We start from the raw sequence: 144,179 nt of genomic DNA, 5'->3' as shown, positions 1-144,179 counted from the left end.
TATGCACACATAAGGACAGTTAATTATGTAAATGTGTGAATCCATGTTTAATTATAAACTGTATTTTCAGAGATAAACATATAAATTAGCGGACAGGTTTTTGCATTGGAAAAAAATACAAATGATTGAGATGAATGGATGCTAATAATGTAAATCCCTTTCAGTCTGTTGTTATAATGTAGCATGTCGAGCCGTAATGTGATTATACATACTCAGGCTATATTTGCCTGTTATGTGTTGAATAGTAATACTGCAACGAGCTCAGACGTCAATCCAATCATCTGGTGCAGCTGTATAATGTTATTTATTATTGGCTTACTTATAATTAGCCAGTATTTCACACATACAACACATTGGCTCAATTAATCATAGAAAAAACACATGTGCATTTCAATGATATTGTAATTGATGCAAAAAAAAAAAAATGTTTAGATGGATTGTAGTTTTACTTTTGGTTTCAACAAAGCAATGTTTGTTTGTCCACTTCCTGCTGGGGATATTGGTTTTCAGTCTGACCTCATGTGGTCTCTCCAGACTGTCACTGTTGTCAAAGCTTTATGAAATATTCAAGGCACAGGTGACACAACTCAAGAATTCATACAGTGTCACTTGTCACTTTTTTCTCAGGGAGGGTTTTTCAATAAAGTCTGAAAACATGCTGAATGACAATCCTGTATGAATAAAAAGTAATGTACCATGAGATCAGCAACCATAAACAAGATACATTTAAAGCAAGACAAATATATCTTTTGAACACTGAAAAAGCACATCCATTCTGTGACTAACAGCAACTTTATTTTATTAGCTTTAAGTTGAATTTCTAGGTTATAAGATTTGCTCAATGAAATTCCACCACATCATGCAATACAAAGTGTGATTGTGTTCAGTTGTTTTGGCCTATAGTGTGGAAAGGACTTAATAATGCTCATTCCAGCAGATGCAATGTTAAGAGGCCACACGTTGATGGACGACGTAAGGAATCATCAAGAAGAACGTTAAAACTGCAGGATCTTTGCACTTAGTAATTAGCCAAAACAAATGGTAGAGGTTGAAGCTACCTTAGCTATGCAAGTCCATGTTTTTGACCTTGATCATATGTGGTGATTTGATCAATCTTTTCAAATCAAAGTATTTTACTTTTGGCCCTTAAGTTGGGTCATTTCCTGATTAAAGCAAGGTAAGGAGAACCAACAATATTGAGTTTGCCAATGTACCTCTTCATTGATAAACATATGGCAGTAAAATATTCCTTTTACACGCTGAATATATTGTTTATAGCTAGCTACAGGCGTTTTGTTAGCGTTTCTGCTTGTAGCCGCATAATGCTGCGCCACTTGTTTTCCACTTTGTTGGGCGTACTTTTCAGAGTATGACTTGTTGTAACTAAAATGACAGGAAAAATTGAGAAAAATTTATTTGCGTGTATTTTGACTTTAGAGTTTGACTTATGTCCCATCTGTTAACATGGAGGAGGCAGGCTTTATGACCTATACGGCAGCCAGTCAGCAGGGGGCGATAGAGATGTTTTGGGTTCATTTTTCGGAGCTGTCGTGTCGTCCATCTTTATGGTTTCAACCCTGCTGGCACAATTATTGGCTACACCCGCCCAACCACCTGTAGGACATGAGCAGGAACATCAGTCGTCACATTTTTAGGTCCTGCAAGTGTTACTGTGTCTCAAAAGAAGGTAACAATTACCTGCTATGCTGTCAGTTTATTTATATGGCAAAAAAAAAAGTTATTTGGTCTTGTGCAGCCAGTAACATATCTTGGCTAACGTTAGCTTGTGTCAGCCAGCTTTAGACAATTATTGTTACATAACAGGAACAGCAATAGGGAACTATGTAAATCCATGCTGGTCCTAAAAGGTATGCCCATTTCTAGCCTATGTATATTCTTATTGGTTGCTCATGTAGGCTCCAACACCAACCCACTTAAAGTTTGCTGTGTCCATGCCCAGTTAAAGCCCACTGATCCAAGGTAAAGCAGATGTAGGCCCCCCTTTGACCTGTTGACTGGGTAGATGCAGGTGTAACCAAAAATGGAATTCATTTGTACATTTGATAATAGTGAAGTTTGCTCGGTGACCTCTGTACTTGTGGGACAGTTAAAGTGTTTTGTTTTTTTTAGCGTTTTTCCTTCATTCATGAGCCAGAAAATGTCACTGGCCACTGTTCAGCAGAAGCTGTGAATGCTTGCTTTAAAAAGTGACTGATAATTAAACACCTGAAAGCTTTAAACATGAGCTTTACTCTATTTGGAGTTAATGTCTCTGAACGTTTCCTAATAAATTCAGTAGATACACAGAGAAGTACCAGTATGTTCAGCATGATCTCTGAAACACAGCTTTTGTGAAAAAAAAGAAAAAGAATTGTTTTGGTGTCTTGAGTTTTATGATGCTATATAAAGGCAAATGCTCTGTATTTCACAGGTCTATGCAAGTTCCAGTCAAGTGTTAAACATGCACCCTCCATATTCTATGAAATCACTCATTAGAAAGAACAGAATTTCAAGGTAACTCCCATAAAATAAAAAAAGTGAGAAAATGGGACTGTTTACTTCACCGAGTCAACAGAATTACTGGCAAGGCCTGACATAAATTCAGAGGGAACATAAAGTGTTTTCCATTTTATTTTTTCAAGGAACACAAACGACAGAATGCCTCGAGTCGATGCGCGGAGAGTAAAACAGGAGGAAAAGTGGAGGAGTAACTCAACAGAAACTCATTTCAAAGGGTGACAAATGTTTCCTTCCGCAAGACTGATACATCAGAGACTGTTGTCATTATACAGCCTTGTCTGGACGGGAGATAACAGTGTCATTATTTACCTCAGTGATGATTTACTAGATACAAAGCAGGTGGTGATAAATTACAGGTGACTCCAAACAACAATGGCCGGATGAGATGTCCATGGCTGAGTCTAAGGCCGTGTCTGCACATACACGGGTACACGGTTTTCAAAGTGAGTATTTACCTCCTTCATTTAAAAAACAAAAAACTCCGTCCACACAAGCACGGTTATAAAAAAAACAACCTGTCCAAACGAAAATGCAAAAACACAACAGAAACGCTGTCATGAGAATGCCACACCAACAGCAGCGATATAACCCAGTCATGCAAAGAAGAAAAAGAAAATCAAAAGTCACTATTGCCAGAAGACAGTGACCTACGTAGTGCATCCTGACGCCTCTGTTCCTCAATATAGTGGATGAGTAACTGTACATATATGTGTAAACATATAGTAATTTTAGCAAGTTTAGAAGCATCACTGTTGTTGTCTCCTAGTGTTGCGACCAAGTCATCTTTGCTCAAGTCCCAAGTAAGTCTCAAGTTATTTGGTCCAAGCCTTAAGCAAGTCTCGAGTCATTTTTTCTTGGGCAAGTCAAGTCGAGTCCTTAGTTAAGGTAAGTCACGTCACTTTTTTTCCACCTAAGATCCAGCACTCTTACCTTTAGTATCCAGTCTTTATAAAGAGAAAAGACAAGGTGTTAGTAGCTCGTCTAATAATGATATTATCGGCCAATTTATATAACCTGTTCAAAAAGTATGACAATGAATTGTATCTGTATTATCTTGGCACGGACGCAGCCATGATGATGGTCTGGTCTGAGACCTTATTGAGTAGTACGATGGATGAGGCTTCTCTTTTGGGGAAAAACATCAGGTAGCGGGGGTCTTTGAGAAGTTTGACTGACAGCCAGTCATCCAGTCATGAAAATCACATACCGAGCTTTTTGAGTCATTGCATACATACTGAATAGTTAGACAGAAACTTGGCACTTAGAAACACTGATCAACATTTATCATTTTATATTTAACAGCTAACTTTTAAACTTGTGAAGTCATCTGAGTCATCATGCCTCAAGTCATTTATTTTTTGTCGAGTCAAGTCGCAACAGTGACTTTCTGTCCTGAGTAAAATTGACATTAATTAGTGTGCCTCATACAGGAAACGCAAGTACATCAAAGAAAGACATCACACACATGTTGCTATGGCTTATGGGAAACGTTAGCTTAAGTCTTTTCATTTGGTGAACATAGCTCCTCACGTTTCTGTCTTATGTCTGACCTTCTTTGAGGGAGGGATGACGAGACAGGAGGTTGATTATGAGAGAAGACGTGTTTCTATGTGTGAAAAGTATTTTTAAGCGCAAGATATAAAATCATTTTTAGATCAATAAAAAATTGTCCAATTCAAAATTTCTCTTTCTCTAGTAAGAAGGAGCGTAGAGATGGGCAAACAGTGAGCGACTTGTTATACCGGATTGAAGCCCTTTTCAGTTTCCTCTTACTAACAGGTGTGTTCTTGGCATCAACTGTGCTGGAGTGGAGCAAACGGAGTGGATTCAGGACAGACAGTGAAATTTCAAATGAAGTGCTCCTCAGCTCCCTTTGTGCCAAAGTGCCACTGAAAAGAACCAGAACATTTGTGAATTTAGCATCACTACAAAGCTAAGGCAAGGCAAATGTATTTATAGAGCACCATTCGTACATAAAGCAATTCAAAGTGCTTTACACAATTAAAAACAGAACATTACAATAAATGTGACACTTCACATTTTTTAACAAAAAATATTGATTAACCTAAGATAATTTGTAATAGATTTTAAAAAAAATGGATCAATTCAAAGTAAATAAATATCAATTAAATTAAAAGAATTAAGTAAAAATGGTGAACATGAGTCATGAAACCAATTTAACCACTGAAGTGATGAAGCACCTGACGGCTGCACTGCTCAACTGCTCCAACTCGCGTCAAGGTCTTTACATTGGCTGCGTGGCTGCTCCTGCCAGCCCGGTCTTTCTACGTGAGTTTTACCTTAATAAAAGGCTAGATTTATTATATACAGGAAAGACTGAAGAGGGATCTGCTCAACTGCAAATGATAATTAATACACGTAAATAAAATATGTATACATTAATGACTGTTTGCCATATCCTGGGGTGATTTAAGGTGTCTGTTATACAGGTTTCAGGGGTTAGGGCTTATTGGAAATGAATCTTAATAACATTATGAACAGGACCGTGATTAACATACAGGTGAAAACAATTTACTTCAAAAACTAGACTGGAAGTTTTGACGTGCCTTATTTCATTAATTCATGCTAGAGACATATTTTGCAGTAAGAGACATTAATAGTGCTCATACAAAGTCAGTGTGACCATCACATAACATTTTCACAGTGTATTTTGGCAGATAACCACAAGCGGCTTACGGCACGTTAAAAAAAAAACATGAAACTAAAAAAGTGCTGTTGTTCAATCATGTTTCTTACTCATGGTTTCATTTCCTCTACGGTTTAAAGGTCACTCTCCTAATTACAGTAAATCATGTTGGTTCATCTTCTTCTGAAATGCGTTACATCGGCATCCAAGAGGCAAATTAGCACCATCGATTGTTTACCTGAATCCTCTTAATGTTTGCTTGACAGTTGTTATTTAGTGCCAAATCAGAACAGAAGTTCTTATAGAGCAGGAAAGGTCCTTAGGCGTAGTTCTTCTGTGAATCTTATTTACAGACACCAATATAACAGAGTCTGTGTGGGCGACCATCAGCCTTGACTGGTTGGGTGGAAAGAGTTTAGCAATGATGTACATTTTTTATGACCTTTGGTTTTGTAACCATATCAGATCTGGTAGAATCCTGGTTCCCCTAATCTTACAAAGATGTGGGGAACTTGATACTGAAAGCAGCAAATGATAAATCATCAGTGTCTTTCAGGTTTGCGCGAAATAATTCTGCATTTCCTGGTGCATGTGATGGAGCCTTTAGAATGAAACAGCCTTGTCGTCTCAATCTTATTTATTTGGTGTTGAAAAGCAGACTTGAAGGGATGTTGCCTACGAAATGGGACACGGCACAGCAGAGGGAAGGTTTTTCTTTCAACATGTTCACACACACAGAGAGACAACTGCAGCACACATAAACAAATCTTAGCTATTTATTTCAGGCATGTCAAAGCAGCGTGTGAGATTTCCAAAGCAGATAAAGACTGAGCCACGCTGCATGAATATCCCACTGATGTGCACAGATTGCTATCTGAGGCTAAGTGCTTATAAATGGAAAAACGGTGCTGAACGTTGCTGCAGTGTACCGGAATTAAGTCTTCACAGCTGAAATGTTCGTTGAGATGAATATAAACGGAAATGTAATTGCATCAACTTTAATCAACAAAATGGAACTGAAACATATGAAATCATACATGAAATACAGCGATAGAAGCCCTTACAAATGAATATAACTCATTAGTTTTCATTTAGCATAGGATATCTCACCAGTGATCTAACTGGATTGGATATTAGACATAAGCAGCACATGAAGTTTAATCAGAAAGAAGCTCAGCGCAGATGTATTATCAGGACTGTCTTAATGTACATAAGACAGGCAGCTGTTTTGCTGCTTGTATTAAACCCTCCCCAGGCTTTGTGTTTCGCTTTTTTGTTTTGAAAAAGGAACTTAGTTTTTTGAAGCCAGAACACCTCAAGAAGTGTTTTCCAGTTACAAGGTGGTCTGGCGTAACTTCCTGTTTCGAATTCTGGTTTGGAATGTTTTCCCCGTGCATGCATGTGTTCCCTCCAGGTACTCCGGCTTCCTCCCACAGTCCAAAGACATGCTCGTTTGGTTCCCTGGTGACTCTAAAATTGCCCGTAGGTGTGAATGTGTGTGTCTCTATGCGTCAGCCCTGTGATTGACTGGTGATCAGTCCAGGTTTTACACAAAGACTGTATAAATAATGGACGTCGCCTCCGTGACGTCACACACTGGTTTCTCAACTGCGAAAATAAAGCTGAAATATGGCTGCTGCCATGTTGGTGTACTGGATGAGAGGGGGGAGCTGCAGAAAAGCGAGTGGTCTGTGTCTGTGTCTGAGCCATTAGCTTGAAATGAGCTAGTCTTTCTTTCCCAGGAGGAGATTCTGTTTGTGACGGTGACTGACTGCAGGTGTTTATTTATCAGACTTTAGAAGTAGTGAACTCGCTGCTCGCTCGGCTAGTGAGAGAGCGGCGGGTGAATGACACATAAAATCTTCTCATCACTACGGCTGTAATCTCTACGGTGAAAAGCAAATAACCTCGGACTCCTATTTACTGACCAACGATTAAATAAATGTTTGATAAACACTGAGCAGGCAAACAAGCAGCTAAAGCGAGCGCAGTATACCTGCTACTTAGTGCTAAAAATATATCAGGACAATAATATTAACATTTAACTCACCATAAAGCTGGAGTGCAGACTTGTTATGGAACATATTTAAGTTCCATAAACACACAGCAAGCCAGATAAATTGTCCAAATTTTGAATGAAAAAAATCCCCAAAAGGCTCCAACTACACAAACAGGCGAAGTTAAGTTCAGTGTGTGTCTGTGTTGACGTCTAGCAGGCAGCCAGCAGTATCCACCTGTCACTCAAGCCCCTTTGATTTGAGGCTTAATATAATTAAAACGGGTGTGTTCACCCTCCCGTACAGAACGGTAAAATTAGCTATTTATAACAAAACCGTTTTTTGTACCAGGCTGTAAAGATGTTTTTTTCTGCTGTAAAAAATATGCATTGTCCCATCTGCCATAATGTTATTATGTTCAAAAATATATCTTGAGTCAGCCTCAAGTGGACACTCCAGGAACTGCAGTTTTTTGCACTTCCGCATTTTTGAACATCGGAAGTTGCCGCTTGGATATTTCAAGTTTGAAAACAAGCTTTCATGATTAAAGTCATTGAGGTAATGTTAAACATTCTTAAGAGTGTTTGACACCAGCAGTTTAAGAGACACATCTATCACATGAGGACGGACAAAAATAAATGAAGAACTGCTGTATAAATATTAGTGTGAATACAGTAAGAAAAAATGTATCCACACAAACACTCACTAATGCATGCTCTCATTTCTCTACCATACACCACCTCCCACTCACTCACTCACACAAGTGCGCACGCACACACACACACACACAAACACACAGTCAGCAGTCAGAGGAAGCAGCACCGCAGACCCTAAAGCCACGTTATAAGTCAAGACAGTGTAGAGGGTGCATGTAGCTCTAATCCTCCAATTAATTCTCATTCCCCACAAGTGGAGGACCCCAGAGAGCTTCTTGACACTTCTATTAAAAAGTAAAAATGAAACACAGCATGAAGGTGAAGCAAGAGAGATCTCTTTCTTCTGCCCCTCTCCGTGGAGAGCAAAGTTTTACAACATTTTTGGCAAATAGTTAAATTTTCTTTCTTCTTTTCTTTTCTTTCCGCCTTTGGGGAAAGAGTTGGAGGGGGAGCTGCTATTCAGATTACAATACGTTTTGCACGGTGCTCGGAGAATGACAGAAATGAAGTGGAATTCAGTGTCAAAACTCATGTCCCTGCCGTTAATGCAGCAGTTGCCACAGCACATTCAGGAAACACATGACAAAATAAGCTCTTGCAGCAGGAAATCAGATCAGTTCAGTGATAACTGTGAAAATGTTAGTCAGTAAGTGATGGTGTTGTGAAAGACAAGTTGTCTAGAAAGAGGAACGATTCTTCTACCGCTTTTACTTAAATTAAGACACATTCACGTTTGTAAATCACACATTCAATTTAAACTCACAATTCAATCTTATCTCTATCGTGGATGCTTGAAATGAGTACTGACTAGAGAACAGTACACAGTACTAGTGCTTCTATACAGAGTATGGACTGAATGGCTGGGGAACTACAAAAATGATGTGAATAACACATGTATGCTGCTACCCTCTGTCTCCAAATCTCAACAACTTAGCAACCGCAGAAGTTTTTGGCTCGTCACTTCAATGTAATATATTTTAAAAGAATGTTGCTCATATTCCCAGTAGGTAGACAATAAATCCATAAATACCGGACAGAGCAACTGTGACGTGACACCGTGGTTTTGTTTACAATTTGAACACCTGCTAATTTGTGATAACACACAGACAAAATAATACTCTATTTTCACTATCTTACGTGTCCAATATCTGCATGCAATATCTCCTTACAAGCACCAACAACACAAACACAGTTGTTAGTTTTGCATAACCCTCTTCAGAAAAATGATTGGTGCGGACGTGGAGCTGACTCAGTGTTGCAGTGCTGGTGTTTACATTCAGTGGAGCTAGCCACTGCTATCTAACGCCATTATCACTCAGCAAAACTCAGTGTAATCTGTAAGGTAATCAGGACACTCTTTGTGTGAACAGGCTGGGAAAAAAAGACAAGCACCAGCCACGTGCTAGCCACGAGACTCTCTGACCCAAACAGCTGACATACAGCACATCACAGCACGCCTGGGAAAACAATAACCTTTAGTATCCACCGTGAACAGCACTTCGTCATGTCCATAATATTGTATTTTCTTTTATTTGTTGTCCCTTGACCCAAACAGCTTATATGTTGATACCGTTCGCTGCATGCGTCGGTATACAGGGCCATTGTGCAGAGATAGAAGTAGTGCCGAAGGAAAGCACTGTCTGAGGTCAATGTGAAGCGGTGACAAAAAACTGAAATACAGTGTACACTTAAACTGAAATGTTTATTTATATGTAGGACTCTTTTGAGTGTTGGCTAGTTTCAGCAAATCATTTAGTATAACGTTATAAAGTTTTACCACAAATAAAAGATACTAGCAGTGTCTATGCAAAAACAAAAAACGTCAATAATAAAAGTTAAAGTTTGGGGCAAGTACTTTGAAGAGAAGAATGTGTCATCACTTTTTTCCATCAGAGCCACAGTCATAAGGGAACAAACAGAAACACATATAGAATATTTAATGTAAAACAACCAGTGTCATGGAATACATTTGAACTCCACGTGCTCTTCTGCATTCATGTATTGCCTTTATTCCTGCGTGATTACAGATACGTGTTTTGCTTTGAAGTCATTTTTTCCCATGTTGGCATAAGTGGATCATTTGAATCATGTTGTCAGTGCAGCCGTACACAAATAGTGTCTGGAAAACAAATTTAAACTACTCATTAGCTTTGCTCCTGACAGGGGAGCTTGGAGAAAAAGACAGAGTTGACTTCAGGGTGTGAGCGAACTGAACACCACCTGTGTGCTATTGGGCTTTTTATCTCCTCCTGACTGATGTCCTGACAGGAGGAGCAGAATGTGGCCCACATGAAGGCCCTCGCTGTGGGTTCAGTTGCTGCTACAGGGAGAGCTGGTTGGCTGCCTGGACGGTGTGGGTGCTCACGTTAGATAATGTTGCACTGAACTCCATGAAAGGGTCAGGACGGTTTGTGATACCCTCTGCCTTCGGCTTTGCAGCCTTGCGGACACAGTGGCCCTGTACCTTAACTTTTTTTTCTGTCTGTCTCTTAGGTCTTGCAATCTTCCTCTGATCCAGATGAAGGGGAAGTTACACTGTAAGTCAGTAAAGCATATCACAAAAGCCGCTTTTACTGCAAAAAAACACAACTTAATTTAGGCTATTGTTATATTTTATTGTCTTTGTTGTTTCATCCATCCATCATCTATGCCACTTATCCTCTTCATGGTTGCAGAGGGTCTGTAGCCGATCGCAGCTGTCATTGGGCGAGACTGATTTCCAGTCAATCACAGGGCTGACACATATACCGCTTTCCCACCGAAATTAGCGCGTTGACGCAGGTTTTTCAGAGCCGGGAAGACCCGCTTATAGCTGCCGATTGTCTCTTTTCCCACTGCCAGTGGAGTATACTCCTGCCGGTCTCTTTTCTGCTGCGTCAACGTCTGACGTCACAAACATGCTGGAAACAGGGTTAGTGAAGTGAAGATGTTAAGGTGGTTAGGTCTTCCTCTATTCCTCATTCCTCAGGTCATCTATTACTCATTCAATCAGGATATGGACAAGGTGAACATGCAAACTCTACCTGTCATCCGAAGCGGGATTCTACTAGCAACCCTCTAGCTGTGAGGCGGCAGCACTAACCACTGCACCATGGTGCAGCCCGTCTCTGTTGTTGTCTTTGGTCTTTTATTTCTTTAGTGGAACATCAGACACGCTTCAAACAAAGAATTAGAATAACAAACAGAAAAGAAAAGAATGAAGGTTTCAGTGAATAAACCAAAAATAGAAGTAAGAGTACTATATCATTTTAGCTTAGCACTCCTAAACCAACCACACGAGTAAAATGCTTATTAAAAATCAATGCATGAGAAATAATATATAAAATTAACAATCATATAAACCTTTCTTTACAATTAACAATTGACAATTAGGGTACTTTTCCCCCTTAAAATAATTTGGAGTTTAACCTACAACATATTTTCTTCATATATACTTGAACACTGCAGACCTATACTGCAGCTGCTGTAGCTAGCACACTGACCATCCTGGATGTGTGTGTGTGTGTGTGTGTGTGTGTGTGTGTGTGTGTGTGTGTGTGCGTGTGTGTGCGTGTGAGTGTGTGTGTGTGTGTTTCACACTATTAATCATAGCAGTCCCCTCTCTCCCTGCTTGTGTGATGCTGCTGTAACAGCGAGCTGGTCGCTTGCTGTAAACATGAGGGTCGCACTTGCAAGACGACCTGTAGTCTGAGGTATGTTTAAACCCTCTTTTTTCAATATATTGGATAATTGTGCAGTTAACAGGCTAACACTACAACATTTGTGTGTTTGTCTCACTGTGCTTTTCATCACTAGAAAGTATTGCTCACTTCCCCCGCCTATACTGAATTTGTGTTGCCCAAAACTCTACTTCCTCTTTCCTCCTCGTTTACAAAACATGTCTAATCTGATTATCTTCAGTGCTTTACTGTCAGACTTCTTAACTTCTCCCTGGCCTTGACTTTACTCATGACTTAGCAGAGAAAGATGGAGGAAAAGACCTCTTATCAGAAAGCATTACTTTTTGCCGAGGCCCCTTTTCATTCTTGACAGCTTGATTTTTTTTCCTCCCTCTATCCTCTGGTAGAAAGAATGGCAGAAATGTAAGCCTGGGTTACAATTTATCACCCAGCAGCGTACAAGGTGAAATTTAGCAGTGCCACAGAGGGAAAAGGAGGCGCTGAGGCAGGAGGGAAGTTTGGCAAGTGATCTGACAGTGATTTAGAACTGAACCACTGCTAGGACCAGTCTTAAAGAAAGTGATAAATGATGAATGGTGGAATTGACAACCATGGGCGTTGTAATGAGCTTGTGATTGGACACATTATTTTCATGCGTTTGTTATATCTAATCTTAAAGGAATGAAATCCTATGTAGAGAAAAAAAATCATGATTATTGCCAAACTCCAATCTTGTCTTCTTCTTAGCATCAAAATGAAAAGCTTGTATTTGATCTTCTTCTCAAACATCAACCACTGATGTCTTGAATGAAATTTCCCTTTAAACAAGTAAAAGAAAGTGAAAAACAGAAACATGCAGCGTGCTGATTAAAAGGTTTGATTTATTTAAAGAGCTTAGATATACACAGGCAAATACAAGAACTGAATCAAACCAAAACCAAACATCCATCAAAACCAGCTCTCGTTTTATGGTGCAGCTTTCTCACACAATCTCCTACAACATTTGAAAACAGTTTTAAAAACATGATTATTACAAAGAAGAATACAACTTGTGCTAAAACAAAAGGGACATGCGAGAATGACTGGACACACTTGATTCATTGTTTTTGGAGAAGTGCATTATATTAGGATGGTCTATAGATGGTTTAACCACAAGAGGCTATTTTGACAGGTTCCCTATAGTTTCCTTTTTAAACAAAGCTTTAAAACAGATTAGGTAAGTACAGAAGCCCTGAGCCATACATTTTATTTACTCCATTTCACATGATAACGAGTTCATTTCTGGTTGATTTCTCAAGATCTTGACTTATTAATCTCTTCATCTCAGGATAACAAAGCTGGTTTTCTTGCGATAACGGGATATTTTTCTGTCCACCTAGAAAAAAACAGCAATAGGCTGGTCACTGTGATATTACAGACCACGACATGCCATGCTGCCATTGGCCACACTAATGAGGTAAGCTAAAGTAACAATCTTGAACTTTTTCATTTAAATAGATGTCTTTTAAGTCACTATCTATCACCGTATGAGTTAACACAATGGTGATTGAGCCTATGGCCAACTGATGAAAGCCTTTGCATTTGCAGTATGTCGTATTTTTATGGACTGGGTGTCTGTGGCGACTTTGGCGGAAAAAATCACAGGTGGCCAGTTAGTGATGGATTTTCCATCACCCAGCAGTGGTTGGTCTGCCAGAGAGGGTAGGCGGAGTGGCTGCACTTCTGGTTTCTGTAAGCATTGCGAGGAAAACGGTAATCTACTGTGGATGAACAAACAAAGAAAAGATCGATGACTACAAATACAACTTAAAAAATAAGTGAAAATCCGAAGAAAAAGAAACAAATTCGACGCTCAGATTAAGTCAGTTTACAAACAAAAGCAAGAAAAATCTAGAGTTAGAACCATAGGGAGCAAGCCACAGACGTCTCGTTACATTGGGAGTGCTCTTGTGATTACCGATTATCGCCAATGGGAGGACGCTCTAGAGCACAAAATTTGAAATCTTCAAGATTGTATCTTTAAGCCTGTTGCAAAAAACAAACAGTTTTTTATATATAACTCGTATAACAGTGCTTTATGGAGCTAAGTGGAAGTGTGCACTTTTGTGGCAGGTGGAAGTACCGTAAAATGTGAAATAGTGTTGAAATAACTTGTGTACATGTTTTAAATGAATAAATGGCCTAGCTATTAGAAAACCTTTTTTACCTCCGGGATACCCCCTGCCAAAAAACAGACTGCATCTTATATTCTGTTTTGACTTATATTCCAGATTTTACGGTATATAAAATGTATAATATATGTAGAAGACAAGTCCATGTACATTGTATTCCACAAATGAATGTTTGAAAATTTCAAAATATACCTGCAACAGTCTGAACAGTGAAATTAGCGACACAGCAAAAGAAAGCGTAGATATTGGTGTGAATCTTTTAATCTTCTCACATTCTTATTGTTTCTCCTTAGGATAGGGCACAGAAATCCGTCCAGCTTTAATCCTGTTATGGATGAAACCTTATCCCTACTTTTACTTCCTTTCTCTCTACCATTAAAAAGCAAGAAGAATACAAAATACACCTTCCTTCAGCTTACGGTTCAGTGAACACACTGCAGTCCTCAGAAACAAGAGCCCTCCCCTTCCTAAAGCGCATTTTGTGTACTTTTTGTGAACATATTGGTTCCGCTGGGCTGACTGACAGAAACATGTTTCTTTAACCCCGGGAAACGTTTCACCAGCAGCAGTCTGAAATAGTTCTGGAACTTCTTCCCAACAAATGTGTAGAAGATGGGACTGATGCAAAAGTAAATGTAGGTAAAGTTACGAGTGACATGAACAGTGTAAGCCGATCTCTTCAATTCTTCACAGGTCACTCCTGCTCTATTGGCTCTATCACGCAACAGCAGTACAATGTTGTATGGGGTCCAGCACAGAAAAAACAACAGGACAATGAAGAATATTAACCTGACTGTCTTGAACTTGGTAACTATTTTGGATGACAGGACAGTGATAGCAATCCTAACATAGCAGTAGACAACAACAACCAGAGGAAAGATCAAGAAGAGGAAGAGCTGAATGTAAAATCCAGATTCTCTCAGAACTGCTACATGACCTGTATTTCTACCACTGTCCTGGCAGTATGTTTTTCCGTCGACCGGATAAAAAAACGTGGAGTGTAGAAAAATCTCCTTGATGCACACCAGGAGGCTGACAATCCACACCACAGTGCATGAGATCACCGCATAGCGCCGACTCCTCACTCGCTGTGCACTCAAGGAGTACACGACTGCAAGGTGTCGGTCGAAGGTCAAGAGAGTCAGAAAGAGGACAGAACTGTAGAAGCCCAGGTAGTAGATGGTTGCAACAATCTTGCACATGACCTCACCAAAGATCCAGGTGGTGAGCTGCTGGTACACTGCCAGGAAGGGAAGGCTGGTCACGAAGATCAGGGATGACACCACCAGGTTCACTAGCAAGATGTTGGTTACAGTGGTAAACCTCTCAAACCTAGGGTTGGACATTTAAACAGTTAGAACAAGAGAAAACTAAAAGCCTAATGGTCACACATGCACGTTAGGTCATTATGTTTTACCCTAACTGGAGGTGGTTTCAGTGGAATACCTGCATCTCTGAATTAAGAGTCCAAAATTACACAATTGTAAGATAAGGTTTGCATTTGCATCGGCTCTCCCTACTGGTGGTAGCATGCAACGTATGACCGTCGTTAACTCTTGCAATTTTTGGATTGACCTTCGCTGTGCACCATTTATGTGGTTACGCTTACTGTATTTGGCTAGTGGTAATCTAGCCAGGCGCAATCTTCCCACTAACCGGGGAAGAGAGGACAACTTTTATGAATGTGGTGAAGAAGTGGCGCTGATAGTGGGTAAGGGGAGATTTGCCATGACAGCAACGCTAATAAGATGAGTTGCAGCGTTTGTTGCGGGAACTCCACCAACAGTGCAGTACCAATATTATGTAATTATCTGACTAGGTTGAAATTTAAGCTGAATCAAAGTTGGTTTTGGAGGAGATGTACACAATCTTAAGATCAAGCTATCTTTAGTATTTTAACTATATGAAGTGGAGCAGAGTGTTTATGTATGTTAACAGGAGTTTAAACACCTCAAATTCTTGGCTTTTCTAAAGCATACATGTTCAAGATTATTATCATTACCAGCCATCATGAAAAAGTGGTTATGTCTGAATATTTTATTTTTTATTTTTGCAGTTTGCAGATGTTTAACTTAAAGTCTGACACTGTCTTTACGCAAAAAAAGCAAAGTTATGTCCAATTTGTTTATTGAAATTTGTAGGTCATGTTCTAAAATAGCAGAAGTCCTGGTTTAACCTGTTGAACGTTACACAAGTTGTCTGGTTCAGTTTTGTGGTGGATGATGTAAGCGAGCTAGCGTGTTGACACAAACATCTATAAGCATGTCCTCACATTGATCTCTCAAAAACAGTAGCATCAGTTGTTCCAGCAAGTGTCCCAAAACAGCATCAGATCAGGTTCAGCTATACAACAGTTAGTTCTGACCAAGTAATCTGATTAGAGGCATTCCATGAGTGCTGATAAAGAGAACAACATCACTGGGACTTTTCACTGTGTGTATCACTCCGCCTCAGCCAGGTGTTCTGATTACTGTTAATTCCATCTGCCAAACCAAAGCATTAATGCGGTGTTGTTTCATCAATTAATAATAATATCATAAATAAGTTACTTTTATACGATCACAGGAGTGTTTCATTATACTTGCTGCTAAAGCTTAAATTTGCCAGAAACCAATGAGAAAAACTAACGTGTAAGTGTACCTGCACACGATAATTGCATTCAAATTCCATTATGTAAAGAATTAGGTATGTGTAATCAGCAGGCAGGTTTTTTTGTCTTTTGGGAACCAACAAGGCTCATTTTGCTTCGTAAAGGCCTGTGTCCACTAACGGCATTTTTTTGGGCTGGCAGGGCCCATGGCCTCAATTTCACAGCACTTCTTACCGGCGCTTACTGTTGCTAGGATACAAATTTTATTGCGGCACTTCTGCTTCCCTTGGTAGTGGCTGCTAAGTCTGCAAAGTTAAATTGCTCTGTATGCTTAACATTTGCTTTTATTCAAATAAATTGTATAAAGGAAATGTAAAAACAATGCAAAGGAATATCGTAGCTTCTCCTCCTCGACTGTTGTTTACAAAGTTGATATCAGGGGCCGGTTTCACAAAGATGTTTTAGACCCAACTATAGTGTTAGGCCTGTCTTGATTTTGCTCATAGATTACTTTAATGCAAGTTAGACCATTTCACACAAAAAAATGTAGACAACTTACCCCCAGGCTAACTCAGCTCTAAGACCCATGTTGTCATGGTAACAATCAGTGACACCTGCTGACCAATAGCACCAAACTTCTTTGATGGTCCTTTCAACGTTTTCTTTTTGTAGTTACACTCTTTTGCTATATTTTCCAAGTTAAATGCCCTTATAACTGTTGAATTCTCTAATAGACAAACATTTTCTGCTGGGCTAAACAAGCTTGAGCGGTTAGATGAGGGAATTTGGTCGGCCATTTTTTTTGTTTTGAAAAATGTCTTCATTTTCCCAGAATTCAATGCACCACAGTCCTGCTCAAGATCAAGGTCAAGAACTAAACTGCTTAGTGAAACGAATGTATTTAGACGTCTATCTGAAGTCTGACTATTTGTTATATCTAAGCCATAGTCAAAGTCTATCTTTGTGAGACCGGCCCCGGAAGTCCCGCCCCTTCTTGATTTTGATTGGTTGGTGAGGAAGAAGTGACATTGACCAGCACGGCTTGTTCCAAAAGTTGAAATGTTTTTAACTGAGAGCGCTTTGAGCAAAATGCCAAAAAGTAGCTCACACCGAGGGCGTTTTTGCGCTTAGGAAGTTGAATGCTGAAAACGCTGAACTGCATTGTTTCTGAAAACGCCATTAGTGGACACAGGCCCTTAAGGAGTGCTTTGTATAGTGGTTAAGCTTCTCCCTGTACATTACTTATTCTGTTTTTCAAGAAGTAAAGTTTGGATCATACACATAGGTGCTTTACATTTAGTTAAGAACCCTGAAGGCAGGTGAAGATTATCATTATATTTTTGGCTGACCTACACATGGGTCTGTATGTGACTGACTGACTGAAGAACTCTCACATTCTCAATGGATCAAGAAACAATAATGATATTATTAAATTGAATTTTAATAGTCTGTAGTTGAAAAAGCCAGTTTTCATTTTGTTGATTTACTTTTTTAAATGTGGAAAATGTTTAAATATATTCGCTCACAAAGGTAGGGGGCAGTGTTGGAGACAAGGGTATGGAGAGGACAGTTGGTAGACAGTGACAGAGTAGTGGTAGCTCTTAGGGCTGACCCATAGACTGTATAAAAAGATGGACTACATGACAGCTCCCTAAAAGTGAAGCCAAAACATTTTGTGCGCCCCCTGCTGACTGGCTGCAGTATAGGTCAAAAAGCCTGCCTCCTCCATGTTAACAGGTGGGACATGGGTCAAACTATAAAATCAAAATACACGCCCGATAAATTTTTCTCAAACATGGTTTCTGTCATTTTAGCTAGTTATTATCATGCTGATTTACGTCCAAGTGTTCATTCTTCTGACAAGTTTATTTTTAATAAGTTATTTGATGCTGTAAAAACGATGATTGCTCTGTTGACAAATTAGGCTCCTGCGTGCGGGATCCTTGCTGTTTTTTCGGTAAGTTAAGTGTGTGTTTGGGTTAGTCGATCTCTACTGCGCAGACTTTGGCTCCGTATGACGTCACCATCGCAAAATGGCAGCACCTATCACACGGGCTATTTTGGCATCAATTACGTACAATGGGAGCAGATGGAGACGCGTTGTCCATCTATATATACAGTCATTGGGGCGACCACAGAGGAATTTTGCCTTCTGAATAGCTGCTGTATGCCTCTTCTTGGGGTACATGAAAAAGATGCTACTAGTATGACTTCATCTTGTACTTTCCCACTGTTAGTCATTTTTCTGACAACCTGAAAACATGTATAATTATTTATAATTTAGAGGACCATAGGTTGTGTCATGGAATTGTATTGCATTACACTGCGGGGTGTTTCTGTTATTTGCCCCGTGAGGTTAGACAAAGTATGGTGGTAAATTGAGCTTTAATTTGCATTACACAGAATCATAATAACATACAGCTTTATATTGTTTCTAGCAATTAATGTGTTAAGTATATAATTCCCATTCTGTAATTATCTCTTTATATATATTTTAATTGTTAGCAGGAGGATTTTTCCTCTGATGTCACACTAAGTGGGGGAAGCCCAATTGCTGGTAGTGTGCTCACTGCTGTTTTGAGGTTGCAAGTTATATAAACTCCTGACATATAGTAAGACATTTATCCTTCCATAATGGGGGGGGGGGGGGGCCTATCCCAGCTGTCACTGGGCGAGAGGCATGGTACACCCTGAACTGATTGCCAGTCAATCACAGACCTGACACATAGAGACAGACAACCTTCCACAGTCTTATTCACACCAACGAGCAATTTAGAGTCACCAATGAACCTAACGAGCATGTCTTTGGACTGTGGGAGGAAGCCGTGCTAACCACTGCACCACTGTGATGCCATATCGTAAGACATGGATAGTAAAAATCTATACAGACATTTGGCCATATTTCATATGCAGAAAACTATTTATTAGCTATACCGTATCGCAACACAACAGCTAACACAAGCATTCAACAACTTCCTAGCTAACATTAACAGTTTTTAGTGTCAAACGATCTGATAGGAAAGTTGTTACCTAGCTTACAGCAATGTTAGTTTGCTTACTGTGATGTTAGCTAGAAAATGTTTGAATGCTAACGTAAGCTGTTTTGAGTTAGCCCGAGTAGTCTACGTAATAGGTAATATAAAAGTTGTTTTACCTTGAAATATGGCCAGATGTGCCTCCAGATTTTCACTATCTAGTGGCTTATCAACCGAGAAGTGTGGAAAGAGAACTAGTTGTCAGATTACCTTGAATATAAGAGGCTTTGATTACAATGTTACATCACTGTAACAGCATTTAAAGTTTCCCACCCTGAGTGTGACTTCAAAGGAAAATGGCCACCATGTAAATATGGTGAATACTGTTTTTGAAAGGTCAAGAAAATGAGTAATTTCCAGAAGGTTAATGGTTCCAAATTAACCAACTGTAACCACTGAGGGTCATGCGAACAGATAATACATTTAACATCTTCAACAGTTTAAGTGCAAAACCAGAATCTGTTTCTTATGTATTATTTCAAATACATCATGTATTCAGAGTTTTCATTCAGGTTTTGAGTCTTTGCAGGTCTACTCACCTATTGATGATCACCAGGACCAACACGTTGCCAAAGACACTGAAGAAAAATATAAAGTAATAGAGGATGGATAGATAAGCTCCCAGACTGTTGTCAACCTGCCTATCACATGGTTCGGGGAGCGTTGAATCCTTATAAAATGCTTCATAGTCTATTGTTGTTGTTGCTTCCATCTCAGCTCAAATGCAGAAAAGTCTGTAAGATACAGAAACACAGTCAAATAGAGTCCTGAGCCTGCAAAGAGAACAGTGAATTAAAAGGCAGATGTTCATGGGATTGAGAACGACATGAGCTGACTTACCACCTGCCCAGGAGAGAGGCTGCTGCTTGCCGTTTGAGTCTAATGGCCACAGCTATCTGAGTCACAGTGAGTTCAAGTCACTCCATGATAAGTCAGCCAGCAAAGGGAAGGAAGTACCACAGAAATGTGTGTGTAAGTAGGAGGGATTGGCTATGAGTCTGCATCGTGTGGCAACAGACCTTCTGAATCACGCTCCCCTCCCTGGACAGTTCAGTTGATGAACAGACAGGGCAAGTTTATCTGTCTATGTGACATCTTATGACATTCAAATCACATTATACTAACTGTAGTGATAACAGTTGTTTTGATACCAATAACCAGTTTATGTCAGAGGAAATACCTGTAATACTTTATAAAATGCTGGTTTAAGAAATGCACTGACGCTATACCATCATTTGTCATCCCTCCTTTCATTTTGTGTTGATCTTGGCAAACCCTGTGGACAAAGCGGTACGTCATGCATCTCTCCTGAGATGAAGATGAGACAATTGTAAAGATGAGACAATTGTCTGTAAATCAATTACACTTTCAAAGACTCTAGATGCTGTTGAAGCAGTTATAATATGAATATATTCTGTTTTTTGTACTGCTGTGCTCTAGAACTTCTTATGTAAATTTGTACTTAATTCTTTTTTTTTTCTTTTTAAACTTTCTTTCTTGAGCAAAGTTAGACAAACACACCTTCCAGTCATTACAGCATTTTTCTTTGAAATCCACTGAGTAAACATCCAAAACTTTTAGTCGCTACATGTGCACAACTTTATCTTTACCCTCATCCACTTCCCTCCGCCCCCTCATCCACTTGTCACCTCCCTCTATGAGACAGTATCATCCAGAAAAAGTGAGTTTATAAAACCCTTAGTGACCCAATACACATAAAAATAACAAATAAAAGACTGTGACAGTAGAGGCCACAAATACAGAGTACATCACCGGCAGGTTACTTACAACATGGAGTAAAGAAATGCAAAAGTTTTCCAGGCATGCCTAGCTCCTCACCTCCCCCATCACTTTTAGCCAAGGTGACCAACGTCCTGCAAATTGTTTATTCTGCAGTCTCAGCATGAAAGTTATTTTTTCCATTGTGTAAATTCCTGTCATGTGTCATATGTTGGAGGGTCTTTTTTAAGCTTGCTGCTGTTATTGCTTTCTTGGCTGCTGCTAGAAGTACATGGAGTAAATATATCTTTTTCCTACACATCCCCTCTTCTGGGATGACCCCAACGATGACCAGCAATAGGTCCCTGGGTAGCTGAAAACCAGATACTCTGTCAGATACATCAAATAATTCCCTCCAAAAGTTATCCAGGACAGGACACTTCCAAAAGTTATGCGTATGGTTGGCAAACTCCTCTCCACTCTTCCTCCAACACGCACCTGTTTGACGGGGATCTATTTTGGAAAGGATATGAAGGGTTCTAAAGAATCCACTGGAACTCTCTCCATACATTTGCGTTAGTGACTTTCTGAAGAGATATTTTCCCAAACCTCCTCACAAATTTCTAATTCAAGCTCCCCCTCCCATTTCTGTTTAATATAAAAGGTGTTCTCCTGTTTCATACTAGATAATGCTCTATATAAATCAGATATCGATCTCTTTGTGTGCTTTCTATTCTGAATATTTGTCAAGTATTGCTCAAGAAGGGAAACAGATTTCCTAAGGCTGGTCCAATTTGGAGGTTTGAGAAAAAAAACTTCTTATCTGAAGATATCTATAAAAAAAATCTGATCTTGGCAGGTTAAATTCATTAGTTAACTTTTCAAATGTTTTGAATTCCTGACCCTCAATAAATTGGTGGACAAAACTAAGATTAAGGTGTCTCCATTTTTTGTATGTCTGTGTCTAATTTGAGACCCTTTAGATGAGCAATACCCGACAAAACAGATATATCCCTAAGGAGACCAAATTGAGTACGGACTGATTTTTCCATATCCAGCCACCTTGTGACTACCCTGTCTGAAATCCAGATGGTCAATGCCCTTCATTGACAGGCTTGCCAGTAGTGTCTAAGGTGAGGAAGTTCCCACCCTCCTTGCTGTTTAGATAATTGTAGGACTTTGTATTTTACACGTGGGCGCCTACCTTGCCAAATAAACCTGGAGATGAGGCGATGAAGAATTGAGAACATGTTTTTGGGTGGTATGAACAAGAAACTGCATTCATTCTAATACTCTCTATTCTACCTGAAAGAGTAATGGGATGCACAGCCCATCTGTTAAGATCTACAGATATCACTTAATTTACCTTATCCAATTTAACCAGGTCCTGTGGTATAATGGTGCCCAAGTATGTTAAACCAGCTTTAGGCCACTTGAATGAGAATGTTGCTCCCCTCTGGTGGGTGATAAGCGAGTTCAGAGCCAAAGCCTCTGTTTTAATAACATTGACCTTATAACCAGAAAGGTGTCCAAATTTGAATTAAGCAATCTATTAGTCTTTGAACTGAACTTAGAGGTTCTGAAATGTTAACTAAAACATCATCGGCGTATAGGGAAACTTTGGGGATTTCGTTGCCGACCTCTATTCCTTTAATAACTGTGTCATCTCGTATCACCTGTGCCAATGGTTCGATGGTCAACGCAAAAAGGAGCGGTGACAGAGGACACCCCTGGCATGTTCCTCTCCCTAGACCAAAAGATTTAGATATGTGTCCATTAACTCTTTTGAGGGGCTTTGAGCTTTGAGGGGCAGTGCATGCAGGGATCTGGGTAGTCTGCAGATGTTATCTGGCAGATGACAACCAACTAAAAAACCTGTGTGGTCTGGATTTATTAACTTCCACCCATCTAGCTAGTACAGAAGTCAGCAATTTACAGTCTGTATTTAAGAGTGCAATCGGCCTGTAGGATGCGCAATCTGTGGGATCTTTATGTTCTTTTGGTATGACCAAGATGATCACCTCCTTCCAGGCCGACGGCGTACTTAATTCTTTTAATCCAATTGTTTTTTGTATTTTGTATCTATTTGATTGTGTAAAGCACTTTGAATTGCTTTGTGTATAATTGGTGCTCTATAAATAAATTTGCCAATCTGCATAATCTCTTCTGCTGCGTAAGTGGTATTCCCTTAAGGAAACATCTTCTCCTGTTGTCTGTTACAACTGTCAAACTTCACAGACCACAGTGAATCTTTGACCAATGTAAATATAGACCCTTCTGATCTGCATGGTGTGCATCATTTTGTAGCTTTGTCGCAGCGCTGATCTGTATTAAGAGTAACTCTTTAGAGACTGACAGACTTACACACCTCATACTCTTTGTATATATTTAATTAAGTATAGTTTGTAATAAACATTTACTTAAAGCCGTGCATTTCTCTTTTTGTCATGTCTTGTGAGCCGGGTCGTGACAAATATCATGGGAAACATTTGATTTGTTTTATTGTGGTTAATGCTAAACTGTGCTTTTGACATAATGTTTTAAAGAGGAAGACGTCGCTTTCCCTCACATCACTGGTGTTGCACCACTTGCACTCTGGCATTGATGCTGTTCTCCATGCACGTCATAGCAATTACTGGGTATTTGGTTTGGTGACTGTAGATGTGGTCATTTAGTCAGCTTTTTTACCAGTGGGAAGGTTTGTCATCATACAGTACATTCACAGCTGCAGCAGACATCTGTCGTAACAGTTTAAGTGACACTTTTCAGCTTTGCTTATTCACTGGTTAACATTAAGGGTGAGCCTGCATCCTGTTATTGCAGTTACATGTACTGATGTATCAGTTAAAGTCAGCTTACATAAAGCAGGTCATGGGCCTATAGTGGATATTTTGTGTTATTAAATTATCTAAAAGTACCGTCACTCACTCACTCACTCACTCACTCACTTACAGACCCACGTGTAGGGCTGACCCCGGCGGTCAGCCTAAAATAACTAAATGGCCTTGTGCTTAAAAAAAACCCACTTTGTTAGGTTTTAAGCCAGAAGACGTGATGGAAGAAAAGCTATGCAGTTTATGCCATGGTTACTTTCACCACAATATGTCAACAGCAACTGATCAACCAAGTCCAGCTGGTCTTGTTGATTCTGCATGTTATAGGAGTGCGAACTGCTGGAGAAAAATCTACAAAAATATCGCATGTAGATTTGTTAAAATGCTATTTTGATACCTGTTGCTTTCATGAAGAACACCAATGGGGTTCACAGCCACAGTTTCTCATAAGCTGTTAGCTGGAGTTTCATCTCCATCTCTCAAGAAATAAAGATGAGCAGGATTTTAGATGTCATCCACTCAGCCCAGCGTGACTCATTGCTGCGGTGGTGTTAGGAAAACAATGGCTGCTGATTTTTTGCATTTATTACATTATTATTTGAGGTGGATTATGCCACATACCTGCTTGAAGACCTAAATGACCTGAGGAAAAATGTTTATTATGTGTTTAACGAGCCTGTGATTTTTAAAAACTGTAAATGAACATCAGCATGATAATGATTTGCCTCCATACAGAGCACAATCATTTTTAAAGCAAAAGAGATTAAACTTGAACGGCTCCCCTGTGAGTGATATTAACTTTCCCTTCAAAAGTCAGGCTGATTTAGAACACACTGATATCAGTAGCCGGTGGTTGTGTTTGTGTGTGTGTGTGTGTGTGTGTGTGTGTGTGTGTGTGTGTGTGTGTGTGTGTGTGTGTGTGTGGCAGTTTCGGTGAGTGCAGATGCGTGCACTTAGCTGGGGAGGGGGATTTGTACAGTAAGTGTCGTTCTAAAGACATGTTAACAATCTTTAATGAGGGAGAAAGAAGATCAGTGCTCACTCACTGAACCCTGCTCAGATCTGTGTCGGGGGATTTGGACAAACAACCCTTCTCTTCCATCCTTCAGCCCCAGCTCAGGATCAACATTAGCGTGTACAAGATGGAGTTACTCAAAGAGCATGTTTGTACTTTACTGCTACTTACTACAGTAAATTACAGAGCAATCAAATGAGGAAAGACTTAAAAGGGAAGTCTTATTCGAAATTACACATTGCCTAAAAAAAGTAAGCTTCTCTACATTGTTTGTGGCTCTCAGCTCACTCAGGAATAATGTCTTTTAAGCTCCTGAGGAGTATTTTTTGCTGGTTTTGAAACAGACTGACATGAATTCTGATGAATCTATATGACCTACAAAAGCAAACCAGACCATCAGCGACAAGATTCATTATTTCTATATCGTTATTTTTAATGCCTGAAACTGCTGGCGGGGGGTAGGTGTCAGACGAAGTGATTAACTGCATGCTGCCTTTGTTTACATTTTCCAGGGTGAAAATTTAAAGTGAGTGATACACGATTGAAAGATTTTTTGTTTAAAACCACCACTTAAGCATAAACGGGGCAAAATTGCTTGAAAATTATCTTGAGAAAACCAGTGTTGTTATCTCAATATAATAAGATAAATTAAGCCATCATAATGGGGAAACCTATGCTGTTATCTCGAGACAATGCATAGATCTCACCCTGTATGTATGAGAGCACAAAACCTTTATCAAAAGTTGACAGGGTTAAAGAAGACATTGCAAAGTCAGTGTTTGTGAAGGTTTATTTTAATATAAAATAATTTTACAAGAAAACTTAGAATGCAATGTGTTTTAGATTTTCAAATATATATATATATATATATATATATATATACTGTATATATAAACTACCATGTAAACATTGCATTTCAACATCATAAAAACAAAAGGTTATGAATGATGCATTTTAAAAATATATATTACATATACAGATCAAAGACAATGTGATGCAAACAAATCCTAGACAAGGAGCTTCTAAGTGTGTTTTCTTTAAGTATTACGTTTTAACCCATGTGATCACAAAGTATTAAATAAAATGAAATTCTAACTAAAAATATCAGTGGAATTGAATCATGTCACTATCTGTAAAGGAAATGTACTTTCACACAGCATGGACTGCAGTGACGATGGTTACAGATATTAGAAGTGTCAGTTCTCAGAAATGAATATCAGACGTATAATAGCTAAAAAAGCAAAATACTGGCGATACTTTGTTAAACCCAAGCACAGCAGTCACAGCATTAAGTTTGAGACTGTTTCAGCAGAAAAGCAGAAGCTTACTCAGTAGCAGAAGCAAAGGTAGCATGTCAGTCTCACAGCAGTCAGTGTTGGTTTATCTAACCTTACCCTAGTCATTTCGTGCCTCATCTTCCTCTCAACAGCTTTCATACATATGACCAGGATTTTTGTCTTTTAGGTTTGAGGATTTGTTAAAAATAATTTTAAATGATCAATGTTCTTCATCATAACAGCGATGAGGATTTACAACCTTTGTGAGCTCATATATTTTATACATATTTGCTTTTGCAAATATGGAAATGATTGCAATAGATGCTTGTCGGAAAAAGCATAAATCTTTTAACAGCTGAGACCATGGTTTGCACCAATGTGTTGTTAGGTTTAAGATGATAAAACACTTCAACACTGCGTTTTTGTCGTGTTCTTCTGTAGAGTTGGAAAACTTGAGGCTGAGAAATCCTGTCTACATTTTCTAGGGGTTTGAGTTCCAAAAGTCCTGGATCCTACATTTCCCATAATGCAACATAATAGGGCTGTGACTTTGTATTATTTTCACTATTGATTAAAAAGCTGAGTATTTTCTCCTTTAAAGGATAAGTGTTTAGTCAGTTAAATGTAAAAAATATTGTGCAACATGCTCATCACAATCTCTGAATATATTTTTTTTGCCTACCATCATTCTGAAACCCAAAGATTCTGGAAGCTTGAACCAACAAATGTTTGACATTTTTGGGAAAAAAACGCCTTTAACAGAATATTAGGCAATACATTTTCTTTATCTTATAGTTGCAGCTTTATCTAACAGCATCTTTCATCATACTCCTACTACCCTGTCAAACTCTACGACTCAGGTTAACTGCTACAAACTCTTTAACTCTAAGTCCAGATACTGTAAGGTATGTTTCAAGCTCCGGGTTGATTGTAGATTTCCCATAATGCATCTTACAGTACATCTTAGTAGATCTGATGGCATTGAATATGTTCATTATAAACCTTTCATTATTACGTTCATGTTTCTACAAATTAAATATATGCACTATCATCGTCTTGCACAAACCAGCAGAGCTGTACACCTCTTTAATTACATCTGTTAAACATATTTTGTATTATAATTCTTTGTTTTATATCTAATTCTTATTAAAGCATTTCATTCTTTTATTTATTTATTTATTTAGTGTTTATTGTACTGCACCTTAACACCAAGTCAAATTCCTCGTATGTGTAAACCTACTTGGCAATAAACTTGATTCTGATTCTAAATTCATGCAAATCAGCCAAATTTGCCAATGAAAGGTGGCTGTATATGAACGATATCATTTGTAGGATAAAGGTTGTCTCTCCATATAAAATGTGTCATGCTCTTCTGAGGGTGAGCCCATTCCAGCCTCCATGGTTTCCTCTAGCACCACCCTCAGGCCAAAAGACATTTTGTACACAAGTCAGAATGTTTCGTACATATTGCAAGGCTTCTTTTTTAGCCTTCTCATGGTCCCCAGAGGATGAACCTCTGTTGTTCTAATGTGTTTACGCTTGGATCTAGGAAGAACTATTGGAAAGTTCTACAAATAGTAAATCATCATGTGGTCTGTTTGGTCATACCTTACTGTACTGTACTATGGGATGTGATAAATAATGCAGCCTCTGGTTGGCTGCTCACTATAGCTTTAGAATGTTAAATTGAAATAACAGAAGGGTCACAGTCTCGGAAACTGAAAGGCTGAAAGCTAAAAGCAGAGTTTGGCAACATGCAGAAAAGTTTTGTTATATTCATGATATATATTATGTTTAATCATATTTTTTATCACAAATGAGACAAATAGGCAACAATAATGACACAGATTCAACAGAAAATCTTTACTCTCCCTGCAGGACTGTTGGCTGAATGCACACCTGTATTCTTTCCACTTGAATAGCTTCATACACCACAGCTTGCAGCAGCATTGATACTCTGAAACCTGCCAAGCGTTTTGAAAAGTCAACATTTACAGATTGAGAGCAACAAATAACCGTTTGGAAACTGGCATCCTGAAGTCTGAACCAAAGAAAGAGGTGCTAACCCATTTGTTACTCCACAAGGCATTTGGAAGAGCTCCAAGTCTTTGGCAGAGTTTTCTGATGACACGTTTGTCTTATCAGGCCGAACCATACATGGAATTTAAAGTCTCTCTTATTGGGAAACTGGGACAAGAGCCATTTCCCATCAAACAACCAATACTTTCTGAAAATGGCTATGGAATTACAGTCTTTTGAAATTGTAAGAAAAACACACATCCTGTCTTTCTCCTTGCAAACACATTGTTCAACCGCTTATTTTCATAGTTGCATGTTGTTGCTGTTTGTCTGTTTGTCTGCTTGCTGTTGCTAAATCCTTCTACCTGGATCTGAAGTAGCTGCTCTATTTGGCTCCATAGACATGCTCCCACAGAGCTGATATGACAGAACACAGTCTATCTGAAATCTTTTTACTGACTACATTGACTTTAGATGGACAAGAAAATAAAGACTGTAGTTTTACATTAAAAAATGTTGTAATAAAAATCAAAACCAATGACAGATAAATAAAAAAGTAATCCATCTCGTAAGGTCTAAAAATACCTTCTAAAAAGTAAACATGGTCCTGCAACGAAGCAAAGAGTGGGTGCAACAAGGGAGAATAATCATGGCATAATCAGAAATGAGCAAAGAGAAATCTAAACTGTTCGTCTCTGTAGTATGGATAATGGCACCACCACACAGTACAGGCGACAGACTTATGCTGGGTTCCAGACAACTGGGAACTCGCAAACTTCCGAGTAGAAATTTCCAACTTCCGAACTCAGAGCGTTCCAGGTGCCAAATGTAAATACAAAACATGGCGACCGTGATGAACTGATGTTTCTTTGGCAAGTCTTTTGCCAATTTTTTTTGCATTTTTAATAACTTTTGTGGAGAGAAGAAAACTTTCAGAGATTATTTGTAGTAACCAGCTACCTTATCACATTGGCGACATTTCTTATTAAAATGTTCATGCGGAACATGTGCTACTATATGATAGTAGTAGTTATTTCAATTACATGCAGGCAAATATGTATAACATTGCTTTTCAGCTGACAGTTTACCATTAACGATGTGCCTCTCCATGGGTGCAGCCATTGTTGTGTGACGTCAGAAATCTGATTCTTGTGAAGTCGGGGTAGATGAATCTGCTCCAAGTTCACAAGTACAGTAGGAACTCCAACTTTGAATGGCGTTCCAGAGCAATTTTTCTAATCGGAGTTTGGAATAACTCGACTTCTGAGTTGTCTGGAACGCAGCATTAAACCTGGTCACACCAAAGTCAACTAATTCTCTACTCCTGACAAAACAGTCGCTTCATAGTTTACTCAGTAGAGAGCAGTAAATTGGAATTTTACACACTTCTAATTATCATAATTTACTTCATCGTGCACATGTGCAAAGTTGCACAATCTTAATTTTCACTTCTACTGAATGCGATACATTGTATTGAGGGTACATATTTTGGATACTTTAACAATCAATTTGCATGGAACTGTATGGCGAATAAATTGTAAATAGTATCTAGTAAATACGGAGTGATGCTAGCGTCAGGCAGTTTCAATTTTCTCAATACAAAACCATTGACAGCTCACTGCATTTAATGCTTAACCATTGTACTTAATATTATTCAGTTAGAGTTAGAGGATAAGAAAAATGAGCAATTAGCAAGCTAGCAGACAGAAGAATAAGTTAATGCACAATGTTTCACAAGGTTAATTCAAAACCTATTTGTATTCATAACTCCCCCTCACAATTGTCTGCAAATCATGGTCATAATAAAAATCACAACACACAGTGTCTTGCTGTTATTTTATCAGCTTATTGCCAATTTAAAATTTGAACTTTACCATCCTTAACCATTACTACTGAGCACGGCTTTTTGAGCAAAGCAATTTAATCAGAGCCTATTTTGGCCATATCATAACACATGGTAAATTCTCAAATAAAAGCTGGTATCTGAATAATGGAGTGTCACATGCCACCATACATTCAGCTCGACTGCTCTGGGTTTATCTTTTTGAGATAAATATTGTTTTAATTCACTAATTCATCCTTGATTATTAGCTTAACGGCAATAAAAAACAGCAACATTGAAATTATTTGTGTATGAAAACAGAATATATGGTACAGAAGAGAGACTTTAAGTAGCACTTACATGTATGAGTCTGTTGTTTTTATGCAATTATTTCTGTTGAAATCAAAAGTGCTGAATTGATCAAGACGGCTGGAGTAGATCATTCAGCAAAGATCCTCACCAATATAAAACGAGTATAACAACAAAACAGAGAGGCTTCCTTCTTAAATAACAAAAACATATGCTCAAAAACACAGAGAAAATAAAGGCCTGTCAATAATAAGTCTGAACAAACCTGCAGTTGAGGTAAATATTTGAGAATTTTCGGTAATTTACACGATGAAAAGCCATGCAAAATAAGTCAATATTACATGCGTGACAAGTAAGTTTAGACAGTGACAGGATTCTTACAACCCTGTGTCACACGGTGATGGATTAGCACAAACCCCGGTGCTCCATGCACAAAAGGTGACAGAAATATGTCTCCCTACCTGAAGGGATTACAGGTGGGATGCACTAAAAGCAGGCTGACAGAGAAATAATGCACCACACACTAAAAACATTGTGGCTGAAGTGATTTCAGCAGTTATTCTAATTTATTCATACACTTCTTTTCCCAAACTAGCCTAACTTTTAGCTAACCTTTCGCAAGATTTATTGTCGAAGAATGGAGCTGACTGTATGTTTCACATAAATTGTAGATACAATAATTTCTCTTGAGGCAGAGCTGCACTAAAGGCAGAAATAATCTCACTACTTGATATGAATAATGTGGAGTAAATTATAATAATAAATACTTAAAAAAGACTTCTACTTGAGTTTTGCATGGCAATGAGTTGTTCTCAGTCAAGCTAGTATCTTAGCTAGTAGCTAGTATTAGCCTAAGGTCTTATTTAGTAACATCAAATGTATTAGGATCTCTTCATTTTATTCTATTTATGTGAATGAAATACATTTTGGTCATAATTTTTGTTTTCTGTGCAAATGGGAATGCTTTTGTGGTTAGCCTGTTAGCCTCCTGTCTTGCTAGCAAAGCCTTCAATATCATTGGCTTAAACATAAAGGATAAGTCAGGTAAAGAAGAGGTAGCTGTTTTTAAATTTCCAACCCTAGTTCACTTGCTACTTACACAATAACCAACACAACACAGTTTCTACCTCACTGTTTAAACTGGCAATTCAAACTTTGTTTAGGTAACAATGTTAGCCTGATTTCTAAGTAAGCTAGGTCGTCCTGCCCATTTCAGCTGATGAGTTGGTTTGTGCCTCCAGTGCAGCTGTTGTGTGCACACACACTTTGTCATGAAGGAGTCATCAGTCACACTCATCTCTGTAAATCAGTGATACAGTAAATCGCTTCCTGGAAACACTTGGGTGTTTAAGTCAATAGCAGCCTCCCCGTCGCTGCTTTATCATCAGACATTAGGTCCTTTGCTGTAATGTTCCCTGAGGTTGTAGGTCTGATAACACATGGAAACATCACAAACCCCTGGAAGCCCTGGGTTGCCTCGTTTACCAGGGTCTCCTGGTGGTCCTGGTTTTCCAGGAATTCCCTGATTGCCTGGATGGCCGACTCCATCGAAGCCGCGAGGACCCTGAATCCCTGCAGTGGTAATGAGCGACAAAATAGAAGAAAATAAGGAAAACACAGCTGGTACTGGTTCTGCCTCATTAATGGAAGAAAGTGAAAGGTTCCATTAAATGTGATCATAGTTCTTGCTCTATGAACTAAAAATAGCACATGATGGATCATTAATTACATCTGTTCATACTGTATGGGATGAGTTAATAAGCTATTATAGCTTCCGCAGAGAAATACGGCACTCACTGTCTGTGACTTGCCCTCACGTCTCCTTCACCCCAGCTCCCCAGCTGTCACAAAGTGTACTCCATAAAAATTAAATACTAACAGCGTCCACTCCCATATCAATTAAAAATTTAAGACCACAAACAACCTTGATATACAGTATTTGTGCACTGTAGCACAGACATGAAAGTTCGGATGTCAAACACCATAGTTAGGCTGCTGAAACAGCAGCTCCACAAAATAATTGGATGAAGACATTTCACGAAACATGCTGAGAGTTGGGCTTTTTACATACCTGGCTGTCCAGGTGGTCCAGGAGGTCCATGGTAACCTTCTCCTTTGCTGCCTTTGAGCCCTCGTGGTCCTAGGTCACCTGGGGGTATAATATGTCTACTTTAAAAATAGCACAAGAGCTTAAGAGCTGCAAGAACGTAAAGGCTTTTTCCTCCAAGGCAGCACCTTCCAGCTCCGTGCTGTGGAAGAGTCAGCAGGCTTTCATACATTCTTTTTTTACAACCTGGATGCTAATTCAGGACTTACTTGGAGATTTCATTTTTGATTTATGTCCGTTATGGGACTCTGCAGCTTCAGTTTCCCATGTGGAGTTATCGGGATGCTTTAACACTATCAGGCGCAGCTTTACAACAAAGTCCATGTGGCTTATCTTTAACTACAGGAAAGCATAACCATTAACTACAACCATTTCCAGTTTCATTCTTTGCCGCAGATTTAACAAGCAAATTATAGGTCAGCAAATTGGAAGAAAGGGGCTGAAGTGAAGCGTTTTTCCCACTTGAATTACAGTTTAAACAATATGACATAAAGGCAGCATATGAATTGGAAACTGAATGAACCCTTATTTGCTGATTAAGAATCAAATCTCATTGCAAAGCTTAAGAGGTACTCCAGTGAACTAGTTATTATTACTATTAAATTTATCAAATCAATGAAGCAGCTCTCTGGGCCAGCTCTCCTGACTCTTAGTCCCTATATGTCCCTCGAGAAGCTCCAAAGTTCTAGATCCTACACAAACTTGATCGTGTCTTTCATTAGACCCTCTCTGCTTGGTGAATTGACATCTCTTTCAAACTAAAACTCCAGACAAGCTTTCAGTCTCTTCCCTCAACTTGACACCTCTGAAGTTGCTGTTCATCCTGACCCATGGAGCGGAAGTGGTACACGGCAGTGGAGTGGTACAGTTTGGTGTCTTCACAGATGATTAGCCACTCTCTGTGTTGAAGTGGTGATAAATCAAAGACAGCTCGATGAGATGCGTTTGCATTTTGTATTTGTTGTCTTTTGCTCTGCTGACTCTCACTGATGTTCACTTGTTTAATGATGTTGTTTTATGGGGTACAGTGAACATCAACACATCCAATTTGTTCCTCGTTGACACTGTTTTGATTTTAATCGTTGATGAAAGCAGCGGTAAATTTTGTCCAAGCTCTTGTTCATGAAGTTGTGTTGTTATTTATTGTCTTGTTTTTGTCAGGGAAAAGGGACTGATTGAATCATTCTGTCACAGTTTCAGACACCAGAGGTTTTAAAGCAAGCAATGAATACAGATATTCATCTGCAATAAGGTTTACATTATCGGTCATATTACCTTTTAGGCCTGCACGACCCTGCATACCAGGGGGTCCTGGGTAACCGGGAGCACCACTCCTGCCAGGGTAGCCTGGAGTTCCCATGGAGCCTTTGGGTCCTGGAGCTCCTTGCTCACCTGGGGGTCCCTTCACACTATGGCAGGGTTCACACCTAGCTGGGGGGGCCAGGCTCTGGAGCAGTGCTGGAAAGTGATCTGTGGGGCACAGAGAGGAGGTGCTGAGTAATCCATCTGTTTATTAAATATTATGTTAAACCCCTATTATAACAGTCTGACCACATAATACTAAAACTCAACAAATAGAAAAGACATATTTAGTGTGTAAATATCTGTATCATTCTGGACATTCAAAGTTAAATTAAACAGATTCTATGATGCATTCAGTATTTCACGATTCCTTTCTTTCAGGTGCCACAGTATTGGATCTGTTATCAATCAGGAAACAGTTTGCTACAGAGACATTAGGTGTTTATACGTTCAGCAAGGCTGGGAGAGAGCTGCCCTCCATCACAGAGGTGATGTTTCCATTAAAACGACACCCATAAACTAGCCATATAGACAATATTCATAGCATTACTGTACAAAGATTGACAGCAACAACTCAAGTTTTGTTCTCATGTTACTTTTTTTATAAAATAACAATGATCAGATCCCTGTATAAACATAAATAAATTTAATTTTTGCAACTCATGCAAAAGACTTTATATCACTTCGTATGGAGTCTGTCTTTGCTCATTTATGGACAGTGAGGGCATCGAAATAAGTGTTATCCACAGTAGGGTATTAGACTGTACCTGAAGCAATCCATGAACAGATTTGATCACCTGATTAGAATTGATTCTATTCAGTCACAGTCGCTGATGCTTACAACGGATCTAATCAGCTATGGAGCTACAGATAATCAATGAGCATCAAACATCAGGAGTTTTTGTTTAAGTCTGCATTTATCAATCAAGTATGTATTACCATGGACGGATTATCATGACCACGGACCCAGGGCGCAAACTTGCCGCAGGCCCTATAAAAACGCAAATAGGCCTAGTACACATTCACTGCATGTCCCCTCACAGAGTACAACAATTTGGCTGCACAATAGCATGGGGCAACCCACAACCAGGGCTGCATTAGCATCCAGGCACCAGCCCCCCTGCTAAAAGTGTCACAATCACCATCCACTTGCTTTTTGTTGAAAAATGTCAAATTCGGGGATATTTGATGTGTCAGGCCATTTAGAATAAGAGTTCACCCAGCGAATGTCATGCTCTTTTCTATGGGGGTTGTTAGCTGAACATAACAATTATTATTTTCACTTTTTAACCCCATGTTGTCGATGTTAACTGATCAATTGACTTCTGTGACATGTTTAACTCTACATGTGGAACTAGTGTTTATAGTGTGTGTGGACATTCAGACCCTAGCCTTCAAACTCTGGTTCACACAGTAAAGAAAAAAAAACACAGATACTTACTACGCAGAACATCAGTGCAGAGCTTAAGAAGATGTTCATCTGAGGGAGGCTTGCCCTGTAACACACAATTACACTTTGATTCAGCTGGATCAACCCTGGGACTGGAAAATTAGGCTCAACTTGTGATTGAGCATGTCAGAAGATTTACAGGATCTTCTCAACACTCCATTCTCTGTCTTCCCATAGCCCACACACACTGACAGCCACACTCCCAAACATAACTCCCCAACCCAGGCAGGAAATCACTGAATGTTTCCTTCAGCCCATTTTTCTTTTCTTTTTTTAAAATCCGCTCTGAAGAAATGGTCAGGAGAAGTACACTTACAGGTTTCCCAGGATATCCTGGTTGGCCTGGTTGGCCCGGCAACCCATCCTGTCCTGGAAATCCCCTGGGACCAACAGCACCCATGTGACCCATGTCACCTTTCTTTCCTTCAGTCCCTCTGAGGCCTGCATCACCTGTCACTCCTTTCTGAAGCAGCAGGAGGGAGGACAGACAACCTCAGATTACAAAAGTAAAAACATTGAAACTGAGGAATTCACAGCAACTATATATATATGTTTATCTCGTAGAAAAGAATGCATTGACTGTTTGCTTAACACTGCTTTAGAACAAAAAAATATGCATGGACAGTCTGTCAAGCTTTGTTGTAGTAGGGGAAACTCTACTTGGGGTTACAGAAAAGCAAGACAAAATGTATAAAGAATACACTAACCAATACTACTGGTAGTAGCAATCATTGGCTGTCTGGCTAACTAGCTTACGGTAAAGTGGTGTTACCATCTGTTACTTCCAAGGTCAAAGGGCAAACCTTTAACTGACTAGGTTACATTAGTTTGTGGGATTGAAGCTAACATTAAAAGACATTTAAAAGCCTAGCACATCATGTCTAGTGCAGAGTTCAAGGAGTTTATGCTAACGTTAGCTAATTGTAGCATCAGTAGCTAAGGGGAACGGATTTGCAAGAAGGCAATAATAGTCAAGTAATTTAATCTGTACATAGTATTTTAACATAACCTACTCTCACAGTTTTTGTTGGTAATCAAAAGCATGTTACAGTGCGGACTAAAATGTTATTACATCATACAAACATGTTCGACCTAGGGAGGCTGTATCTCTTTAATTTGTCATTCTGTAGACAGTAGTAAGTGTTTGATATTTCAGATGTGTGCGCCTTCAGAAAGACGGCTTTTGTGATGTATATTTTTGCCCATGGGGCCAGATTTCCCCAGGCCTGGAGGTATTGGCTCTGTAAGTCTTCTGTAGCAGCCGTGCAGGCTTGACAGGGCTTCTCAGTGCGGTGCAGAATAAGACAGAATGGATTATATCTAATACCGCAAAGTCTAATTCGACAAACCTCTCCTTTGCTTCCCCTGGGTCCCACTTCGCCCTGACGACGAAAGAAAAGAGAGCAGGAAGGGTGGGGTGGAAAAGAGAGGAGGGAGAAATAGAGAGAGAAACCGTTAGAAACTTGTGCTTACATATCAAAGACTGAGATAGTATGTCAGAGGAGCTGTGCTTGGTGCTTCACATTGCTGATGCAGAAATGTTCTCCTTTCTATCAAACCACTGGCTTACAAAACATTTTAGATTGGTTATTGTAATGCTTTCTATAGAGCCATTTTTGTGCTACTTGTTGTAATGTGATAAAAAAAAATGCATCCATGGATCCGCTAGTCCTGAAAAACACCATTCAGTGGCTTTTTAAAAAAAGTACTATAAGGAGATGTCTGAGTCTCTGGGTGTGTTCTGTGTTCTGTTTCCTTCTCAATGCTTCCGCTTTTTTTACGGCTCTACGGAAATCTCCTCTCCTGTGCCAGAGCAACAACCTTGAGACATTTGATGGCCGCCATTTTGATTTCCTCATGCTCAGTCATAGACTGTATAAAACGATGGATGACATGACAGCTCCCTAAAAGTGAAGCGAAAACATTTCGAGCGCCCCCTGCTGACTGGCTGCAGTATAGGTCATAAAGCCCGCCTCCTCCATGTAAACAGATGGGACATGAGTCAAACTATAAAATCAAAATACAAACATGGTTTCTGTCATTATAATTAGTTCTTATCATGCTGATTTACGTCCAAGTGTTAATTTTTCTGACAAGTTTATTTTTAATTAGTTATTTGATGTTGTAAAAAGGATGATTGACAGCTCTGTTGACAAATATTATTCCTGCAGGCATTCTGTTCCGGATCAATAGAGTAGAGGAGGAACGGCGAGAGGAGACGTAACTAAAACAATCACTACAGTCACTGCAGTTCCCATATCTGTGAACACAAAGAAGCTGTTCTGTTTTTTTGGTCATTTAAGTGTGTATGTGTTTTGGTTAGCGGAAGTGGCTACAGCAACTCCACCCACCGATCTCTACTGTGCAACTCCTGCTCCAAATGATGTCACCAGTGCAAGACGGCAGCGCCTATCATGGGGGCTGTATTGGCATCAATTTCGTACAATGAGAGCAAATGGAGATGCATTGTCCATCTATATATATGTACAGTCACTGTGCTCAACAAACCCTGCCAGCAGGCTGCAGGCTCTTGAGAGATGAGACCACCTGCCTCTCTGCGTCACATGTAATAACACTGTAATGTTGAAGATCCAAATGTGCCCAAAGGCCCTATCGATCTTTGTTGACTCAAAAGTTGCTCTGTCACACTACTTTCATTCAAACTGTCAAGAAATTCAGAAACACTTTTCTGTGATTGGCTATGACTTCCTGTCTACACCCAACACATTTCAGTCAATTCCAAAACGTATCTAACAGAACACAAACACAATTTTAATCAATACACTCATCAAAACTGACCAAGCAACTCCCTGTGACATCCTTTTCTTGCGCCACTGCAACAAATCAATCTTCTTCCAATTAATTGATTGCATATTGCGCTAAGAGAGAAGTCTGAGAGCTTATGCAACCCTATGGCTGAACACATCCACAGCAGACAGTGGCAGAGGACTGAAACTGCTGCTGACGTTCCTCTTACACTATGGAGGCTGTATAGAAAATGCATTAGACTGAAGCTGGTAAAAGGGTCACTTTAAGTCTAATGGACTTGCACAACAACTGTCCATCCTGTCCACTTCTGCCTCCTCCTCTCGCTTGCTCTCCTCTCTTCTTTCTCCATGTTTAGTTGCCTTTTCACAACAGGAAAACAGCTTTTGTGCTCACTTCCTCCTTTACTGCGAATGCAATCTGTTTTTGTCTGGAGATTTTCCCTTTGCTAATGTATGTGACCTTCTGAAGGCCTCCCTTCACTCTTTTTAACTCTTCAAAGAGGGAGAATCTAGGTCATATTCTATACATCATTACATCTGTGTGTGTTTCTCTGCAGAGCATGTGATTCTCAGGAGACCCTTTTCATGAAATCAAACAACTGGTATAAGAGGTTTAACAAACCCCAATCTCAGAACCCAACGGCTAATCTCTGAGACAATAATACCCTCTGGGGACAATGGTGAACACGTGGGGCATGTCCAGTTTAGCCAGCCTTTAGTGATAAACAACTTCCAGTAAAGACTTCCTTTTCTGCATGCTGCATTGTTTACAGTCCAGTTAGCAACTTGAGAAGTGACCGTGTGTTCAGATCAAAAGTGAATCAATTTTTCCCTTCCAGATATATCAGCCAGGAGCGCCCGTGAATCTGTTTCTGGTGAGTCTCAGTTTCACTGTAAATAGTAAGTCACAGAGAGGCTGCACTCTGGTTTACTTAAGTGGTATGAACCTGAAAAAAACACAGATTTTCTTGTGATTGACTTTAATTAACGGCTCTTGAGTTTGCTGAAATCTCAACATCATGATGCAGATTAGTAAAAAGTCAAAATGAAGCTTTGTCAGGTCTGTCCTCAAGAGGAGAAGAAAACTACTTTTAAAATGCTCGTTTGTTGAACGGAGGTCGGATCGATCATTTCTGATGCATTCTTGGAAGTCGGGAAATCTGAACGTTTTGCATCTTTTGTGACACAGTATCAAGGGAATTTGTCTCAGGTTGAATTTTTGATCTAGAGCAGATTGTTAGCTGAACTTGCTGCAGATGTCTGTTTATAGAGATTAATAAGAAGGTAAATCGTTGTCAGATCACGCTGATGGAGCCGGGATGTCATTACTGTGGATTACGTTCCTCTTCACACAGACTGTTTCTCCTGCATACACAGCAGCCTGCTGATACATGATTGGTCAATACTACTCTCAGACGTGTAACAAAAAATACATAAAAATAAAAGTGTACCAGACGAAATTAAATTCCCTCAAAGTGTTTCTTAGATTTCTTATTCATGAGACTGACGCAGGTCAATGTGACCTTGAACTTTTGACCACGAAAATTGAATCAGTCCATACTTGAGTCCAAGTGTCCTTTGGTGGCACATTTAAGGAGTTTTTCTCCAGGCTTTCCTGGGTTATACAATCATAAGAATTTGATGGACAGACGTAGCTACATACAGCTTATAGGTGTGCTGATACCCAAATAATGCCTGTGGCCACGGTTGTTGCTGGCAGAGGCATAAAAACTGTCATTAAAAAGTTTGAATACTACATCTTTAGTTCTACTGCAGGTTAGTGAAGTCAATCTGCTGATAAGGAATGAAAACAAAGGCTCATGAAAAAGGAGACCTTGAATATAAGCCTGCAGTCAGAGCTGCAGGTTTCGGGGGTCTTTATTGATCTAAGCATTGCTAGCAAAGCTGCATTATAGTCAACAGGATTTTGTGTTGCGATGTGCACAAGAGGCTCATTTTTGTGCTGTAATCTGAACGCCAAATAAAAAAGGGGAAGGATTATCTTCAACTCTAGCGCAGAGTCACATTTATTTTACCCAGCAGGAATTAGGAAGTCTGTCTCAAGACAAAATATGTCATATTTGTTTCAGCAGTGACGCACTTGTGATTCACTGCTGGTGCATTTAGCCTTGAGAGCGTGTGACATGGAGGCTGGGCTGCTCTCGACACTGTGGAATTACAGAGTGTGAACATTAAGCTGCATACTGAGAAACACAATCATTTTATCTGTCTCTAGTGTCACAGACGAGACTACACAACTCTCCAGATGATGAAATGTAGCTATTGCTGTGCACTCACTGACACACATACATACACCCCTGACTGAATTCATTGTCTAAACCCCACCTAAGGATGTGAAAATCAATGCCTCAGCAGTCGATACATGCAGATCAATTCTTAAATGCTACTCATTTGGTTTTGTTCCTATTAAAAAGGATCAATTGCAAAGCTTAGCTTGAGAGCTGGGAATTGCAGATCACACAGCAAATCATATCACTATGTTTGTTCATTACAAATTATTGATGAGGATGGTAATCTCAACACGGATCAACATGTTCAATCAGATATGCAAATGTGCTTCTCTCGCCTTATTAAACCTTTTTTCACCTTGTTGTCAAGATCAAATCGCTCCCCACTGACGACTACCGGAAAATATTTCCCATGTAGATGTTTGGAACTCAAGAATTCAACAAATGTTACATCACCTTCACCGTGTAGTTGATTTAAGATACAGGAGGTTTAAGAATTACAGGAAAGATTTACTGTATTTTCTTCTTTTTCGTGCTGTTAGGTAGAGATCTTATTTATAGTACTGATCTTTTAAAGACCAGCTCCAGTCATGTCTTAAGACATATGAAATGCTCTGCTTGAAATAATAAGTTGTGATATGTTTTTTCTGCAAAATATGTTTAATTACCTTGTAAAAATCGTCCAAAGGCATCTCCTTCTTCTCCCTCATTAAACATTCCTGAATCTGCATAGGCCCCGCCCACTATTTGCTACGATTCTCCTTTTGCAAAATTACAGCCATAAACAAAACACGTCTCTGCCATCATTTAGTGGCAACTTGCTGAAACTTAGCTAGCTTGAAATGTAGTAATTAGTAGTAGCAACGTTAACATTAGTAGTCAGTAGTGAGTTTGCACATCGCCGAAGTGGTTGCCATAGGTTACACATAATGATATGCATAGCGTCACCCCGTCCATTTAAGGGATTGGCTCCTTAGGTTTGTGACGTCTCAAACCTGTCAATCTGAAAACATGTTTTTCAGCCTGTCCTTGGTACACTGCAGTTTAAAAGCAGACAGGCCAAGCCATGGAGATGACTGCTTATGTTGTCCCCGATATAGCACATGAAGAACACCACTTGGAGATGTTTACAAGGTTAAACACTTTTTTTGCGGCCGGTTCAGCCGGTTTAGCTCAGCGGCAAATTGGCGACCATATTCAAAGGCTATAGCATTTATGGCCCTCTATAGCTCTATATAGGTTTAAAAAAAAATGATGGAATTTGTCTTAAAGTGATAATCTCGAAGATTTTCATGTAAATAAATGTCTTTTAAGTCACTATCTATCTATCGCCGAATGAGGTAACACAATGGGGATTGAGCCTATGGCCCACCGATGAAAGCCTTTGCAGTTGCAGAATTATGGACTGGGTGTCTGTGGCGATTTTTGCAGAAAAAATCAAAAGCGGCGCCCAGTTAGTGACGCGTTCTCCATCACCCAGCAGTGGTTGGTCTGCCAGAGAGGGTAGGCGGAGCTAAGCGGCTGCTTTTCCACTCTCTGCAAGTGTTGCGAGTAAACAGTAATCCACTATGGCTGAACAAACAAAGAAAAGATCGATGACTACAGATACAACTTCAAAAATAAGTGAAAATACAAAGAAAAAGAAACAAATTTGACGCTCAGATGAAGGCAAACAATCTAAAAAGGAAAGTGACTGTCAGTGAGGAAAATCAAGAGTGACAACCGTGACAAAGGGAGCCAACCGTAGACATCTGGTTAAATTTTGACGCATGTGCCGCGCAATTCCTATTTATCGCCACTAGGTGCCCTCAAATAGAACAGAACTGAGAACTTCGAGAGTATATCTTTAAATTTCACCCAAGTTTTTAAAGAGAAAAATGGTGGTGATTCTTGAAATAAAATTAATTTGCTAAAACATTTTTTGTGTTTTATTTGATGGTGAGACGGCACTTCTCTGTTAGCCTGGTCAGGACGCTTGAATTTACCATCATTAAGTCTGTAAACTACTCACGGATTTGTAGTCAAATGCCCGTAATTCAGCCTGCTCTGCCTGAGTGTCTGCACTGGGTCCTCCTCTTTACTGTTGCAAAGACCCTGAACCGTGACACTATACTACAAGTCTTAAAACGAGATTAGCCAGAAGTAAGTTAGTGCCTCTGCTGAAAGTTTACTTCTCTGACTGCATTTTGTTTGATTTGTATCATTTGTTTTACTGCGAGGAGCATCCATTATGTTTTATTCTCTCATCTTAAATGTGTCCCTTCTCATTTGGTCTTTTTTTATCCTGATCTGTTTTTCCTGTTCCATTTTCTGTTTATATGTTTTTATATGCTGTCTGATTTTAATCGTGTAAAGCAGCTCGTAAAGTCACTTTAAAAAATGTGTTACATAAGTAGAGTTTATTATCATCGTATTTGTTTGTGATAAAGTGTTTATGGTGATGTGTATGAGGGGATTTATGATACAACAACAAACAGACTTTCCAAAAAGGTAAACTACAGGTCTAACCCCAAATCAGCTCATGTAAGTGAAGATTGGCGGAGAGTATACTCAACCTTATGCCCTTGCGGGAACATTGTGTCCCCTTACTGCCACACATTCACACAAACACACATATTAAAAAATATTCCTGCTAAAACCCTTAAAAACATGAGCTTTACTGCCACCCAGTGGAAGAAGGATGCACTCACAGGTACGCCGGGCGTCCCTGGTTCTCCGTCTCTGCCAGGCTCCCCCTGCAAACAGATACATCATGATTAACAGAAGGTTTGTGTGAGTGTGTTTACATACATGCCTGTGTGGCTTCATGCTGTGTGTGTGGGGGAAAGGGTGAGATTGAATGTGTGCTACAACGGGTGCGTCGATTTAGGAGTGTGGGTGTGTGTGTGTCTTACTGTGAGCTGGTCCATGTCTTCATTCTATCTGTGTGTATGTGTGTGTGTGTGTGTGTGTGAGTGGAGAAAAGGTCATGATTACCACTAGCAGCCAATAAGAGAAACCCGTGGAGAGAGGGGATAGGAATTGGCTAGTGGTGACCTTTAACAAACCTGACTTTTTATCTTGTGTGTGTCTTTTCCAACTGCATCCTGCAGCAGTGCACACACCGCCCTGCTCTCTCTGCTTCTCTGGGCCGTCACACTGTCTTCCATTAGCGCGTGTAAAGGCAAGCAGCTGAATCAGAGCATTCATCGCATGCTTTGATTGTTCAATTTATGACTGATGCTGTGTTCACAATGGTAGGAGTACAACAGAGTGACACCTTGTTGCAACAGTGCAGAGGTGTTGATGGGTACACGCTGGGAAAGGCCACAGCCCCACCAATAACAGTGAAAAACCACAAACTAGAATAATATGCAGCACATACTGCACAGTTTTTACTTCGACCAATTAATGTGAGTTCATGTTACCCCCGTTCATGTAATGAGCACCACTGTGAGGAGTCTTGAAGGAATGATGCGGTAAAATTTGCAGGGAAATCTGTTTAAAGGAGAAATTGGCCCCTGGAAAAAGCCGCTGTCAGTCAAAGCTGGTGTTCTCTGTAATCGATAGAAGCAATAATATTTGAAATTGGCGCCATAGCTGTGGAGAAAGTTGTACAAACAGCTCGTGGTTTTGCCCGTTCTTCATTCCTACAACACCCAGCGTGCATTGCACCCCTCCCTCTGAAAGGAACGGCCCAGTGAGAGACGCTGGAGTGAAATACTACAGTTCTCGCTGCAGGCAGCGGCGCAGAGCGGTACAGAATCCGAAATATGACGAGAATATACCGGTGGATCGTCTAAAAAATCTTCAGGTCTGCAGTTTACATTTCAAACCGGATGATTTTGATTTTGATTTTTCAACTAAACACTGCAGACTTTGGAGGCGAGTGTCCTAGATTGAGGAAGTGTAGTTTAACAAGCTCCCTGGCCTCCGCCGGATGACGCGTTTTACATAGTCTGGCGGAGGTTCTCCAGGGCCCATTGGAGAAGCAGATAGCTTCCTCCAAAGACACAGAGTGAAATTGCATTCTTTTTGTGCCATAATGGCATTAGCTCAGGTCTTTTAAAGCGCCATATTAACAAAAATGTATGCTCACCATTTTGACTTTATTCTCAGTATTTTCACTTTGTTCTCAAAATACATTCCTCTCATGTTTTTCTGCTTGGCCATTTTATTCCACGAGGTAATTTAAAGCATAGATATATTGACTGTAATGGGACTGCATACACTTTTACATCTCCTGATAAAGTGAGGTAATACTTTTATTAACTTTTAGTTGTATTAACACATACTTATGCATAGATTAACGTATATATTTCAGTTTATGTCTTAATGCAGTTTACAAAGCAAATCCCATGAGCCTCCCTCACAGACGTGGTTGGGTCACTTTGTAAAAATCTGCTTCAGCGCGTCGTAGGTACCCTGCTGAGTCCCTGCTTTGTTTGTATTCTGTGACAGCACATAAGGATTCACATTCATGTGCACAAGCTCATGGGAAATGAGGTACACATTCCCACTGACAGTTCTGTGCTATTAAAGCAATGAGCCAGCAAAAGACAAGGGTAGAGGAGGACTTCTGACTGATGTAAACAAAAAAGAGTTGGTTCAAAAAGTTGGCTTTTCAAATGATATATGAGGAAGGAAGTGCCCTAAACACCTTTGTTTGACCTTAAGGACACACACTGTGTACTTTATATGATAACATAATGTGTCTGATCTTAGAATGTAGATCTAAGTGAAATAACTTCATTAAACCGAAGCCACAGTTTTTATTCATAGCTTTTGTGGTGTGATACTGTGTTACTGGGTTATTGGTATTTATTTTACACTGAATGGACAAGTCAACAGTAACACAGAGGTATACATTAGCAACTTAAATTCATGTTTTCACTAATAACACATACAATATGGCAGCTAGGTCAGTAGCCCTACACTTTACCCCACTCTGCAGGGCTATGTGGCCAAGTTAACAATGATATATAGCCTATGTGATGTGCAGTAAGACTTTCAAAATAAAGCGCTCAAGAAAGGAAAAAACATTAAGCAACATCAAGATCAACTTTTAAAGTAAAGCGTGCTGTTGCTGTCACAGCTTTGGTTACTGTAAGGCACCAAAACTACTTGGTTAAGTTAAGGGGAAAAAAGTTGTTCCGGTTTACCTAAGTACAAACATATAACATGACAAGCGCACGTATTAGATTACTAATTTTACTGATGTACAGACAATATTTGATTGACATATCATACACATGTTAGCGACATTCAAAAGAAATCAACTTCTGAAAAGAGTCTACATTAACATTCAACATTCACATGTGCTCAGGGCCCTGTTTTCCTGTATAAAAGTCCTGTATATTTGACCCATGCATCCCCCCAAACAGTTATGCACTTCCGTGCTCTTTACAGCACCTCATTTCTCTTCGATGTCACATCAAAACATGTAGCAAGATTTGCCTCTAGCAATGACGCTTGAGGGGTACCCAGATCCTCATATCTTGAAGCATAGGGCCACTGACCTAGCTGCCTAAGCTTTTTTCAAAAGTTGGGAGCGAGAACTTTGCCGGACTAACGCCTTGTGCTCTAATAATTCTCAGTCAAGTTTCATATTTTGATGCAGAATTTGTGTCACTAATAAACACATACATATAGTACGTTATAGTACATGTGACCCAGTGCAAAAGACTCTGCAGTAGAAGTGTGAATAAAAAGCACAGTACCTGGTTTCCTTGAGAGGCTGACTCTCCTCTCTCCCCCTGAAGACATAACACTCAACATTAGAACATGTTCAAGTTACAGTAGCTTCTTGTTTGACACTGACAGCATGCCATCTTAATAACAAGATGCTGTTTGATGAATTAAAGCATCAAGCATTAATGTCAGCACAACAATAGACAACAGACTACAGCGTGGTAACCAGGCTGATCCGTTATGATGGCTTGTATTGTATTTACTACTCTTGAAGTGTGAAGGACAACCTTCAGCCCCATTAAAATTTATCATGTCATCCAAGCAACATATGAATAATACATTAACAAGTATGTATTATGTTAAGCTGTCAACACTTCAACAGCACTACATGTAAATGTATAAACTCCTGACAGCTAAAGCCATAAATCATTCATGAAGTGTCGCCTCTCTTGCCATTGTCGACTTCATTAAGTCCAAACAAAACCATGCAGGTTTTTAAATCTATTTTGTCCATGTAGGTTTTTTTATGCATTGACTCTCACCTTGTGACCTTTGAACCCCGGCAGCCCATTGGCACCCGTCATACCTGGGAAACCTGGCTCCCCTACTGAGCCCTGCAAAGTAGAAAGATTATTGATGCATGGAAATCAATGGATGACATTTAAGGTTCATGAAGTTTAGCTCTGCTATCAGGGGGATTAAAGGGTACAGGGAGCACATACCAAGGCCCAGAGGGGGCCAAGGCAAAGGTCTGTGGTTGACCCTTAAATGGGATCAAGTACAACAATAAAATGAGTTTCATAAAACACGTTTCGACTTTTCATCTGATACAAAAGTTGGGGCGGCTGTGGCTCAGTGGCAGAGTTGGACATCTCTCAATCGAAATGTTGGGGGTTCGATCCCTGACTGCTACAGTCACATGTTAAACCCTGAATTGCTCCTGGTAGCATAGCCATTGGGTATGAATGGGCCAACTTGAAGTTTGGTTAACCGGGATCTCAAAGAGAAGAGCCAGAGCACACAGAGTACAAGAAAAAAGAAATGAACAGAGAAGCAATGGACGTTTTTTTTCCGGCCTCAAATAAATGTGAAGAAGCGACTTAAGCTAGCCTAACCTCTAAGTAACCTCAGCATATTAACTTGACTTAATTAAAGAAAGAAAAAACACTGCTGTATTTCCCTAAAAAGGCGATGATCTCGCCACCTGCTGGTTTTACTAATGCTGTCAATTAGGCCATTGTGAGGCCTAAAGTCACAGAGACTTGTTGCAGCCAGTTGTCAATCTCATGTTGTCAAATAAAGAAAATGAAGCTGTAGGCCCCCCCTCTTTGCCCTCCTGTCATCTCTGGATGCTGCTCTTTAGATTATTGTTGTAATGTGCCTTTAAACTCTGGTTACATACATTACAGATCATACAGTGCAAAAGTCTGCTTGGGTATGCAGTAGATGGGTGACAAAAGGAACAGGAATTTTATGATGAGCAAGAAGATGTGTGGGTGTCTGGGTGGTGGTGGTGGTGGTGGTGAGGTGGGTGTGGATGAGGGGCCCAGTGGGAAAAATGTTGTCCCCCTGTCCTTCATCCCTAATGGCTGGCCTGATGGTGTGGAACTTCTCAAACAGGTCATTGTAACCATCATGTCTTTGTTTTAAATCCAACAAGGGACCATCTTCATCTCGCAGCTAAAAGGACAGCGCTAAAATGTGTTTCGAAATACCAAACTTTATCAAGTGCGTGTGTGTGTGTGTGTGTGTGTGTGTGTGTGTGTGTGTGTGTGTGTGTGTGTGTGTGTGTGTCTGTGTGTGTGTGACAACTTGCAAGGCTGCTGCAGTGAGAAAGAAAATGTTGTCAGCCAGTAATCAAGGATGGTTAAATATGGCTTATAAAGATGTTTGATGTTGAAGCATGGGACCTTCAAAATGACCAAAGTTACCTGTAATTAAGTATAACACAGATAAGTCGGATTCCTTTTAAAAGACAACAGTGGTTGACATTTACAAGCGTAATTGCTCAGAAAAATGTCATTTAACAAACACGCAGCATTAAAAGCGAAGCTGTCAGTCATCAGCAGGGCCCAAACTGCAGGCTGGTGAGAGGAGAGCGGGCTGACAGGATGAGAGGAAACAGACGGGGAATGAGGTTGGTGTGGAAAAGAGGAAAGGCGAAAGCTGTCACCCTGATCTGATCCCGATGCCTTGAGGGGAATTAGTAATGCCCTCACTAATCTGACCGCCATGTTGAATTCTCAAAGGCTCACTTTTATATAGCTCTCAGTATAGACTGACTGGGACTAGGAAATAAAGGTGCAAACAGTGTACATGCTTCTGGCAGGTGAAGGCTATAGGACAGATATTTGTAGCAGAGTGTGAACATGGTGAGTCACATGAACACTTAAATGTTACAGCAGCATGGGACCCACACACACAGAGGAAAGAGTGGGCTGTCGGAGGGAATCATCATAGTTTTAAACATGAGCCCTATTTGTACACATGAATGATTACTAAATAAGTTTTGAATATACCCCACTAGACCGGGCTGTAATGGCTACAACACAATCCTTGTGGGCAAATGTGCTTAATTAAGGTACATCCAAAAAAAGGCTTGTTTTGCAACTGACAGGAATTGATTGAAGTTTATTGAAAGGATCGCTACAGACATAGACATTTTGGTAAAGGTAAATTCTCAGAAGCTGTGCTCTCTTCACAGCCACCAGACTCCACTGAATGACTCCATCGACTGGGGTTGCTGGTCTACCACTGCTGGTCAAGGTGGTAGTGGTAGTGCAGTCTACCACTACCACCTTGACCTAGTTTTGTACTTTCTTTTTTTGAAAGGGTTAGCTCCAATCAGATACACCTCTGGCGTTAAATAAGCCAGTTATTTAACTGGCAATTTTATTGTCAATGGAGTCTGGTGGCAAAGATGAGAGTGATGAGAGTGATTTAACGGCTGGTTTTCGAAAAAAAAAAAAAGCATCTTATCTTAACAAAAACCTTGATCTTTGCAAGGATCCTCACTATTATGTTGTCAGACATTTTGAACAACAATCTGGGCCTGTCAGTGGCATTTGAAAGGGCAAGGACTACATTTTAGCCGTTACAGCCCATCTCACGGCTGCTAACCTTCATTTTAGCTGGAAATGTCACAAGCTTTAGGCCACGTCTAAAATTCTGTTTGGTTTAACTTAATATAAACTTTCACATTTGCACATTTCAGAAATATATCTTGTTTGCTTCTTTACTTTGAGATAAATAAATAGACAGTTTTACTCTCTGCAATTAGCTCAGCATTAAGACCAGTAAAAAGGGGCCAACAGCTCGTTTGGCTCAGTCCAAGCTTACGGTCTAGGAACGTTTGCCAGTGAGCTATCTGATTTTTAAAGAGGGGGTATTAAGCTGTTCCACATTTTAAGACATATATATATATCATTTTACAATGTTGGATGCCCAGACTAAACGTGGGTGAAGTTTCATATCTGTAGGTCAAAGTATGCTGGAGTAATCGACAGGCTTCTCAGCTCAGTTTGCAGGCTGCCAGGTCTCACACAGTTTTTTCTACATGCTGCACTTTGTGACGTCACAAAGTGCAGCATGTAGAAAAAACTGGCCAATCAGAAGAAAGTGGGCCTGTAGGGGCAGGGTTTCTTAAAGGGACAGAGCTGACAGAGTCGTTTCAGGCAGAGGCTGTATGAGGGCCAGTGTGAGAAAATAAATGTTTTTAACTGTAAATTATGCTAAGCTACTCCACAGGTATCACAGAGTGAAAGACAAGGCTTGAAATTCGCATAATTGTCCCCCTTTAAGGAAGGCTACCTATCTCTTATTTAAAGACAAACATCTAGCAACACTATATTCTATTTAAATGCTTGTAAATATCTGATAATAATGAATAAAATAGACAATAAAAAAAAAAGCAGAGGAAGAAAGAAAGATAGAGGCAATGTATAAACAGACAGGGGAGGAAGATGTTGCAGGAAATCAGAGACGACAGAGGTTAAAGAAAACACTGTAACATCTGGTCGATAATCCGCCGCTCCACTCACCTTCTGCCCTGGCGGACCAACAGGACCAACAACCCCTGGGTCTCCACACTTCCCCTGAGACAAAAACACACACCATATTTGTCCAACAATAAATCTGAGGTCCTTCTGTTGTCTACAGTCATTCCTAAATCTAATCCTTAACATAAATCTTAGAGCTTTATTTCATCCAACATAAAGACCAGCACAAAGGTCAAAGAGGGCATATCAGAGTAGCTGCTGTTTAACATTCACGTAGGTGCAGCACAGCATGCAAAAAGAGGTTGGCTGAAGTGGAATATAAATCACAGCATGTGGTGATTAATCATTATCCTCTCAGCCAGTCCCATTACTGCTCTCTTCCCTGTTAAACAGCTGTGCCAACCACACAAGGTAAGGTAGTGGTGCATCACGAAAATGTCTCAACGAATTTAGAAGAGAGGCAGCTTTTTTAAGTAAGAAAATTATACTGCTGAGTTTCACAGGGACAACATGCAAATTCTAAAGCACAATCTACATGAGGGGAGTCAAGTTGCATCATGTTTTCTGAGCGCTTTTAACACTTAGTTCACTAAGGGAACAGTGCGCTTTTGAGAGTGGTGGAGGAGGCGTTTAGATTCTATGGTGAGGCAAAATCAGCAGTACACATACAACTACAAAAATACATTTACTACTTATGTAACTAACAAGTGCAGAAATATCCATCGATCCATTATTTATACTGCTTAACCTGGTCAGGGTCGTGGGCGGCTTGGAGCCTATCCCAGCTGTCATTGGGCGAGAGGCGGGGTTACACCCTGGACTGATCGCCAGTAAATCACAGAGCTGACGCAGAGACAGACAAACTTCACGCTCACACTCAAACCTACGGACACTCCTAACAAGTCCTAATTAACCTAACAAGCATGTGTAAAGATTGTGGAAGGAAGCCGGAGTACCTGGAGAGAACCCACACATGTGAAGGGAGAACTTGCAAACTCCACACAGAGAGGCCCCCTACGTCTAAAGCGGGATTGGAGCTAGGAAGGGAGGAGACGGCGCTAACCGCTGCAGGCTCAGTGCAGAAGTATTTTCAGTAAAATGTATTCAAAGGTTAAGCTACCTGTTAAGAAACAAAAGTCTTCCTATTCAAGATGTTATGTGTTTGCTTGTTGGATTCTAACCTGTTAACTTGTAAGCTAATTATACCTACTATAATATACTGTTGGATTATTATCCATAATAATGTATCATTTTATAGGCTCCTTATAAGTCCTGTTATGTAATGATTCTAGGTTTTTAGTAGCTTTAAGATAAGCAAAGTGAAGTTAAAAAATAAAGTTACGGGTCCCGAAACAATGGGCACAGAACTGAACTGTAACAGTAATGTAACAGAACTTTAACATTCACATGCAATGAAGCACAGCTTCTCTCAGTTTAATACACTCAGAGGTTTTGCTGCTGCAGCCTCACTTAGTCTGGTTTGATCAGTATTGTGCAATACTGACTTATCAGTGAATATTTTTTGTATTATAAATTTACTGTGCAATACTTACGCAATACCACATGAGAGGGAGCGATGTACTGAATATCAGCACTGTAATTCGGTTGTGCAAATAAGCACAGCTGTGATGATATTGTGATTCAGCGGTACAAGCTTGATCAAGCTCGACATCGATCCACGGACGGCTGTAATGTTAATTAAAAGTATTCAAAACACCTGGCTGAGGCGGAATTATACAAACAGTGAAAAGTCACCAGTCTTGGAATGCCTCTTGTCCAATCAGATTACTTAATCAGAACAAACTGTTGTATAATCTGCAATATCTTAGTGTTGCAATACCCTAGCATAACAACAATATTTATTTTTATTCATCACTCGCCTAATAAAGGGGTAAAAACATATGACCATGTTATGAGATGTTGTTTCCAGCGGCGGCCTCTTTTTGGGTTAGTCTCTTTTTGGTCTGATGTTGGTTATGCATGATTTAATAAAGGTAACCACCACGGCAAATCACTGTGTGTGATAGTTTTGTTCTCTTCACTGTGTGTTCCATCTGCGTTTATCTGAGACTCACAGCCTTCAGACTTCTGTTGGGACTTAATCAGCTGAGAGGGAACTTTCCATTCAGGTGTGAACACAGGTGTTTATCTAAATGAATTCACTAGTTATGGTGCGTATAATTAGAGGTGCAGTTATTCAAGTTATGTGTTTGTTTCTTTGTGAGCTTCCTGACTGATTAAATCAGCAAATCATCAGGATCCTTTCTGCTGAAAACAGTCCTCCTGCTCCTCTTCTCAATCTCAGCACAATGTCAAAGAGCCAATTTTCACCTTCGTATGCATGAAAGTCCCATCCTTCACTCTCATCTATCCTTCCATCTTGGTGCCGTGCGTGCTGCGCTGAGTATACAAATTCCAAAGAGATGGGAAATGTGCATTTCAAGGTCAGGGAAACATTAACATGTCCTCTTGCACCTCGTGCTGCTCTTTGCAAGAAAAAAAGGGGGCACTCCATCAGTTTTACAGATAACAATAGTTAATCTGTCATTCTTGCAGCTTTATGGGGCTAAAAGTCAGGATATAACAGTGTATGATGCTTTTAATTTGATCTTAATTCTCCCAAATGTACAAAAGAGTGACAAAAGTTCTCCTTCTGTCTGTAACCAGCCTCCTAATTAAGAAGAATATTGTAGAGCGTCTCTTTGCTGAAATGTCTCAAAGAAAAGTAAAACTTGTTCTTTGAAGGAGAACAGACCAAATATGAACCGTCCTTGGCAGCATGGCATTCATCACATATTCAGAAACACCTATAATTTGATTGCAAACAAGTTGACTCCCTCTCAAGCAAAATGCATTTTTCTCTACGGGAACATCAAGAGAGCAGGGAGGGAGGGAACAACATTATAACAGGCTGAGAATAGCCGAGTGGCTGGGGAGCAGCAGGCCATTAGCATAATAACTAATTATAACGTTCAACGCACAGACCTTGGGACCATCTTGGCCGATCTCTCCGGGCGGCCCTCGGGGCCCCTGGATTCCCTGGACGGAGAGAGAGATATTGGAGAAGAGAGGGAAGAGTAGAGGGAGTGGGACGGGAGAGGAAGCGAATGAAAGGGAGAGAGAGAGAGATGAAATGAAAGAGACAGACACAGAGCTTTGGGCTGAATGTGACAGAGTGCGTGACGGCTTAGTCAGGAGGCACTGAGGGAGAAATGAGATGGCTCAGGTCCTCTCTCACACACACACACACACACACACACACACACACACACACACACACACACTCATAAATCAACATATAATGTCACGCACTCAACATTTGCACACTTAATTTTTGTAACAATGGATCCCTGATTTCGGACAGAGGTAGACAGAAACAAACCTGTCATTTCGAACCACATCTAATCAGGTAAGCTATCTAGCAATTTAAGCTAACGTTAGCATTGTCGAGCTGGTTGAAAACACTGTCTCAGGCCAACTAGTGCAGGATTCTCAATATATAGCTCAAGAAACGTACATGATATTGCCCTCAAACAGTGAGGCTGTAACATCCAGTCCAAAAGGCAACATCATACAGCAGTATGGAGCACATTAGTAGTAAAGTAGTCCTAAAGTAGTAGCAACAGTATTGTTTTTGTATTACAATGTAGAGCTAGTTTATTATGTTACATTGTCTCAGGTAACGTTGCTGGTGTTGCTAACATTAGCTTAAACTAAAAAGAATGGGGCTTTTGTTTGGGAAATTACTTGTAGCCTTAAAAACTAATATAGAAAGCATACACTGTATAAATAGTAAACGCAGCAACCATGACATTAACCTTTGGTTTGCTGAATGCCCTTTTAAGGAGACTCTATGGACATGCATTAATGGAGGAATGTCAGAATAAGGGGGCTGCACATGGCATCTGAGGGACTCGATGCCTTGATCAAGGACACCTCCACAGTGCCCAGGAAATGACCTGCCACCACTCCAGCTACCAGCCCCAATTCCATGGTTGGTCCAGGACTTGGACTGGCCACCCTCTGGTTCCCAAGCTAAGTCCCTGCAGACTGAGCTACTGTCCACCCCAAGCCTCTAGTTTTGCCTTTTGGTCCTCACTATGTTTGTTTCCTGTAGTTAGAAGTGACCATACTACTTAAAACTCACTTTTATAGTCTTTTATAGACTTGCTTTTATGTAATGCCATGTGTTATGCTGTTTCCTCTCTGCAGTTGTGTTTTTTACATGTTTACTTCGGATGGACTCACTTTGTATTGTCTTGCTGTGTGTTTTTAAAGGTGCTATATAAATAAAATTATTATTATTATTATTATTATTATTATATTTGGGCATGAGGATGGTGGAAGAGAGAAGTGAGGGGTTGGCAAATGGTTCGAATCATCAGATTGACTTGACAGGTAATTAGAAGCACGGCAGTCCTGTCCAAGTTACAGTTGCTGAACTACGATTGGATGGTTACTGCTTGGGCAAACAGTCAATTACATTCATATAAAGTAGCTTTCTAAAGTGTCTTAGTAAGATGGATTTAATTGAGACATTTTACTAATCAAATCACTTTCTTTAGATAATTTTTTTTAAGGTTTTCATTGCACCATATTGATTGATAAATGATTTGCTATTGATCTGGAGTTTTGTGTAGAATATTATAGATAACCTGATGTATACATGTTGTTATTTAGTGGTAGGGCTCAACTTGGGGTTCACACCAGGGTCCAAGCAGGTGTTTTTTATGGACTTTCTTGGTCACGTGATTAATAATTATACTGTTTATTCAGTGACTTTCAGTGGTTATAAAGTATAAAGGGATTTTAAATACATCATTTCAATTTACATACTATTGCGCGTCTTTTGATTGACAAGGAGCCAAACCAGGAGTGTGCACATTTGAAATGCTAAACTTGATTGGTGTTGGCAGGGTCAACTGACAATTACTTTGACTTATTATCACACGATCGTATGTAGTTGCCTAGATACAAGGGATGTCTGGTCCTTCCTCCTCCTCCTGACACTGTGTGTTGGATGTAGTCAGGGATCCACTGCAGGCATAACGTCACAGCAGTGTTCTCTTCTACTGACAGGAATAGAAAGAGGGGGATGAAGATGGAGCTAGCGGTTTTAGAAAGGTGACCTCTGAGCTCTTAGATCTCTGCAGTGGGCTACGCCAGAGTTTAGCCGCTTTAAGCAAGGCAGAGAAAGTATGAGCCACATGCTGACACAAAAAGACATCATTTTAATTGAAACACTTCTGTTTTAAATTTGCATTTAATTTAACTTAAGTTGAGTAGATGTTAAATCATGATACAGAAAGGTTATCTGTGTTTTATGTGTTGATTCATGTCCATCCACTAGTTCAACTAAACTGGTTTCTACAATGTAAATGAGTCCATATTTAATGCTTAATCTACCTACTCCACCTGCACTGCCTCGCTGTCACCACAAGAGGGCAGCAGAGCTATAAACATACCACTCAATGATCAGTATGGAGGACGGTGTACTCACCACTCTCTACTTTAATTGCATCTGCCCGTGTGTAATCTTGTTTACCAGACGGGGGTGCCCTTCCTGTGTGTACAGCCGTAACCCCGCACACACTCATCTGACTTTCATTCTAAATTAACAACCACTCACCACCTTAATGGCATTGCTAAATAAACCAAACGGTCTCATACGGCGCCCAGGCTAAATTAATGAACTCATTATGAGCACACTGCAGAGACGCTGACATGCACAGCGCGATGTGTGGAACTCTTGTCGAGGAGAGACTGTGAGGTTGCTTCACTTAATAACGAATGTAAAACAGTATTTTAACCCTTTTTGTTACAGAGGTGATCATTGTGATTAAGCTTTGGAACTCTGTAATAGAAATGGTTCATGCAAGTGCCTATAGGTGTCATGATGTATTCTTATTGTAGTTTTGTATTTTAAGTATTTCAATGCTCAGATATAATTTCCTGTTTTTTTTTGTAATTTACTGCCCTTGTTTTGCACACTTCCTGCCTCTGTGTGTTTTCCCGCCTTTGTGATTGTGTGCCCCACGGCCCCCACCCTTATTGTTTTCACCTGTGTCACCTGTGTCTGATTACCCCATGTGCATTCGGTCTTCTTCCCCTGTCTCTGTGTTAGTTCGTCTTAGACAATCTTCCTGAAACCCTTCGTCTACTTTTGCGAAACATTTCGTCAATCTTTGTCGATCCCTTGGGAAACCTTTTTGTCATACTTGGCCTACTCCGTCAATCCTCCTCCTAGATTCCTTGTGGCTCCCTGTGTTTTTTCACCTTTTGCTGTTTTACTCTTCCTTTGAATTATTTGTTGCCTGGACTGAGTAAGCCTCTTGTTTGCATTTTGGATTTTTTTTGTTGTCTTTTTTGTTATAAATAAATATCCTTGTCTGCATATGGGTCCTCTCCCTTTTTGTTTATAATCCGATCCTGACATATTAGGTCATTCTTCTAGAATTTGTAAAACCTAAGCTAAAAGGTTAAGTGAGTAAAAAAGTTAAAAGAGTTAAAGAGGTTAAAAGAGTTTAAAAGGACATGTTTTTCTACCAAATTTTGCTAATAAAACCACATTGATTAAAAAAAATGTGACTGTATAAACATCACAAAACATTGTGTAAATAATGTGCTTTTAATTTTTAGAGATATGTTTCATCTGCAAAAAAAAAAGGTAGTGCCTATATTGGAATTTTGCTTATTGTTAGTCATTTCTTGAAGTGCCTTGGAATGCTTCATATCCCTACTAATTTTATTACCCAAAGGTAATGTAAGCTAAGTAAGTCAGGATTGTTCATTGTGTGTTTGATTTTTTTTGGCTTTATTAGATCATTTTGGCTTTATAAGATAGGACAGCTGAGGAGAGACAGAAAATATGGGGAGAGGAGAGTGGGCAATGACGTGCAGCAAGGGGCCGAGGGCGGGACTGGAGCCTGCGGCCGCTGCATCTGGGCCTGTAGCCTCTGAACATGGGCGCCTGTTCTACTAACTGAACTAAACCAGTTGTGTATTATAGGATTGTGAATAAGTATTGTCATGAAGAGTGTTGATGTTGTACTGACCGGTCCGTTTAGTCCAGATGGTCCTTGAGGCCCAGGCAACCCTACCTCTCCCTGAAAAGGATCAAGAACACAGGAATTAAACAGCTGATAAGAGTGACACAAACTATTCTGACAAGCTCATTGAAAATCTCCTGTTACCTGTGGTCCCTTCGAGCCTGCCTCACCAGGAGGTCCCCTGACACCCTGCAGAAAACACAATAAAGAAATTGACAAGATAACGTAATTACAAAAGCCGGTTTAAGAAGAATGTCTGATGTATTTCATATTTATTCACTGATACTCTGCTGGACTGACAAGGTGTCTACACTGAAGGCCAGGAATACCTTGCTTGCTTGCTTGTTCTGGAGCTTTTATGCGTCCTCACTTGCAGTGTAACTGCAAAGTAGATTTTCAAACCTGACACCTTTTGCACTTTCATCAATATTAACCTTTAAGTTGAGCTTGGCAGCTTATTCTTTACCTCTGAAACAAAACAAAACAAACTCGCTTCAAGGTCCTGCTACCCACTTCATTTAGTCAATAAAGATTGTGTGAAGGGGTTGAAAGGTTCAGAACAAGAAAGTAAGTGGAGCATGAATGGAGAATGAAGTACAGCTGTCTACATCAGCTCCAACTGCTTCTTATTACACTTTCATTTAAAATCTGTGCACACAGACTTTTTACAACTGTAACTTTGTCAGGTATAAAGCATTCTTCCATGATTATGGTCTTATATTATACATAATATTAACACTGGGTCAAATAACTAGATGTGAAAGGGAACAAACAAAGTGATGGAGGCATAACCACCTCAGCAGTTCACCTCCCCTCTGTGGAGCTTGTTAGGGTTGCAATTTTACTATTTTGGTTCAGTCTCTCTGCAATTGTAGCATGCAGTGAAAACTCTCACATAAATTCACTTCACACTATCTGCCAGGACCAGTAAGAAACTAGCTGGTGAACATAGAGGAGCATTAAGCAGCTAAAGAGCGTACCTGCTGTGTCTGCTGGATGGGTTTATAAGACACAGTTAGTTAACATATTTGACATATAAACAGGAACATCTTCATTCTTAATTTGATGTTTAGAGTTTAGGGTTTAATGCCCACCTCCCTACAGTGACCCTTGTCCTGCTAACTCATGGCTACACACTTATTATCTAAGGATAGTTGAAAACACAACTGTAGCTTTCTGCTGCAGTGTGTTTTATAAAAGGGCTAGTTCGCCGATTTTCAACCTCAGTCCTATCACGCTATTATGGGGAGCTAATGCCATTATGGTAATAAAAAAATGCAATTTCGCTCTGTGCCTTTGGGGGCGCTATCCACTTCTCCAATGGGCCCTGGAAAACCTCCGCCAGACTATTGATAACATGTCATCTGGCGGAGACCAGGGAGCTCGCCAATCTACACTACATGCCCGCCTCTGATGTCATGTCTCGTTCAAAATCGACAGGTTGTAGACTACTACAAATATATACTGCAGACCTTAAGATTTTTTAGACGATCTTCTGGTGAATTCTCGTCGTATTTCGGATACGGTACCGCTCTGAGCCACAATGCATGCTGGGTTTTGTAGGAATTTAGAATGGGCAAAACCATGAGCTGTTTGTACAACTTTCTCCGCAGCTATGGCGCCAATTTCAAATATTATTGCTTCTATCGATTCCAGAGAACACCAAATTGCTCCTTAAACCAAACTCTGTTTTGTAATTTGCAGACATTTCTTTTTTGTCTTTTCATTTCTTTCTTAGAATCTTAGAATCCATCTTGTAAAAGGTTGATGGAAATGTCAGAGAACAGCCTGAGTCTGCTACTATTTTTGTGTTATGACAAGTAGATCCCCACAATTTGTAAGCTGTCATGTAAAATCAGGAGATGGTAACGATAAACCTGCATTAAGTAAATATGGATAAGGGTGGCATTATGCTACGCCCTGTCGTGCCATGCATCATCTGTCAGATGTGAGCCTGCGATTTAGGAGCAGTTAAAGCGGCTCTGGTGAAGACTTCCTGCCTGTCGTTCTTATACTAATGCATCATACTGGAGGATCAAAGTGTTTGGATTCAGACTATGTGAACCTACAATGATGATGCCACTCCAGATAAGTGTGTGCCGTGTGTGTGTGATAAAGTAAATGAAGTGTAATACTATGGGTTTAAATAAGTCTGATAGATCCAGATATCAGCAGGTGTCTGACACGGTGGCTTTACTTCAGTAACAACATCAGGGCTTTCTCTCTGCTAACATCAAGAACACTTCCTGTTTATTCTCTTTCTTCCTGTTCGACTCTCTGTCTGTAAAAGACGTTATCCAATGTGACATTTTAACATTCACATACATATTTCAAATTCAATCAAAAGATTTCTCAGAGGAAGGTGATGAGGAATTAGATGTCAGTGTTGATTCACTGTGATTAACTCTGAAATATTAACCCGGATTGTAGTCCTGTGGCTTTAAAGGTACCATGGAGAATGTCTCCAGGTGATACTTGAAAAATTGCATGCATCAATTTTTCAGATGAAGGCATGAGCAACGATCAGGGTGATAACAAATATTTTAACCCCGAAATATTTCACAAACACGTTAAGTGAAGCGGGCCCTGCATCCGCCTGACTCATCCATCTCTCATCATCCTACCTTCAAGTCTGTAGATGGATGAGGATATTTGATCTGTCTTTGGTAGATCCTGGTTATTGAGACACCATTGTACCTTCACCCTGAGGCGAGCAGAGGGCAGAACAAGGACGGGTGGGATGACAGACAAACTGACACACATGCAGTGGAGACTAACAGAGAAGACTAAGTGCTTTACAAACTGATCATTGTTTGCAGCTTACATGCTTCTTCAACTCATGTTTGCAAAAAATTATCCATTTGTCACGCCATTGTTAGAGGTGGCAATATCAACCTTGTTGTTTACAGTAATATCACATTGTAGAGCTGGAAACAAGCTTACATAGATATATCTATTTTAGGACTAAGCCATGGCCATCCAAAATTGAATTTGATGAAGGTGCCATTAAAACATTGGCATTAAAGCTACAAACTTGACTTCATAGTGCACTTCACAGTGTCTGAATTGTCCTTTATAATATGCCCCCAAAAACCCTGCAAAATGGAACAAAAATTGAGCGTCTATGTGATGTACGTCACTTTCTGTTTAAAAGAGTGGACTGCTGTGTGTGTCAAAATGGGTGTAATGCAGTGTGTTACTACTCCTGTCAGTTATTATGAATGGTATGATCATTCACAGTGACAGACTTCTCAATCTATTGCTCACTGTGAAGTAAACTCATAAGTGTCTAATTTATAGGGAGCAGTGAAGAAGTGAGTGATTTATGAATGATATAGATGATGTGACGGATATTTTACAAAATAAATCTTATTCTATTCAAACTCAGAATATAGATGGGAGCACAGGTAAATGGCTACCTGCTGGGCATTGCTGCCTGTTGCCCCTCCGACAGTGCCATTGAGACAGCTGCGGGGTCATCAGCCGGGGGCCACCCTTTAGTGATGTTTTGGTCCATTTACCCCGAAACATCTAGTGGTGGTGGACCAACGGACGCATCCCCATCGCCCCCTGCAGCCGTCCCTAGGACCCTAGCCTTCCCCACGCCTGATCCTTCCTCCTTAGCCAGAGCCAGAGGCTCCTCTGCTCTGCCTCCTTGGCCAGATCTTAGTGGGCCTTCTTGAGTTAGTAGCAGACACTCCCACACTCCTCAAGGGGCGCTGGTTGGATGTTCCTACGAAGCCTCTTATTATTTTATTCAAATTATTTAGATATAGATATATAGAACCTACAGAAGCTATAATGCAAGAAAACTTGATCTTTATGCATTAAGGGCAAAGAAAAGGCCAGCATCTTAAGACTAGCTTAGCTTTAAAAGGAAAACAAAACATCTACCCAAACTGTCTTATTTAAATTTGTGTCTCTGCTCATTAAGAGGCTTTTTATTAAACCTTTGAAGGGCAGGAACCAATTAGTGACCAACTGAAAGAATCAATCTATCTGTGATTGGTATGCAACTGAGGACCAGATATGTCATCTTTTCAGCTCTAACCCAGCTGGCAGACACAACAAACCCATGTTGTTGATTAGATATAATGTGAGCAGAGATATTTTCATACTTTCTTTCTTTCATTGATGCATTTGTGACTCTTTATATGTCAGCCTGTTTGTGTCTGAGTTTGTGTAACCGCCAAAGACCCCTAAATGAATGTGGAGACAGTTTAATGCAGCCTCTGTTACAAGGCAATAACAACCGAGACAATGTAAAACTATTTACAACAGTAAAACCTGCATTCACAGTTTAGTTTACCAGAGTTCCATGTAAACTTGAGCTTGATTAGGACGGCTTTGGTTTCTGGGTGCAGTTGGGGGAGCTGCTCGGCACGCAACCCTGTCTGCCGCAGTGAACCTACAGAGGAGCGTGTGTGCTCACATGGGTTTCCCCTAAATGTTAAATACAGGGTTAACAGGCGTCTGGATATCAGTACTGAAGGCTGTGTAATTAGCAAGGACAGGAAAAACAAGCTCCTCAGTTTGTGTTAACTGTACGTATGTGTGTACATGTAATACTGTGCTGAGTGTGGGGTTGTGGGGTCTAACAGTTATGACTTTACCAGCCTGACAATTACAGACACACAATGTAAAAGTGTGAACATAAAGAGACATAAACATAGAATAACATTCCACAATATGGCTTTCCAAAGGGAAGCCTTTTAGCTGGAGGATTAAGTCATAAATGGGGACTTTCCATGAGAATAGACACGGTTCATTCTCATCTATTCACTGCCTGAAATAAAGTATATTAAATTTACAGTAACCAAAGAGTGTGTGGAATAACTTTGAATATATCAAAGCAGAACCTGGTGGCTAATATTGACCTACCAGAGAAAGGAAAGGTAAATTGTCCCCTGCCTTCATCCAAATAAAACAGTGTGTATTTTGTCTAAAATAATATGCATGCATGGTTTAGGTGGTGCATCAAAGGAATAAAGCTGCCAGCTCAACATATTGCTTTCTGCAAGATGTACACGGCCAATGTAATTCATGTTCATTCATTAGCCAAACCTTTCATGCTCTGTATTAGTGGGTCACAAGATCAGTTAGTTGGTTTGTTTTATATAGTGTTATTAATAGGTAGTTTGGGTCCAATACAATATTTCTGTAACACACAATAACACAAAGTACCATTCAAAGCAGCAGTCGACAAGCAACTCCTGTTTTCTACAAAGTAAAATTACTGTTTTTATCAATGGAGTTTGGTGGCTTTAAAAAGAGTGATGTAATCTGTTGCCAGTTTCAAAAGAGCATCTTACTCTTTAATAAAAAGGACTATATCCTGTTGGTTATGTTGTCTCTGTCTGTTTGCTGCCTACTGTTGTCCTGTGCATATTCTTGTCATTTTGCTGCTGTTTTCGTCTTGCCTATTTGTCATACTACTGGTGTATGCTTTACTTGTCTTGTTGTATTGCCTGTCAATGTTTGCCTGCTTGCTACCTGCCCAATGCTTGTGTGCTAGAACACATGTCATGTATGTACTGCATGTTGTTGATGTTTGGAGGTGTGCTGCTGCCCTTTTAACTTTTGACATTTCCTTTTCAGCCCCTACCCCCATTCCCTCAACAGGCTTTGCCTTTTGCCAGGCCGCCATCGTAAATAAGAATTTGTTCTTGATGACTTTCCTGTTCAAAGAAAGGTTAAAAAAACAAGCATTGATGTACTTGATCAGGCATATTTCTTGTTAAAATAAACTTTTGTATGCTTCCTGAATGAACGGTTTAAACAGAAATACAGTCAATAATACCTACCGATAAAGAAACATGAATGATTTACAGGTAGAAACAGTATTAAATAAAGATTGTTGCAATCAAGTGATTGCTCAAAGACATTTTTTCCAAGAACATATCAGAGAATTGTTGCTATGCACAAGGTTGTTTTTATCATAGTGGTTGACACATTGATTTCTAATCAATTGTTATGTTGTTGTTACGAGTTTCCATCAAAAGAAACAATATAGTTCAAATTTGACAGCATTGCTCGTTCCATGTTTCCTAGCTTGTGAAATAGTGCTGAGTGTGTGTGTGTGTGTGTGTGTGTGTGTGTGTGTGTGTCTGTGTGTGCTCGTGCGTGTGTGTGTTCTCAGTGAGTTTACTAGCACACCGCAGTGTGTAAAAGCCACATTGAACCCGAGCTCTCATGTTTATGTGCTGATGACTCTTTCCTTCAAACCTTTATGTGACCATTTAAGAACACGTTGCTTCTTATATCTGACGAATGCTGACTTTACAGGAACTATATTCTGTTATCAGTCTCTGCATTTATTTAAAGCTTTAAATCTCCACACTTTGTGAGTTATACCGATAAATAACCTGTATTAATACATTTATCCATCTGTTGTAATTGCTGCATATTCATTCTGGGGTACTTTAACTTAACCCTCCAACAGATGAAAGATGTCACACTTATGGGTCTGGGGGAGCTGATCTCTTTAAATCGTTTTAAAAGTAGACTGAAGGCGTTGGAGGAAGATGCATCAGGTTGTAGATGCTTTGATTGCATTCCGCTGTGTGACCCAGAATATGCTGACTTGTGTTTTGTAATTGTTTTATGTCTGAAACTTTGTTAAAATGTGCTGCTGCTGTCCTGGCCAGGACACTCTTGTAAGAGATTTTTAATCTCAATGAAGCTTTTCCTGGTTAAATAAAAATTTGGATTTACTCACCGAGGCACCTTGAGGTCCAGCAGCACCAGTAGGACCAGGGTCACCAATCTGTCCCTGAGGACACAACAGACGTGTCAGTTTCTGTTATCACTTTTTCACACGTTCCAGTGAAAAAAGTTACACAACTGAAGAGAATATGATGAGAAGAATACATGAACCTACATGAATTTACTTTATGAAATTAAGCAGTATTGTACAGCAAAAGCAAATTAATGCGTCTTTTTTTTAACAAGTTACTGAATGAGTGTATCAAATGGTCAGTTGCAAAACAACTAAGCTTGGACAGGCTGCATAAAAAATATCTCAACCCATGTCCATTCACTAACTTTTATGAATCATCTAAATCTCACAGTCTTCATTAGTTAGTGGATATAGAAAAACTTGTGGCAGGTGATGGCACCTGAACCATTTACTCATAAGGGTTTACTGCTGTAACAATAAGAGCAAATACAAGATTCCCCTGCATACTGATGTTATATTGAGCTTTGCTTCTATATATGGAACATACTTTCACCCACTCTTGTGCAGATATAAATGTTTTAATTCCTTTTTGGGTTCAATTTATGACTGGTTCTTACTGATATTGTCATTTTCAACTTCTACATGACGTTTATTTGCAGTGTGTGCAAAATTGCACCTGAAGTCATCATACAAACACAGATATATGTCTCGCTGATGCAGTCTGTGATTTTGGATATTGCCGAACAGATCCAAAATCAGTCTAAAGCATAATGCAATCATATTCGTCCTTACTGTTACTACAGACAGTGGATTACACTACTATACAGACTACTTTTACTCGACTGCCTGTAAAAAGTTTTTCCTGAATCAAATGTAAGCCACAAACAGGGAAAAGTCATTAATTGCAGCTACTTGTATCTAGGGAATAATGTGGATATAGCGTGTCCTGAGTTTATCTGCAGCAGTGACAGTGACGCACGAACACCAGCCTGTGTGGCCAGTCCTGTGGTCAGATGTCGCAATGTAAGTTGGCAGCTTGTTAAAAGAAAACATGAACAGCGACCAACAAGCAAATTTTAAGCCACAACACAACATGCAAATTAAGTTTTAACTAATCCAAGACACCAAAATACAGTGCTCGGTTCCCCCCTCAGACATCACCATACTGTTAAACTGTGTTTTTAGAAAGCATTACGATGCAAGTGGTATGTGAGCAGGTTCCAGTATGTACAGCTGTAATACACTGGCTCTGGTAATGAACATGTGAAACAAGCTGTAAAACGTATTGTGGTTCTGCAAGCCATTCATTGTAAGTTTTTATGATGTTCCCCGCAGAGCTTGGACACATTTCTTTATTATACAAATGTCTGCAAAAAGAATCAGTTCATTTCCACAAAATACGTCAAACCTGTGTACTGTACACGCCAATAAATCAAATTGATGTTATTTTGATGATAACTAACCTTTCCCATGTCAATCACATCAAATGTGTTGTGTCTGTACTATTTTTAAAATGTCAAGATCATGTTAATAATACATTTATTTTGCAGATGAATATATAGTATAGTACTCGTTAGTAAGATCATAACTCATAATAGCAACACCCTTGGTTCAGGTTTTCGGCATCTGCTTTTCATGTTGAAAGTCTACATTTACACTGCACACTAAATGCAAATGTCCTAAATGTAATTGAACAGAAGACAAAAGTTAACTAAAAGACAAAATAATCTGGAATCTTCATTGGCTTCCAGTCCAGTGCAGAACTGACTTTAAAGTACTACTTGTTGTTTACAAAGCTTTAAATGGTATGGCACCCCGTACGTATGGTTTGTGTGTGTATGGAGTTCTCTTGTGTGTGCCTGATGTAAACGTGTGTGTGCTCTTAAAGGGACAGGTCAGGGAGCATAAGGCCTATACTTTGAGTATATGTGTGTGTTGTATGGGTTAGTACAAGTTCATTTTCTTAACATGTTTTGAATTTTATATTTGTGTTTATGGATTCATTTGTTTATGTGTATTTTATTTATGTGTGTGTTTGTTTGTTCTTATCTTCTTAAGTTTACATCTGTATGAAATGTGCTATACAAATAAAATTGAATTGAATTGAATTGAATTGAATCAGGCAATACTCAAGATAAAACAACTTAATTATTTATCTATTAGCTAATGTAAGACAACAGCTAACACCTAGCCAGTGCTGGGCAGTAATGGCGCTACAAATAGGGGCATTATCAGTTTAACTACACTTCTGCATAGCATGGTGGTAGCGTTGCTATTTTTCTGAATCAGTGAAGTAGTGCATTAGCTTCCACACAAGTTACATTCTACTTCTACAAGGTGGCAGGGCATGGAGCTCTCTACTGTGGTCTGAAATATAACTGTTAAGGATCAGTAAATGATTTCACCGCATTCGTGGGTATGTATGTGTAGTGGAGAGCACTACACATTTAAAAGAATATAAAAAAACAGCTTGGTTTAGCTCAGTTGGTGGAGCAGACGCTACCGTCCTTGACGCACAGATAGCAGGTTCATCTCTCGGCCTGCCGATCCATTTGGTGCATGTCATCCCCCACTCTCTACTTCCCACATTTCCTGTCTTTCCTCAGCTGTCCTATGTAATAAAGGCAAAAAGCCTATATAAAAAAATAAAAAAGAATAGCGGACAGAGGTACTTCCGTATGACGGTGACATCAATTTCTTATCCTGCTGCTAGGGACAGCCCGTGTGTTTCAGAGGTACACTCACTCTGATGATTTCCAGGAAATAAGCTAACACAACCCACTTCTACTAAGTGAACCATTATCAGGGTAGTCCCCAACACCAGTTAGAAACTTGTCAAGAGCTAACTATAGTACAGATAGACGAGACGAGTGGAAAAGATCAAACGTTTGGATAAGGGGAGAGTAGGGCAAGGAGAGCTGTATACATGTGAACAGGGCCTAAACCTAGCAAGTCTGTGATCCTCAGACAGAGAGCTGCATGGAAATCACAGACACACTTCAAAGATAAAATCAGGGATTAAATCTTTAAATCAATTCTAAAAACTTGGGGGTAAACGGTGAAGAGCAGCAGGGATTAGAGTCACGTGTGCTCAAGCCTGGTGGGCGAACTTGTCACAAACTGCAGATAGGCGATATATCCGCTGAATAAAGGGGATTACAACAAACAACAACGGAGAGAGCACGGATGACCTTGACAAGATTTTACAATTTATACAAACAACTTAAGTCGACAGTGTAGGATGTAAAATTCATACTAACATTACAGGCATTAAGATCTCACCTCCCCAGGTGTCTCCACTGTTTACGTTGATCAAATGTCTCCTAGCTCCACATGTCTTCAAATTTATATTGGTGCTCCCAGAAAGGAAAGACATCATTTTAGCTTTGATGAACTGAGTTCTGTCCCTACAAATCTATCTATCTGACAGGGTCAGCGTCAAAGGCTTTATCCAATCAACATCCCGTCCTGTCTGTCCTGCTGTTAGAACTTAAGCCTCAGACGGCTGCCAGCAGGGTGGTTGTGTTGTTAAGATTTCAGTTATTTTGAGGATAGTAGTTGGTGACTTTACTTCCTCAAATATAGAAAATACAAGTGCTTGAAATAACTTCATATAATCAAATAAAAGACATTCTGTGAATTCTAAACGCAGATAAAACCCTGATCATGTTCCAACATTTTAAGACAAGTCTTAAACAGCACGAGGCCTGTCTGTGTCTGCATGTATGCTCCTAAATGTTGTGTAATTGCATAATATAAAACAGAATACCCTGATCTAATTTTAGTTGGTTGGCTGTTGAATCAGTGCTCATCCCTTTGAACCAGCTCTTAACTACTTGAGTCTGTTCTGCTTACTGGGATTAATCTACAGTCTAACAATAGTCCTTGTTCACTGCTCTGCAGGGCCTAAAGTATGACACCATGAACACTTTCCTTATGATGGAGCTCCCTGCTGACACAGAAGTTACAGAGTCCCACCAACATATATTTTGAGAGCAGAGGTCTGCATGTTGGCAGTGAGGAAACAACTGAATTAGCTCCCACTGCGTCTGTTTTCTTTTGAAGTGTCTCGCCGCACCACGCACATAAACTGTAAGAGCAGCAGACCTCATAATTACACAGCCAAGACGCCCACCACGGCCCAATAAATGACAAGATGGCATAAATCTCTGGACGTCTAAAACAAGAGAAAATAGACAAGTGAACAGAGACCAGAGGAACACTGTCCTGTAAGCAGACTAATGTGCTACTTCAGACTGAGGAGACTGTAACTGCTTGAGGTGTCTGAGCCCAGCTACACTTGAATGAACTCTTGTGGGGGATCTGGAAGAAACGTCAATAAAAGATAGAGACAGCAAGTAGAACAATACAACAACAAAACAGAGTCAATGTTTGACAAGATCCTTTTATAACAGAGGATTAAAGTAAATAGTGTACTGTTGGACTCTGGGTTGGGAGTTAGATGCTGTCAGTGAAGCTATTCAGTGTGTAGTAACCCCTCATGGAGGCTTTGACTTTTTTAAAACCTGTTCCCACCACCATGGGATATATAAATATGGACTCTTTCTTACGGCCTTGGCGTCACATACAGATGCACAAGGGGCCTTCAAAGATAACATAAGATGCATCCTGCTTTAAAGTAACAAATGTATGCCCTTCGATGGCGGTATATACAGAATATACATTTAGTAACTTAACCAGGGTACACACTACAAGATAATAGGCTCAATTCTCCCCTTCCGACAATCCTAAGCAAAGCCCAGATTTTTTGATGGTTCTAAAGATGATCTCTCCAGATGTTCCTGTGGTGTGAGGTTTGTTAAGAGTGGTTTTACTTCCCCCAGTCTGCTCAGAAGGCCGTCATGGCCGCACAGATTTCAAATCGTAAATATTAGATAGGATAGACTTTATTGATCCCCCGGGGCAAATTCACTTGTTACAACGGCTCAAAGTAAAGGACAGGGTAAACCAAGTGATGATAAAAAGGCAAAAAGACAATAAAATATGATAATAATGTTATTAATAATAAATAAGTACTATGTACACCTTTTACTTATTGTGACTGGTTAAGTTTCTGTACAAAAGTCAAAAACACACACGGTGTGTATCATGGTGATATGGTCGATGATAAGTAAAGTGGCATATTGCAGAATAAATAACAATTGCACATGAGAAGTAATTGCACAGACATAATTGCACAGTATGGATGAGGTAATAAAAATGCAGAAGTATATGTACCAAAATATGATATTATACTAGAATAATATGTTACAGTACATATGCATAGATAGTCCACCTCGTTTGTTTACTCTAAAGTCTCGTTTGACCGCGAGAGATTTGAGAGATTTACAGATTTGAGAGTCAGGAATCTGGTTGTTCATGAATGGAATCCGTTAGTGTGTGGTGTGCTGTTTTGCCGTAATAGTTGCTCACCACACACTACAGGAGCAAAACTGTTAAATCTATGATTATATATCATCATGTGTGGGGTCTGTCATATTTTCAACATCTGTTAAGATTTGAAAATTCCTTTTGTGTAGGCCAGGCATTAGTAGAAAGAACGAGAAATGTTAGCAAGGGATGGAGGTAAGGATGCGACAGACGGGTCAACACCAGATCTTCACGTGTTGTTTTAACCTACTCTATGATGTTTTTTCCTAACCTCAACCATTTCTTTTTTTGTCCCTTAACACACCATTTGACTTTCATCACATGTTAAACAGGAAGAAAACAAACTTTACCAAGTGTGTCTGTATGCGTGCATCTCTATGAAGTGCAACAGGATATTTTGTTCTGCTTAATGAGACGTGACGTGTCAAAGACGTGACAAAATGCTGTTTTTCCAAGGCCAGGTATAACCCTCTTCAGTTCAGGAAAAAGAAACGAGGAAGGAATTGAAGTAGAACCGCTCTTTTGTGTCCACATGCAAAATCTGAACTTTCCACATCAGCAGTAGCTGTCTAATTGCCTGAACGGCTTTGTACATTTGTTGGATTGAACACACCCTATATTAGATAAATGGTTGTGATTGGCCTTACCAGGGTGAGGTCTGCTAGAAATATGTCTGTACAGGGAGAAGAGTCTGATGCATCTCCCAGAGTAAATAACACACGAGCTTGGTGAATACTCTGGTCCCAAGGCGAGGTGATTGGGTCTGACAAGAATTCCTACTGGACGTATTCCTTTAAAGGTTTTCCTGGCATGTCCAACAGGTAGGCGACCCACAACATGCTGAGAAGTCTTTAATGCTTTAACAAATGTCTCCATTTAAATGCATAGGGATGTTTATTGTAAATGTTTGCATACAAGGTATTTAGAAACAAGACATTTCAAGTCAGGACTCTGAAAGGTCATGAACCCTGAGGAGCTGAACCTTGTTTTGCAGCAATGCACCGACCTCTGACCAGCAAATCATATTTAGGAATACAAAACACAAACGTGTCCTTTAAGATTTCGGGGTTGGTTCGCTCATGTGTGTCAAATGACTACTTGCTCCTAAAGAAATAGTCCCTATAAAAACTGTTGGATGTGTGTCCTGCAATTTTGAGTGAAACCAGGACAAATATGCTGCCATTTAAAATTCTAAATGTCATCTTTTAAAGCGCCACGGACAACATTTCATTCATGTCGATTGTAAGAAGAAAGTGCCAAATAAACCAAGTGAAAACCACAACTATCTGCATGGCAATACGCCATCAGAGGTAAGTGTGAAAATGTGGCTTTGTGGGTGTGTTTGTTGTTGTTGTTGTGTGTAATTAAAGTGAACTGACTCTTTAAATAGGCTGTCATGTGTTAGAAATGATTTGCAGGTTTTGGCAAGTGAGATGCAAAAAAACCCCAGAATCATAAGAAGCTGAAGGAACGCTGCATAAATTCAAACTGAGCAACTTGTGTAAGCTGTAAGGTATTACTAATTTAGCTATGTAAGCATTTGGAATCAATTGTCAATTTGTTGTTGCAAGTGTCACTTACTGAAAATAAAGGTTAAAAGCTAATTGTTTATGATTCTATAGAACACACCCACCTGTAAACTGTCCTTCATTTATAACTAAAATATAATAAAAAACATAGTCAGGTTTTGGCTGAATAATTCCAGCCTTAAATGATGTCACTACTCCATGAAGCATTTTCGTGCACTGTGCCACTATAAATAGAATTTTGTGTGTGTGTGTGTGTGTGTGTGTGTGTGTGTGTGTGTGTGTGTGTGTGCGCGTGCGTGCGTGTGCGCGTGTGTGCATTTTAAGGGTTGGCAGTTAGTATGTGTCTGGGGATGTGCTTAATTTGCCCCACTGAGCATTAACATGAGTAAAACGGCACCTTCTGTGCCTCCATAATCACCATCGTAAATCACTTCATTAAATAGCTTAATGTGTGATAGTGCTGCAATTACATGTCTTCAGTTTAACTTATTGTTATAGAAATATATCATTGAGTAGTGAAGTGCAAGGGTTTTTTTTTCGGGGTCCAGGGTAAAACACCCTGTTTGTTCCACAATTTTAAGTGATGGCAATTAAAGAACTTTAAGGTCAAAATTAAATCACATTTAGTCATCCGCTTTTGCAGTCATAGATCATTTCAACCTATGTGTGTTTTTTTATGATACTTTTTACATTCACAATGAAGAAGAAAAGGTCTCTAGGAAAATATCCGAAATGCTCCTTTTCCTTTTAGTGGCTGCAAGGGCCTGTCTTTGTCTGTGTTTGATTGACAGCAGCTGGCAGGCTCCCAAAGGGCAAAGGTTAACCCACAGGGAAAAATAGAAAATTTAAAAATTACTGAATTCTAAAAATTAGGGGGAAAAAAAAGGAAATAAAGAGAGCTCAGGCAAAGTATTGTATTGTATGTATTTCAGGCGGACTTCAATGCTATAAGACGGATGTGAAAGTAGAGTTTATGTTTTTTACAGAGCCAGTTACAAAGGCTGCTGTTTAAATCAGTTTTAAGAAACTTTACAATGAAATACTATGTGGACAAATAGTTTTGAAAACAGCAATATATCTTGCTTAAAGACTGTTCATACTCATTCATTCATTAGCATCATTCATTCATCTCACATTCTCTCTCTCTCTCTCTCCCTCTCTGTCCTTCCTGTCTGGTTATCAGCTGATTATGGGCGTTACTATTTCAGTACTAAACCAACCAGATTCAGCCTCGGCGTCTGTCGACCAATCATCCCGCTGCCCTCAAATTTTAAATCTGTTCTCCTCTCTTACGCAGACAGTTTGTCGTTTCAGCTCGATCATTGCGACCCTCCTCCTACCCGTTCACCTCCAATCCATCCCATCAGTGTCCAAGTCCAGCTCCTCAGCTCATCCTGTCTTCACCATCATCACCACCACCAGTGTCTAGACTCCATCATAGGGGTATCCTATCCTGCTCTCGGCATCTCTACATCTTCAGGTATGTGAAGACATCACGATGGAGTCTCATTGCCAAAGACTTTGCACATTTCATTCTTTCCAAACTTGTAAATAAATAACTGTTAACAATCTTAATGAAGTCTCTCCTGATAGAAATACATAAAGTACAGTGTAATGAAATCCAGGCCCCAATATTGTATGCATCAAACTAATAACCTAAAAAACATCTTTGTTTTCATGTGATTGTTGCATCTTTTATAATATTTGGATCTGCATTAGAAAGATGAACTTATACATGATACTTTCACTGTGTGGAACCAAAATAAGATACAATGTCGATCATTGGACAACGATTTTAGATTAATTAATTATAATAAGTCTAAAAGCTTTCTAAAAACACATCGTGTAAGTCCCCCCTTGATTTCTTTAAAGTGTATTCAACCCATAATTTTCTTATCTCTTTCTAAAGTGAGAGTTCAGTTTCTTCATTTGTTATCCAAATCAGTAGTTTCTCTCTAACCCTCGTGACCCCCGGGGCTTTGGAACATCTGTACTTGTGGTGAACAAGTGAGGATTTTTCGGTCTAACCCCTGCAGGATGGAGACGCTGTCACTTACAGATGCAGTTAGGAGCTCTCTGAACTTGCTGCTAAATTACAAACATGAGGGGTTAAAAATAAACTCAACTTCAACCCAGTGGTTTCCCTCTGATTTATAACAGGACATCATTGTCAAGTGTTTCCTCACTGCAACATAATTCACGGTAGTCGAATGTATGGTTGTCTGTGGAGTTGATAACACACTTCTGCTTCTGTTATCTTCATTCCCATTTAAAACACTGAACCATTTCTCAATATGTCTTCTCCAGGTAACAGTTACACCATTAGTAATTATAGGGAAGAAATGTGATATATCTTTATGTATCTGTGACATAAAACATCACACAGCTGCATCTGAAATTCATAATTTGGGGTGCTGAAAACTCTGCCTGATAATAAGAGACCTACTACAACCGCAGAACTGATCATTTTTAACATGAGTGTAAAACATGAAATCAAAAATTGTTTGAAGGTTGATGTAAAGTAAGAGGCTGGAAGAAAGCAGTTTAATGTATACGTGTGTGGGAGCGTGTGATTAAAGAGCATGCTGACAGCCTTAAGCCTTGTACGGCATGTCTAAGTTTAGGCCTCATTAACATTCAATGGAGCTGTCATGGATGGGTGGGCAGAAATTCTTTACAGTCGATGGAAGATGTTTCCTGAGGCAGCGACCACACTTGGAGCCAACGTGGTTCTGCAGGGATCACATCTGGAGCTCCTTTTTACTACTTTACTATGAATAAGTGTTAACTCGCCGGCAGTTTTATTGGAACTGCAATAATGCTGGGCCTAAACAAGCAGAATTTACAGGCCATATTCAACATCTGTGATAATAAAAATAACTCGCTAATAGCATGATGCAGCCAGGATTTTTGAAATACTGACGTTATAATTCCTAAGCCTCCTGGGGAGAGACATTTCCTAAAAAAAAAAAGTATACTCCTCAAATGTATCTCCCTGAACAAATGTCAGTTCTTGTGCATTTATGCGATCAGATTCTTTTGAACAGCTCTTTGGTGTGAGTCGGACAAAGTTGCCACTTCAGTTATCCAAATTCATTCCCTTCCCTAAATCCACTCCCCTTATTCCACTCCAGTCCAGTTGATGGCAGTTATCTACGGAGGCCAACAAGTGCAAACTCACTGCAACAGCCTGAACGATCCCCATTAGGAGAAACAGGCAGATTGAGAAATTATGCAATTTCATAAACACACGCAAAAGTAGGGCTGTCACGGTAACCGCAAAGCAACACCGCGGTTATGTGACGCAAAGCGCAAGATGGGCCGAGTGTCATCACTGCTATTTTTAACAAATCCCAGTAATCAGCAAAAGAAACCTGGCTGTCAGAGCACTGCTGTTTCAACCCTCTGCACATCTAATCAGTGCAGATGAGCCCGTGTGCAGTCTCGCGACATGATAGTTTAGCCGCTACAGCAACAACTTGCCAGTCACCCCAGATTCAACAATTAAGGATACGAACTTGGTAGCGATTAATAAACTCACGTTTCCACCGCTCATGCTGTGTTCACTTATGTCAATGATGTTTCACCGTCTTGGGGACGCACTGTTATTAAATGAACAATACATCTGATAGCAGGCTGGGGTGACAGCTCTATGCAAAATGCTAAAACAAATGCCACAACAGAAACACAGTGCAAATGAAAAAAGCTATCTAGCCATCAGAAACAGTTTTTGCACAACAGTCAGTGTTGCATGACCGTCAGAGAAACTCCGCTGCAGCAGCGTTAAACGTTACAGGGTCTGATAATCAATAAATTCACTGCCTCGTCTCCCTCTCTCTCTTCCATCAATCATAAAGCTGTTCCACTAAGCGCCCCCTACAGGCCTAGTGCACATCCGTTGTGTTGACTGTATTCCAGCATTTTTCTTTTGCATGTGTTTTCTCGGTTTGTGTGTTTTTGACTTTGCATCGTTGCTGTATTTGCAGCATGTTTGATGTTAATGCATTTGTTTATTTTTGCAGCACATTTTTTTATTTGCAGAGCTTTCCTGTGCTTTCATTTGGAGTTTTGCATGTGTTTTTGAATTAAAGTCAGTGCTGAATTTACAGCCTGTTGCTCTGAATGGAAATCATTTGTGCTAATGCAGCACGTTTGCACTTGTTGGTCACCGTAGTAATGTGCCTCTGAGCTGCCAACAGCTATCAAACACAAGGAACCATTACCCTTTCCTTATCGTTTGCAGTAAGAACAAGACAAGAAAAAATTAATTAATGAGCAAAATAAAAAAAAGGAAAACAACAAAAAACAATGATTGAACTCAATCTCCAACGCCATATCCAGCTCCCTTCAATGAGCCCTTAATCCTATTACAAAGAAACCTTGAAAAAAAGCCACCATGTGGTCACTGTTGAATGTAAACTCCTCCTCAGGTCATTAAAATTCCCAGAAACATCACTGAAGACATGACTCCAGTGCCCTCAGGGTACTGTAGCTGTGGCCCTCATCACAGGTCACACAGTCACAGGCTGCAGTTTGAAGAAGGTTTATGTTTAAAGGGTCCGCAAATTTAGCTTACCAGCTGCTGGAAATGGCAAATATAAAGGTAATAAATCGGTGTGTAATGCAAGGCTATCCTTCTATGGCTCAATGTAAACAGGAAGAAGTTAAGACTAAACAGGATGTTGAGGCTGTGGAAGTCTTTTACCACATTGGAAAAAAAAGTTTTTTATATACACATAAATGTTGTTATATACGTATAATTGTTCATTATGGTGTCCTCTGCTGGAGCCATGTGTACTGAAATGCCTGCAGCACTCACCCTGGCTTGAGGAAAATGCACAACAGCTGAATTAAACCCTTGTTAGACCGGTGACGCTCTCAGCTCACCTGTGTGTATTTATATACACATTTCTCCAAAGTAAACTCCTTGTCAGACTTCAACAAACATTAGAGGAAAACTAACGTGCATCCAAAAATACTTGCAGCCAAAATAGTTTGCATGTTTACTTCCGTGATTCATAACTGGACAGTTTGGTGGCAGCAGGGGAAAAGCGGATTCATTACAAATATATTGGATCTCATGCCATATGATTTGCATTGAGTCGTAAAAGCATAAAAGAGATCAGTGTCAGGATAAATTTAATTGATTAAAATGCCTCATAAATCATGGTTTCAATTATCAACTATGCATCTAAAATTAAGGCTTCAATACCAACACGTAAACCGAGTATTATACCTCATATTTAGATGTAAGAGCCACTTTATCTAACATTCTGCATTTATACTCTGCCCTTTTAACCCCAACATTACACACCGAACAAGCAAATCCTTTTTACAAAGAAGGAGAAAAAGAGAGGTTGTTTGCTGTTAATCATTAGGATGCTCAATGTTCCCTGAAGTTGCATGAAGAAATCTTTTTTGTTTGTTGGTCTTGTGGTATCTGTGATGAAACCAAGCTCGGGTCAAATCCAGATTGTTCCAGGAATCCCGATAAGTTAACCATCGGGTTTATACTAATGGATCAAAAGAGAGGTGTCGCCCCGAGGTACAAAACCTGCAGACAATTGTCAACATGTTCCCCTCAGCTCTACAGAATCTTTAAAGTCTTTTAGCGCTTTGTTTTGGTTCATACTTATCGCTCTCATCAGCACCTCCCCGACTAAAGCAGCAGCTGTTTCAGTGATATTAATGTGAGGGAAAACAAAGATCTGACACACTAGAGGCGGGGTACACCCTGGACTGATCACCAGTCAATCACAGGGCTGACACACCGAGACAGACCATTCACGCTCACACCTACGGGCAATTTAGAGTCACCAATGAACCTAACGAGCATGTCTTTTGACTGTGGGAGGAAGAAGGAGTACCCGGAGGGAACACTGGAGGCCATTGGAGCCATTATTAACTTGATCTCTCTTTTTTTAAGAGTATGTGTTTTGGCCTCTGTGTTCATTGATAAGACAGTTAAAACAGTACAGGAAATGGGGGAGAGAGAGTGGGAAGGGCCGCGGGTCAGAGTCGAACTGATCTTATCCATTTTATGGTCTTCACTTCCTCTGCCCTTTCTCATTTTGTCTGCCTTTTCTGGGTTTTTTTAAAGCATGTCTTTCGGCGCCGAGTTTGATACACACACCGAATGAGTAATATATACAATATGACTATAATATCTTCACTGTTTACTAACACTTTTTCGGGCTTGTTTGTGACGTCAGACGGTGACGCGGCAGAACCGACATAGACCGACAGGAGGATACTCCACTGGCAATGGGAAAAGAGACAATCGGCATCTATAAGCGGGACTTCACGGGTTTGAAAAACCTGCGTCAAAGCATTAATTTCTGTATTAAAGACCCCCTCCAGTAAAAATCAAGTGTTTAACCCTGTAAACATCTCCATGTGGTGTTTTTCATGTGCTACAAGACATATCGGGGACAACATAAGCAGTCATCACCATGGCTGGGCCTGTCTGCTTTCAAACTGCAGTGTACCACAGTGTAAAACATGACTGGAGCTGGTCTTTAACATTGTTTATAAAAGTGGTACAAAAATATGACATACCTTGACCCCCCTAACTGTGTTAGCAGACACTGTGCCTAACGTAAAAAGCAGAACATTTGCTTATTGTAGCCCTGGTTTGTGCTGCTGGTTCGGTTACCATTAGCAAGCCTGACAAAAATACATGTGACTTATATAAACAACACTCCTTGTCCCCGACAGTAAACACAACACGTGGACCTGTACTGTAGACAGCTGTACTATGTTCAAAACATAACGACATAAATAGGGTTGAAGAACGATACCTTTCAATTAAACTGTATTTTGCAAATGCAGGTTTTTTTCTGAGGAGATTGGTGGGATGGGTAAACCTCAGGGAACACACCTTGGTCTGGTTTGGGTTTGGCATGTGGTTATCAGTTGGTTGGAGTTTGGGTAATTCAAAAGTAACTCAAACTGCCTGCTGTATTTCCAAAACACATTTACCGCACACCCCCACCGCCCCCATCCACATATGGACACCAACTGTGTGCTGTTTCAACTGTGTACCACCACCCTTCAGTTGGTATGGAGCACTTCCAGACTCTTGGGGGAAAGTAGTTTATTGTGATAACAGGAAGAGTCCCAAATTACTGAGCTGGGCTGTGAGTCAAACTGGTACAACACTCAAAGGAGTTCAGAGGAGACTCAAAATAGCACGGCACACTTGTAGCTGGTGGGCGTGCTCACATGGCTGCAGATGTGTTCATGTGCTCTCTCATTTAGCCACTTGTTCCTTTCAAGTCACCACAAGGGAACATCCCCCATACTGTGTGTGTCGTATGTGTTGATTTTAGATTCACTGTATGACTTTACATTGATTCTTTTTGATTATCTCTCTGCGGCCTCATAATACTTTTTAAGCCCGATGTGGGAGAAGATGTGACGCAGAAACTGTTTAACTGTCACCGTGTAGGCTGCTCACTTTCCTTTTGTGTTACCAGGAGGCGGAAAATTGAGGAAGTCACGGCTTCAAAATTTCCTCAATGTGGCCAAAGAAAAGATGTGCAGGCTACTTTACAGTGCAGTCAGGCAGTGGAAGTTGCAGAATCAGAGCTAGAACTTCTGTTTTCTCATTTGTGGAATTTAATTGTTTCATTGTTATGAGTGCGCAAATTTAGATTCTTGCAGACAGTCCATATGACAAAAAGCTTAAATTTTAAATAACCATACCAGGGTTTATTAAAGTGTTGCATGCTTTGCATTTACTACCGTCTGTTTTCAAAGGACAGCCCTATTTGTAGACTCTAGGTGCCTATTTTGGTACCGATTAATCAATTTGTTTGCTTTAATTATGTTGCGGTAAGTAAGGATCTACTCTGCTGTGAATAAAGGTTTTAACTCTCTCAAAGAAGAGTTTAATACTGTGAGAAAGAGGATGCAAATCAATGGTTGAGGAGGGAAGAAACCGAACAAACGCTATATGGCCCAAATTATGTGACACACTATATTTTGTGGTTCCAATTAAGGGAAATCTTAAAGGGCCAGTTCGCCGATTTTCAACCTCAGTCCTATCATGATATTATGGGGAGCTAATGCCATAAAAGTAGAAAAAAATGTGCATTCTTTGGAGGGCGCTATTGGCATCTCCAATGGACCCTGCAAAACCTCTTTTGGCGGAGGCCAGGGAGCTTGCTAAACTACATTTCCTCAATCTAGGTCTTAGTCTAGGAAACATAGGAAAACTATGTCACCGCCTCCGATGTCATGTTTTTTTCAAAATCGTTAGGTTTGAAATGTAGACTGCAGACCCGAAGATTTTTTAGACGATCCAACAGTAAATTCTTGTCGTATTTCACATTCTGTATCGCTCTGAGCCATTGCCTGCAGCAAAAACAGTAGTATTTCACTCTAGTGTGTCTTGCTGGGCTGTTCCTTTCAGAGGGAGGGGCGCAATGCATGCTGGGTGTTGTAGAAGTGTAGAATGGGCGAAACCACAAGCTGTTTGTACAACTTTCTCCACAGCTATGGCGCCAATTGCAAATATTATTGCTTCTATTGATTCCAGAGAACACCAGCTTTGACTGACAGTGGCTTTTTCCAGGGAAGAAATTGCTCCTTTAATGGCACACAATGTAATGATGTTGGATAGTTTGTTTGAAAAAGATTTCCTTTCAAAGGTGAGATCAGTCGGTGTCTAAGCTGTCACACTCAGACAGTGCATTCCTATTTGCTAGCTAACAACACGTAACATACATACACTTGTTTCACTGAATATTTTGGACATATAAACCCACAGTCCTTGGGGCAATTTGCGGTGAAAATTTCACTCTCTGTCTGAGCACCCCTTCAGATCCCTACTGGCAGGCCTTCCTGCATGCACATTCAAAACTCTGCAGATGATCCAGAACTGCAACACCCTAAGCGGCTCACTAGACTCTTCTCCTCTCTAGTCCCCCTTACCACCCTAAATCAGAGGGAAGCAAATCCCTGCAGCTCGGTTCCAACTTCTTGTGGATAGTTTTTCAAAAAGAGTGGAGAAAGCAGCAGGGATGTTTTGGGGTTCTTTAGTGAGTGTATATGTCTCCAACCTGATTAGTTTCTACAGTCAGCACTGACCTTTGGTCCCGGTGGCCCAACAAGTCCTCCAGCGCCTGGTTCTCCTGGCTCCCCCTGGTCGGACAATAAACATACTCTTAGAAGCAAAGTGGAGCAGCAGCAGCCAGATTCAACACCATTACAGTAATTATCTGTTCCACTTCAAACACTGTGCTGCTAACTCTGCAGAGACTGCTGTGACGGGAGGAAATCCCAAACACACACACATACACACAGAGAGAGGAAGCCAACCTCCAAAACTAGGGAACTGCTCCCCCTTTCCTCTATTTATAAATACAGTAGTAGAATTATTTTCTGTACATCTGGTCGACATGTTACATCTGGCAAAACGTTTAGATTTGATGCTTTAATATCCTGTCACTGTCAGTTAAGCTAGTTTAAAGCATGCTGCAGACATGTGACTGTTGAACATAACATGATCTTACCGTTGGTCCAATTTCTCCTGGAGGTCCCTGCTCGCCTCTCTCACCAGGAAGACCCTGCATAAAATGTTTTTTATTATTTTGCACTTAAATTTAATGTATTTAAATTACATTATTTTACATCTAATCCGTAGTCATTTGTTTTCTGTGTTTTACAGCCATTTAATAATACTCTGATCTATGACCATTGACATCTCATGTTGCCTTGCTGCATTATAACAAATTGTTAAATAAAACCTCTTTGATGAACCACTGCAGACTCTCAGGTTAATGTCCGACTGGCTTGGTAGGTATGGTGTGATACCAAAAAGACCACAAAGATTGTATACCAACCCAAACCGTACATGAATAAATATGAAATTAGAACTGAAGATCTATGACAGGTGTTCTTACCCAGGGAGACTTACAGAGAAATGATGTTCTAAATTTCAGTTGATACTAAATAAGTGAACTTAGTTTTGACGTATTAAAAGAACTAGAACAGAAACAAAACCCATTTTCCCATTAGACCACTTTTTGTATAACTAGTCTCACCTTGAGTCCTAGAGGTCCTTGTTCTCCTGGGAAACCTGGTTCCCCTCTGTCTCCCTAGGCAGAATCAACAGAGACAGGTCCTATCAGTACTAGCAGCAGAATAGGAATGCTTAAATACTGATGCTCCTTTTAAGACTTACAATGAGGCCTTTCAGACCAGGCTCCCCACTTAGTCCTACCGGGCCAACTTCACCCTGCCCAGCAAAGGGAATAACAGGAGGTAAGAGCATGCAACAAAGTCAGACACTCGTTCACTTAAATGAGTATCAAACATTTGCTCTGTGATAAATGCATTCCATTTTTCACCTTCAGTCCTGGTAATCCAGGAGGGCCGGATACCCCAGGTTTCCCATCTTTACCCTGATAAGAGAAACAAGTTAAGCTAATTCTACAAAATGCAGACAACCTGTGTCCTATAGATCGATGACAACTGTCTAAAGTGGTGAAAATAAAGTTACTGATGAGGAAAAGGATTGCACTTACAGGCTTACCATCAGGTCCTGGTGGTCCTTCCCTTCCTTTCTCCCCTCGGAAACCCTGTAGCGTTAAAACAGCCCATCATGACATGCTAATCACATTCTTTTGACATAGTGCATTGTGATGGTGGATTGTTATTGAATGTGATAATCTCGAAGATTTTCATTTAAATAAATGTCTGTAAAGTCACTATCTATCACTGAATGAGGTAACACAATGGTGATTGAGCCTATGACCCACTGACAAAAGCCATTGCATCTGCAGTATTACAGACTGGGTGTCTGTGGCGACTTTTGCGGAAAAAATCACAAGCGGCGCCCAGTTAGTGACGCGTTTTCCATCAGCCAGCAGTGCTTGGTCTGCCAGAGAGAGTAGGCGGAGCTAAGCGGCTGCTTTTCGGGTCTCTGCAAGTGTTGCGAGTAAACAGTTATCTACTATGGCTGAACAAACAAAGAAAAGATGGATGACTACAGATACAACTTCAAAAATAAGTGAAAATCCAAAGAAAAAGAAACATATTTGACGCTCAGATGAAGGCAAACAGTCTAAAAAGGAAAGCGACCGTCAGCCAGGAAAATCAAGAGTTACAAACGGAGCCAACTGAGGACGTCACACTGTCTGGATATCTGTGAAGTGTGCTCCTGCAATTACCATTTATCGCCATAGGTGTCTCCGAAGAGAACGAAACTGAGATCTTAGAGATGAAAACTTTAACATACTATAATATTAATCATTGTAAATACTAAAACAAAGTAACACACAAGTAAAGAAGAGTCATCAAGTCAGCAAATTTAAAATAAGTGAACATCTCTCTAAAGTTTGCAAACTTTAGCCACCATGAGATTGTAGCAGCAAAACATCTGACTGGGTTGCATTAAGACATTGTGATTGTTTTATTGCATAGAAGTTACATTTTGCATTTGTACAGGTAGTTTTTTTGACATTCTAAGTTTAATCTTTTCCCCTAAAATGATTTAAAAACTCAAACAGCTTCTGATCAACACAAACTTTGTAATGTTGATCCAGAATGCCAGCCACTTGAGGTAGATACCACTTAGTGCAAGTTAACCCACTTTTTTTCTAAGCCTAATTAGATAGCTCTCTCCAGAAAGGGCAATTTGAGATTCCAGAACGTTTCCAGGGTAAACAGATACTACTGTGTCTGTGACGCATTAGAAGTGAGTCAGCACAACTAGAAGTCCTTAGAGGTCATTAGTAGAGGGCCGAAGCTGAGATCTGAGCATGTACTGTATATTTTTGGTATACTGCACCACTTCCACATCAAATACAAACAGATTAGTTCTCCAGTTTCCAATTTGCAGTCTCGCCTCCCTTTCCATTTAGCTTATACCACAGCAGGTCATTGCGTAAATAACTATCCTACCATAAAATGTCAAAGTGTAAGCAGGAAGTGGGTTGAGGAATGGAGTGCTGTACAGATACTGTAGATTAGTGCTCGAAGGCCATGTTGTCAAAACGATTAAATGTCCTTTGAGTCTGATAGGAAGATGCTGTGTGTATGTTTGTGTGTTTGTGTTGTGTGTGTTACCATGCGTCCTGGCAGGCCACGCTGCCCCGGTGGTCCGACCACACAGTTGCAGTCCTCTTCCTCCGTTGTGGCTGTTCGATTCAGAGGGCACTGAGGAAACACAAACAAGCTGATGTCTGCGATGCAAAACACGCTCAAAGCTTCTTCATAAGGCTAAAGAATTTAAAAAATTCATTTGAATATTATTTTGTGATCATAATTTGTATATACTGTGATTTTGGTGGTCTGTTTTGTACACGTGACATTTGTTTTCTGGAAGAGTTTGTTTTTCATCATTGGAATCTAGGGGGCATCAAGACAGAGGGCAACGCAGGCTGAAGGCCCCTGAGTCAAACTGTGATTTGTGGGTGATTTTGGGCTTTATAAATAACATCTGACTTGACTAAACACGAAGCTTCAGTTACAGTTTGAACAAAAGTCCCTACAAAAGACTTATTTGCATGAGTAATGCACATTGTTAATGCTTTACACTGACTAATAGATCATTTCTTAGGATATGATTACCTTTGTATTATCTCAGGGGCTGATTAAGAAGTGTGTACTTAACAGGATAAAAAACTGCACTTACCCTTTCATCATCCTGTGTGGAATAAGACACAGAGGAAAAGAGAAAAAATAACGGTTATAAAAGTTTCACACATACAGACATACTTTAATAAAGAAAATTGACCTTTGCAGTGGCCCTGCAGGCAACTTTAGAAACCTTACCACGGAGTAGATCTCACAGGCTGTTTCTCTCTCACTCTGATGAGGATCACAGTACAGACGCAGCTTCTGAATCTCCACCTGGATAAAAAGAGAAGGAAAGAGACGAAATGTTAATTTGGGATTAAGGTTATTAATAAAAGATTGAATGTGAGCCGTGCTGCACGGTGGTGCAGTGGTTAGCGCTGTCGCCTCACAGCTAGAAGATTCCTTGTTCAAGTCCCCAGATTGGATGAAGTGAGCCTTTCTGTGTGGAGTTTGCATGTTCTCCCCATGCATAAGTGGGTTCCCTCCGGGTACTTTCTCCCACAGTCCAAAGACAAGCTCGTTAGGTTCATTGGTGACTCTAAAAATTGCCCGTAGGTGTGAATGTGAGCGTCAAAGGTTGTCTGTCTCTATGTGTCAGCCCTCAGTAGGGTAAGCGGTATAGATAATGGACGGATGGATGACTGTGAACTGAGACCCAACAAATAGGAGTTTTAATTTGAATGAGAAAAAACAATGGCAAAAACAATAAGTAGGAGTAGGTATTACTAACTATAATTTATTGACATCTTTTTTGTATTTCACAATAAACTGTTGCTGCAGGAAATGAATATATCTCTTATTATTTTTGCTTCATGGGCCAGACAAGTTGATCTCCTGCACTTGGTTTTATTAGAAATTCAGAGAATCTTTTTGTTTTTGAAAGTGTGCTTCTCTGACCCCCCAGTTGCAGTGTTGGTACTCACAAGCACAGTAGTGTCTGTTCCTCGCCTCTTAGCCACCTGCGTCTCCCCATTGATGTAAATGGGCTCCACCGGTTCCAACTTTACTTCCTGTATTGGTTGATCTTCAAGGAAACTGGTGACCTGGCTTGGCCTCACCAGGAGCTTGAGTTGATGCCACTTTCCATCAAACAGAGTCTAAGAGACGGCACGGATATGGTTATATCAATTATACAAGCATTTCATGAAAGTTTGTCTAGCATGTTTGTGTTTAAGCGTTATGCCATCAGCAAGTTGGATGTGAGAACATTTATTAACATGTCAAATCCCCTTTAATCAGACTTCTATTTCTGTTGGCAGTGTTACGACTGCTAATCAAATTCTGTCAGAACAGCCAAAATGTAGGTTTCCTAAATGCTTCACAAATAGTAATGACTAGCAACAGTTTAAGTCCAAGAACAGCCTCCTTTTTCCATCACAAAGCTCAAACCACACAGAGGGAGGGTGAGAAACAGAGCAGCTATTGTCTCAATGAGCCACAGCCATCCTCTCTAAATGACAAATCACAGGCTGCTAACTTGTGCCACATCAAACCAAATCAAATCAAACAAGTGCAAACGCAAATTGAACAAAATTACAACCCTGTTTGACACTACAGTCTAGATGTCTGTTGAGATGGAGGGAGGTGGGTGCCTTTTGGAAAAAACAACCTGGCGTGTCCGACAGGATGTACCATTACCTCGCGCTGCCATGGAAGAGGCATGCGCTCCAAGAGCTACTCATCCACCACCTTGTTTCCACTGGGGGAAATGTGGTTTAGGGGAGGAAACGTTTTCTTTGAGCCTCCTCCTGGCTTACATCACATACACTGTCACTGCTTCAGCTGTGTATTGGACTGAACAGGGGATGATGTTTAAATAACTGCTTCTTTGGCTCCCTGTAAGTCATCCCAGTCAGGTTCACTCGCAACATGAAGGGAGAGCCAAGATTGGAAGGGACACAATGTGTTCTTTCAGGGGCAGGAGAATAACAGTAGCACGGCACAGTGCACGTTTTATATTGATTCATATTAACTGGTATATTCAGTAATTTTCCTCATATTCATGCATACATTACGTGCTTACCACCTGCCAGGTAGTATTTGTGGTGCATAATTAAGCAGTTGCATTAAGTGAGGTTATTTTCTTTTTAAAGCTGCATCAAGTGATTTTTGACCACTAGAGGGCAGGGCAAATACATTCTCACTGCAATGAGTCATGATAGGATACCTATTTTACAAGACACTATACACATGATTGATCCAAAGTGCTGTGTACATGTTTAAAAAAGACTGAAAAGTTAAAAAGTAACTCAAAAGAATGAAGCAATTCTGAAGTTTTTATTCTCTAGTCCAGCCTGACATATTCTGTTGGCTTTTGTGACTTTACTTAATTTAAACACACTGAAATGTATGATCATCTATGGGATTTAATGACCTGGTCCTAAATATTTTTGAATCTCAGCAGCAGGTAGAAGAATCACTATACTACTATACACTATACTATCTTGTCGGTATTTGAGATGTAACGTGATTCAGAGGCAAATTCTTGTTTAAATCAAAGTGTAGCATTTAGCAACATTTGGCACAGCGCCAAGGAAAAACGTCCTTTTAGCAGGCGGAAACCTCGAGCAGAACCAGACTCATGTTGAACAGACATCTGCCTCGACTGGATGGGCTTACTGCATATATGTCAGTATTGGTTTGGTTGAGTTAGCTTTACAGCACTGTATTTCAATCTATTTCGAAAAACTGTTAAGAATGAACATAGCTATGATAGCGATTGCTTTGGTCTGAATGAGCAACAGGCAATCACATAAAGGCTCTGATCTGTTTGTCTCTATTGATAGAAACAAAGAAATAAATAAAATAAAACTTGAAATTGAAATAAAACTGTTGAAATAAAATAAAAAATCATTTACAATAAAGACTGAAAATTTAGATATAATGAATGAAAATGTAGTCTGTATTTATTCAAGCTAATATTTTTCAATACTTTTTCTTCTTCTGTTTAATTTTGAGCACTTTTGGGCTCTGTACAATATCAAGCTGTGTAAGACTACTGGTTGCAGCTCTATCTCTCATTTCTTTACTCCAAATCATTCAGTTTACTCTTTAAATACATGTTGTTAGTTGTGTCCTGGTTTGATGTATTAAACCTGCCCAAGTTTTAAAGTAATGTCAAGCTATATTTAAAGCTTAAAATGAATTGAGTCACAAAATAATCTGTGCAGGAACCCAAGGCAAAACCCTGATCTTGAGTGATGCAATAATCAAGCAAGTGTAGTCTTTGTAGCTGTGTCCAGAGGCAAAGGTGAAGTATTTGTCTTGAATTGTATAGGATTTACCTTCCTAAAGAGAGATCTCAGTAGCTAAAAAAGTGTGCATTTTCAGTACTTGGACATCACAGCCCAGCCAAAAGCCTCATAACCAAGTGAGAAATTCTTCTCAAATTGATCTATTGACATCAAACGCAATCCAACTACCAACCTCAAAGCCGTCTTTAAAGATAATTCTCTGCTCCTTTTCTCTTGTACTGGTGGTGGTGAAGGTGACCGTTTTGTCCTTCCCACTTAGTGTCACTGCAGCCTGGATCTGTTTATCCTTAGACAACACTCTCCAAAGGTCAAAGGTCAGCTTGCTAGAGGATCCCTTTAGACGTATGGTGGCTACGAACACATAGGATGGAGGGAGGCCCTCTGGGAAAATCTCCCTAGAAAGAGCATACGTTCAAACAGTAAATAAAATGAATGAGTCCACAGAAACTACTTTTATTAAGAACTTAATTTAATCATTTGGATAGTAGTCTACCTGGTATTCTCAGTAATGTCCGTGGAGGCAGTCAGCGCATAGGCTGCCTCAGAAATCAGAGAGCCAGGGATCTTCTTGGCCTTCAGCTGAATGTTCATGCCCAGCATCAGCTCAAAGCCTTTCTCATCACGAGATGCCACCGGGATCCGAGTTGGACACACAGACTCTAGAAAGAAAAGGTTAATTTATTCAGCTAAGTTGACCTTGAAATGCATAGTTTTTACTCATTTCATATTTGGGACAACTGTCATATTTAGGTGTATTTATCTGTATTTTTAGAGACAACACAAAGCAATTGAATATTAAACAAAATATTAAATATTGGGCACTTTGACCAAAGAAAAAATAAGTAAAAGGGCACACACATAGAGCTTTTGGTTAAAAGTTTGGGGTTGTAACTCCAAAGGTGCCAAACTTCTGTTTCAATGTAAAGTAATACTAAGGTTATCTTTTACAGAAAAATACACTTCCGGTCCCTCCCACTACGCAACTCTATATTACAGCCAGGAAAACTGAGAAAATGCCTGTAAGAAGTGACGAATATAGATAAACTCGTTACCTTCACAGAGTTTTTGCTCCATGGAGTCTCGGATGCGGTCAATGGTGGTGTAATCTTCAGCATACAAGACATAGGTAGATGATGGTTTATTGGCGATGGTTACCAGCTCCGAGGTGGTGATCTCACTGCCCACTCCAACGGTGAATATTGTAATGCCCTGAGCTCGTGCCTCCATACTGATGTCCACCTAAAGAAACATACACTGTCAGTGTGACACGAGCCTCCCATGATGCTACGATTTTCCATTTAGACCTTTGACAAATGGTGTATTGTCAAACAGTGATGTTTCTGAAGCCCAGTGAATCCCTCTCCATAATTTAGGGCCACACAAACAGGTCTTGCCTTCATTTAGGCCTTGAAACAAGACAAAGTGACATTTACCACGTCATCCTGAGATTTGCCATCAGTAACCACCACAGCGATGCGGTGCTTGACCAGGCTGGTTCTTTGGGAGGACGGGAAGACGTGGTCCACAGCGAACCTGATGGCCCTGCCAGTCTGCAAAACAGCCAGAAAACAATCATCACCTGGTTGGGTAGGTGAAAAAGCCACGATGCTGTAAATGGTGTCAACTGGTATTTGGCCCTTTTAGCTGAAAGTAGAATTTAGGGGGATACATTTCTGCAACAAAAGCAGGTGTTAGAAACCAAAACTAACTTGCCTGCATGTTATTTTACCAATTATGTGCTTGTGGTGTTACTGTGTGGTCATGCTGCTGCAGATGCACCTGTGGTTATTAAATGTTGGCACCCGTGGGCCTGCCTAAATGTAGTCTCCCTCTTCATAACCAGCCACAGCTTGCCCCATTTTATAGGTTTCTTGTTTTTGGATGGACTACTGGAGGTAGTAAAGATTTTTATAGGACATTTCGTATTCAATTTTCGGAGTAAAGTCTGTTTTACTTTCCCACCCCTTAACCACTGCTATATTTAATGTGTAATATTAGCCTATATAAATGGTGAATATGAATAAACTAAAAATAGATTAGGATATAAATAATCGTATGAGTAAACTGTATGTAACATGTTTTTGAGTCCACAATTTGTGAATTATAAGACATTGTTTAAACTAAAATGATTAATATGAAATGTCAGCCTTTCAACATAAATTTACACTACCAGTCAAAAGTTTGGACACACTGTGTCCAAACTTTTGACTGGTGTACATGACTTAATTTTTTTTTAAAACTTAGCCTTTCCCCCCCCTAAAAGACACTTCAACATCATGTCACATTATTATGCTCTTGCTGCCCAGCTAGCCGGCTAACTAGTTGTCTGGCCAGTTAACTTGGATTATTAGTTGTTCGCAGCAGTAAGCTTGGCTTAAGCAACAAATCTGAAAGTCATTTGCTCTTCACAGACTTGTGAGTGTATTTCTGAACAGCTGTTTGGTGCTGCTGTTACTGTGTTACTTCGATGCTAAGGAATAAGGCTCCAGCCTGCCTAGCTAGTTAGGCTGCTAGGTGGGTAGCAAGGACAGACTTGGTAAGCTAACGTTAATTTTATAGAAGGAAATGTTTCTGTCTGTGTAGCCTACAAAGTACAAAAGCAACTACATGATCCTTTGATTCAGAATGGCTTTGGCATTGTTGCTAGCCAGAGTACTGCTTACCATTCTAGTTCAACAGTTTTGAATTCCTGACCGTTTTGATTTGCCCCTCTGTCTCTCAAAACCCTGTCAGTGTATGGCACAAAGTGAATCCAATACACATTTAGTGATTATGCTAGCAAGAGCAAACTGAATACCTAATATAATAGGTAAGCGCTTAAAACATTAATGATATGGCATTTAATTAAACACTTTTTGATCAATGTAATGTCCTTAAATCTGAATCTTAATCTTATTTATGTTTTGATATGTTTGTAATATTAATTTTTAACCTACAATGTAAGAAAGCAACGTCGTATAATCCCATAATACCTGCATACAAATTGGCACTATAAAGGGAAAGTTGTTAAGTAGAAACATGTTGTCCTGCCTGTGTGTTTCCTCCCAGGTAGGTGATGCTCTGTATGGCCTGGATGAGCTCTGTTCCACCCTGATGATTCCCCAGAGGAATCTCCAGACGAGGGGTGTCGCTGTACTGGATCACAGCCACCTACAGCAGACAAATCAAATGTAGGTGCAGCGAAGATTTGCTCATACTCTGCAATGATAAAGCTCGTAAATAACAGAGATGCGTTCTTGATTCGACCTGAGAAAATAATCAGTGATTGCAGTGACACTGGCCATGAAAAGACTCTATAAGTTTGATGGAAATGTGCTGCTGAATGTGAAATCAAATAAGTCTATTCATGCTCAGCACCTCCAGCATAACATTGTTTTTATTACCTGTGTGTAGTAGGAACTGATGTCAAACTGGCTGGTGATGTTTATGAGCCACTGCTTGGCTGTTTCAAAGTCAGAAGAGCCAACACTCCATGAGCCATCAACAATGTAGACCAGGTCATTCACTGATGTGCTGCAGCCTACACACACACACACCGAAATGTTTCATAAATAATATAATCATTTATTTTCAATTAGATTTTAGAATCAAGAGGTATATAATGGTTTTATAATTCAAATTATGTAAAAAATATCCTAATTACCCTACCTGCTCGGACATCGTCCTCCTCTGCAGCCTCCAGCGGTGTCAGGAGCAATATTGCACTCCATACTGACCACAGCAACATGGCTCCGTGGGAGAGCGGTCCACCTCTCTCCAGTCCAAACTGGCTATCATAGTGTAGAAAACATTTAATTGATGATAACAATACATTTTTATGGCCTACGGAATTTTTTTCTTGGCATGAGTTCAGTATAATATATTTTAGAATGACGTGGCTATCCATGACACCAGAATAAGGATTCCCAATGTGTCCTTTTCCATCCATCTAGCCATTATCTATACTGCTTATCCTGTTCAGGGTTGCGGGGGGGGGGCTGGAGCCTATCCCAGCTGTCATTGGGCGGAAGGTGGGGTACACTCTGGACTGATCGCCAGTCAATCACAGGGCTGACACATGGAGACAGACAACCTTTCGCACTCACACCTATGGGCAATTTAGAGTCACCAATGAATCTAACGAACATGTCTTTGGACTGTGGGAGGAAACCTGAGACCCTGGAGAGAACCCTAGCATGCACGTGGAGAACATGCAAACTCCACACAAATAAAAATATCACAATATAAGTTTGGCAATAAATGTGTACAATCATGGTCCCCTTAGGCTAAACCTCAATTGGACAATATTTTCCTTTCCTCAGGCCACAATTTCAACATTGCACAGAAAATAACTTTCAAATTAATTGGGAACAAATCTCCTCAGGGAATACACTCATTTTATTCTGTTGACTCACAGTGTCACTATCAAGACACAATTATTTTTAGGCTCTACAAACAAATGATGGGCCTTTAGCTTGTTTCTCTCCAGATTTTTGTGGTCATACAATAATGTAATATTACATACTCAACAGGCTGCCAGGGAGGCTTCAGACCACAGATCTATTATTAAGACCTGAATACAGGGATGATTAGTCTTGTTTGTACTTGCAGTACTGTGGTCCATGAAGCATTTCCCTGTGCAACCTCTCTTAAACTGTTAACAGGACACCTAAGGCTTCAAACAAGACCCATTATGACTCTTTCATTTAGGAATTTGTGATGAATGGAGGTCTTATATTTCTTAAACATTACCTGACCTGAGGAAAGCGACCTAAGATACCTTGCACATGGGAACTTCCAGCCTTACTGTTTGTCATAGGGGGTCTAAATTAAATTCATAAAATTTGGTGCAGATGCTGAACCTTTCTAAATGTAGGGGAAACATTAAATGTATGCTGCTTCAGACATTCACACAGTGAGTATGCACTGTTGCCACATGTTAAAATGTCTGAAGTGCTTAGACTTTGTATTCCATATCACAAATGAATACAGCAAGGCGCAAACATCATTATATATTCAGTACCAATTATATGTGTTTTCAGAAAGCAGAGGGACTCTTTGCAAGAGTCCATAAAAAGCCTGATAAATAGACTGTGTTATTATGTTGAGATGGGAAATATACAATATAAGATGACGTTTGACTGCCTTGTGAAATCACCACATTTCTCTTTTCCTCTCCACTGTTCCCCATTCCTCCTCCTCTTTCCTGTAAAATGCTTTATGAGTTTTCATGTTGTGCCATGCGACATCAGTCTGCTGGTGTGTTCCTGCGGAGCGCTCCCTGTGTTCAGTTTGAAGCGCAAACATGGTTATACAGACCACAAGGCTGGGTCGGAGAAAATAACAACGTGAGCACTATGCCGGGATGGGAAAATGAAATATAAACATGGAGGAGCAGGCTGCAGTGTGCTGGCAGAGGCTTAAAGACAGGGGAGGATCAGTTGGCCACAGAGAGTACAGCTACCACATCTTTTCTTTCACAAAGTCTCCTCCCAGCTCTCTTTTGTTTGACTTGTTAATTAAGAACCATCTTACACCAAGTTACGCACTTTCATGTATTTGTTCCCCAGAAACAATAAATTAAAAGTATATGATTAAATCGTAATGTGCAACGTTACAAAATGACTGGAACAAATAAAATGGCAAAACGTAATCTGTTCAGTATAAAGGAATGCTTTAACAAAAAACATTACTGTACAGTTGATAGTTTATATTGCATATGATGAATTAATGTACCATTAAATAATGTAACATTAAATAGGTAACTGATTAAAAGGCATCACAGTGTTTTAGTACCCGATCAGTGTGCACATGTGTATCTCATATAAACTACACATGGGTAACAAGTGGGCCATTGGCTTGAAGTGGGCGAACTGTAAGCCCTGCAAGGCTAAATGTGTATGTGGTCAAGAACATGGGTCACACATGTTGACTGTATGGGCCTCGTCTGGGTTTCATGTGGGGGAAGTGGGCTTTTTACTGCAATAGACATCCAGGAGGGACCCTCTTTAGTAGTTTTATCTTACAGCTTGAAAAATGAGGGCCATTTAACCAACTAAGGACCCGATCAGACAGAACACGTTTTAGCAGCTTTATACGCAACTTTTTTTTTCATTGTTTTCAATGAGAGGGACGCTTTTGTGCGCTGCTTTTGCGTTGCAGAGCGCCTCGCATTTTTCTGCTCTGTGTGCCTCGCGTTTTTGAGGAAACGCTCCGAGCGCAGAAAAGTGCCCGACATCATGGCTGTTTTTTTCTCATGGTCCAATCGGATGAAAGGAAAGGCGGGCCTTCTGTCAGTTTAAAAGTAAGGTTAATGACAGCTATGATTTGGTGGTAGTCTTAACAACAGTAGAAAAAAAGGCGCAGCGAGCTGCTCTTTTTTTAACCATAGGCTTCAACAAAAAAAGGCAGTGCGGCACGCCTCACGTTTTACAGCCTGCAAAACGCGTTCTGTCTGATCGGGCCCTAAGGCCACCTTATACCCCATACGTCTTTATTATTGCACAACTTTCTCTTATATCTTGAGGTTTACATTACATTAGCATACATTACACAAGTGACAGCAACATGGAGCGTGACCAATGACTGTATATATAGACGCCTCTCCATCTGCTCTCATTATACAAAATTAATGCCAAAATAGCCCCTGTGATAGGCGCTGCCATCTTGTGATGGCCAAAACAAACACTTAAATTTCCCAAAAAAGCAGCAAAGATCCTGCACGCTGGCGTGTTTAACAGCAGAACAGCTTCTTTGTGTTGGTCTGAAGCAGACGTTCTACGGAAACTTCAATGACTGTAGTGATTCATTAATTACGTCTCCTCTCGGCGTTCCTCGTCTACTCTGCTGATCCGGAACAGATCGGCAGCAGGAGCCGGATTTGTCAACAGAGCTGTCAATCATCCATTTACAGCAACAAATAGTTAATTAAAAATAAACTTGTCAGACAAATAAACACTTGGACATACATCAGCATAATAAGAACTTACTATAATGACAGAAACCATGTTTGAGAAAAAATTATTTGACGTGTTTTTTGATTTTATAGTTTGACTCATGTCCCATCTGTTAACATGGAGACGGGCTTTATGGCCTATACTGCAGCCAGTCAGCAAGGGGCGCTCAAAATGTCTTGGCTTCACTTTAAGGGAGCTGGCATGTTATCCATCTTTTTATACAGTCTATGAGCGTGACGCATGACAAGAAATTTCACTAGAAGGATCCCAACAAGTCTGGTCTAGTGTCTTATGTAAACTGATGCTCGATCTCACTGTCAACTTATCAGTGCATCTCACAGATTGTCTTTTGAATGAACACATGCCAATCATAGTTCACAGGAGCTTGCATTTATTTGCTTCTGCTTTCTTCGAATACTGTAAAAGTAATTTTGAGTTTATCAACTTCCCTGTTCTTACACTTTGTCTCTCTTTTCCTTTATAAGGGCCCTGTCTTCAGCCACATTGGTGTTTTCACTTCTCATGCCCGATTTACTGAGGACAATGTGGGTGAGTACAGATTCTGCTTTGGGGTGGAAGAGTTACACCTTTAAAATTGTATTTGGGCCATGTAGTTTGGGGACCCTGCATAAATTCACTGTAGCTCTGCCCATCTTCAACTTGAGCAGAGATCAAATCTGCAGGAATATGTGAAAACACCTGGTTGGGCATGCAGGCACTTTAATGTAAAAATGTCTGACTGAAGAACCCCATCACCTTCATTAAATAGGAAGTCAGGCCATTCTCAACCAACAGACCAAAGCCCAATCTCAAACTGCCAAGTCTTAGGAGATGATGGTCGACGTGGGGAGGAGGCTGCTGTTCCCAGAGGTGGTGCACACAACCTTCGCCTGCACATTGTATTGTGGTCTACCGAACACAAGAAAATGATTCTTGTCAGACTGACAGTGCCATAGGAGGCGGGATGCGAAGAGGCCCATGAGAGAAAGACCTTGAAGTATCAGGACTGCAAGGTCAAGGGATGGCATGCATGGATGTTCCCTGTGGAGACTGGTTGCCGAGGTTTCCCAGCCAAATCAACCTGATGATTGTTGTCAGCTCTGGGCTTGGATGAAAGAAGCAAGAAACAAGCAGGCTCACAGGATGGGGGAGGAGGCAGAACAAGCCTCCTGCTGGATATGGAGTAGGCGGGAGGAGGGAAGCTGGAAGCCAGGAGCAATTGGGCTGTGATTTGGCCACCACTGCTGGCCCTGCAACCAGAGAGTGTTGTGGTTAAGGGTCGAAACACCCACTGATGGTTGGGTACCACCTGATGACATCTTCTCCTGGCCAAAGGCTACAGGTGCCTTGTATGTTTCCCGGAGATTGCAACCAAACAGGTGTATGTCACAAGTTGTATTATATACATAAATATGTTTTGTTAGGGACTCAAACTTGGTGACGGCCCTGTGTTTAACACATCTCATCCGACCACCACCCTGCACGGACTTTATGGCTCTTACAATAACACAAGAAACAAAAACTGACCTCCACTTTTTCTGTAAGGGGCCACTTAAGGCTGCCGTCTTGCCTAGTCTTAGATATGGCTCGTAAGACCTTTAAGGCTGTATTTTTGGCGTGGACAGTCTTTACATTGTAATGGGTGTAACTTTGTTGTAACCTTGTTTTATGGCTGCATTTTTTTTACTGCAAGGGTTATGGTAGAATTTATTGTCATTCTCTCCACCTCATGTGACCTTCATCACATGAGGCAGTGTACGCAATTATGGATGCCACTATTCTGGTGCTGTCAGTATGCTGGCTCACTGGTTTACTGGTAAACCTTAGTGGACAGAAGCATCATTATTATAAGTAACACATGTGAAAAAGACAACTGGAATCATATACATTCAGCACATGTCATCACATATAAAAAGACAACTTATCCAAAATTAAATTGGACTTAAAGTTGTAATCTCAAAGATTTCAGTTTTTGTTCTCTTTGGTGGCACCTGTGGCGATAAACAGTAATTGCAGGAGCACACTTCCCAGATACCCAGACAGTGTTGCATGTGTGACGTCCACGGTTGGCTCCGGTTGTAACTCTTTATTTTCCTGGCTGACGGTCGCTTTCCTTTTCAGACTGTTTGCCTTCATCTGAGCGTCGAGTTTGTTTCTTTTTCTTTGGATTTTCACTTATTTTTGAAGTTGTATCTGTAGTTATCAATCTATTATTTGTTTGTTCAGCCATAGTAGATTACTGTTTACTCGCAACACTTGCAGAGACTGGAAAAGCAGGCGCTTAGCTCCGCCCACCCTCTCTGGCAGACCAATCACTGTTGGGTGATGGAGAACGCGTCACTAACTGGGCGCCGCTTGAGATTTTTTTCCGCAAAAGTCGCACCAGACACCCAGTCTGTAATACTGCATATGCAAAGGCTTTCATCAGTGGGCCATAGGCCCAATCACCACTGTGTAACCTCATTCGGTGATAGATAGTGACTTAACAGACATTTATTTACATGAAAATCTTCGAAATTATTACTTTAACATGGGAGGCCACCGATCACTTCATAGTCAACATTGGTTTCTCTTCACCATGACCACAATGTTTTCCTAAGTAGTTTTGTGTAACCACAGACCTCAACCACAGCTGTGGCAGATCAGAGAACATTCAACCTGTTCAGTCCTGCCAATAGTGATGCCAGATCTGATAACAATAAGGACATGCAATGTTTTAATGGCAAATTTCAGGAGAAATTAAAATCAAAATGACTTGAACTCTTTATACTATTCACAGTGCATTAGTGGAGGGAAATGCCCATTAGTTTCATTTTCTTTCACATGTTTTTTTGGAAATTCCATTGAACTGTGCTCTAAATAAGGATGGAAACCTGTATACCTGTCTCCAATGGTCAAAAATTCAGTCAATATAGTCACAGGTACCAAATGAAATACATGCAGTTTCAGAAGAATGTGCTGCACTGAAATGTTTTTAAACATGGCAAGAGAAATGCTTTTTAATCAGCACAGCATGTAAGTGCTCAAACAGAGTGCAAACAGGTTGCTCGCAGTCACAGAAAAAAGGAGAATATGGGAAGACAAGGAGGACCAGGAGTCAAACCTCATGGCATTGAGGCTCAGTGAAAACATTGAGACAGCATGCTAATGGAGAATGATTTAAATGTTTCACTCTTTCTAAAAGTGTCTCTATCAATTTTTTTTTACTTCCTTGGATCCATCTATACATCACTCTTTCATTTTAAAGCACGTTAGTCATTACAGACTCAAAGTGCGGATAGGTGGGTAGTGAACCTGAATTCCTCCAAACCTCACTCTACATTTGGAAAACCAGAAGTGCGGCACAACGACCACATCAACTGTCTCCGCTGGCTGCAGCATTACAGAACATTCCTTGTGCACAGATGTTGGGATTGCTCAGCGCCTTTGACTGGTGTACGAAACAAAGATGACTGCAGGGAGCACAGAGATTCCTGACATTCTAAGCTCTACTACACGTCCGACTGATGGCTGAGAATATTATTTTGTCAGTGCGAAAACTTATGACGTGTGACCTGGTAGAATATATTTTTGTCATGGAGTGAAAATAAATAAATTAACTTCATCATGGATCAGTATTACATTTCCAAAGAATGAAACTTGGATGTAATAAATCCATGACATGATGTTTGTTGTCATAAGTGTGAAATGTAGATTTTCAAAAGATGCTCAGGTCATTATAAAATGATGATAAATGCAGATGCAAGGTTAACTGTGTTCAAATTTTAGGCATCTAGGAATATATACACTGATCAGCCATAACATTATGACCACCTGTGTAATGTGTAAAACAGCCCTGACTCGTTGAGGCATGGGCTCCACTAGACCTCGGAAGGTGTGCTGAGGTATCTGTCACCAAGACATTAGCAGCATATCTTTTTAGCTGTAAGGTGGGGTCTCCATGGATCAGACTTGTTTGTCCAGCACATCCCACAGATGCTCAATTGGATTAAGATCTGAAGAATTTGGAGGCCAAGTCAACACCTTGAACGTGTTGTTGTGTTCTTCAAACCATTCCTGAACCATGTTTGCAGTGTGGCAGGGCGCATTATCCTGCTGAAAGAGGCCACTGCCATTAGGGATGATTGTTTCCATGAAGGGGTGTACTTGGTCTGCAACAATGTTTAGGTAGGTGATACGTGTCAAAGTAACATTCACATGAATTGCAGGATGATTGGCAAGGTTTCCCAGCAGAACATTGCCCAAAGCATCCCCCAGCCTGCCTTCTCCCCATAGTGCATCCTAGTGCCATGTCTTCATCCACATGATGTAAAAAAAAAAAGTAATTTAACAGACCAGGCCACCTTCTTCCATCGCTCCATGGTCCAGTTCTGATGCTCACGTGCCCATTGTCGGTGCTTTCAGCGGTGGACAGGGGTCACAGCCTTCGCGGATCAATGAGCCTGTTGCCCATGACCCTGTCGCTGGTTCACCGGTCTTCCTCCCTTGAACCACTTTTGGTAGGTACTGCCCACTGAAGACCAGTAACACCCCACAAGAGCTGCAGTTTGGAGATGCACTGAGCCATCACAATTTGGCTCTTGTCAAACACATCCTTACACTTGCCCATTTTTCCTGCTTCAAACACATCAACTTCAAAGACAAAAGATTCACTTTCTGCCCAACATATCCCACCCACTGTGGTGGTGCCAATGTAGCAAGATGTTATTCACTTCACCTGTCAGTGGTCATAATGTTTTGGCCGATCGATGTATATTACTGTACACATTGAAATTAAACGAGCTCAACTTTTCTATGGAAGATGAGTATATCATATATATAATGTGTTTGTGAGGTGATAAGGTAGGGCTAGTTCGTCATGGGTTTAGACCATAAACTGGATGGTGTATTGGTCAGGACATATTGATGAGATGAGGAGACGTAGGTATCTTATACTGCCTTTGCTGCCAGCAGTCTGTATTCCTAGTTGTCACCAGTGTTTTATGTCATCAACTCAGCAACCGGAATAACACTGCACAGACTGAGGAAGGACAGGGAGGGAGGTAATTATGCAGGTAACAACTTTAACTAACTGCAGAGCACAGTGAACATGGGCGCTGTCTCTCACTCTCGCTGGACATGCACTCTCACACTGTTGCAATGTTACATGTTTCTCTCTCACGTAAACCTGTTAACAAGGTGACGTCACGTCCTATGCCCGAGTGCGCGATCCATTGGCACATCTCACGGAAATGTCCAAGCCTTTTATACTACCTACTTTATACTATATATAATACTGAATTATTCATGGTGCAGATGAATCATGTAAAAAGTTACTCAACACTGATGAGATGAAAGCATCAGATCTGTGCGAGGTATCAGAAGACTGTAACCCTAATTAATACATTTCATTAATATAAATGCTGTTTTTCCATCAGGTTTTTACCTGAATTCCACTGGTTAATATTTGACAGTAGTAACAGCAGTGAATGCTCAATTGTTCTTCAGACCATTTAAAGGAAATTCTGTCAAAAATTTGGACAGAAACATGACCCGTGAAGTACTACATGACTTTTTGTACATGGTTTTGAAACAGGCAAAATCATAGCCACATTGGTGACTTCACACTTAGTATGACTCTGAGATTCAATCAGGTAGCATGTCTGCACGGGTCTTTGGAGAAAAATCCAACATATTTTCCACCTCCTGCAACCACATCAGTCAAAAGATCCTCGCACTCTACCAGTGGCAATAATTACAAGTACAAGAGCCTGACAAACACAAGGGTTGTGAAACTGTGGCATTTTGTTTAGGTGTAGGCACCAAAACGACCTGGTTAGGTTTAGAAAAAAGATTGTGGATTTGCTTGAAATAGGTACGCTACTGATGTCTATGAAGGATCTCAGTCATCAAGGTCATGGTAATTTGTAGCTAAATCTAATGCTAAGTTTAGCTTCGAAATACGCTTATTAAATTTCATACATACATAAGGGTCATGGTACACATATGTCATTATGAACTTGCAGGACCTTAGGAGCATAAGTGACATTTTGTACGGAAATTATAGCCAATTATAGCCAATATATAAGCCAAGGTTGACTTTTAGGCTGACATGGGCCTCATACTCTGGAGTCATGGGTCCATCATCCCTGTGACAAAACGTGCCTGATGTTCACTTTTTCATTTCATAATAATGACTACATAAACTTTCATCTGGGTTGTAATGAGCTGCTGCACAGATGGTGAATATAGGCATATTTTTGAATGAACTTATTTTTTATTTATTGCAGCAGTAGTGTGCTTTTACAAAGGTATTTCTGTGATCTCAAATCATGGTGAATTTCGGAGCACTTTACAGATTAATAAACACAGCACTAAGGTGTATCACATGTGGGCTTTCATTGGTCAGACTTAGCCAACACAAGCGACTGTACTGCTCAAACAAAAAGAAGAAAGTTTGACCTCTGTTTCATAGCTTCCAAGTTGAACTTTTCTTCTTTAGAAGGAAGGTATACTCATGTCTTTATTCAAAATCTATACATAATCTTTAAGTTGTTCAATGAATAACCCCCATTCAAAGCAAAAATAACTACAGTGACCAAAGTATTTTAGCCGTCATGTAAAACCATATGATGATGGATGATTAGAGGACTATACTTTCCTAACATTTAGCATTGAAATGATCTTATATGATGAAACCATGTGTGCCAAGCCAAAAACTTCTGCCTCATCCCTGAACACCATCGCACACACCTTCACCGTCATTTCCACTTCATTCAGTACTTGTATGTACAGTAATTAGGTTTGACAACCAAGTTATTTCAGGTTACAGACTTAGCAAGTTTGAAATGCCAACAAACATACAGAGACAAAAAGAGACTTGTGCCTTGCACTAAGGCAGAGGAGACCTCACTGACCTATAATCACAGAGGTGCATGTATGCAGTTATACTGTATATTTAGCTTGTCTTCTCATTGTCCTGATGGCTGGTCACTTGTGGCCAAACCAAACTCATGCCATGGTAACATCAAGTTTGGAAAAGAATACTAAAAGACAGTGGACCTACATGCACGTATACTCTCATTACAACTGCAGATTAAATCAAACAACAACCAGTGAAAGCTGAGATCTCTGACTTATACTTGTGCAGTGTCTCTGTAAGACAAACATCATGTAGATTTTGATTACAGTACATCCCAAAGAATGATCTCTATCTAATCAGATAGCTGGTACTCTACTTAGGCAGATTTACCCTCCATACAAAGACATCTAAGACAGCACAGGCAATAAAGAAGTGATGACAGGGCCTTACCTTTCCCTTTTGGCTGCAGGAGACAGTGATGAATGCCACTCTGAGGAAAAAGTGAAGAGAGTGAAGCCCTGACTTGGTCGTGACAGTCCTCCCTCTGGTTGGCAGAGGGAGTGGTGGGCGTGTCAGGGCAGCCTTTACAAATCGTGGCTAGCTTCACCACAGACTGGGACACTACAGAGACCATTGTGGATGTACACACACGCGCACACACACACACACTCCACAGTAGGAAGGTGCATTAATGTTTGTATGTGTAAGCGTATGATTTTCATTTTTGATCACACTAAAAGACTGCTACAACTACTATCTTCGTATAATATTAAGAAAGACTAAAAGATGCACAGTTTTCAAAAGATTTTTAGTCACTTTGTTTATAAAGGGACAGCAGAAGGACATCTTGGCTTTATGAACTTATTGTTTATTATCATATGAGGGGGTCGTGTGTAAAAAGTTGAAACTGGGATCACTAGCCGTACGATAAACTGGAGCAGGGATGTGGTTTAACAGCCAGCATGTTTTTACTGCAGCTGTGCATTAGTTCAATGAAATTACAGGTTACAGACGCCCTGTGGCAACAGACCAAATAGTAGCACATGTTGAACTTCTGTGATGCTCTATGTAAGTAACAATTCAATAATTACTCAAACGTAATATATATTTCATTTCGTACATTTATATGTTTGGGCTGCACGGTGGTACCAGGGTATAGAAGGTCCCTGGTTCTAACTCTGATTCAGACTTAGGAGGCCTTTCTGTGTGGAGTTTGCATGTTCTCCCCGTGCATGCATGGGTTCCCTACCAGTACTTGGGCGTCCAAAGACATGCTCGTAAGGTTAATAGGTAGGTGTGAGTGCGAATTGTTGTCTGTCTCTTTGTGTCAGCCCTGTGATTGACTGATGATCAGTCAAGGGAGTACACGCCCTCTCGCCCCCAATGACAGCTGGGATAGGCTCCGACCCCACCCTGCAACCCTGAACAGGAAAAGCGGTATAGATAATGAATGGATGGATGGACATTTGTGTGTTTGCAAGTATAATTACACTGCATTCATTTAATTTGTATTTAAATGACAAATCTCTATATGATGGAAGCTGTTCTATGGTTCCTGCTGATAGTTGCCCAATCTGGATCTTCAGTTTATGCTATTGTATTGTTTTTTAACATTACTCTTTTTTTTTTTCACATTTTATTGCAAAAATATTTCAAAAGGTTTTTCAACTAAAGTTTTTTTTTTTATTTAATTGCATATATGATTACTGAATCATGCTGAATTACATCATCATAATGTATGAGCTCATCATATATTTATATGTACAATCTAAATTAGTGTAACTAGAAACTATAGGCTTTCTTTCAAAATACTGTAGTGCAGCAAGAAGCTAAGTGAACTGTGAACTGTGGGTCGGATTGTGAATAGTTGTTAGTCCCACAGGGCTGCCTCAGGGTGGGTTGTTACACAAATTAATGGTACAAACTAGCATAACTCTAATGCATTAAGCACTAAGGTAAATGTACTTATTCAATCATTACAATCCACCACTATCATGAGCTACTGTCAAGCTGCCCATTACTGACTGAGCATGCAACATCTCCATAGGGTTAGAGGCTCCTCCTAGTGTGAGTAACTCTGTGAATGGGAACAGTTAGTTTCTGGGAAGAGGCAAATAGCCCAGGCAAAGAAGCTTTAAAAGAAGTGTAACGTTTATCTGGTATTTTTTGACACAGAGCAGACTGAGAGAGATGCCAACACGTGCAGCTTTTGGCTCTGAACCCTGAACTGCCATTGCCCCCTGTTGGAGCAGCACAGTGCAGTATTTGACCCTCATGATAAGGGTTGCTGTTCCCTCAGTGCTCGTTTAAGCCTTTGCCACTGCCAGGGCCGTTCTGGGCTCAGAGTCTAAAGAAATAAAAACAGCAAAAACATAGCACTGAAAGAAGTCCAACAATTTCCCTTCACTTCCTGTCCAACCAGACCGCACCAGGCTGGACGGTGCATAAAAAGACAGAGGACTGGTCAGCTGCAAATCTTTCTTTGTGCACAGGAGGCCTATAGGGGGAATGTCAAAGTTCATTTTGGATAAATGGTCAGTGTTGAGTTTATCAGAAATAGATTCACTCTTCTACTGTAGATTTCTATTTTAAGAAAACAGGAAAGGGAGGAACTTCTGGGCTGCAGACACACAACACTTACCATGTCCTAAATCACTGCTGTACAGCCTAACATTTACCAATATCATACTGTATGTCAGGAATGTCAGTGGTGGCCAAGGGTAGTGTCTTTAAAGACTTGTCCAGAGCATACAGCATTGTCTGGCGATGCACAACACTGCCATGCATGATTCAGTATGTGGGAACAGGCTAGTTCCCTTAGTTAGTGGAATTTAATCAGCACCCTGGTTGTCTTTTTTATTAATCTCCTCATAACTGACCTCATGATTCTTGGGGGGCTGCAGGAAATGCAGTCAGGAAAGAGGAAGTAGTTATGTTTAACTAGTTAGATCCAGACTGCTCAAACACTGCAGCAAGTTTTCCTTTTACATTGCCATTTCAAAGCGGGACTGTTATGCCTCTGTTACGCCTCACTGATAATGTAATGTAGTGACACAACTTTGAACCAAGGACACACATCCTGGTTGCCTTGTCTTTGTAAGTATCACTTTTACCTGTAGAGGGCAGCATTGCCCAATAAATAATCAGTGTAACTCCAAGGAAACTGGTTTCTCTTCCTTTTTTTCCCCTTTCCATTTTTTAGATTCAAAATGTTAGTGTCTAAAACATTACCTGAACAAAATCAGTTTCCACCGTAGGCTATTATTACTTATGTATGCCTATGTATTTGTTTATGGACCTTACCAACTTGTTAAATTAAGCAAAGATTAAAAAATTACTGAGGCCATGTTTTGAGCATTTTAGAAGAATGGTGGGATCAAACCAGGACAGGCATTTCATTTTCTTTAACAAACATTGGGAGTAAAAAGGAAAACGTGTAGTCATGCATCGATTGGGTCTTTATGGAAAGTCTCACAATAAGCTGACTCAGACCCTGACTGCAATATTTTTGTCACAATGACTGATTTAACCGAAGATACAATTAATAAGTGTGCAAAATTATTTTGATTAATTAAAAAAATTGTATATTCAGTTGCTAGAAAGACAATAAACTGCCCAATAATTCAGGGGTTTTGGAAAACTGGTAAGCAAGACATTAAAAGTACTTACTAACACATTTTTGATAATGCTTTGTGTCACATAATTTACTTATCTGTGAAAAAATTAAAATTAACAGTTAAAAAAAAGAAAGACACTAAACGTTTTTCAGTCTAGACCTCGATTCGTTAAAACCGTTAATAGAAAAGTCATACAAATAGTAGCCTAGCAACATCTTATCATAATTTTCTGTATAGCATACAAGCTACAACAAATCTGCTAATAGTCGCACAAACGGCTCTGGTCGCACGGTGGCAGCAGTCTGATATACGTACTTTGTTACTCTACCGGAAATGAAGAGTAGAAGAAGAAAGTAACCAAGGAAAAAAGCTACAGTACTATCGCCTCGTCAGATGATTAGCTAATAGTAAAAACACTGTAAAACGACTGACAGTTCATCTCTATTTTCAACGTTACCAAACCGTGTAAGTTGTCAATAATGTCTCGCTGCCCGTTATTCACACTTTGAGGCCTTTATCGCAGCGCTGATAATGCTGAAAATGAAGCTACCGATGAAAACGGGCGAGGAAGGAGGCGACGAAACGGCCGAGGACGATTCATTGGATCAGTCGGAACACCAACGTATTCCCAGGGCTGTGCCTCCCTCATCGGTGTCCGACGGGCTGGAGGATTCGCCCAGATCTTATGTGTATCCATCCCATCTGGACAAGGAGACCGTGTTTGAGTGGTTCGGCCTACATTTAAACCCAGCTAAGAGGATCGAGTTCATGTGCGGGCTGTTACATATGTGCCAACCCCTGGAGCTCCGCTTTTTGGGATCTTACCTAGAGGATCTCGCTAGAAAAGATTATCACGTTTTAAGGGACTTTGAGTTTCGGGCTAATAGTCCGAACGATCTGGGAGTTTTAACGGACGTGATTGACCCAGTGGTGAGGTCAAAACTCCTCGTCTGCCTGTCCCTCCTCGGGTCTGACAGCAGGGAATGTGCTGGAATACTATTTCGGATACTGAACCATGTGGACCCGGCCTTGTTCTACAAAAACTATGACTACTCCTTGCCTCCATTCAGGGACCCTGTCCACCACTCTTTTCCTCCACCGTGTCAGGACAGGGATGTGTACGGGCGGTCAGAGCAGACCTGCGGCGCCTCCACTAACGACACAACGGCAGGACCACTGGAGCAGTTGTCGCTGCTTTTCACCATGGCCTCTCTTCACCCAGCTTTCCACTTCCACCAGCGGGAGATGGTCCGAGGGCAGCTTGACAAAATAGAGCTCGCTATAGATGAGGAGAGACGGCAAAATCAGCTTAGAATAAACGCCCAGGCAACGGTAATGAGCCATAAAGGAACATTAAATACTTATGTTAAATGCTAAGATCGCCAAACCTTACTCAACTGAGGCTTGTTCTCTTCATAAAGGAGTATATGTCTCTACCAAACTTGGCTAAAGTTACTATGACGTTAATTAAAATACAAGTCGGCCTGTATAGCCAATTACCTAGTATCACGTAGCAGGGCCATGCACAGACATTTTTGGGGGCAGGGGCTCAAGCAAAAAAAGGGCACTTGCCCCACCAACATGTACTAATAGTCCCACCCTGTCACACCACCACCATCTGTAATCACACATTATTTAGATAACATGGTAACTGTTTATATTCTACTAAACCACATTATTCCACAAAGAAACCACAGATTTAACATCATGAATGTCAGTCAGTCAGTGTTCAGCCTTTTAGACTAATTCAGCCTCATTAGAGAAGTGGTGTCTTTGAGAAAGAGTTAGGAAGGATGCAATTTAAAGGCATTCAAACAGATCATATTAAAGACTATAGATGCTATTAATGAGGAAATTACAGCCGAGTCCTACTGACCTACTTAATCTTTTTTTTTTTTTTTTTTAAATGGATAACATCAACAATAAGTGTTTTGGTTGATTTCATAATTAAAACAGTGCCTACTTGAGTGATACCATTAACTGTAACCAAACTGGGCTGGCCCTGGAGTAATGTAGAATCTGTAGGCAGGGACGTTGATTTCAGGTGTGGCAAGTGTTCTGGTTTCCGTTTGTACTAGGCTTGTAGTCCAAGTAATATTGACCAATCGCGTATCAGCAGGCTGCGGCGTGTGCAGGAACAACAGTCTGTGTGGAGAGCAAAAGCAGGTGGAACGTAATGTGCCGTAAGGACATCCCGGCTCATCATCGGTCATCTGACAGTAATTTAGCTTGTTATTAATCTCTATAAACAAACATCTGCAGCAAGTTCAGCTATCAATCCGTTATAGAGATAAAATTCAACTTGAGATAAATTCCCTTGACGCTGTGTCATGAAAGCCATTCAGTGTTCAGATTTCCCTACTTCCTCGAATGCATCAGATCGATCTGACCTCCTTTCAACAAACGGTCATTTTAAAAGTTGTTTTTTTGCTAATCTGCATCATGATGTTGAAATTTCAGCAAAGGCAAGACCCGTTAATTAAAGTAGATTACAAGAAAACGGTTTCTTTTTCTGCAAACAATGCAGCACGCGGTAAAGGAAGTCTTGACTGGCAGTCGTTTATGCTAACCACTGACTAAACGCCTAGCACATTCTTCGTTGTCCCCAGAGGCTAGATTGTCGTCAGACTAAGCCAATGGGATCTGAGATTGGCACTTGAGTGATGTATGCTTTTCATGACAAGTCAAGACATGTTGAAAAGTTAATTGATTGATTGAGACAAAATCAATTTTTTCTGTTGGTTTTATTCTTTTAATTAGGGCACTTTTTGACTCTGGGGCACATGGGGAGGGGCTCAAGCCCCCCTTGGGTCCTATTTGTGCACGCACCTGTCACGTTGTGTCACATCATTGCTAAATATGCTAAGTACATTGTAACGTCCTTTTCCTGTCTCAGAGGGTCACCCATGGCAGGACAACCAATGCTAACAGTGTCAGCTAACATATGTAAGCTGACCGGTTAACTTGGCAGGTGGTTTTAACCACTTACAAAGCCACGTTCGTATGTATAGGATAGTCCTTTAATTCCTTTGCCTTTGTCATATTTATAATGGCCCATTTGTTCATTCTTTGGATTCATACTGGCTACCGTTATCCCTCTAAATGCTCTGTGCAGTGAGTGAAAGTCATTAACAGGCTTTACTTGCTAATTGCTAAGCGATGCCCCCCTTTTAAAACTACATCCATGAAGTGCTGAGTGCTGTTCCAACAATACTCTCTTATTTTTTTCAGCATCCTGCATCCCAAGCCTGTCTATCGAGCAGCGTAACAGGGATTTGATAAAGTACTGATTCACTTGTGGTCTATTTACTGTGACTAAACAGGACAGCAGCTAATAATTTCCTCCTCGCTATAGAGATTTAATCGGGGAAAAGAATGTTGTTAGGTGCTTGGTTATTCTGAGAGAAAAACACCTGTTACTTTCAGTTTCTTTTGGTAGTAACAGTAACTATGTTGACTGCCAAGCTATTTTGGCAGTGCTAATGATTGCTTAAATTAATTATGGGTAAGCTTAGTTTTTACGCAACTGATATTTAAAATTTCATCCCTCAGCCTGTAATTTAACATAACCTTTAATATAATTTTAAAAAATTAAACCGCGTAATAACATGGAGACATGGCTGAAAAAAGGAGCATGTGTGTAAGGACTTTATTTACAGAACAGGAGTGGCCCTGCCTTTGATTTTTGGTTTGCAAACATTTGGGCTGGGTGGAGCTAATGGAGGAAGCTGCAACCTCTTGGGCTAAGCTGGAGACACCTGCAAATCAAGGAAACAAATTGGCACCGTGACCCAAAGCGGAAAACTGAAATAAGCAGTCGAAACCTTATGTTGCTTTAATAATGTCTGAGCTTTCTTGGAGCTAGTAACTAGAAGCCGTTTGAGGAAACAGCAAACAGGACCTCAGTATCGAAGTGATGTTTGCTGGTGGGAAAAAAAGTCACTTTCTACACACTATTAACTCATAGCACTTCTCTACCTTTGTGTCCATCAGTCACTCTCTTTGTTCCTGTATCAGTCTTGAATCATTATCCATAAAGGTCCAGAAGCTAGCACATATTTAGGTTGTCTAATTCCAAACTTACAAACGCAAAGTCACTGTGCCATAGTTCTTTGAGGAAAGGATGGATTATTGTCCACAGAGAGCCCAGGGTTTCCCCCACAAAATTGCTTAGCAAAGCCTGTTAGCGATTTTTGTCAAGTGACACATTGTCTTCAGCAATTGTGAAATATTTGCACACAGAAAGGGAAAAATCACTTACCTAATCTAAACCTAAACTTAAACCCAGTTATGTGAGGAATGCAAAGCCAACTCTCAAGTGTCAGAGCTTCTCACCAGCACATGAAATAACGCTCTGAGCCAAGTGCTGCAAATGAATCTCAATTTCTGTGAGCGTGTCTCTGCGTAATCCAAACTGTTAGCACATTAATTAATTACACAATGATTCAAAAATGTAAGTAAAATAGGTAGAAAAAATAGTTAACTTTGGTGTTATACTCTACCATGTAGTTTAATGCTGACTTATCATGGTTAGCGCACCTTTGAACATCCACTTAAAGCACTCCGCAGGGCTGTTTCTGTTTGAGATGACTCAGAGGTTGACATCAATGTGAGTCAAAGCCTGGCCTAGTAAAGATGTACTGCTCTTAATACAATCATGCATGCCATTTTTAGTCTCTGGACTATGTCAAATGTAGAAAAGACAGAGGGAGAGAGATACAGTGAGTGAGATTATGGATGGAAACAAACAGTGGTTCCTGGTGCTTTTTATGCTAACAAAATGTCTGTTTCGGGCCCTTTGATTGGCAGGCAGTTATGCCTAAATTGCCTTTTTTAAATACCACAAGTTATGTTTACATGCCTGGTGTAGCGCAGCTGTTGTCAGTTTTGCATATTCCTTTAGGTAATTGCATTTCATGTTGTTTGCTGGGTTTGGCTATGTAACATTTAAATGTGGATTATGTAATTCAGAAGAAAGTTTAGCCCATTCTGCTTTCAATATCACCAATATTGACACTTTGACAAACATCTTTAACTTGTCATGCAGACACACAAGTTACCCTTTAGTGTCTGCATGAGAGATGCCTGGACTTGTAGACCCATCCATGGCAATATTAGACGCTCATAGCAACTGCTCTTTGTGTCTCCAGTATAAATATCAACAAAGTCCACTTAGGGTAGCGGTGGGGAGCTTTTTTTTTTTTGTTTGCCTGAATGTGACCAAACAGACTGTTCTGTGTTTACTTTAGAAAAGAAGTATAAGAAACTACTTTGTGCTTCTGTAGGAGACGTCAAAGGGCTGTGACGAAGCGTTGGTATTTGACAACCTGGAATGAAAACAGGTTGTAAAGTTTGTTGATGCTTCAACTCAACAGCAAAACAAATACACGCAAATTGCAGCTTCTACAATTTGAATGTTGCTCTCGGCCAAATTAGAGAATAATATTTAAATTCTTTTTAGGTCTTTTTAAACAGCTTATGTGTAGATTTTGTGTTTTATACCCAAATAAAATATTGTTACACAACATTGAAAAACATACCAAAAAGTATTTTGCAAAACATAAAGATGTGATGAATTTTGTCAGGGTGCTTTATGATAAGGATAATGAATCCACATTATAATCATGACGTAATTAAAATAACATTTTTTTTCCAGGAGCTGCTGAATCAGAAGGCGGATTACCTGCCTTCCCCAGTGCTGGGCTTGGGGGAATGTACGGCCTCCCATCCTCCCTGCCAGAGCCGACGGTCCAGCCGCTGGGCAACACAAAGAGAAGGTGAATACTATACTGGAACTCCTTTTTACAATCACATTTGTATTTTTAAATGCTTTTTGTACATTTGTCCTTGTGGCTAATGGCAAGCCTTTGAGCAGTAAATGGTCTTTACACATTGAAAGTCCTGATAAATTCGTAATGGGTTCTATAATAACCCTGGTAATTGTATGGACTTTCAGAAGAAACATACGAGTGAGTGTTTTCAAAGTCGATTCTCACTTAGTCATAATAGCTTCATCATTCGTGTCCTGCTAAACCGAGTCATTTTACTGGTCTCTGTTGCAGCAGTGCATATAGAGGGCATTGTGCTCAGGGGCATCTCTCGGACCAGAATAGACAAGGAATACAACTTCGAGGTATGTAGCAACGCTGCAAACACACAAGCACACACACACACACACACACACACACACACACACACACACACACACACACACAGAGTTCTCCTTCAGGTTAAGAGGTCTGATGGTAGTGTTCTTTTAGCATAATACTGTGTTTGTTGATGAAATAATAAGTCCAGTAAGACTGTAAACACTGTAGTTATGTCTGGTGTTTCCTGTAGTGCAACTACTGTACACTACACTCTCACACACACACACTTGCTTCCTGCTCTGCTACTAAAACACTCCCTGCATGTTTGCTCTTAGCTTTGCATTTGATAAATGTTGCAAACAGTTTGATAGTTGAGTGTAAAAGGAATAGCCTGATGATAAAACAATAAAAGGGATGGCTGCCCTTTATGTTCTATCAGCCAAAATGACTTATGCTGGGAAAATGCTGATTCTATATCTGTCCATATTTTAACAGGCACTGTGAGTGTGTGGGTTAATTGTTGTTGGTGAATCTGGGGCAAATTTGTCTTTAAATTCCTTTTTTGCACCAGTTGGCATTTACACTCGGCTTATCCCTGGCTCCTATTGCACAGTAACACAGTGTGGTGCTTAACTGATGGCAGCGCATCAATGCTGATGAGCTTGTCTTTTCAAAAATGAATGTTTTCCAAACATGGACTCACAGAAACAAATAGGAGTGTTTAGTGCTCATTTACAGAAATACAAATGTATTAAGACAGATGGAGAGGAGAGGCTAGAAGCCCTGTTGGCTTGACTAGACTTGGACAGAAGCGCCAAAAGCAGTCACAACAGTGAGTTGTTCTCACTCTCCATCTGTTTGTTGTACTGGACCATACCACTGATGCACACATGCAAAGACACAACAGACACACATATTTGAACATGCTGCTTCACCAAGCTACAGATGCATTTTTCATTCTCATCACTAAGCAAAATGATATGTTTTATCAATGCGTATGAGTACTATCTTTTAGTGTGAAGATTATAGTAGCTAAAATAAGGACTTTGGTGCTACTAGGAGGAGGTAAATGTGGTCTGTCTGTGTTCATTTTTGGGATCAATACTGATCACGAACATATTTCAAGTGGAACATTTCTCAGGGAGTTATGATACATTCACAATGGACATATTATCAGGAATAATATATCCATTCAAGGATCATGAGTCAGTATATGAATTAAAAACATCCATATAGCGTTAAATGTGTCATAAAATCATTGAAAGATTTCTGACATAAAGTGTTCATTACATCCACTCGAAGCCAGGAAAAACCCTTAACATCATTCTAATCTTTTGCAATGAATGTTAATTAGGATCGCTTTACATATGATGTTACCTCACTATAAACACACGACTGGTTTTAAGTTAACACTGCCTTTCTGTTCCTGCCCTTTATTAATAAAGTGTTCCAAAGGCTCATACAGTTACTCATGGTGATGAGTAACCGATGAGCTCATACAGCTCAGAAAAGATCCCACATCCCTGTGTCTTAACAGGAACGGTATGTTGTCTAACATATCTATGTGCTTTACAACATCACCGGGGATGTCCTTTCTGTTTTATTGAGGTTTTTTTGTCATAATAATAACAATAATTTGTATAAAGGCCAGAAAATAAAGTACAGCTTATATATATATTTACAACCATTACATAACTGAAGGACTCTGGCAGGGTGTAACTTCTGTCATATCTACATCATTATAGAGGCAGATGAGAAGGAACATGTGTTTGTGTAGACATCAAGGGTTGGCCTGCTTTTTGGGTGTTGTTTGAATTTGTGTCTGTCCCTAAAATAATTAATTAACGATCATAGATCAATTAATTTAATAATATTAGTGTGTACTTGTTGGGTGTGTGTGTTTGATTTTTAATGTGACATTACACCAAGAATCAATATCATAGCTGCATTTCCTTTCTGATTATGCTGTCAGATTTATTACTGTAGTCTGTGCAGTGATGGAGAATGTCCTTTATTGTGTTTCAGGTGAAATGGTCAGACTCATCATCCAGTAATGTGACCAAAACCCATCTGGAGCTGGAGAATTTCCTTCTTAAGGTACCTGCTTTTGTTTTATTTTATTTTTCTTTGTGCAATGACAAAATAACCAAAGTTATGGGTCTTCTTACTTTTCACACAAGCAAGAAAACCTGCAAGTCCTTATCAACACCCCTCTAACTAGGAGTGATTCACGATTTATGCTGCGGTTGTGTTTATATAAACGCCAAAGTGTTAAATATTTAATTCATTGAAAATACCTTAGAAAATACTAGAAAAAAGAATCTGAAATATATTTATAAACCACCAACTTGTGAAATAATTGAAGACTTTCTTTGATACTTTGATAACGATATATTAGGCACATGTTTTTTATCCACCTCATTGGAGAGAACATTAAGTCTCCCCTGTTGTGGAATTGATATCATGCGTACTCTTATTGTAGTGGCCCACTGGCAGATGCAGAAATAACATAATACAGTGCTTTTTAAAATGTACACATTCACTGGGCAATATAAGAAAACTACTTAAACTTAGGTTATGTACAAAATGCCATATTTATTTGTATAACATTTTATTTTCTTCTTTAGGGAATCATCGAGCATTTAGACATAATTAAAGCTTTGTTTTATCAGGCAGAAATCCGATATCAGCAGATACCGATAACGTGCCGATGACATGTGCATCCCTATTACATTATTTTTTGTTATTCATTTCATGTGTGTTTTTTTTGTATTTTGTTTTTATTGCATTATAAACATTTAATCTGGGAATGTCCTTTTTCAAAAGTCTGTTTTTTATTGTGTTCTGTAATTTCTAACTGTAGTTCACCTTCTCACCTATCAGCCAATCTCATTCAACCTTTGTCTCCAAAACTCGCAAGATCTTCAACTGCTACCAGACTTGGTCAGATTTAGCAGCTGATAGCCAGAGCAACACATTGTGTCTACACAGCAGTCATAGCATGAGCAGCACATTAGCAAAGCAGCAGCTTCATTACTCTGTAAGTGTAAGTTTGAGTTCAGGCAAAGTATCTGTGTAGGTCACTGATACAATGTTTCTGCAGAGGTATGAGGAGCATCTTTAAATACAGTGAATACAGACAACGTAATTCTAGAAGACATTTTCTCGTGTTAAGACTATATAAGCTGACAGATTCTTGGCTAAAGCTTTAAAGCTTAGCTAAAGCTAAATTACATTTGATACTAGATTTGCACACAAATAACTTCAGCTTTAGCTCTCTTCTCTGGTTGTTAAGACAGATGATTTTGGCTTTATTTGTGAAAACCAGTTTCTCCATTGTTGACATGTCTTCTTCCTTCTTGCAGCTTCCTAAGGATCAGTGTACTGAATCTTTTGAGAAGAGCATCCTGAGGCTACTGAACCAGGGGGACCAGAAAGAGAGCAGAGAGGTGGAGAAGAACCTCAGGTACATTTAACACAGAAAGACACCTGATGTGTCAGGGGATAGTGCAAGACTATAGTTCTGATCAAAGTCAAACTTCCTTGTGATTAACGAAGCTTTAATGTTTAAAGAACACTCTCAAAATAAATATAACCAGTCACATAGGGTTTACAGTGTCTTTAATAGCCTCTCTGAGCTGTTTACTGCTGTTGCTTTAACATCTGACTGTAATGATGAGCGAGCCAAATCAGCGGGTCACTATAGCAACCAACTTCCTGTTATTTTCACAACAACAACATGGCTCTTTCAACTCATGTAGTATGGTAGCCTCAGGCTCCCTGTGCAGCCCCCTGGGAGGCGCCTCTCAGTAGGAAAAACCCTCTGCTCTAATAGGTCCAGTTTCACCAAGATTATATGATTATCTCTTACAAATACGTTCCAACATTATGTTCAACCTGGTTTTTATTCACTTGTGCCCATAAACTCAGCCTTGTCAGACAAAAGACACACACACACACACAATATGGTATCCATCAGTTTCCTTTTCTGCAAAGTGAAACTCTGGGAAAATGAAACTTAACTGCCTGAACTCAAGCTTTTCATCAGCAGCTCAGCCCACAGCCCGGCCTGACTGCAGTCAGTGCCACTCCCTGCTCGTCTCCCCTCATTTCTTTTTGGTCTAGGCTTGAGTGATGCTAGAGGAAAGCCTTTCGCTGCATTATTTTAACTAGATTGTGTTAATTTATTGCAATTGCAAGAGAGGACTACAGATGGTTGCAAAAAAAATTTTATTACAGCTTTTATATAACTTTTTTCCCAAGCAGTACATGTGCTCACACAAAGAAATTTAGGAGCACAGTGAAAAATGTTCAAGTAAAAAAGAGTTTATTAACAAACACTTTACTGTATTCATTTATACGGCGCATGTGTCCGTGTGTGGCTATTGCAACAGTGAACTATTGCAATTGTGCTGCTTGTTTAATCTATTCAGGAAAACATTAAGAAATGGCAAAAAAAGTATATTCCAAGCAATTTTTGTAATAATGTGTAAGATAGCTTTACGTACTTTAGGTTAAAGAAACAAAAAAGTACAAAACAGAAGAAAAAGAACCCCCTATCTTACAAGTGAATCCTGTATTTTTTAAGAAAACAAGACTAGGTCAAAACCTAGTATGTGGCTGACCGTATCAGGTCAATGTGCGCTTTGGGGACAATGTGTTACAAGGACTGTCCTAATGCGGCCGACGTGTTTCAAAGCAGGTGCGCACTGCGGACGTAGGTGAGGACAGCGGATTAGCAGCGGAGGAGCAACACCACCTACTCCCTGAACAAAGTATCCAGAGCCGTATAGACAGAGAGTTGCGTCAGTGGAGGTCCAATATGCTCCATGATCCGCCATTGCAATGTCGCAAATCTCTCTCTCTACGGCTCTGAAAGTACCGTCAGTCAGTCAGTCAGTCAGTCAGTCAGTCAGTCACATACAGACCGATGTGTTGAGCTGACTCTGGTGGTCAGCCAAATAAAGGGAGCCTTGCAGCATTCCCTCATTATCGTACCGGTACTGCAGCATTCACCTTTCTCTGCATCATCACAGAAAACTCTCCTGTGATTGGCACCTTGTGGCTTTTGGAATGTGGGACTTGTAGTTTTTAAACGATTAGCAGTGAGGAAAAGATTACAGTAGGTGGTAATCTTTACTCGACACTGTACTCGTAAATTATTTTTCCAGTTCGCACACACCTGGTTTTAGGGGCAAATGCGAGTGAAATACTCGCACTGTGGAGCCCTGTATTAAACAATCATTTACACATTTAGGACGAGTGTGTTGCTATGGTTTGATTATAGCCACAAAAGCCCAGTACTATTGAAAACATGTACAGATCCCGTAAAATATGAAACTGTTGCTTATTATAAAGTGATTCTTAAAGGTTTCCACAAGAGAGAAAATATACAATAATTTTACATTTTACCTTAAAATTCCCCTTCAGGCTCAATTAAATACATTATAGTCAGTGCCAGAATAAGTTGACCTACGCTTTGAGAATTTATGTGGAAAGGTAGAAACGTGGTGAAATCAATATTAGCCACACAGATGTTGGCAAAATAGAAATTCCTTTTTTCCAAAAAACAAAATATGAGAACTTACCATAATATTTAGAGAAAATAGAAGGAATAATGTTTGGATGTTATGTAACCATGTGAAGTATTTTTATGTCCATGTTTTGCTGTTATACTCTGGTGTATGAGAAAAAGAGGGATACTAGGTGCTCGAGGTAGCAGGTTGTTAAACTCCAGGTGAATGGCAGGTGCTCTTGAAGGCTAAAAAGTTAACTGTCTAAGGAGGGAAGCCACCGGGCTTTCTTCAGGCACACTGACACAAGGATTTAATTTAAAATGCTTTTATTGATCAGGACACCTCAAGCTGTGTGCCTGAAGAAGCCCGGTGGCTTGCCTCCTTCGACTCTGGTGTATTAATTCTGATAGAAATACGGAATTTAATTTACTCCGTTTTCCAGGCTGTTTTTTTTTAGATAATTTTTCACGTTATCACGCGATAATGATGGCCCCACCATAATGTGAGATGATCATAACTCGTATCCCCAGAGTTATAAAAACAAAACAAGCAGAGAAACAGGCTTAATTAGGCCTCATTAGTGTAGGCAGTGGCAGCACGGCATGTCCTGGTCTGTAATATCACAGTGACCAGCCTGTTGTTTTGTTTTCTTAAGCCGGAAAATCCTGTTATTACGAGAAAACCAGCTTTGTTATCTCGAGATAATGGGTCAAATTAATCCGTTATAATGGGAAAACCAGCCTTGATTTCCTGAGATAACGAGATAAAAAAGTCGAGATCTCCGGAAAACAACCGAAATTAACTTGTTATCATTGGAAAACCAGCTCTGTTATCCTGAGATAATGGGAAAAGTAAATCGAGATCTTAAGAAAACGTCCAGAAAAAACAAGTAAACATGGGACAACGGAGTAAATAAAATGTGTTGATGCATGTCTGCTAAGGGCTTCCAGAGAGAAATACTATAACAGCCATGTGCCGTATACATGTACTTCCTCTCTGTCCACCTTCAGGGAAAGGTTCCTGTCTGCTCCTCCAGACTTCAGACAGACCAGGAAGGTCTGCAGCTTCTTCAATTGTGACTCCAGTTACTTGACAAAACCTACCTGCTCCAGATGTGAGTATTAGACTCGGAATAAAGTTTTGATCACAAGAGTTTCTTTGGCGCTACAATGTTCTCCTTTTTATATGTTTAGCAGTCAAGCATGGCTGCTTCTTTGACACAGTGCCTTTAAAGTCAGTTCTTGGAACTAAAACTGTATACTGTATATTTTTTCTGTTTAATCATGGTTAAGTGGATATAAAGAAAAATGTTTCTGATGTTTTTTTAATTTAATTTATAATATTTAGTTTAATATTTCTATTTCTATATTCTATTTTTTTGTACTGCAATTAAGCATTTAAAATGTGTTTACTTAGTAGAGTTTAATAGTTTTATAGATGGTATTTATGGTTACACTTGCTGACATGTGTTTTTGTCCACTCTTCATCACATTTGGCCATTTTATAATGTTTTACCACATTAAAGCCCTTAATCACCTTATTGTATAATAAAGTCTGTAATTAAGTGTTTATAATGACCTTTCAGCACACAAGACTTGTTTATTAAAACACGACTAATGAGAGGGCCAACAGATATAATGATCATTCCTGAAATCCATTCACACAAACACAAAGTGGTTATTACCCTGCAGTAATCCATATTTAACATACCTGTAGATGTCAGAGAATGAGGCACTTAACAGAAAATGGTGACTGCTGGGAAACATTTCACTGAGCTGTGTCCAAAATGTGATTACTGCTGTCACTAACACAATTACCTTTTTTATAGGCAACTGCCAGCTGGGGAAGGCCTACCAAGGAGACTGTTCTGACGCCTCCAGTCAAGAGGAAGGTGAGAAAAGAGTGAATGATTCATCTCATTTCCAACATTGGAGTTTTTTCCTCTGTGGAGAGTAGAAGTGGCAAAGAGAGAGAGAGCGCAGCAAAGAGGACAAAAGAAATGCAAAAGAGCATATGCAGTCAGTGACTGAGGCCTGAGCAGGAAGACAAAGCAGGAAGGAACGGCCCACTAACCAGGGCTGCAGTTGTAGCCGGAGCTACACAGTAAACATGAAATGTTAACTAGCATTTATTTTTGGAGTGGGCTGGAAAGGCAGTCTGTTTCAAATCCTCATATTTCACGGCTATATTTACATGATCACGTGCTGACCTGAGTTCAGCTGCAGCAGCAGTAACCTCAGCCCTGGCCTGCCTAACACTTACATCAAAGTTGTCGATGCTAGATCTCGTGTTTTAGATTAATGTTATACTCATTCATTTAATGAGTTTTACATTTTTATATTAAAAGATTAAAACATTGGAAAAACCATGCTGATTTCAATGTCATGCTGAAGTCGTTCAAAATGAGAGGGGAATTAAAGGCCTGACACAAGTTAATGAGTGTTTAATGGGAAATATTATTAGTGTCACACTCTTGCTTTTTAAGTAGTAAGCACTAAATAATGTTATAGCTGTATGTTTTGTACTGAGGAACGTCAAGAACATGTCGAGCTTCGAGTAGCTTAAAGACTGAGGGGATACATAAAAATCTGGCATTCCCCATTATAAATAGATATATAGATAGTTTTAATGCAAGAACACATGCTCCTGCAGCAGCCATAACAATAAAAAGTGTCGATGGTATGTGTTTAAAGTAAAATTTGACTTTTTCTTTTTCTGTTATTGTCTCTGTTAACATAAGAAATAATAGGAATAAGGGCCTGTGTCCACTAACAGCGTTTTTTGCACTAGTACCTGTTTTCTAGCACCAATGCAGTTCAGCGCCCCTAAGTGCAAAAATGCCCTCGGCATCAGCTGTTTTTTTGTCGCTGTGCTCACAGCGCTCTCAGCTGGAAAAAGATACTTTTGGAACACCGCTTCTGTCGTTAATGTCACTTCTCTCTCACCGACATATCAAGAAGGGGCGGGACTTCAGATATTAACTTTGTCAACAGCAATGGCGGAGGAGGAGCTATCCTTTTGTTTTTTTTAAAGATTATATTTGTGGCTTTTCATGCCTTTATTAAGAGGACAGTGGATAGTGTTGGAAACAGGGGAAGATAGCGGGGATGACACGTGGCAAGGGACCGAGGGGGAGTTGAACCCGGGGCCGCCACATCGAGGACTATAGCCTCTGTATATGGCCGCCGATTTAACCGCTGAGCTAAACCAGCGCCCCTTTCGTTTTTTTTCAAGGGTAAAATTTCCAGGTGAAGAGCTGCTCCTAACGCTAGGACACGATTCCTCTCTACTGTTTTTATGTTTTCTTTGTAAAATTTCTGTGAATAAGAGCAAATATTAAGCAAAAAGAGCGATTTAAAACAGACTTATTGACTTTATTTTTACTTACAGACTTGGTGTCGTACGTTCAGGGACACAAGAAAAAGCACGGAACCAAGAGTCCATGTCAAGGGTAAGTAGACAGTCTGTGGTCTGATATGTTGAATGTTTCATTCCCTTGATGAAAACTGGACAGCTCTGCAAGTTATAAGTAAATAAGGAAGATATAAAATTATATTAATTAGTTGAAAAATATATTTACTTCAATCTCCAAGGACACTAACTAGTAAACAAAGTTCTTTAATGGCAGTGAAAAGTGCTGACAGTACATTTTTAGTGACCTGTTTTGGAATCTGATACAGACTTTAAACAACTGCACTTAATACTATTTTCTCCACCAGTCTCTCCAGTGCCAAGGGCCCCCAGGGAGATGGTAGGAGGGTGGGCCACGCTACAGAGCTCAATGGTCCTGCAGAGAGGAGGAAGGCTGAACAGGTGAGGTTTAAACAGGTCGGGGCAGCAGATATCTTTGTACTGCTGCTTTAACTCTTATTTATTCATTCAGCAAAAATGTTTCATCTCGTTATGTTTAGAACTTCTGCACACTAATGAAAAAATGGGTGATTATAACAATGAATAGCACAAAAAATCTCTTCACAAATTCCTCTTAAAATAATCCTTTTGCTGTCCTCCAAATGTATAATTCCCAGAATATGGCTATTTATATTGATAAGTTGAAAAAAATCATTGCACAAGGCATTGTCTACATTATACTAATACGGTGTTGCCCAACACATTTGTGCTGTTTGAGGAGGAGTGACAACATGTGCTTCCAACCATGTTACGGCCTGTTGGTTTTCACATTGAAGGCACAAGTCATGGTGTCTCATGTCTAGCTGATCCCTGAGATCTGGACCAAAAGTAGGAGTAGAAATAGTTTCAATAACAGGTTACAAAAACTCAAATAACAGAAAAGAGTGAGTCAGTACTTGTGATGGTGACTGATTGTGGAGCAGTTGGGTCGAAGCCTCACCGGGCTGAGATCAAATAAAAGTGGCAGAGATATTAAACAGTGTTGGTCTAATGATTAACACAACGGTAAGCTCCGCAGCACAGCTAAGGACAATTCCATGAACACTAAGTTAATCATTATACTGTAGGTTGTAGTTACATGAAGAATGGAGTTAAAATAACTTTTCCTTTTTACGAATGACACAGCAGGTCGTGTGTGGGTCAGGGTGTGAGTGTGTGTGTCACACATTGCCACGTGAATGGGAGCACTCACCACTAATCTCACTGATTTAGGTCAAGACTATGTATGTGTGAGTGGGAGATAGACAGTACTGTGCTGATAAAGCACAGAGCTCTCTCTCTCTCTCTGTGTCACAGTACAGGCTTAACACAAATTTGTTGTTTGTTATCATTCATATACTGTATTTAAGATAATTTTTTGTCTAGTTATCATTGGGATTGTTTCTCCCATTGAGTTTGGCATTTTGGCAGTCTCCATGTTTGTTTTTTGGAGCCAGCGAACATGTAGAGACAAACGGATGGTTATGCAATCACAAAGTAGCTTTGCCCTAAAGTATACCCTGCTTTTATCATCAACACTTAATTTGATCATAATTTATAGAATAAATATCATGGCTTATTGAAGAAGACTTGACATTAATGACTGAGACCATAAAATATTGACTAAATATTTATCAACAACATGAATGCACCCCCGAGAAGTTTAGATACAACATAAAGTGACTTCTATGGAGTATTTACAGAAGGTCTCATTATTGGGTTATATTGTAAAAATCTGATTCTCATGCTAAAATCTAAACTACAATTGCAGAAACTAAGAACACTATCTCTTCTCTGTCATGACTAGTATACGGTAGTAACTTAGTACACACAATTAGTTGTAGTGGTACTGAGAGAGTGGTAAAATGGTAAATGGACTGTACTTATATAGCGCTTTTTTAGTCTTTGCAACCACTCAAAGCTGCTTTTACACTACATGACACATTTACTCATTCACACACGGCATGATGGCAGAGGCTGGTATATGAAGTGCCCAACTGTCAATCAGTTATCACATTCATACCCGTTGGCTATGCCACCAGGAGCAATTAGGGGTTCAGTGTCTTGCCCAAGGACACTTCGACATGTAGACTGAGGGAGCTGGGGAACGAACCTCCTACCCTCCGATTGAAAGATGACCGACTCTACCACTGAGCCACAGCTGAGAACAATATAACTACATACAGTATATCTACACCGACACTGTAGCGTTAGACAAACGGCAGCACCTATTTTGCAATCTACACTGGGCTGCAACTACAGCAAAGATGAGTCTCAAAGTTAGCCAATGGTAGCCAAAAAGTGTGCAGTTTGCTGGAAACAGTAGAAGAAGACAAATTTGCAGCCAACTTGTAGACTTAGGCCTTCATTGTGCATATATTCTGTACTTATGAAGGATGGATTCTGTCCCGGCACACACGTGTCAAAAATACCCTTCAAATCCGTTGCCTGCCTAGATTCCCCGTAAGAAGCTCCCACATCTTGATGAATTGTCTGTTGATCATGAAGTGCCGTGTTTAAGTATCTGGTTCCAACGTTTGAAGCTGTTCTGACTCATTGTCCTCCTCACAGCACCAGGACGCTGACAAGAGGAACCACTCAGCCCCTAAATCAAAGAGCAGAGGCCTTCACACAGACAGGTGCGTTGACAGGTTTCATCACAGTGTTATGGTAGCTTTGGAGCTTCCAATAAGAAAGGTAGAAGTTATGTCTAAGATATAGAAATTCATGCTTACACTCATGCTTTTTTTTTCAGGGACAAGGGAAAGGGAAAGGGTGCTACCTTTGTAGCCAATGGTCGGCTGGCACCTGCTCTGTCACCACAGAGGAAAGGTGAGTGTCTGGATGGCTGTTTTAATAGTTGGTTGGTATTATGTAATTACAGTCTTACTGAAGGAGAGAATGTGTAGTTTCAAGCTGGCTGTGAATTATCAGATATGAAATAACTACATGAAACTATCTCCTATGTAGAGGTTACATGGCAGTGTTACTCCTCCTGGTGGGGCCTCTAAGTGTTGGACAAAATGAATAATCTGCATTATATTAAATAATTTAAATATATATTCTCGTGATTCTGCCTCTAAGAAAAAATGATAAATGTCTAACATACACACATGTTGTTGCAGATGGAGGTTCCGGTCCCGATACTTTTGGTGAAACATCATCAGAAAGCTACAGCTCTCCTTCCAGCCCTCAGCACAGAGGACCGGAGAGCATGGAAAGTGAGGATGAGAACAATAAAGGTAAAAGATACAATATGGACAAAGTACACATGAGGGATGGAAAGAAGCCTGGACATGTGGTTTGCTACATACCTCTCATTAATGTCCTCTATGTGCTCACCAACCTTCCCCAGATACGGACCTCCACTCTGATGACTCCTGCAAAGGTTCGGGCCCTGACATGTTCTTCGCCCACCAGACTGATCCAGCCGTGGTGGGGGAGGTCTCCTCCGTTCATCCTCTGTCTTCCAACACCCACCAGGCCCGGATGGAGCCGCTCTGCCCAGAGACCAGCACAGACTTCCCGCCTCTCTCCTTCATGCATCCTCTGCCCTATGTGCTCCCAAATGGAGCCACCGACTCTCCACTTTCAATGGTCCCTCCTCCCAGCCAAAGCATTGGCCCTGATGTGAAGCCCTCATCTGGGACCCTGATGATGCAGCTGCCCCTTGTGCCTCCAGCTGTCACTGGACTTGTGGGAGAGCCAGAGAAGAGAGACATACTCCCGACCTTTGGGATTTCACCTATCGGCCTCCACCCTTCAGGAAGTCCTGCTGTGCAGCCTCTGGTTCAGAGGTTCAAAACTGCTTTACCTCACAGCCAAGGTGTTGCAGATGGAGCGTCAGGGAGTGGTTCTACTCCTGCTGCCCCGCAGGCTCCTCACCAGGCTCACGTTAGGGCCATCAGTGTCTTGTCTCCAGGCCCCACTTCCTTCTCCTCCCCTCAGCAGTCTCTGCCCTGCCAAGACCCGGCCAGCGCTGGCTCAGGCCTGGCCTCCTCTCTTCCACATGTGGAGCCTTCACACGCCAAACACCCTGGTTTAACCTTACCGTCAGGCCTGCCTTCTCCCTACACCCTGCCCCCTGTCCCCACCTCCATCATGCCTACTGTAGGAGCTCCTGCACCCGCTGGAATAGCTCCATCTCCTGGACATGTGCAAGCAGCTGTTCCTCCAGCCGTGCCCACCCACACCCCTGGACCCGCCCCCAGCCCCAGCCCAGCGCTTACTCACAGCACGGCACACAGTGACTGTACGTCATACAGCAACAGCAGCGCTTCCTGTGGAACTGCCTCTGTTGTCCCCGGCAACCCGATTACTCTTCAGCAAACCCAGCAGCAACAATTGCCATCCCAGCAGCCAACACAACAACAGCAGCAGCAGCCGATGGGCTGTGGGACCTGCGGTTGCCACAACAACTGCGGCAGTCGAGGTAGCGGCAGCAACAACAACAGTGTCAGCGGTGCCTCTGGTTGCCAGGCGCCCCTCTTCTTCCCTGCCCACCAGATGGCAGGTGTTCAGCGGCAGGTGTTCAGCGTCCCACCGCACCTCTTCCAGCTCACGAGCCTGTGCAGCAACAATTACCTCCCCCAGGCCCAGCCTCCTCACCAGGCCAACGGTGCTGCCACCCTGCCCACCTTTTTCCCCACCGCTCCACCTCCCACGCACCCGCCCCCCTACGGCCCACTCCACACCCACTCTCACAGCCATGCAGACGTCCCATCGCACATACTGAGCACGCAGGCAGCCGCGGTGGCTGCAAACTACAACCTACAACAGCAGATGGCACCTGCATCGTTCTGCCAGCGCGTGTACCAGCATGTGTACCCAAACCCCCTGGGGATGCTGCCTGCTGCTGCTGCTGCTGCACTGGGGGGAGGCGGAGTCAACAAGAAGAACGGCCACGTGTCCTGTTATAACTGTGGTGTGAGCGGCCACTTTGCTCAGGACTGCAACCAGCCCGCCATAGACTCCACGCAGCAAGGTAGTACAGCTACACGGAACAGGGGCAAACAGAGGACCCCTTAGTCTGGCAGCTACCAGAGTGCTGTTGGATTCAGCATATTTATAGGTTTCCTTTAAAAATAGGAAGCGAGGGAGGGAATTGTCTTAGATATTGTTTGGCATTTACAATAGCCAATAGTGCAGAATGTGAGTCATTGGGGAAAGTATGTCACCCTGCACTCGGGGGTGTATGCTCATTTTGCTGCAAGCAAGTCTTCAACATTTTTTTTATGTTTTTCTCTAACATATCAAAGATGCCTACAACTCTAAGTTGTTGTTGGGCCAGACACTGGCATGTAGGTGACATTAAAAATCAAGCAAAAAAACAAGCAAAAAACATTTATTTTGATTTCATAGAAACTGTATTGTCAGACATGATGTCCACATAAGACATGATGTTCACTCATTTAGAAATGAAAGAACAGCAAACCAGTGACTGCCAGTGTGGTACAAAAGCACTCAGTTCACAGATTAAATCTCGAAGATTTCAATTTCGTTCTCTTTGGTGCCTCTAATGGCAATAAAGTGTAATTGTGGGAGCACACTTCCCAATTTAACCAGACATCTCCGATTGGCCTACTTTGTTACGGTTGTAACTCTTGATTTTCCTGGCTGACAGTCGCTTTCCTTCTGTTTGCCTTCATCTGAGCGTCGAATTTGTTTTGTTTTCTTTGGATTTTCACTTATTTTTGAAGTTGTATCTGTAGTCATCAATGTTTTCTTTGTTTGTTCAGCCATAGTAGATTACTGTTTACTCGCAACAGTTGCAGGGACCGGAAGAGCAGCCGCTTAGCTCCGCCTACCCTCTCTGGCAGACCAACCACTGCTGGGTGATGGGAAATGCGTCACTAACTGGGCGCCACTTGTGATTTTTTTTCTGTTAATGTCGCCACAGACACCCAGTCTGTAATACTGCAAATGCAAAGGCTTTCATCAGTGGGCCAGAGGCTCAATCACCATTGTGTTACCTCATTAGGCAATAGATAGTGATTTAACAGACATTTATTTACATAAAAATCTTCGAGATTATATCTTTAAGGAACTTTGAGTGAGTAGAAATAGGAAAGAGAAATACATAATATATAACCCCAGCCTGACAGCACTCAAGTCCCTTATTGACATTTATTAATGTCCAGACTATTATTTTTATAACTGTCCACTGATTGTTCATATCTGTGTGTGTTTGGATGGATCTCTGTATGTGTGCTTGTGGTCTGTTTGTGTGTTGGTGTTTACATTGCAGGTGGCTTCCGGTTAAAGTACGCAGCCTCCCACATTTCAGAAGCACTTGACAATGCCGAATGAAGAAGAAAGGCTGAAGAGGAGTTTCTCTGGCCTCATTTCCACAGTGACAGAGCTCTGTTCTTCCCCCGGCACTGCAGGGGAGGGGGGAAAAAAAACTCAAAAAAGAGAGAGTGACCTGCCAAGGGCTCAGTGGACAAAGCCTAAGTACTTGTGCCTGAGAAAATCTTTTTCCCATGGAGATGATTCACTATCTCGTGCACACCAACAGTCCACGTGACTCCCGGTCCCTTTCAGTTTGTTTTTGATATTTTTGCACTGAGGGTGGGAAATGAATAACTTATTACTTAATTATTAGGAAGTTCAGAGATTTGGGGGAATTTGTTTTTACATTCACGTGGAGACTATTCCCACTGAAAATGGTTCTTATAGACTTGTTTCTAAAACAGCGTATTTATGCTTTTTTTCCTCATTATTACTGTTCATCTAGGATTTTATCGTCCGACAGAATTGTACAGCAGATTACAAAGATTAAAACAAGAATCAAAAAAGTCATGTAAGGAAAATGGATTTTCGGTTTGTTGTTTTGTTTTCAATTTTGCTGTAAGGTTTTTGAATGTACACCTTTATGCAATTCTGCCACTTAATGTTTAGTTGGATGGTTTTGCTGCTTTGTAACAATATTTTTATTATTTTCATTTTTAACTTGTTTTATTAGGTGAAATGCACTATAGCGAGGCAGGAGCACGTGTGAACTAAAACAGCCCAGGAAGCCAATGTTAGGATTTATTTTCAAGTTCATTTTGAGCGGAATTTTCTGCAAATGCAGCATTTTTGATATTTCAGTGAAACAGCTTTTTTTAGCTAACAATACATAGAGACTGTTTATAAATTTAACTCTAGGATCTACCCCAATCCCTGTAAAACTTAAAATAGTCAGAAAAGTTTTCTCAGTCATTTCATAGTAAAGAGCAAGATATCCTGACAGCTACCTGCCAGAGTGCAATGATATTTTATGGTCTTTGTAGAAAGTGTATTTGTGTCCCCTGACCTTCAGTCTAAAGCCACAATTGGCTAAAATTCACATTTTTACAAAGAAAAGAAAAATGTATTGTGTGGCTGTATGCTCTCCTGAAGATGCATCAGCCCACTTTGGATGGTTTTTTTGAGGGGCTTGCTTTTTAGATTTTAAACCACTTTAGAAGGATTCTTGAGGCCTCGGTTTGCTTCAACTGAGCTACAGCTGTTAAATGTAACATATTAAGGCAAACATTGTTTTGCCTTGATTTTGTCAGCCTTGAAACCCGACTGGTTTGTGTCACATATTCCATTCAGCCTGCTCATATTTTTTTTTTTTTCATCATTGTGGAGTTATTTTGTCTTTTTTTTGCGCTCATTGATCAGTACTTACTTGTATCAGTCTCTTGAAATGTCAGTCATTTGAAATTGAAGCTGTCGTGATTTGTTAGGAGCAGTCAAGTTAACACTGTCCATGTTAACTGAAGAACGTTGTGAGAAATAAGTGAGAAATATTTAGGTGTGTTATTTATATTCGAGTCAACTTACAACAGTACAGCTATGTCAATGTCATCCACGCTTGATGTTTTTTTTTCTGTTAATAATTTAAGGTATGTGGCTAATTTTGATGGAAAAGTATGTTCCCTTTATTAATGCAAACCAAGTCTTTGTATCATTTTAACAAGCTCTCTGTTTGAAGCAGACTGATGCTTTAAGAATACACCACTTGGGTATAGCTGGATGGTTGGACTGTCAAGCCTATATTCTTAAACTATAGGATAATTAAGAACAGACTTTTCAGCTGCTTCTTTGGTCAATTGTACAAGTACAATTCTGCACAGGTTGAACCAACCATCAAACAATGTTACAGGTTAATTTATACAGAAATGACTCGTCCAACAGTATGGACACAGTCTACACAATGTAAGTTTTCCCTGTGCTTTCTGAGTCCTACATACATTCTAATAGATAAATAAAACTCTGAGACCCTATATTTTTTCCTAAGTTATTAGTGCTTCAGATATCTGACAAACCAAGTTAACAAAACTGATAGGCTTATCAACATTCTTTCAATGGTCTGAAATAAGGAGAGTAAACAGTGTGAGAGAATATGGAGCTCTTAAGTGTACAGTATTAGATAAAATGTTGGTGTTAAAGTTGAAGAAAATATAAAAGCTCCACCTATTATTGTGAAATTATATATTTATATATTTTAATATTTTAACATTGTTTTTAAAGGTTATATTTCACATTCATATTTTCTTGACAGTAGTGCTGTCAACTCCCTCTCACTTTTCAACCAATCCTATGCCTCTCTAAGCTAGCAAGTTCTGCAACTTCTGCCAGGCTACCTCGCCTGTTAGCAACTATTAGTAGCCTAACTGCAAAGCTAAAATAATTCCAAATTAGCTTGTAGCTGCTGCTTTGGACAAACACAGTGCAAAGACAAAGAAAAAGATGTCCCTTTCCTTTTTCATTTTGCCTAAACAAAGCTGCACGTGATGCCTTCCTAGCTAGCTAACCAGCTAGGCTAAGCTGAGTAATTCAGCAGCATTGGCAAGTACAGCAATCTTTCTTTGTGGTTTCTATAGCTAACAATGCTAACACTTACTATTTACGTTCATGTTGAGTAGTAATCCAAAGTTTAAAAGTCAGCAAGCTAAGTAGCATGAGCAGCCTAAATGAGCCAAGACTTTGAAACACAAGAGGTTAATTTGTCCGTAAATTGTTTCAGAACTACTGGCTAAAGTTTGGAGCAAATATGAACTTTCTAGCTACAGAGCAAGGGGACATGTTATGCTGTAAGGTAAGAGGATTGCCGTACTGAAATGCAGTCTCATAATAATGAGTTGTTTTCTATTAACATTTTTATTTCACAATGACCTAGTTATTTAATACTGCACAATTTAGGGCTCCATATGAAAAAGGGTATGTTCTCATATTACAAACTGTTAGAATAGATCAAATTGAGCTGGAAGATTGAGCTCACATTGATAGTAAAATGTGCACTGTTTGAGCATCGGTGGGTGTTTTTCTGTCTCTCTGTAACAAACATATGTTGAAGTTTTGTTTTAAGCCATCAGATTTTACTGTCAGTCTGTGGGATGCCATTTCTGCTAAGTGGCATGCTAATTAACTAATTATAATGGTATTTCATGGTTCTCAGCATCGTTTTGTCCAGCTGTTTCCTGGTCGGAGAGAGGAGTGTGTGTGCGTGTGCTTTGTGGACGCTCGTCTTGTGGTTTTGTCAGCCATAACTGCTCAACCTACTGTCAGTGCGTTAGTTAATTTAAAATCTATGCATACACACTTGTTTTCTGAAAGCTTCAAATGACTGTCAGATGATGGAGACTTTGCGATATTGTATGTAACTCTGCACAGCCTTGAACACACCGCTGTTAGATGAGACATTCTACAATTTCACTTTGAACATTATTTATGTCCCAAACTGCTTCCCAGAAAGTTCTTCCTTTCATGCGACACTTGAAGATCCTACAGAGTTCTGGATCCAGTGATCACAAGCAGACATGGACCAGTCATACTGTTGTGTGGACTAATGTGGGAGTCTAGTGTAAATACTAAGGATGCACCAACAACCCAGTTGTCTTTATGTTGACCATGGTGGTTTGGAAAATGCTGTACTGTACATTTGCAAGGGGTCAATCTGCTGCCACCCTCAGTTGTAATGTTTACTGTACTCTTTGATATCTATGTACTGGAAAGGTCAATTATATTTCTAGAGCGGAATTTGGATTTTATGCAAATTGTTGATCTGTTTTTCCTGTAATTAAAGCAATAAATATAAAAATGACTGAACCTTATTTGTCATAACTCAGTTACTTCTTTGTAGGGATACTTCTCAGGGTTGGGCAGCATGAGCCACAAGTCACATGTCTCCTGCCCTTTAAAAGCTGTGTTTAATATGAGCCATAACACTGTGAATCAGATCATACAGTGCACAACATAATTACACGGGTATAATTTAGGCACTGGTTTACTGGTTGGAATTGGATTGATAATATGGATTGAGTCACATGAGTTATGTGTTGTATTCTTTCAGTCATGAACAGCAACATAAATTTATGTTTTGAATTTCCATGCCCAATGGAGGGGGCTGGTTTGAAAAGGCAACTATGAAGCTTTGTGACATTTGTAAAAGCAGGTCTGTTTACTAAATGATACACCTTAAGTTGTACCTTGCACAAAACGAAACTTGCAGCCCGGATACCTGGAGAACTAAAAATTAGATTGTTCATAATTTGGGAAATCGTCATCACTTTCACATTCCAGGAATATCGCTTTATAACAGCTAATATTTGTAACTGTATATTATATTTCAACTTTCTCAAAACTTCTTTATTCAAATTATTATTAGCAGTTTCTTATACTTTTAAATACAAATTACAAATGATACATACATACAAACTCAGACTTAAACAAATGTAGGGTTTTATTTACAACTAAAAGCAGCTAAAGGCTAACAAACAGAACTAAGCCACTTTTATCAGAAAATCAAAAACCTAGAACTAATTGGAGTAAAAAATAAAATAAAAGGTAGTAAGTGTTTAAGTCAACTAATGCAAAATGTGTCAAACAGTGTCCTTATAAAATAAACAGCCACTTTGTTAAACATGAATGTTTTGTTGAGAGAAAACTAAGAATCAGGGTCAAACACAGACTTTAGTGTTGTCAGACTCAGAATCTTAAACATGTTTTTTGTGTGTTTAACTCCTGTTGTTCTGCAAGGACTCTATAAGACTCTTGTTGTACTCATCGACCTGCTGGAAGACGTTCTTAGCAACTGAGTCGTAGTCACTCTCCTGAGATTTAGAGGCGATGACTGAAGCTGCAGTTAAGGAACAATCACCGGTGGAGACAATGGCTGACTTTAACAGGGATAGTGACGCTCATAGTGCTGTTTTTGACAAGACTAAAATTATGTAATAAAGAGATAAAGGGATTCCAGAAGGATACACTCTTTCATGACGAAGTTGTTCTGCTCCAAGTGCTGCCATTTCCTCTCAAGGTTAGCCAGCTACACACAAAGCACACAGACAAACAAAACAACACATTTAGTCTGTTGAAAGTTCATAACAACATTTAATTGTCCCTTTCCCTTCCTTGAGGGCACTTCAAAAGTGGGTAAAGCCCATTTCTACTGCTCTGTTGAACTAGGACAGAAAAGAGTTAAGGTGGTTGTTTCAGTGCTTATTTCAAATATACCTATTTTTCCATGCACTGTTAGAAATTGTTAGGTCAAGAAAATTTGATATGTTTGTCTAAAAAGAGAGTTTTGCAAACATAAATGTATTATTATCAGAAGTTTCTAACATGTAATATAAAATATATGTATTGCATTAATGTTGATATTAATGTGTAGCTTCTTTATATTTGTGTAATGTTTTTTTAAGCAACACTTACCTGAGCGTGAGTCTCGTTTTCTTGCAGTTTGGTCTTCAGAGCTTCATATTTCTGGTTCATGTCGTCCAGCAGCTGTTTGAATGAATCCCGTCGCAGAGACAGTGACACGCGGTCCTCCTGTAGTCTCTGTAACAGAACATCACCACTTTGGTTAGCCTACAGTTTAGCTGTCTTTAGCATATTGGAAACAGGGAGTTTGGAAGATTGTGTTGTGTGTTGTGTTTAACTAAAGAAATTAATGATCTACAGAGAGCTTATTGGGCTGATATTTCTAAAGTGCATGTACAGCTGTGTACAGCAGATTGATGTTTTCCACTAACAATACCGTGGCACATCCCTGCAGTTCAGCCTGTGTTACCTTTTTCTTCTCCTCTGCTTCGTGCCTCAGGGTGTCCAGGTCTCTGTAGGTGTGCAGCTCAGTCTCCATGGTGCTGACACGCTCCTTCAGGGTGCTGAGCTCACCTGTGATCTTCCCCTCCAGCTGCTGCACCTTCTCCAGGTCCTGCTGCAGGCGCTGGGACTCTGGTTGGAAGTTAGTAAAGGTACAGAGTGACAGTAGGCCAGATAGATGAAGATAGATAGATAGATAGATGAAGGTATAATTTACAGTGGTTTTGAATGTGTTTGTGTGTGTTACTGACCGGTTGTCAGTCCCCTGGCGGTGCTCTCTGACTGGACCACCTCCGTCTCCTTGCTGACCAGCACCTCCTGCATGTTCCTGAGCTCACTGGCTGTCACTCTATCCACCTGACGAAGCCGCAACATGTTCTACACACACAGAAAAAAAAATGAGTCTTCTCTACTAACCTTTCACACCTCTCCTTCCAATCTCCCCTTCCTCCTCACCCTGCTGCAGTGTTCTAGGAGTGAGACGATGTTCTCCTGGCACTGTGTCATCTTCTCCTGCTCCTTAGCCCTGGACTCCGGAAATGACTCAAGGTACCCTGACACAAAGGAAGAAATGAAAAAAGATACAGCCAGTCATGCAGATTCCTTTCATCTAATATGTGCAGGATTTAAGTATAATGTTTGGTGACTCCTGGTGGTGGTTTCTAAAACTGCAACTCCATATTCCCCAATTTAAGTTCATGTTTTTTTTTTTCAATTCCAAACCCTGCAGATATATTGATGGTGATATGACCAGTTATTAATTCAGTATACAGAAACCTAATGACCTAATGTCCTCTTCTTGCTTGGTTCTTATAACTAATTACTCATGAATGTCTCTCAATTACAATCTAACACTCAAAAGCGTTTAGAGTCATACCCAGGTTATCGTCATAAAATCACTGTTCTTTTTGATATTGTCAACCAAGTCTACTGAGGTCGTGTAATATTTTTTTACAAATGTTCAACTCACGATCCAGTTCCTCCTCTTTCTTCTTCAGCTCCTTGTATTTCTGCTGACACTCCCCTAATGGACAGACAAAAACGTGTTCATTCATATAGCTTGTGTGCAGAAGTTAGTTGATGAAAGACATTGAATCAAAAACATTCTAGATCAAAAATCCTGAAAGTCAACAGCTCCAGTGTCTCATTCATAAATATTAACTGGTAGTTTTTTGATAGTTCAGTCAGACAACTCACGTTGTGATACTTTTAAATGTTTATTGCAACAACAGAACATAGCATGCGATTTCCATCTAGGCTCTGACCTCATCACTCCTTGCGGATTTATTTTACATGCAGAAATTTGAGGAATGATATTATCTTAAACCCCCCTAGCCGGAGCCTGCAGGTGGAGGCTGGGGTGGTGGGGCTCATGTATTACTGCAGTACTGGTGCAGGGCAGCGGTGGCAATTATTTAAGTAACAGTAGAGCACCTTGGTCATAAAATTTCAACTGCGATGTGACATATTTCAGAGAGTGGCTTTTCAAAAGCTTATATTGGGGAGAAAAACTTGCAATACCCTGTGCTGTCTCTGAGTCCTGCTCCAGCTGATGGATCTCCTCCGAGATCTGTCGGATTCTGTCTCTGATCTCTTTGAGCCTGAACACACACACACACACACAAACACACAATACACAGAAACAAAATGAGTTACAAATTCAGATGCAAGCGATTTTGAGGCTAATATTTCACATGGTGTATGAGGCAAAACATATACAGGATTTATGAATAGGAAGCTCTCCAAACAACATGAATACATACTGTCTCTCCATGCTGGCGATCTCCTGGTTGTCCTCCTTCACCTGGAACACAGACCAAAAGCTTAGACAGTTTGTTAACTATTACTAACTCTTAAAATCTGTTTAATATAAAGGAAAACTTTTTCTTAGGTTTATAATAGAGCACATTTTCAGTGTGAGGTCATGCAGTCAGTGTGTCGTTGCACCGCCATAGTGTGTGTATAGTGTGACAACACTAATGGATCAGGGGAACCAAAACCACATCTGAAATTTAGATGAAATGTTGTTTTTTTTTGTCAAACAACAATATGTAGACTTTGCCCGGAGTGTAACTTATATTAGTCATTTGCCTTGATCGGGCTCTGGACTGATATTGAGTCTGCTTGTGAAGCTAACCTGCTTATTTAATCTGTCTCGTTCCTCCTGTGGGGAGCCCATGCTCTTGTGCTCCGCCTCCATGGCATCTCTCTTCGCCTCCAGCGCAGACAGAGTCTCATGCAGCCGAACCACTTCCTGCTTTATGTGCGAGTGGGCCAGCTCCTAAGGGGAATGTAAGATAAAACATGCTGCTTATACTATGTATATATCAATACTATAGATGATACAGCTGCCAATGCTGAGGAAGCAGCTACAGTTACACTACACCGCAATCAGATTTCAGTGGAAAGATATTTGTATTTGCTCCACATGAGTGTTTCCCTTTTTCTTAACCACTTTTCCTTTTTCACTGTCCTTTCCTATTGATTTAGGTCTTCATTCCTGAAATCAATTCAAGCTAAATCTGCCAAGAAAATCCATAAGTATTTCTCTACCCCCAAAAACATTATTCAGAAATGATATGCCCTGCTTGTTTTAACCAAACTCACTGCTTCATAGTCCTCCTTCCTGGTTATCAGGATGTCCAGCTCCTCCTGGAGAACAGTAAGCTCCTGCAAAACAAAAAAGAAACAAGAAAACAAGAGAGTACATTCATTTCAATTGGTGCAAAAGTGATCAACAGTATTGAACTGCAGTATGAGTAATATTGACCTGTTATTCCTACTGTAGTATCATGGAAACATTATACTGGTTTTGTCGCAGGCTGAATCTTTGCTAATCTTTTATGCTCACGTTATATTCAAAGTTGTTTATCTTATTTCATCCTGTAAGCAGTTGACATTAATTGAACTTTCCTCTTGTATCCCTCACTGCAACGGTAGAGTTCTTAAGTAATAGCAGAATCTTCACAGTATGAGGTTTAAACTTAATTAATACCTGCAGCAGATCCTCATTGGCTGTTGTCATGGTGAAATACTTCTCTTGCTTTGCGGCCGGCATCGCCTGAACAACCTCTTCAGCGACCCTCCTCTCCCTCCTGATCTCTTCCTCCATCGCCCTGATAGCCTCCTCTCTCCTGCAGAGCAAACAAAACAGTTTATTTAATATTTTATTTTTTGTTACTCTAAATGAGTAAATAGTTTCGGGAGGGGGGCACGTGACAAAAGGTCATAGGCCACATTTCAACCCCGGGCAGATAAGATTGATATTGAAGGATGTGAAGAAGGAAAGGTGTAAGGTTACTGCTTCTTTTATCCTGTACCTCTCTGCCTTACTTCCTTTCCTTGAATCCCCCTTATTTCTTCCCATGTTTTAAATTCTGAACTAATTACATCTGTCTGTCTTCACTCCCCATTCCCATCCATTACTGTAATTCCTTCTCCTTTCCTTATTTACTCTCATTCCTCAGCCTGTAATTCCTCCCCCCTTACAGCAGATTATGTAATTTGGAAAAATACTTGTCCTCAATCCTTAATCCTGAATTTGCTGCAATAGCTAAATGCTTTCCAGGCTGGGAGGCCTAAAGAAAGTTCCAACTAAAGCAAGACGGAATGGGAGAAAGTAGGTCTCAATTCATCAATCATAAATGTTTAGCTAACTGTGACAGTGTATGTCAGCCTTCAGGTTTTACAACATGGAACAAAGGTCATGTGCTGCGCTGGCTGAATCATGCTGACAGGTGATTTAAAGTTCATCGAGTGCAGGTAGAAGAACAGGTAAGTGTCTGGTTCTTATTTAGTAATATAGAATACTGACAGAATGAGATTAAGATCCGAAACATAATGAGATCACTACAGTATAGACAGTGATAAATCTTGTACTGTATGCAGGTTAAAGGTTATTAGACACACCTATATTCATTCAGAAAAGGAACAGGTGTGCTTGTTCTTCATTTAATGTTGATTTAAAGAAGTTAAGTGTGTTTAATTGTTATCTTTGTTTGAAAGATATTTGAATTATAGGAATATAGGAATTTAAGAGGCACTTCAGTGTAGATGTGTGAATGCAGCTGGTGGCTGTGTGATGTTCCTTTAAGTAGTACTCTCTGACTCAAAGAGTTCATATACCATAGTGTGATCAAAGCATATGATTTAAAGATCAATATATGTATCTTTGGAGGAAAAGTAAATCAAGAAGAATACCACGTTTGCAATGAGTAATGTTTATAGTTTGATTCAGGCGTTGAAATGGTTCTGTGCGATACCCCTTCACCATACTCAAAGTTTCTCTCGTTTAGTTACATTTATACTCAGTTTAGTTTCCAGGAGAGCATGCAGTCTAAGAGATCATCAAAAAGGAACTGAAGGACTAAGTTAGTATTTGCTTTACTAATAGTAATACTTAGTATTAGTACAGCAAAGTATTATATTAAATTGTAATTTATATGATTTAATGTGAAAAATACATTGATTGATTGATTGGTTGGGTCAGAAACTGCAACATACAAATAATTACTCATAATATCACATAACTGTTAGAGACTTCAGATATAATATTGTAGCTAACTCTTGAGAGGAAAAGAAACGTGTACTGTCCCTGTCAAATTAACAAACACTTAAATGATTAACATGAAAACCAGTTCTTTCATCCAGTAATGAGGATTTCATGAATCGGCTTCTACTCTAATTCTTCGAGTGTAAACACCCACATGATTTACAGAAACATACCACCATTTGCCCTGTCTCTGCCTTCCCCGTCTTCTTTCGAACACACCTCTCTCTACAAACTCTTCTCTCTATTTTTCTCTTGTGTGTTTAACTTAAATGTGGGCACCAGTAGAAGCCATGTGGTAGGGTAGGTACTATCAGCGTTGCCAATACCTGGAGCTTGCATGAACAGAGCCTGGGTCTGCTGAAGTTGATAATGCTGCTTGAGCTGCGGTGGTAGGTTAGGTTATTGGGATGAGGGAACAAGGGTTTCTTCACTGAGAGCTTATCCTTATCATTAGGGCACAAGTATCTTGTGTTTAATTCAAATGCCAGGAAATGTTCACTGGAATAAGAAAGCAGAATCAAAGTTCAGCTTTATGGGTAAAACATATCTCTGCAACAGCAAATAAATGTTACGGTAGACAATCTCCACAGAGTCTGCAATAAAAGAAATGTTTTAATGAGTAAACTTACAGGCTGCTGGTCTGAGCTACAAAACGATGTCAGCAGAATGTAAGAAGCAAAAAGCTGTCCCAGTGTTCAGGCAGGAAGACTGATCTGTTCAGCATCTGAAATAAACTAGAGTATTATTTTTTCCATGTAAAGCATTGATTACCCAGAGTGCTTTCTGTTTTTGGGGTAGGATCATGGAAAGGTGCTGGCAACCTGTTCTACTACTGTGGTTGACTACAGTGGTCGCAATAAATATACTGGGAAGTAATGCTGCAGTTGTGGATGAGACCAAACTGGTAAGAATTTCCTATTTTTCTCTTTGCAGTAACTGAAAATAACTTGATCCAGATCCAGAACACTCTGATCCAGAGCCCCATCTTGATTCCTGGATGACAAATTAAAAATTTGTTTTTATGTTCTACACTCTCTCAATCTGTCCCAGGTGAAGCAGGTGAAGAAACAGCTTCCTCAAGTCATTCCTTTTCGGGGCAACAGTTCCTCTGTTACCAAACTGGTGATTGAGGGCAGCCTTATTTCACTGAATAAGGCTGACAGACTGGCCCTGGCTAGTTATCCCGCACTAGTAGAACTGCACCTGGATGGGAACCGAGTGACCCATATACCAGCCAAGTACTTCTCTGTGGTGCCACACCTCAAAGTGCTGTCTCTGTCCAAGAACAACATCAGTAGGTAAATAAGAGAGCAATAGAGACACTAGCTTCCATTATACATACTACATTTTTATACATTGGAAAAGTGCTTTACATGTAATAATGTTGGGGATGTTCCATTTTTTTGTATTTATTAGCCAAGAGGGTGACTGTATCTCCCTAATAAGTATGACTGTTACACTATTTGTTCTACCACTGCTACAGTAATTACAACTAATCCTACTACTGGGTGTTTTCTGCAGCTTGGACCCAGAGTCTTTCTCTGGCCTAGATTTCCTGACAGAGCTGGACCTATCCAACAACCTGCTGACAAGTCTCCAAACACAGCTATTTAGAGGGCTCAAAAATCTACAGGTAATCCCCTAAATATCTGGCAATGTTCTGCTTCATACCTACGATGTAATAATCGTTCCAGATTTTAGGAAACTGTGTGTGTTATGAGGCTTTGACAGAATATTAGGTAACAAGTTTACAAAATCTTGGGTTGACCTGAACTTAATTCTTCAGGGTAGGAAATAAAACCTTACTAAGCAGATTTGTATTAAAGTGGATTTTTAATACGAGAGAGAAAAATCTGTGTAAGCCTAGCCAAGTAATAAAGTTTTTCCATTATAAATCCAGATTTGTTTATCACAAATCAATTAACCTGACCCTGTTTGATCCCATCAGCTCCTGAACCTGCAGGGAAACCCCTGGAACTGTTCCTGTCCACTGCTGAGCACCATTAAAGAGATCAAAACAGCAGGAGTTACTATTGGTAATGATTTTCTTTGTTACTAGTTCCAACTCACTGTATTAGGATTAGGATTGCCATTATGACCAAAAAGTGACCAGGGTGATTAAAAGATAAAAAACTACATATTGAAGTTAGATTAACTTAAAATGATAATCTCAAAGATTTTCATGTAAATAAATGTCACATCTATCGCTGATTGAGGTAACTCAATGGTGATTGAGCCTATGGCCCACTGATGAAACCCTTTTGCAGTATTACAGACTGGGTGTCTGTGGCAACTTTTGCGGAAAAAATCACAAGCGGTGCCCAGTTAGTGATGCGTTTTCCATCACCCAGCAGTGGTTGGTCTGCCAGAGAGGGTAGGCGGAGCTAAGCGGCTGCTTTTCCGGTCTCTGCAAGTGTTGCAAGTAATCACAGTAATCTACTATGGCTGATCAAACAAAGAAAAGATGGATGATTACAGATACAACTTCAACAATAAGTGAAAATCCAAAGAAAAAGAAACTAATTCGACGCTCAGATGAAGGCAAACAGTCTAAAATGGAAAGCGACCAACCGTGGACGTCACACATGCAACACTGTCTGGATATCTGGGAAGTGTGCTCCCACAATTACTGTTTATTGCCAAAGGTGCTGCCTAAGAGAACGAAACTGAGATCTTGGAGATTACATCTTTAAAGCATCCGTGTCCTGGCTTAAAGGGGCTTTAGTAAATGTTGTGTAATAAATTAATGTGTTACTTTTATGTGTGAAAGGCTCTGCAGGGGGACCACGAGTCATCTGTGCCTCCCCAGAAAAGCAGGCTGGAAGGGATCTTTTGGAGGCGACGGCTGCATGTTACTCATCGCCACCGCCCACCTTCAGCACAGCACCACAAAAACTACCAACACCTCTTAGTGTTAAGAAGTCTTGGGCCTCATCCACTATGCTGAAGACCACATTGAGCCAGGCCCACAACATCAACGAAGGTAGGACAAAGAGAGATGTCATTTTCAGATTTTTTTCTTCTGTATCCATCCTTCAAATACACATGTGGATATGCAGAGAGAACACAACAAGTCTAACAGCCTGATTCCTCTTCCCTGTCTCCTTCCCGAAATCCTTACTAGGCCCAACAACTGCGTCCGGCAACACATGGAAGTTCACAGCGTGCATTGCAGCCTTGGGACTGTGCACCTGCATGCTCATCGTGTGTGCCATAAAAGGGCCTTCCTTGTACAAGCTCTTCCACAACTACCGTCATCGGCGACTGACCTGCACTGAGGAAGAGGAGGATGGCGTTGTGTCAACTGTTTTCTCTAAGACAGGGAGGTACCTACACCATCAGACGTTCACCTTTGAGCGAGAGAACCGGCAGATAGAGGAGGCGGAAGAGGAGGAGGATGGGTATTTTGAAGATCCATACATCAAGAGGGAGGAATGACATGCAGGAGAGGAGACTCAACAGAAACATGAAGAAACAAACAGCTGCTAGTCACTTGTGTCTGTCAATCTGTCACTGGTGTAAACTATGTGCTTGCTGGGGGGCTGTTGTATGGTTCCCCCTCGATAGAATTATTTTACTATTTATTTTCTAAGCACTGTGTTGATTTTATCATTCTAGGTGTCACTTGTACTTTGTCCTTTCTGTTGCTAACTACTGTAAGATTGTTCTAATGCTTGATATCAAGCAATTTAATTTGCATCATTTCCACTTCGTGTCATTCCATTATTAACATGTAAGTAAACAGTGCACAGACGTAGTTATTTACTCAAAGATGCATACTCCAGAGGTACAATTTACAGACATAAGTCAGTAGACTCCTCCAATAATAAAAGAGTTTAGATGATCAGCTACACCCATTGTTAACAGGTGTATAAAATCCAGGACATCTCCATGGACATATATTTAGAATATCGAATAGGTTGTAAAGAGCTCTATGACTGTAAGTATGGCACAAGATGCCAACTTTTGCCACAAGTCTGTTTGTGTAATTCCGGCACTGTTAGATCTGACCTGGTCATCTGTAAATGCTTTTATTTTGAAGTGAAGGAGGCTGCGATGAATCACACTTCACTATCTGGAAGTCTGATGGGTAAATTTGGATTTTGCAGATATCAGGAAAACTCTAGATATCAGAATGCACAGTGTATTTGTCATGGTTTTGGCGAGGCCTCCTGGTTCCAGTGAAGTGTACACCGTAGCCCTTTGATGCGTCAAGCTTTGTTGCAACCGTTTAGGGACAGCTGCTGTACACAAAGTCAAACAACCTTCCTAAAAGAGTGGCAGTTTTAAGAGCTGCAAAGAGGGTCCAACTCCATACCCCCCCATGATTTTAGAATTGGATTTCCTACATGCTCTTAGAGGTGTGATGGTTAGGTTTTTACTGACTTTTTGGCCATGCACTGTACGTTCACAGATGTGTGCACTTATGGTTATGTATTAAAACTAAAATGATGTGCACTAGGCTTGTTTGCATGGCAGTCGTCTGAAGAGCCAGATTTCAAAGATGACACTCCAAGAAGCAAGTTATGATGTTTCTACAGTCACAAGAAGTTTGCTATTTGCTGTCTCTGGGTTAAACAGCAGTTCATTAGAGAATAAGAGCTTTTTAGGCTTTTGAGCCATTGAATTAGTCTTTCATTTTGTTTGTTTTTTACCCGGTGCTTATAGATAATAGGTCTACATACAGTATATCTTAGCTCATCTTATCTTTACCTTAGCTGCCACTGTTTTAAAGTATGTTTACAAGTGGGACAAAACAGGGATTCTTTCACCTTCTTGTGCAATGTAATGTTTACAGCCTTTTTGAAGATACTAAAAACTAAATATGTTGATTCTTGTTCAAATTGTTGTTTTACTGTCAAATACAGCTAAGATTCGTGAAGGCAAGTCTGTGATATTATAACAATTAAACAATCTAAACCTAAATCGATCGCTAATTGCATAAATAAATAAAAAATGTGTTTCATGCTTCCTTCTATTCAATTTGCCATTTATTTCTTATGAGACTTTTAAATTATAGATATGCAGCTAGTTAAATATAAGTTTAAGAACTTGATTTCCTAAAATAAATCATTGTCACAGTGATCTCAGGCAGTACAACTGTGTTTGAGAGAACAAGTACTTACTCTCTCCTCTCAGTGAAGATGCTGTCAATGCTTTCAGCCTCGCCGTCATTTTGGGCTTTCAACTAGATGGGAGGAGACGAAGAGAAATCACACCTTTGACATTTTAGTTTTTAAGCATGTCCTGTCAGTAACGTTACTATTTAGCGTATATGAAGTACTTACAATGTTGTAGTCATTGATCATTTCCTCCATCTCTGTGTTGGTGTTGAGCTTGTCCACCAGCTGAAACAACAAATAAATAATATACACAAATATGAATAACAACAACAAAAAAAGCTTCACATAAGTAGGAATGATCAATTGTTCAGCAAGGCAAAACAAAACAGCTTGTAATATAGCAGACATGTAAGCTTTTGTATTACTCTGCTAATATTCAAATGATGTTTAATTAGACATCTAAGAGCAAACATTTGCCATCATTAAGCTGCTGAAGTTTTTTACTGCCTGTTATTTGTTTGAGCTAATCCATATGTGTTTGTAGCCTCTGTTTTTACACTCACAGAAGGTAAAAAGAATAACTTTAAATCAATAGGAAGTGTAGAAATATGAGGATACTTTTTCCAGTTGCCACTTATCGAGCAAAATTACAGACAAAGGTAAACAAAGCTGTTTACCATGTTGTAGTCAGCAAGCTGGCCTTGCATATCCTTAATCTCAATAGCCAGGCCTTCTGCTCTGAAGGGGAAAAAGAACAACACAGGGTGGGATTCATTTATTTCTTTTTTTCCCTTTGTGCTATTATGCTTTAATTCCTTTAAAATGTACTATTAAAATGTATATTCTAATGTTCATATGTGATTTGGTAACACTAAGTGTATCAGAAAGATTAGCATTCAACATCATTTGTCTTACATTTCCTGACTGGAGAAGAAATGTGCTACTGTGATAGATTAAAAAACATTCCACAAATGTGCATGTGGTGATCCCTGTGATTACAGAATTCATGGTGTCAATATTAAATATTAGAACGACCACTAACCTCTTCTCGTAGGAAAGATAAACAGAGTTCTCCTGGTTGTAGTTGTCAATCTCTTTGTGCAGTTTGCTGGTCTCTGTAGTTAACTCGTTGATCTTACTCCTAACATCAAATCAACAAATAAAGTCACTTTTGAATAGTTATATTGATCCGTTTGTACAGCAGCAACATGCTGGAAACACCTGCCTTGTAGTGGAAAGCATTAGCAAGAAGGACTTAACATGGTTTACACAACAAATTAGTTGGTGACAGAAGAACTAAAAGTAGAATGATTTACCTAAGAAGGCCCAAGTAGTAAGACTTATCCAGAATCTGTCTCTGAGGTCCTTTGAACAAAAAAAAGAGGTGGTGGAGGAAGGAGAAACAGAGAGGTGAAACTTCATATGATAAAGCATCTGCCTTAACATCCACATGAAAAGAGTGGGCTGTCAACTCAAACTCACCTTTCATGCCAGTCTTCATCCCACTGAGTCCCTGCTGGGTCACAGGCCTGTCAGTCACTTTGATCTGTGCTGACAGGACTCCAGGGGTGGAGAGGGGGATGCCACCCCTCATACCAGGATGGCCGCTTGTACCTGGAACCATCTGGATAGAAAATAAAATAATAGAACTCCATCAGACTGGGTTTCTACTGCCTTTTATGAAAACGCAAGAACTTAAAGTTAAGGCTAGTTATCATCACAACAAACAGGTGCATCAGGTGTTCATCACAAACAGATCAGAAATTTACGCAGACACTTTTCTTGCACTACAAGTAGATGGTTTAGTTACATTTCCTAGAGGACACAAGTATTATAATAAAAAGTGCTGCACCCAGTGTGTTCTGTGTAAAGTCAGCCCGAAGAACTTTAGAAATGGAAAATATATATACATTTTGAGAGAGCTAAGTCAACCACTCAGTATGACAAAGGATATGCTGCGCTATATGTTGAAAGTGTAGAATCTGGCCATCATTCAACCATGGTAAACTAGCAGAGTATTGTTTATGCTCACAAAAAGAGAATGTGTATCTCAAAGCTTAAATGCATTCAAGCTAAAGTTGACTTACCCCAGTTGCAACACGAATAGCTGTAGGAGGAGGTCGAATGGCTGTTGGAGGTCTTCCAGCTCCAGGGACCACAGATCCACTGCGGCTTGCTGGGCGGCCCATGCCAGAGGGAGGCCGCTGGCTCGCCATGATGCCTAAAATCTGTGGATATATCAAGGAGAAATTAAACAAATTCCCACAACCTAGTGCTGCTGTAATAGCCCAGTGCTTGTTAGTATAGTTTGTATGCTGGTGATAGCATCAAGGAAGACAGTGAGCCGGAAATTTGAACGGTTTATGTATACTTCCTATGGCCTTTTTTCACAGCGGACATTTTGGAGGAAAAGCACAGGTGTTAATAATAACTTTAACAATGGTTCAGGTGTCTGAGAAAGCCATGACAGGCAGTCTGCATGCACACAACCAGGACCATGAAATTGAAGCAGCTAAATGGAATACAGCCATCATTAATGCTTCTAAAAACACCTGCGCTTTTCCTACTGTGATATGCTAAAAAAGTGTTCTGTGAAAAAGGCCTACATTAACCTCACTACCTTTAACTGGTCTGCCACAAGTGCCAAACCTGATTCAGTTATTACAGTGTGAGTTATTGAGGAAAAGTGAGAACATATAGTGCAGAGTATCTCCAAGTAAACCTAAACTATATGCAAGGGCAGAATAGTTGGATTGAGTGGGGGGAAAAGATGAGGAACCTCACACCTAATGTTTAATGTAAAAGTATAATCCATATACTTTTATACAATATGGGAAGTAACTTCCCATATCTTAAGCAGACCTTTAGGCTCTTATTGCATCCAAACAGACACTGTGGTTAACTTTTTTTTGTACATAGTATTGTTGATTTGGCTCATGAACCAAGACCAGTCACATATCAAATGTACTTGTATCCCTGATGCCAAGTTGTAGCAGTTATACGACCCGTTCTGTGATTGTAACGATTGAAAACGAGTATGTTAGCATAAAACACATATTTTAAAGGATGCAAGCGAACAAAAAAGTTATATAGCTCGATTACCATGCAACATTACCTTACCAAGCTTCCAAAATATTTGTCAATGGTGTATTAACTTTATTTGTACCACCACATCGTTAGCGTACGACAAAGATAGTATTAACTGTGGCAACGACTGGGAAAGTAAACTCTAGCTAAACTAATTTCACTTGTTTTGAATATAATGTTCATTTGAGCCATTTAGTTTGCCAACCGCCGTTACCGATACTCAACTTCGCTAATTGTTAGCTATTTGCTTAAATAGCGTAGATAAGCTAGCAAAAGCTTCTTACCTTCAACTGCACTCGTTCTTTGTCGTTTTCGTCGATAGTTTAAGTCTTTAAAGTGTCCTGCTGTCTTGACTGTTTAATTTCTTCTTTTCCCAAAGAGGATAATTAACTAACGATAGCTAGCTTCGTGGTAAGAAAGGCAGTGACTTGAGATGATGTTGTCGTTACCCCAGTAACCGTCTTCTTCTACTTCTTCTCCTAAACTTAGGCAGAGTAGTAGTTGTAACAGTAGAGTGTGCTGCTGCCCCGCATCGCCCAACAGCGGAAATACATGCTGACCACATACCAGTTAATGGGCGAGTGATAATCTGCATTCTCCAACACATTCTCCCTCTGTTTTCGGTTATTTTGCTAGATTTACTGCTGTATCATTAATTAAAGAGGGAAAGGAAGAAACGGTAAAGAGGTGAACGGTGCTATATTTTGTAA

General features: G+C 40.1%; 6 protein-coding genes and 1 long non-coding RNA gene across 7 annotated transcripts; 2 read left to right on the top strand and 5 right to left on the bottom strand.

Moving 5' to 3' along the window:
• Positions 1–12,363: 12,363 nt before the first annotated feature.
• On the bottom strand, positions 12,364–20,202 carry ccr12b.2 (chemokine (C-C motif) receptor 12b, tandem duplicate 2). The gene is made up of 3 exons (XM_069667373.1): positions 20,116–20,202; positions 19,815–20,009; positions 12,364–14,982 (listed from the first exon to the last, which is right to left on the bottom strand). Exons 2-3 carry the CDS (start codon positions 19,985–19,987, stop codon positions 14,118–14,120), a joined length of 1,038 nt encoding a protein of 345 aa, XP_069523474.1. The 5' UTR covers positions 19,988–20,009; positions 20,116–20,202; the 3' UTR covers positions 12,364–14,117.
• An 11,452-nt stretch (positions 20,203–31,654) lies between these two features.
• Positions 31,655–35,538, bottom strand: LOC138596208 (collagen alpha-1(XXI) chain-like). The gene is made up of 5 exons (XM_069667824.1): positions 35,446–35,538; positions 35,121–35,175; positions 33,653–33,847; positions 32,342–32,419; positions 31,655–31,842 (listed from the first exon to the last, which is right to left on the bottom strand). The coding sequence occupies exons 1-5, from the start codon at positions 35,536–35,538 to the stop codon at positions 31,655–31,657; spliced, it is 609 nt and encodes a 202-aa protein (XP_069523925.1).
• Positions 35,539–35,540: 2 nt separating this feature from the next.
• On the bottom strand, positions 35,541–45,883 carry LOC138596065 (uncharacterized). The gene is made up of 4 exons (XR_011308572.1): positions 45,846–45,883; positions 42,837–42,881; positions 36,479–36,511; positions 35,541–35,592 (listed from the first exon to the last, which is right to left on the bottom strand). It is a non-coding gene; the product is annotated as an uncharacterized lncRNA (long non-coding RNA).
• A 1,995-nt stretch (positions 45,884–47,878) lies between these two features.
• On the bottom strand, positions 47,879–90,031 carry LOC138596207 (collagen alpha-1(XXI) chain-like). Its single transcript, XM_069667822.1, has 24 exons — positions 89,953–90,031; positions 89,688–89,824; positions 89,335–89,454; positions 87,738–87,854; positions 87,357–87,543; positions 86,798–86,963; positions 86,477–86,699; positions 83,974–84,147; positions 83,246–83,323; positions 83,106–83,117; positions 82,538–82,627; positions 80,995–81,048; positions 80,818–80,871; positions 80,652–80,705; positions 80,512–80,565; positions 79,981–80,034; positions 79,556–79,609; positions 63,582–63,635; positions 57,008–57,052; positions 56,870–56,920; positions 52,800–52,853; positions 50,563–50,657; positions 49,857–49,910; positions 47,879–48,008 (listed from the first exon to the last, which is right to left on the bottom strand). The coding sequence occupies exons 1-24, from the start codon at positions 90,029–90,031 to the stop codon at positions 47,879–47,881; spliced, it is 2,190 nt and encodes a 729-aa protein (XP_069523923.1).
• Positions 90,032–104,065: 14,034 nt separating this feature from the next.
• zcchc2 (zinc finger, CCHC domain containing 2) lies at positions 104,066–128,744 on the top strand. Its single transcript, XM_069667661.1, has 14 exons — positions 104,066–105,029; positions 109,354–109,474; positions 109,760–109,830; positions 111,812–111,883; positions 113,152–113,252; positions 116,313–116,416; positions 117,131–117,193; positions 118,693–118,753; positions 119,022–119,115; positions 121,264–121,331; positions 121,448–121,524; positions 121,818–121,934; positions 122,048–123,676; positions 124,940–128,744. The coding sequence occupies exons 1-14, from the start codon at positions 104,229–104,231 to the stop codon at positions 124,999–125,001; spliced, it is 3,441 nt and encodes a 1,146-aa protein (XP_069523762.1). The 5' UTR covers positions 104,066–104,228; the 3' UTR covers positions 125,002–128,744.
• A 753-nt stretch (positions 128,745–129,497) lies between these two features.
• Positions 129,498–143,897, bottom strand: ift74 (intraflagellar transport 74). Its single transcript, XM_069667502.1, has 20 exons — positions 143,754–143,897; positions 142,470–142,610; positions 141,865–142,006; positions 141,699–141,747; positions 141,425–141,523; positions 141,060–141,120; positions 140,608–140,667; positions 140,446–140,507; positions 133,763–133,901; positions 133,375–133,437; positions 132,905–133,048; positions 132,531–132,571; positions 132,289–132,368; positions 131,738–131,791; positions 131,224–131,321; positions 131,019–131,145; positions 130,736–130,899; positions 130,378–130,503; positions 129,931–129,991; positions 129,498–129,796 (listed from the first exon to the last, which is right to left on the bottom strand). The coding sequence occupies exons 2-20, from the start codon at positions 142,596–142,598 to the stop codon at positions 129,681–129,683; spliced, it is 1,815 nt and encodes a 604-aa protein (XP_069523603.1). The 5' UTR covers positions 142,599–142,610; positions 143,754–143,897; the 3' UTR covers positions 129,498–129,680.
• LOC138595776 (leucine-rich repeat-containing protein 19-like) lies at positions 136,122–138,757 on the top strand. The gene is made up of 6 exons (XM_069667188.1): positions 136,122–136,223; positions 136,370–136,617; positions 136,841–136,952; positions 137,268–137,355; positions 138,090–138,302; positions 138,444–138,757. The coding sequence occupies exons 1-6, from the start codon at positions 136,122–136,124 to the stop codon at positions 138,755–138,757; spliced, it is 1,077 nt and encodes a 358-aa protein (XP_069523289.1).
• Positions 143,898–144,179: the final 282 nt, after the last annotated feature.

This window comes from Semicossyphus pulcher, unplaced genomic scaffold (assembly GCF_022749685.1).
Source record: "Semicossyphus pulcher isolate SPU_LCO1_2020_fin unplaced genomic scaffold, fSemPul1.0.p SCAF_18, whole genome shotgun sequence".
In the NCBI taxonomy this organism is placed as follows: Eukaryota; Metazoa; Chordata; class Actinopteri; order Labriformes; family Labridae; genus Semicossyphus; species Semicossyphus pulcher.
Note: the sequence above shows the minus strand (reverse complement) of the source record. Positions and strands in the feature narration are given on the sequence as shown.

Excerpts from the sequence above, each read along its gene's own strand:
- ccr12b.2 (XM_069667373.1), bottom strand. The coding sequence starts at position 19,987 with ATGGAAGCAACAACAACAATAGACTATGAAGCATTTTATAAGGATTCA. Across the intron at positions 14,983-19,814 it reads GTCCTGGTGATCATCAATAG|GTTTGAGAGGTTTACCACTG; the intron begins GTGAGTAGACCT and ends GTCCAACCCTAG.
- LOC138596208 (XM_069667824.1), bottom strand. The coding sequence starts at position 35,538 with ATGGGTCACATGGGTGCTGTTGGTCCCAGGGGATTTCCAGGACAGGAT. Across the intron at positions 33,848-35,120 it reads CTGCACTGATGTTCTGCGTA|ATCACTTTCCAGCACTGCTC; the intron begins GTAAGTATCTGT and ends TGTGCCCCACAG. Across the intron at positions 31,843-32,341 it reads TGGACCACCTGGACAGCCAG|GGATTCAGGGTCCTCGCGGC; the intron begins GTATGTAAAAAG and ends TTACCACTGCAG.
- LOC138596207 (XM_069667822.1), bottom strand. The coding sequence starts at position 90,031 with ATGTTGCTGTGGTCAGTATGGAGTGCAATATTGCTCCTGACACCGCTG. Across the intron at positions 89,455-89,687 it reads TCAGTTCCTACTACACACAG|GTGGCTGTGATCCAGTACAG; the intron begins GTAATAAAAACA and ends TGTCTGCTGTAG. Across the intron at positions 83,324-83,973 it reads GAACAGACACTACTGTGCTT|GTGGAGATTCAGAAGCTGCG; the intron begins GTGAGTACCAAC and ends CTTTTTATCCAG.
- zcchc2 (XM_069667661.1), top strand. The coding sequence starts at position 104,229 with ATGCTGAAAATGAAGCTACCGATGAAAACGGGCGAGGAAGGAGGCGAC. Across the intron at positions 109,831-111,811 it reads ACAAGGAATACAACTTCGAG|GTGAAATGGTCAGACTCATC; the intron begins GTATGTAGCAAC and ends ATTGTGTTTCAG. Across the intron at positions 117,194-118,692 it reads CGCCTCCAGTCAAGAGGAAG|ACTTGGTGTCGTACGTTCAG; the intron begins GTGAGAAAAGAG and ends TTTTACTTACAG.
- LOC138595776 (XM_069667188.1), top strand. The coding sequence starts at position 136,122 with ATGGAAAGGTGCTGGCAACCTGTTCTACTACTGTGGTTGACTACAGTG. Across the intron at positions 136,953-137,267 it reads GAGGGCTCAAAAATCTACAG|CTCCTGAACCTGCAGGGAAA; the intron begins GTAATCCCCTAA and ends TGATCCCATCAG. Across the intron at positions 137,356-138,089 it reads AACAGCAGGAGTTACTATTG|GCTCTGCAGGGGGACCACGA; the intron begins GTAATGATTTTC and ends TATGTGTGAAAG.
- ift74 (XM_069667502.1), bottom strand. The coding sequence starts at position 142,598 with ATGGCGAGCCAGCGGCCTCCCTCTGGCATGGGCCGCCCAGCAAGCCGC. Across the intron at positions 131,792-132,288 it reads GGACTCAGAGACAGCACAGG|GGGAGTGTCAGCAGAAATAC; the intron begins GTATTGCAAGTT and ends TCTGTCCATTAG. Across the intron at positions 130,504-130,735 it reads AAGCAGAGGAGAAGAAAAAG|AGACTACAGGAGGACCGCGT; the intron begins GTAACACAGGCT and ends GTTCTGTTACAG.